The 131,256-nt window shown below is 60.6% G+C and overlaps 13 protein-coding genes across 17 annotated transcripts in view; 8 read left to right on the top strand and 5 right to left on the bottom strand.

Annotated features, from left to right (window-relative positions):
- Positions 1-485, top strand: part of CPNE5 (copine 5) — a 14,788-nt gene extending 14,303 nt beyond the window's left edge. Inside the window, exon 21 of the mRNA XM_064472183.1 lies at positions 1-485. This exon is cut by the window's left edge and continues 1,706 nt beyond it. The gene's annotated coding sequence lies outside the window, so the exon portion shown is untranslated.
- SORT1 (sortilin 1) overlaps positions 1-8,591 on the bottom strand; it is a 9,280-nt gene extending 689 nt beyond the window's left edge. The window contains exons 1-20 of one of the 2 annotated variants that reach the window (XM_064472182.1): positions 8,378-8,591; positions 6,371-6,430; positions 6,178-6,251; positions 5,958-6,060; positions 5,648-5,812; positions 5,349-5,422; positions 5,118-5,167; positions 4,756-4,883; positions 4,478-4,622; positions 3,946-4,101; positions 3,670-3,776; positions 3,253-3,355; positions 2,992-3,160; positions 2,661-2,851; positions 2,083-2,272; positions 1,841-1,957; positions 1,540-1,652; positions 1,186-1,288; positions 816-939; positions 1-687 (exon numbers count right to left, since the gene is read on the bottom strand). The exon at positions 1-687 is cut by the window's left edge and continues 689 nt beyond it. In XM_064472182.1, the coding sequence (XP_064328252.1) occupies positions 673-687; positions 816-939; positions 1,186-1,288; positions 1,540-1,652; positions 1,841-1,957; positions 2,083-2,272; positions 2,661-2,851; positions 2,992-3,160; positions 3,253-3,355; positions 3,670-3,776; positions 3,946-4,101; positions 4,478-4,622; positions 4,756-4,883; positions 5,118-5,167; positions 5,349-5,422; positions 5,648-5,812; positions 5,958-6,060; positions 6,178-6,251; positions 6,371-6,430; positions 8,378-8,563 (2,373 nt within the window). In that variant the 5' untranslated portion in view covers positions 8,564-8,591 and the 3' untranslated portion in view covers positions 1-672. Of the gene's footprint in view, positions 688-815; positions 940-1,185; positions 1,289-1,539; positions 1,653-1,840; positions 1,958-2,082; positions 2,273-2,660; positions 2,852-2,991; positions 3,161-3,252; positions 3,356-3,669; positions 3,777-3,945; positions 4,102-4,477; positions 4,623-4,755; positions 4,887-5,117; positions 5,168-5,348; positions 5,423-5,647; positions 5,813-5,957; positions 6,061-6,177; positions 6,252-6,370; positions 6,431-8,377 lie in introns of both variants that reach the window. The other variant, XM_064472181.1, reaches the window with a different exon arrangement.
- A 3,740-nt stretch (positions 8,592-12,331) lies between these two features.
- PSMA5 (proteasome 20S subunit alpha 5) lies at positions 12,332-23,558 on the bottom strand. The gene is made up of 9 exons (XM_064472185.1): positions 23,406-23,558; positions 22,328-22,394; positions 19,991-20,117; positions 18,923-18,990; positions 18,070-18,177; positions 17,928-17,986; positions 16,889-16,991; positions 15,606-15,692; positions 12,332-12,622 (listed from the first exon to the last, which is right to left on the bottom strand). The coding sequence occupies exons 1-9, from the start codon at positions 23,432-23,434 to the stop codon at positions 12,545-12,547; spliced, it is 726 nt and encodes a 241-aa protein (XP_064328255.1). The 5' UTR covers positions 23,435-23,558; the 3' UTR covers positions 12,332-12,544.
- Positions 23,559-23,739: 181 nt separating this feature from the next.
- On the top strand, positions 23,740-28,933 carry SYPL2 (synaptophysin like 2). Of its 2 annotated transcripts, XM_064472186.1 has the most exons (7): positions 23,740-24,191; positions 24,845-24,916; positions 26,372-26,496; positions 26,939-27,140; positions 27,235-27,426; positions 27,821-27,976; positions 28,519-28,933. In XM_064472186.1, exons 1-7 carry the CDS (start codon positions 24,141-24,143, stop codon positions 28,645-28,647), a joined length of 927 nt encoding a protein of 308 aa, XP_064328256.1. In that variant the 5' UTR covers positions 23,740-24,140; the 3' UTR covers positions 28,648-28,933. The 2 variants fall into 2 exon arrangements, with proteins under 2 accessions (XP_064328256.1, XP_064328257.1); XM_064472187.1 differs by lacking the exon at positions 27,821-27,976 and having other exon boundaries at positions 28,519-28,929.
- Positions 28,934-29,819: 886 nt separating this feature from the next.
- Positions 29,820-36,886, top strand: ATXN7L2 (ataxin 7 like 2). Of its 2 annotated transcripts, none has more exons than XM_064472041.1 (11): positions 29,820-29,987; positions 31,367-31,441; positions 31,587-31,691; positions 31,883-32,072; positions 32,149-32,435; positions 33,261-33,343; positions 33,470-33,711; positions 33,802-33,982; positions 34,128-34,249; positions 34,886-35,732; positions 36,526-36,886. In XM_064472041.1, exons 1-11 carry the CDS (start codon positions 29,852-29,854, stop codon positions 36,538-36,540), a joined length of 2,283 nt encoding a protein of 760 aa, XP_064328111.1. In that variant the 5' UTR covers positions 29,820-29,851; the 3' UTR covers positions 36,541-36,886. The 2 variants fall into 2 exon arrangements, with proteins under 2 accessions (XP_064328111.1, XP_064328112.1); XM_064472042.1 differs by having other exon boundaries at positions 33,823-33,982.
- Positions 36,887-37,541: 655 nt separating this feature from the next.
- On the bottom strand, positions 37,542-40,689 carry AMIGO1 (adhesion molecule with Ig like domain 1). The gene has a single exon (XM_064471960.1). It carries the CDS (start codon positions 39,810-39,812, stop codon positions 38,277-38,279), a length of 1,536 nt encoding a protein of 511 aa, XP_064328030.1. The 5' UTR covers positions 39,813-40,689; the 3' UTR covers positions 37,542-38,276.
- Positions 40,690-46,567: 5,878 nt separating this feature from the next.
- On the top strand, positions 46,568-48,130 carry GPR61 (G protein-coupled receptor 61). The gene has a single exon (XM_064472454.1). It carries the CDS (start codon positions 46,793-46,795, stop codon positions 48,128-48,130), a length of 1,338 nt encoding a protein of 445 aa, XP_064328524.1. The 5' UTR covers positions 46,568-46,792.
- Positions 48,131-48,658: 528 nt separating this feature from the next.
- GNAI3 (G protein subunit alpha i3) lies at positions 48,659-80,597 on the top strand. Its single transcript, XM_064471863.1, has 9 exons — positions 48,659-48,939; positions 65,877-65,919; positions 66,023-66,164; positions 68,284-68,441; positions 75,051-75,179; positions 77,632-77,761; positions 78,209-78,362; positions 79,137-79,350; positions 79,445-80,597. Exons 1-8 carry the CDS (start codon positions 48,822-48,824, stop codon positions 79,325-79,327), a joined length of 1,065 nt encoding a protein of 354 aa, XP_064327933.1. The 5' UTR covers positions 48,659-48,821; the 3' UTR covers positions 79,328-79,350; positions 79,445-80,597.
- A 922-nt stretch (positions 80,598-81,519) lies between these two features.
- On the bottom strand, positions 81,520-89,600 carry GNAT2 (G protein subunit alpha transducin 2). The gene is made up of 9 exons (XM_064472067.1): positions 88,746-89,600; positions 87,734-87,776; positions 87,360-87,501; positions 87,022-87,179; positions 86,534-86,662; positions 86,196-86,325; positions 84,237-84,390; positions 83,647-83,852; positions 81,520-82,387 (listed from the first exon to the last, which is right to left on the bottom strand). The coding sequence occupies exons 1-8, from the start codon at positions 88,861-88,863 to the stop codon at positions 83,662-83,664; spliced, it is 1,065 nt and encodes a 354-aa protein (XP_064328137.1). The 5' UTR covers positions 88,864-89,600; the 3' UTR covers positions 81,520-82,387; positions 83,647-83,661.
- A 2,033-nt stretch (positions 89,601-91,633) lies between these two features.
- On the top strand, positions 91,634-99,135 carry AMPD2 (adenosine monophosphate deaminase 2). Its single transcript, XM_064471777.1, is given in 19 exon segments — positions 91,634-91,773; positions 93,600-93,730; positions 93,952-94,082; positions 94,389-94,457; positions 95,069-95,180; positions 95,279-95,465; positions 95,558-95,699; positions 95,842-95,931; positions 96,200-96,329; positions 96,418-96,612; positions 96,799-96,930; positions 97,048-97,211; positions 97,321-97,447; positions 97,580-97,743; positions 97,835-97,955; positions 98,034-98,207; positions 98,436-98,546; positions 98,659-98,854; positions 98,857-99,135. Coding segments are annotated over 19 exon segments (2,628 nt in total). The 5' UTR covers positions 91,634-91,703; the 3' UTR covers positions 99,039-99,135.
- Positions 99,136-100,112: 977 nt separating this feature from the next.
- LOC135316854 (glutathione S-transferase 2) lies at positions 100,113-103,405 on the top strand. 2 transcript variants are annotated; one of them, XM_064471778.1, is made up of 8 exons: positions 100,113-100,222; positions 100,358-100,433; positions 100,841-100,905; positions 100,995-101,076; positions 101,160-101,260; positions 101,499-101,594; positions 101,667-101,777; positions 103,228-103,405. In XM_064471778.1, the coding sequence occupies exons 1-8, from the start codon at positions 100,187-100,189 to the stop codon at positions 103,321-103,323; spliced, it is 663 nt and encodes a 220-aa protein (XP_064327848.1). In that variant the 5' UTR covers positions 100,113-100,186; the 3' UTR covers positions 103,324-103,405. The 2 variants fall into 2 exon arrangements, with proteins under 2 accessions (XP_064327848.1, XP_064327849.1); XM_064471779.1 differs by lacking the exon at positions 101,499-101,594.
- A 1,089-nt stretch (positions 103,406-104,494) lies between these two features.
- LOC135316855 (glutathione S-transferase Mu 1-like) lies at positions 104,495-106,979 on the top strand. The gene is made up of 8 exons (XM_064471781.1): positions 104,495-104,575; positions 104,944-105,019; positions 105,127-105,191; positions 105,281-105,362; positions 106,062-106,162; positions 106,332-106,427; positions 106,518-106,628; positions 106,752-106,979. The coding sequence occupies exons 1-8, from the start codon at positions 104,543-104,545 to the stop codon at positions 106,845-106,847; spliced, it is 660 nt and encodes a 219-aa protein (XP_064327851.1). The 5' UTR covers positions 104,495-104,542; the 3' UTR covers positions 106,848-106,979.
- A 764-nt stretch (positions 106,980-107,743) lies between these two features.
- On the bottom strand, positions 107,744-112,739 carry EPS8L3 (EPS8 signaling adaptor L3). Its single transcript, XM_064472455.1, has 17 exons — positions 112,699-112,739; positions 112,516-112,586; positions 112,369-112,433; positions 112,098-112,253; positions 111,198-111,347; positions 111,039-111,115; positions 110,345-110,502; positions 110,169-110,242; positions 109,957-110,077; positions 109,813-109,877; positions 109,275-109,349; positions 108,995-109,182; positions 108,687-108,899; positions 108,498-108,594; positions 108,247-108,369; positions 108,068-108,147; positions 107,744-107,969 (listed from the first exon to the last, which is right to left on the bottom strand). The coding sequence occupies exons 1-17, from the start codon at positions 112,737-112,739 to the stop codon at positions 107,744-107,746; spliced, it is 1,980 nt and encodes a 659-aa protein (XP_064328525.1).
- Positions 112,740-131,256: the final 18,517 nt, after the last annotated feature.

A 131,256-nucleotide genomic window follows, 5' to 3' on the forward strand; every position in this document is an offset into this window, starting at 1 on the left:
GCTGCTCTCAGCCCCCCGCCCTCCTGCCTGCGCCCTGCCTGCACCGCTGCCGGCTTGGGGGGGCCGGGGGCTGAGCCCCCACCAGCCGCTCGGTGAAGAGCTTCAAGCTTTAGTACATTATTGCTGCGTTTCCCTCGGCCAAGGCCAGCCCGGGGGGGGGGGCCAGAGCCGGGTCGTCACCCCATGGCCATGGGGAGCCCCCCCAAAGCTGGGGGGGCGTGGGGGAGGGGCTGGCAGGAGCACAGGCAGCCCGGCTCGTATTGCTTTGGAGAAGGCAGCCAGGAGCTGCAGGCCAGCCTGGCTGCTGCCCCCACCTCGCCCCCCGGCCGCCGTCACACCTTGGGGCTCATCCCCAGCACCCTGGGGATGACACGGCTGTTAGAGGGGGGGTCGGGGGGCTGCTCACCCCTGGGGGACGGCGGTTCCTACTCTGTCATCCTTAAAATAAAACAGCCCAGAAAAGGGAAAAATAAAAAACCATAAAAGCCGTCCCCCCCCCGTCCGCGCTGGAAGGAAATATTAAAGTGGAGTTAAGTTAAACCCCTGCGTGTGTCCCCCCCCCAGCCCCAGCAGCAAAGCAGGGGGTCCCTGCCTGTACGGGGGGTCCCTGCCTGTGCGGCGGGGGGGTGCGGGCAGTGTGGCGGCATCCCCGGCGTCGGCCCCGCTCTGCTGCTACTCCAGGAGGTCCTGGGGAGAGACGGGACCGTCACCCACCCGTCCCCGGCGCGGGGTCCCCATCCTGCCACCCCGTGGACCCGCTGGACGGGGTGGGGGGTGGGGTCCCCGTGGGGGGATGCCGTGATCCCCGCACTCACCTCATCGGAGTCATCGTGGTACCCGCCCTTGCCGGCCGGGGTGCCGGGGTCCAGCGCATCCATCCCCTCCACGCCGTTGGCCTCGGCGTGCTGCCGGAGGACGGAGTAGCGATGGACCAGGAACCTGGCAGGAGCAGAGATCAGGGTCGGGGGGAGCTCACAGCTCCAGCAAGCCCCCCGCCGCCTCCGCCTTGCACAGAGCGGGGCCAGGGGCGCGTGGGCGCTCCGCGGCCCCTCCCGCGGGGCTCATGGGCACCCTGCAGCCTCCCCGGCCCAAAGTCAGCCCGGGGAGGGCGGTTTGCCGAGAGGTGTGGGGATGGGCAGTGTCGGTGCTGGGGGGGGAGCATCCAGCCACCGCTCAGCTCCTCACCTGCCCCCGCAGACGTATTTCTTGATGAGGAGGACTCCGGCCACGGCGGTGACGAGCAGCACGGCCACCACGGCCAGGATGATGGGGGTGGAGCTGGTGGACGCTACCTGCAGGGAGAGGACGAACAGTCCAGACCTAGGGGGGTACCAGCGTCCCCCCAAAACACAACCAGCACCCTCATTTATCCCGGGGGATAAAAGCCCCGACACCCCCGCAGCACCCAGCCAGGATTCAGGCAGGCAAGAGGCCCCGGGCCGGTTTAGGCAGGACAGACCGGCACTGGCTGCACGGCTCCGGGCAGGAGCTGGCCCGATGCCCAGAGCCGTCACCGTGCCAGGCCGGTGTCACCGTCACCTACCAGCTGGCTGGGGTTGAGGAAGTTGCTGGTGCATTTCTTCTTCATGTCCGTCTCCTTCCGGCTCGGGCTCTCCCCTCCCGAACACTTGTCCCCGGGGATTTTCCGATACCTGGAGATGGGGAGGTGACGCCCGGTGACCCCCACGGCTCCCGCAGCCGCTTCCCCGGCACCGTCAGCCCTGACCCGAGGCGTTGGGGCAGGATCCGTCCCTGCTGGGTGCAGGTTCCCCGGGACTTGGGGTTTCTACCCTGTTCCTCCCCACTCCTGGCTCCAGCATCGATGCCAGCCAAGCTTTACCCGCTGGTCTTGAGCAGCTCCTGCCTGCCGTAGAGGCAGAACTCCAGGTCGTGTCCCTTCAGCTCCGGCTGCTCCACGCAGACGGACTGGTTCTCCGGGCGGTAGTAGCCAAAATCGCTGTGGGAAGAAGGGGGAAGGCAGGTGAGACCCTGCTCGGGGTCCCGGCGGGAGCCAGGCTAGAGGAGGGTGACATCTGGCCCGAAATGGGGACAGAAGGTGGGAGACGTGAAGATGGATGCTACCAGAGGAAATCCTCCAGCGTGCAGGGACAGACGGACGGCTGCTTGGTCACCATGTAGTCCCGGCCGTTCTGGCACACAGAGGACTTGCGGAGACGTCGGTATTGCTCCTTGTAGCCCAGTATGCAGCCGTCACTGGGGTCACTGGGATCGCTGGAGTGCGCCAGCCAGATGGTGTAGTCCTTGTCCTCGCCTGCAAGGGAGAGGGCTCAGCGGCCCAGCCAAGGAGGGGTCCCCGCAGCCCGGCACGAGCCACCGGTAAGGCGTGGAAACCCCGACCGCTCACCCCATCACACTGTCCCCAGGGCAGGGACCGAGGGCCACGCTCCCCTGGGAGAGACTCCGTTAGTGTCACCCACACCGAGGCCTGGGGGAAAGAGCGTCCCCCAGCCCGGCCCTGGCTGTCCCCATCCTGGTTGTCCCTGGTCCCGGACGTCCCTGACCCTGGTTGTCCCCAGCCCCAGTTGTCCCCAGGCCCCGGTTGTCCCCGGCCCAGGTCCCCCCCCTGCCCTGGCTGTCCCCATCCTGGTTGTCCCTGGTCCCAGCTGTCCCCAGCCCCGGCTGTCCCCAGCAGCTCTCACAGGTCCTGCTGAGCAGCTCGCTGAAGTCGATGGTGTAGGAGACCCACTTGCGGGAGAGGAAGTTCCCCCGGAAGCCCCAGATGCTGACGTTCATGGAGCGAGCCCCCGGCTCGGACGCCAGGCCGGTGAAGAAGATGGGGTCCTTGGAGAAAGCGTACTTGTACCAGCACTGCCCTTCATCTGTCGAGAACCTGGCATGCGAGGGGTCAATCAGCAGCCGGGCGGTCCGGGAGGCACCTCCCGCAGCACGCCCCCCCCAACCCCCCTTTCCTTGGGGACCCCCCCCAAACCAGCGAGCCCCACTTCCGTGGCAAGGGGAGCCTGCACGTACTCGATGACGTTGACGGGCTGGCTGGTGTGCTCGATGGCGACGATGAGACCGCCCGAGTCCAGGATGGCATAATGGTGCGGCCCCTCCAGCATCCGCGCCCAGGTGTAGCCCCCGTCGTCCGAGATGTAGACGTCGGGGCTCATCACCGAGATGGCTCCCCCCACGCTCCCTGGGAGGGGGGACAGGGTGAGTGGAGGGGGGGGGACACACACAAACACAGGCTCTCCCTCCCCACCGCCCGCCCCCGGTGAGGCTCGGTACCGTGGGCGATGACGATGCCGACAGCATTGGGTTCGGAGAGGGGAGCCATGGGGACGTTCAGCTTCTGGGAGATGCTGTAGGAGGCGTGGATGTGGAGGCTGCACTGCAAGAGGAAGAGGAGAGCCTGTCCAGGAGCCCACGGGACCGGGCACAGGGGACCGCGGATTTGCCTGTTAACCACCGGTGGGTGCTGGGGAGCACCCCCAGGACCCCCCCAGCCTGCTCAGGGCTTGCCACGATGCGACCCACAGCCTCGCGGTGCGACCCACAGCCCGCGCGCAGCATGCCCCACGCCGTTGGCATCTATGGTGGGGGCTGCAGGATGGATTTGCTCACCCCCGAGCATCCCCCTGGCAGAGCCAAGCCAGAGGATACGCAGGGGAAGGACAGCGGGAACCCCCGGGCAGACAGACCCACCTCTTCCTTGCTCCTGGCCGTGGAGTCACAGGTGGTGTTTTTGGGCTTCCGCAGCGGCACCCACTCCCCACCGCGGTCAAAAGTGATCACAGACTGGATGGAGTTGTCTGGTGGGAGGAGGAGGAAGAGCTGACGGGGTTGGGAAGATGTCCAGCACAGCCTCACCCACCCTGCACGGGGTCACGCTCCCCTCCAGCCTCTTCCCGGGACCCAGACCCCATCCCTGGGGAGGCACGAGCCTGGTTTCAGCAGGGGGCCAGAGCCACGGCCGCCCACCTTCGGAGAGGACGCTGGTGATGTAGATGCCCCGCAGCGAGGTGACGTTGGTGAAGTCGGTCTCCCCGCCGGTGGTGGTGTAGAGGTGCCGCTCCAAGGACTTGGAGTAGACGATGCCGCGGTCGTCAGAGGTGTAGATGGTGCCAAAACCCGTGTCTGCAGGAGGGACACGGGGACAGCAGTGAGGGGGGGCCGGGGGGCTGCTCCCACGGGGCCACCACAGACCGGTGCCGGCACCAGCAAACCCTGCCAGGGGTGGCTTGGGAGGAGGAGAAACCCCCAAGTGCCACAAAACGGACCCAGCGTGGTGAGAGTCCCTGCGCGCTGCGCACTGGAGCCAGCAGCCTGCTAATTAGCGACACCTTAACGAGAAAGTCCTTCCTTCGTGGCACAGCAGAGCTACCGCTGCGTGGAGAGCCCCGTGCTCGCGTGAGGAGCCGGCTCGCTTGCTGCAGAGGGGATCCCAGTTGTCCCCAGCGCCAGGATGTGTCCCTGTCCCTGTCCCCATCGCGCGCAGCCCGGTCCCACTCACCACCCGGCTCATCCACGTGCATGAACACCAGGTCGTCGTTAGCGGCCAGGATGGAGTAAAACTGCTCGTGCCCGACGGAGGGGAGCTGGGCCATGTTCCACGTCTCGCCTTGGTCGAGGGAGACGTGAATGCGCCTCGTGGTACCCTGGAGAACCAAAGCATCATCATCTTTCATCCCCCTCGCAGGGAGAGGGAGGAAGGGGCCGCCGGGGAGGGCTGCAGGCAGGGATGAGCCACCGCTGCCCGCTCTCTGGCAGCCCGGGAGGGGGGACAAGGACCTTCTCTGTCATGACGGAGGCAAAAAGAAAGCGTCCTCCCAGCCCGAAGGAATAAATCTTGGTGCCGATGACCTTGAAGGTTTTGCCGAAGTCGGAGGTTTTCTTTAGCTCCAGTAACCCCAGATCAGCTTCTTAAGAAGAAGGGACAGTGGATTAACGAGCCCGGAGCTGCCTCCAGCTTCGTCAGCCATCGCTGGAGCTGTGTGTCCCCGCAATGTCCCCCTCCAGTGTCCCAGCTCCGGGCATTCCCAGCTGATCCCAGCTTTTCCGCTGGGCCCACCACCACCTGCCGGCAGAGCCCCCGCATACCCCCCCAAAAGCGATGGAGACCCCAGAGACATGACTCGAGATCAAGGACTTACTGCAGGAGTTGTTCAGGTAGGTGGTGAAGAAGATGGTGTCGTTCGCGCCCCTGGGGAAGAGAAGAGGGGGGAACCCCCAAAAACGGGTGGGACACGGTGGGCCAGGATGTCACTGCCCACAGATCGATCCCTTGCCGTGGGGTTTGGGTGGGCGTCCCCCTGCCTGCTCAAGCTGTGATCGGATCCCCCCAAAATCATTTCCCTCACCCCACAAAGTGAGCGGCCACTCACCACTTGGCCAGGCAGACGGCTTTGTGGATCTCCTCCCACTTCTCTCCGAAATCCTTGGAGACCCAGAGGCCGTTCTGCAAGAGCCGAGAGGTTGGTTATGGTCAACAGGCCCCCAAACGCCTCCCCCCAACTCAGGGGCTGCAAACCCCCATCCCCAACCATGTCCTCCCACTCCATCCTGGAGCCACGCGCGTCTTCCAGGCGCGGGGACGGAGCCCAGGACACGCAGCCACGATCCGGCTCGTCCCTGAGGATGCACCAGCCCCAGCAGGGTCCCATCCCGGCCCCCCCGCCCGCACCTCGGTGCTGAGGGCCAGCAGGCAGTCCGAGTTTTGGGGGTGGTAGGTGATCTGCACCAGGGGATGGAAGGGCAGATCCGTCTGGACGAAGTTCTTGGCAAAATCGGATGAGCGGAAGATCCTGCCGCCGCGGCTGCTGCCGGAGATGTCGCCTGTCAGGATGACCTGGGTGTGGGGAAGGAGGAGGCTCAGCTGTGCCGGGAGCTCCGGAAGGAAAACCACCGTGACCCGTCGAGCACGGGGCAGGGGGCTGCTGGGCGCAGAGGGGGGGTCCTGCCTTGCCGGCGTCCTGACACGCCCCGCCCCCTACCTTCCCCGAGTTCTCCGGGCCGATGGCCATGCCAAACTCAGTCCGGATGAAGGTGTTGTTGATGAGGCTGGTGATATCCTTGAAGGTTTTCCCATAGTCCTCGCTGGAAGGGAGGAATCGGCACGGCCGTGAGCCGGCGCCGGGAGGCGGGGGCTGCTCCCAGCCCACCCCCAGCCCACCGTGCGTGCCGGTCCCCGGTGTGCCACCCACGGGGTCCCACCTGCGGTAGAGCTTGGACTGCCCGAAGCTCATGATGACCAGCGGCACCTGGAACGTCGTCAGGACAAGGATGACCTGGGCAGGGAGAGGCGACAGGCAGGGTCACACCAGGGCCCCCCCAGCCGTGGGGGTCCCCCCCCCAGTCCCCCTGGGGAGAAAGGCGGCCCCCTCCCCAGACACCCCCCGGTGCTTACCCCCGTGCTGTCGCCCACCCAGGAGAGTGACACGGAGCCGCTGAGGTCGTCGAAGACGCACTGCAAGGGAAGAGATGGCAAAAGCACTCCTACAGCGGGTGGGGGGGTTACATGAGCACCGGACCCCCCCCACGCCCCCCGGCAGAGCAGGGCTGCGGCTCGCCCCACGGCCGCCCCCTCCCAGGGGACACGGGAGTGCCGGCGCCTTCCCCTGACACCCACCCAGGAAGGTGACACCGTCCCCACGGCACACAGGTGCGGGGGGGGGGTCCCCTCTGCACCACTCAGCCCCCACCACCGCGCTGGGACCCCCCGTCCGCCCCACTCAGCCACTGGAAAAGGCTCCCAGAGCCTGCGTCCCCCCGTGCCGGGCCATCCCTCCTGGAGCAGGGTGGCACTGGGGGACACTGGTTTGGACTGGAGGTGCCACGGGGTGCCAGGGCAGGGTGCCAGGGCGGGGTGCCAGGGCGGGGTGCCAGGGCGGGGCCCCATCCCCACATCCCACTCTGCGGGTGGCACCGCGTTACGTGAGGAAAAAGGGGGAAAAAGGGGAAAGAAACCTCAACTGGCGAGGGACGAGTCAAAGGACTGGTCAAACTGGGCTGGCAAACCCACCACCGCCGAGCGGCAACCAGCACCGGGCCGGGCCGGCAGAGCCCAGAGCCAGCGGATCCCAGCATGGATCCCAGCAGATCCCAGCATGGATCCCGGCACAGATCCCAGCGGATCCCAGCATGGATCCTGGCACGGATCCCAGTGGATCCCAGCAGATCCCAGCATGGATCCCGGCACAGATCCCAGCATGGATCCCAGCATGGATCCCAGCAGATCCCAGCATGGATCCCGGCACAGATCCCAGCGGATCCCAGCATGGATCCCAGCAGCTCCCAGCATGGATCCCGGCACAGATCCCAGCGGATCCCAGCATGGATTCTGGCACAGATCCCAGCAGCTCCCAGCATGGATCCCGGCACAGATCCCAGCAGCTCCCAGCACGGATCCCAGCAGCTCCCAGCATGGATCCCGGCACAGATCCCAGCAGCTCCCAGCACGGATCCCGGCACGGATCCCAGCGGATCCCAGCATGGATCCCGGCACAGATCCCAGCATGGATCCTGCCCCCCCCAGCCCCAGGGTTAACGTCCGACCCGCAGCTGCCCTCTGCCGGGGACAAGGTCAGGATCCCCCCACCCCCCCCCGCCGTGTCTGTCTGTCCTTCCGCCCTGTCCGTCCAGCCCACAAGGCACCGGCGGGGGGTGGGGGGGTGGGGGGTGGCGCTCAGGGGGTGCTCTGCCACCCACCCACTGTCAGGCCCGTGTCTGTCTGTCCGTCCGTCCGTCATTGCTTGTGGAGCCCATCCCACTGCAGCAGGTGCCTCTGTCTGTCTGTCTGTCTCTTAGGGGAATGTCTGTCAGTCCTGCCCCAGCAGGAACAGGGGCAGTAGGGTCTCTCTGTCCATCCTAGGGAATGTGGGGGGGGGCAATGTCTGTCTGTCTGCCCGTCTGTCCCAGGGGACATGGGGAGGGGAATGTCTGTCCCCCATCCCAGGGGATGCAGGAAAGGGGATGTCTGTCTGTCTGTCCATCCCAAGGGATGTAGGAAGAAATGTCTATCTATCTGCCCATCCCAGGGGACATAGAGGAAAATGCCTGTCTGTCTGTCTGTCCCAGGAGATGCATGGAAGAGATATCTATGTCTGTCCATCCCAGAGGATATAGGGGGGATGTCTGTCTGTCTGTCTGTCCGTCCGTCGCGGGGGATGTAGGGGGGGATGTAGGGGGGATGTCTGGCTGTCTGCCTGTCCGTCCGTCCCAGGGGATGTAGGGGAGGTGTCCGTCTGTCCGATCGTCCGTCCGTCCAGCCCACAAGGCACCGGCCGGGGCGGGGCGGGTGTGCCTGTCTGCCCGTCCCGGCTGCGGGGCGGAGGGTCCCCGGCCCCTCTGCCCCTGGGGCTCTCGGGGGTGCCCGTCCGTCCGTCGGTCCCCGCAGCCCCACCCACCGGCTCACCTGGTGCGTGTTGTTACCGAGGGCGGCCGGGACGCCGCGCAGGCTCCCGCAGGCCTCGCCGCCCGCCGCCGCCGCCAGCCCCCCGCCGCGGGGTACCCGGTCCCGCGGCCCCAGTGCCGCCACCGCCGCCGCCACCGCCGCCACCGCCGCCGCCAGCGCCAGCCGCGCCGCCCCGCGCGGCCCCATGGCGACTCCGGCCGCCGCCGCCGCCCCGCGCCCGGACCCGCCGCCGCCCGCCCCCCGCCGCCCATTGGTGCTCGCCGACCCTCGCCTCGCCCTCGCGCCGCGCCCCCCCGCCGTGGTTGGCTGCGGGGGATGTCGCTCTGATCCGCGGCACGCCTTCCCGGCGGCGCGCCCCGCCCCGCGCCTGCCGGTTAGCCCCTTCCTTTGTCAATCAACCCCCTCCTCCTCCAGCGATTGGCCAGCGGCACTTGCACGATGGGTGCGTGCCCGCCCCCTCTCTAGTTTGACCCCGGGCTCTAATCTACCTAGCGACATCCCTCTGATTGGCGACGCCGCGGCGGAACGATTATCTGATTGGCCGAAGCGACAGGTAGCCGGGTGGGGGCGCCAGGCCCGCCCCCGGCCCGTTCAGGGGGTGCCGCCGCCCACGTGTGCGGGGACCCCCGAAGCCCCGGGAGGAGGATCCTGGGGCGGGGGGGGAGCGCAGGGCCTGGGGAGGCCGAGGCCGGTCGTGGGGCTCAGCAGCCGGTTTTCGGGGTGCAGAGCTGGCAGGGGAGAGGGGGGCACGGGACGGCAGCGCGTCCCCCCCCGCCCCGGCTCCCCCGGTTCGCCCCGGGCTCGTACAGGCAGAGCCGAGTGTTTTCCTGCCCGGTGACGGTTACACCCTTGCAGAGCGGTTGCGTTGCACAAGCGGGCTGGAGCCCTGCCCTCCCCGGGGAGCCCTGGTGCAATACGTGAAGCAACAACAGCCCGGCCCCCCCACACCCGGGGAGGGGAGGCCTCCACGGCCCCTTCGCAGCTCAGGGCAAGGGGAAGGGGACCGGGAGCTCCCTGCCCCGGCACCTGCCCGCCTCACCTTCGCAGAGAGGGGTTAAACCCTTCCCCTGCACCCACGCAAGAGGCCCCAGGCCCTCCTCTCGTCTCTTTTACAAAAAAAAAAGAAAAGGGAATTTTATCTCAGTGCTGCGTCATCCTTCCACCTTTCCCCCCCACCCCCCCGGCTAAAGCCAATCTCCAGGTCTGATGTGTGGAAGGCACACGGAAACCCTTCCGGGCACAACGCTGCGGGCGGCATCGCGCCCCAGCCCAGCAGGGCGGCGAAGGGGCAGGCACCAACCGCCCTGCACCGGGCCTGTTGGCTGCCTGGACACAGCCCAAGCTCCTACTTGCCAAAAGGGATCAGATAAGGAGCACAAAGCCTCGATTTTCACCCACAGAGGAGCCGCACTCATGTGATGCCGCCACCAGCGAACCATGTGATGAGGGCAGGGCATAAAGGACCATTTTCTGCCCAGTGCCACCTTCGGAAGAATTAGCTTTTTGTATTTCCAAGGACACAAACAAACCTAGGAAGAGCACTAGCCCCAGAACAGCAGGGTTTTTTTGTGGGACACCCATCGGCCCCCTTCCCAAGGGAGAAGGGAACACGACCGAGCTTTGCGATGATATAAAGCTTTGAAGCACGTTAAGGATAAAGGGCATTTATATCTTCCACATACCTAAGAGCTGACGGCAGCCCCAGTTTCACTTACGGGGTGGATTTAGGAGGGTGAAGCTTGGGGCGGTGCCCTGGGTATGATCCTGGCCCGCTGGATATTCAGGACAGGTGAGCTCACACACCAGAGCCGCCCTCCTCACCAACTCAAATGCGTTTCAGGGTCGAGGGGTGGCACAGAGACTGGGTACGGTGCTCCGCAGCGGCACAGGCAGAGCCTGCTTCCCCACATTTAGGCTGCAAGGAAGGTCTCCCCAAAGGGTAAAGTCCATTAATGGTTATGTTTGCTCTTCCACCTGCAGGTACAGGGGCTGAATACAACACCTGCCACGACATCAGGCATCGCCTCATAATCCAGTTTGTCTTCCTTTAGACTGTTATCATAGAACCATGGAATCATGAAGGTTGGAAAAGACCTCTGGGATCATCAAGTCCCACCACCAACCCAACACCCCCAGGCCTCCTAAACCATGTCCTCAAGGGCCACGTCTGCACGTTGTTTGAACCCCCCCAGGGACGGTGACTCCCCCACCTCTCTGGGCAGCCTGTGCCAATCCCTGACCACTCTGGCACTAAAGACATTTTCCCTCATCTCCAACCTAAACCTCCCCTGACGCAGCCTGAGGCCGTTCCCTCTCATCCTGTCCCTGGTGACCTGGGAGCAGAGACCAGCCCCCCCCTCACTCCAGCCCCTCTCAGGCAGCTGCAGAGAGCGAGAAGGGCTCCCCTCAGCCCCCTCTTCTCCAGGCTAAACCCCCCCAGCCGCCCCCCAGCACACTTGTGCTCCAGACCCTGCCCCAGCCCCGCTGCCCTTCTCTGGACACGCTCCAGCCCCTCAAGGCCCTTCTTGTCCCGAGGGGCCCAAACCTGAGCCCAGCATTCGAGGTGGGGCCTCCCCAGGGCCGAGCACAGGGGCCCCATCCCTGCCCGGCTCCTGCTGGCCACACCAGTGCTGACACAAGCCCGGGGGCTGGTGGCCTCCTTGGCCACCCGGGCACTGCTGGCTCATGCCCAGCCGGCTGTCAGCCAGCACCCCCAGGGCCTTCTCCGCCGGGCACTTCCCAGCCACATGCAAAGAGGGAAAAACTCACAGCAGAACTGCTGAGGAGAGCTCTTGGCTATTCTGAAAACTGAGGTTATCCAGGGACTGATCTCCCAGCCATGAAGACCTGGGCTTCCCTTCCTGCATCTGTCTGGTAACAGCAAAAGAAAAAATAAAAATTAATAGGATTCTGCAGAGGGTAGAGGCCGGCAGGTGTGAGATCAGCTGCAGTTTTCCACAACTGTTTGGCTTTGCCAAGTGATGAAACACCCAGTGGACACCGGCAGACGATCCCTAGCGCTGAACCAAGAGGAAAGTTACTCACTTCAGTCAAACCTAATGCTGGAAACGTCCCCACTTACCAGGGAATCCCCCTCCTGGCAGCAGCACAGGCCACGGCCGTCTCTTCCACAGCAGACAACATCGTTTTGTTCAGGGTGAAATTGTGACTTCTCAGAACAGGAGGGAGCGGAGCAGCCTCCGCCGCCTGCCAGCATTCGCAGGGCGGCGCAGAGCGAGCTACCAGGCGTCAGGGCAGAGCTGCTTTCCCGGCCCCTGAAGCTGCACTGACCACGCAGGCATGATTTTGTAGGAAAATACTTTGCTAATCTCAGCTTATTCCCCTCTCAGACTGATCTTCAATTCTCAGATGCTCTTTTGAGGACAAGGTCTGCTGGATAACGCGAAACAAAAGCCCTGGGAAGTGGATGGGCAGAAGTCTGCCGGTCACAATGAGGCCAGTCTCAAAATGAAGAGCTACCTGCACAATTTGAGAGGTCACGGACTGTCCCATTAGCCCCAGGCCTACTCCCATGCGGTGGGCTCTGGTCTGTCACTGTTACGGGTATCTCTGGGCTCCCACTAGGAGGGAATGCAAACCCAGGCCTGGTTATGGATTTCTGCCCTGGGAAGGAGTCAGAGCTCCAGATGAGCCGTTACGGACAAAAGCCGCTGGAGGACGGGGGCAATGCACCAAACTGCTACCAGCAGATCTAAAAACCTCATGTTTTTCACGACTCACGTGACATTCTACATAGATCTCCTGATGTGATATCGCCACGCTCTCCACGAGAGGGAGACTTGCCTCTGCCACAGCCAGCGAGGACGGCAGCGCGCGAGCCCGGCACCGCGCCGCCCCACATCGCTTCCGCGGCAGATGTTGCCCTCGTCTGCCCCCGATTTTAGCTCTAAATGCTTCCCCCCACCTCAGACCTCCGCGCTGAGGAAGCCAGGATAGAGTAACAAAATGATTTATTCTCATTTCCTCTTATTGTAGAGATCAGTTATGTACAGAAACTGTAAAAAAAACCTCAGGAGCCTTCTAAGAAGAGCAATTGCAGATGCTGCTTGAAAATAAAATCACAGGTACTGGAAGGAACCGAAAGTCAGTTCGCTTTGATCAGGGCGGGCGGGGGGAAATGAGCCTTTGAGGGAGTCTCTCTCCTTTTCAAATATCCTTGATGACCTCTTCAAGCTCCTCTTTTGTGTACATGTGGAACTTCATCCCGGGCTCCACTGTGGCAAGCTGAAAGAGAAGGAGCAAGGGGTTAAGTGTGCCTGCATATGTGAAGTGACAGCACGGGGCAGGGAACAGAGAGCAGCCGCAGCAGACAGAGCAGCTGTTCCTTCTCGGCTGCCTGATCTGCCAGCCCAGCAAGATCATTCCACCCCGTAACATGCTCTTTGATTCCCTAAAATAGCTGCCTGCCACAGAAATAGCTTTTAATTGACTCAGTCTCCTCATAGTAGCAGCGGCAGGGAACGTCTGTTGGGAACAGGCAGGCTCTGCTTCTGCTTGCTGGGGAAGAAGACCCTGTTAATACGAGTCCTTCATCAAACGCTCCTCGGAGAGGGGCGGTTCTTGCTGCAGTTCAGCGTGGCCCTCAGCAGAAGTGCCTCTTCTCCTCCGGTAACCAACCAAAGGTACAAATCGTGGCCTGTTACATGCCTTGAGAGAACCAAGATAGCAAAGCACTCAAAAGGGGACTGAGGGTTAGCTCTAGGAAACTGAAGCAGAGGCAAACCTGCATTTTGATCCCCAAACACGGACAATAAGCAAGCCAGGGTGCACCCTGCAGCTGCCCAATGCCCGCACAAGCAGGCCAAAGAGATCTTTTCCAAGGTAAAGCCCAAGGGATGAAGCTGGGGGACAAAATATCCCGCCCTGCCCCTTTGCCAGGAGCAGAGGGAGGCAGCGCCCAGGGCAGACAGCTGAGACATTGCACAGCGTGAGCACCAGAACAAGAGCTACTTGAAGAATGACAAGACTGGAAGAGGAATGTAAGCGGGACTTTCGTTCACACCTAGTTCACGGCATGAGAGCCCAAGATAAGGCAGCTGCTGCAGGAGCTAGCTGGGATGCTCCAGACCTCGCTTGCAGGCTCCTCCCGGCACCGGGCATGGACCTTTACTCTTAAGGGATCAAAGTGGTTGCAATAAGCTGAAGGAAAGCTGCAGAGGGTCCTGGCAAATCCCAGAGCTCTTCCTAGGCTTCTCTGCTTGCAAGGTCACCCATAAAACAGCATGGGATGGTAGGACATGCCTTTGGGGTAGAGGGAGGGTAGCCGTAAGCCTTTTTCAAAGAGAAACATCCCAAAGACTCAGCCTGAGAGCCCCTGACAGCCCAGGTTCTATCTGGCGTTCTCAGACAAGTCAGAGTCACTTGCAGATGCCACTTTAGGGCCCTCAAATCACCTGCGTGGCCCGATGCTAGACCCAAATGGACTCAACACCACATACACACCCTGAAACCCAAAACGAGCGTTCAGAGACAGCAGCTCCTTCGCTTTTCCACGGCTGCTCAAACCTGCGCCTCACCTCCTCCCTGCAAACAAAAGCTTTCCTCAACTATTCCCTCACAGGCTTCACAGGGAAGTAATTAATTTAAAAGCATAACATTGTTTAAAGCTCCTGACATTTGCCACCAACAGATTTAACCCTTCCATGACCACACTTCACCCCTTCTCTTTGCTGCTAGATGGAAAATCCCATATAAGAGGGGGAAGCGGCAGGAGTAAACAAACCCCAGCACCACGTACTTCTAAAAGGCTGGAAAGCAAAGCAGCTACTTCAGGTAGAAGATTTTTCAGCCAGAAGGGTGACTTGAGTCAATAGAGACCTTTTAATCCTCAGCACATTCTTCTCATACTTAACCCTGATACCGATTCCTCAACACGTTCAGAGCTTTGCCAAGCACAGTTAAGCCCTGTTAAACGGGGATGTGACATAAGGATACTGTACACGCTCCTCTGCCTCAATTTCTTCGCACTGTACTGCAGATCTTCCAGAAGGGACCTGAAGCTGAGCAAGAGAGAACTGATCGGCATGGGTGAGGAGAGCATCTGGGGAAGCAGACTTCAGCCAGCCAGCATCGTTTCTGGACAGAGCATCTAAGTTTTCAGCATGCTGTTGGCCATTTCCCCCCAAAGGAAGCTGGTTAATCATGTCACGAAGGGTCCCCAGCGGCAGTATTTAATGCAAAAATGGGGCACACATTTTTAGACCGTTTGGGAAATGGGTTCCCTGCATTCAGAGGAAAGGACTGGGAGAACGGCGGGAGGAGAGCCGCTCAGGAGTTGGAGTGACACGATTTGGAAAGGTCTAGTGTCTCATAACCTGCCAGAAATAGAAGCAAACTCTATACGCCAGCCTTGCTCATCATCTATCCATTATCACGAACAAACTGGAAGGGTTTTACCTTTGCTATCTAGAAAGGAGCATTACAAGTCTAAGGAGCAGGGTTTAAGGGGGCAGGTACCACTACGTTTGTGGGGATCTACAAGAGCACTGCATGCTCGGGTCAAGCGGAGCTCGGCGAGCCAGGCCGCTTGCAGGCAAAAGCCGGAGGTTAGAGGAGCACATTCATTCCTGGAAGCTTCACCTCTTGGGTCCTCCTGTCCAACAGATTTTTGGCACCGCCCCACGACCGAATATAGCAAGTCCAGAAGCTGTATAATTTTCATTCCTTCTAATATTACAAGTACCAGGGAAAAAAAGAATAGCTAAACCCAGGGGAAGAAAAAGTGATCCGGCTGGCACGACAGGTTCCTGCCGGCTGGCTCGGCCTGTGTAAGGTCAGCAAGGGCTCCAGCCCACGGCCAGAGAGAATCGCTTCCGCCAGCGCTCGTGGATTGGCCGGGCCAAGGGGCCAGGCTGCACACCTCGAGAAGTCACAAAGAGAGCTCCAACCTTTCCAACGCGCCACGCACGATGTGCTACAACGAGCAGCTTGAAAGCTCAAGAACATCTGCAGCCAGCCAGCCGTTGGCTCGGCACATCCTGAACTGCTCCCCCAGCTCACTCCTTGCTCGAGAAGCAGAGGCAACCCTTCTCTCCAGAGAGCAAGTGGGCAGCTTTCTCACCTGGACATTGAAAATTCAAGACACTACTGAAACACCCGCTGCGCAGCCAGCAGGAGTTGCGCCGAGGAAGCAGAGACTACAGGCGGCGCAGACTTCTGCTCCGTGCCGCGCGCCGCGATCGCACGCTGCTAACGGAGTTGTGGTTACCTCAATGTTGGTTGCATTCAGTTTCTCCTCCATAACTTGTTTCAGGATGACGAGGGATGATTTGATTGCTTCTTTCAGCGTCATTGACTGTAAAACAAACCACTCATTAATTGCATTGTTGATGCTCAAGCAAGTACTTGTACATTACAGCCCTTTGCGAAAGTGTGCTCCTCTCCCTCCCGCTCTTCACAAATCCTTTAAGCTGCCACTGGCAGCAAATTTGAAAGCTTATCAGGTTATCTACAGCATCAACAAGAGATCAGAGCCCGCTGTTCAAGCGGGACGGTGACAATTGCAAGGATGGTGACTTTCTGCTTTCATGTAACTTTTCACAAAGCTTAAGAACTGTTAATCTGGGCACGTAAGCCTTGTTCTCAGGATCGGGACACAAGGTCCATTTCTCTTCACCAGTTACTGCGTACAGGCAGTTCCCCCCAACAAGCCCCACTGGGAGCTCCAAGAAGCCAGACTCGCTCTTGGCAGAAGCCTTCATGTTTTAACCACATACATCCCTGCACGAGGGGGAACTAGAGCCAGGGGGCCATGCGGCATTCAAAGAGTGACGATAGCTGTGCTTGCAGCAACTTTGCACTTGGAAGACAGTTAACAAGCCACAGAGCCTGGAACGTGGACAGTTCCACTAGTGAACAAATTAGGTAATTGAGTCTTAGGCTGGAAGTCCTCGCAGCCATCAACGCCATCAACTGTGCTTTTTGTTACGGTGTTTGGTTTCTTACCACACAAAATGGGCAGTTCCCTCCTCGCAGAGGGAAGAAAGTTTCTATTTAATAACAAATAGGTCCAGTACTTGCAGCGTAAAAGCCATTAATTTCACTGGCTTAACAGATGTGGCAAACCGAAGCCATTTGCTTTAGGTCCTTACGCTTCAGGCTGCATCAATACCGAGCCCTGATGCCGACTGGCAGCGTTCACATAGCAGTTCTTTTATTTATAGAGTACTTCCTGACATGGTCTTAATTATCACCCGCTAGAGGCAGAGACCGGCATCTTAGACGTGGGTCTCGTGTTCCAGCTGCAGCCTAGGGGGAAGCTCCTGGTAGTAGCACTCCTCGTCGCAGAGATCTTCGTCCAGCAGCTCAGCGCTGACATCTAGTCACGGGATCAACGGCCAAGGACCAAGTCCCACCCTGACAAGCTCATGCACCTCCTCTATAGCGCAAGAAGAGTCTTAATCACTCATCGGGAGGGAAACTAGTGGATCCTCGTGGGTCATGAGGTACCTCTGTAACTTGTCAGATGCCAACCCCAATCCAGCCTTTTACCTTATGGTAAACCTCTTGCAGAGAGCTCTGTGCGCCTTCCGAGGCGGAGCCGATCGCTCTGGCATCGCACTGAACGAACGTCCCCGACGGGTCCATGTGAAACCTGCAGGACCACGGGCGAGAGAGTGAACAGCCGCCACAGCACCCCGAGGGCTTCCCCGCCAGTGCCACGGCGCTCCCCCAGAGCTGGGGAAGAACAAGGGCTCCTCGGGAGCGACAACTCGTCTGCTGACACGGGACAGAGCTCGCAGCAGCCCCTCGCCGCGTCCAGCCTCCTCCCTTACGCCCAGCAGCCTCCAGGGACCGCTGCAATTAGCGCAGCAGCAGGTCTCTACTCCTGGCACGCAGAGGAGGCCGCCGAGGTTTGGGGAGTGCCAAAGAGCTGCCTACAGACCCACGCTGGGCTGGTAAGCTAGGAGAGCTCTACGCTCCTGACACTGCCCTCCACACTCAGAGCAGAATCATTTTTGTTTTTATTCCCCCCCCCCCGCCCTTTTTTTAATAGAACCAGCAAGTTTTCACTCCTGCCTCTGGGAGGGAGGTGGTGCGGAGACCTTATTGGGCTGGCTCTGCCAAGCCGTTCCCACCTCCAGCAGAGGCTGAGCGTTTGAAGCGCACGAGTTCAGGTTACAAGCACTCCGCACCACCTCCCCAAGGAATGTCACAGCAGGCTCCACGTATTAAGTTACCGGTGGCTCTGCTAGTCCTTTAGGGAAAGGTAAGAATAAACTCGGGACGAGGAGAGCTTTAATGCCTCCCTCCTGCCCAGGAAACCACATTAAAGAAAAAAAGGATTCAGTGAAGACATGGCACTCTCTTCAACCCTGAACAAGCAGCCACTGCTCAGGCTGCCACAACCCCTGCTTTGAAAGGAAGCATTTAAAAGCATTAACAAACACATCAGGTACATAATGGGATAAACCCCAAGTGTCTGGCTTAGGTAAAATCCCAGAATCAAGTCATTAAAATGCCCTGGGAAGTTTCAGTAGAGGTTTTCTCTCTTCCCAGAGCTGGCCTGGATTAAGAGAGCCAAACTTACAGCTGGGGTCCCTTCTCATCAACTCCTCCAAAAAGCAGCGCAACACCAAACGGACGAGACTGCAATAGAAAGGAGCCAACAGGTTAGGGCCAAGTCAGAGGGGAGCCAAGAGCACCTCCCCAGAGCACCCCCAGCTCCGCACCATCGCCCCAGGGTCTGCGTCCTCCTCCCCGAACTGCAGCGCCAGGTTGGACACAGCCTGTGTCACGCTCTCCACTGTCATGGTTTCGTTGTAGGTGAACCAGTGATTCTGCAGAAAAAAAAAAGATAGAAATTATCACCTTGTTCCCAAAATCTGACAATCCTGGATCATTCATGCCACAGGCTGGAGTGATACCCTGCGTAGCTACAAAGATAACTTCCCTCCAGGTGGGCTGACGGCACCCGGGGCCCTTCACCTGCAAGACGCAAGCACCGGGAAGCGCAGGACAAGCTGGGAAGTTTGCGCAGGGATCCCCCAGAAGCCTTGGGATACCAACAGGGAAAACGCAAGGCTGGAGCGCTTTATTCCAGTATCTGTTTCTGATGCAATAGGGTTATCTGGTTCTCAAGGCAGGAGGAGTGCTGACATGCAGGAAAACTCCACAGAAAAAGTCTTTACTACAGCACAGAGATCTGTATCTGGGACCTCCGAGTACCTGAGGCACCAAGCAAATTGTAAGGGGTCAAAAATATAATCAAAATAACCAGTCTTTTGTCAAAACAAAGACACACGGCCCCACATGTTGACCAGAGCACATCTGCCAGTGCTAAGAGACCGCTGGAGAACCTGCTCTAAGCTTCCCAGCACAAGAGCAACAGCAAAGAAGAAAAAAACTACGGGGAGACTCCACACCTGTTTGTTCTGCAAAGGCCCGGTGAGGGAAGCTACGCTCCCCACAAGCCTCCCACTCCACACCGGCTCCTTTGCTATAACAATCTTCCTGTGCCAGAGGCTTTTGAGATGCCCCCGAGATTAGTGCTGTTGTTTTACAAAGAAAAATGTCAGTTCTTACCTGAGTCTCCACTCTTGCTTTATCAATTAAAGTCTTTGCATCAGCTATTAAGCCACTCATGGCACACCCTGGAACCAGAAAGGGAAAACATGAGTTGTTTCACCGATTATTTGCGATGTGCTCTTCCCCCGGACTTCCCAAAGCCCACAGTGAGATACAAAAGGCTGCAGGGTGGAGCGGGTCCCTGCGTGGCAGCGCACGGCAGCGCCGCAACTTGCTGGAAAGGAGGATGGGGTCGAAGCAGATTTGCTCAAGAGCAAGGATGGACACCCAGCTGGAGGGCAGGTACACAACTGAGTCCTCCCAGTCACAACCCCCACCCACCCCAAATCTGAACTGGTTACAGGAGCCACATCTGAGGCCTTCCAAGAGAAGCTAACGGCAGAAATGCAGCCTGCCTGGGAGGGGAACTCGCTCATCCCTCCACGGGGAGGGCTGGCTGACCCATAGCTGGGGGGGTGCTGCAGGACCCCCCAGCACAGATCCTGCTCCAGGAAGAGAGGGGCTGTATCGCCAGCACACAGGAGGAAGAAATTAGACTCTTCAAGAGCTCCTTCCATGTCATCAGCAACATGGGTATTTTGGAGGTCTCCTGCTTTTCAAGACGACATATTTGGTCATGAGCCCGTCGCGGGCCCCCTCACGGTGCAGGAGGCTGCTGCGAGCAGGGGTACGGGCTAACATTAGTGCTCCAGGAGAAACTGGCCTCAAGTCAAGCCTTTTGCAGTAATTCCCTGCCCTCCCAGATCTAAATTTGGGATGAGCTTTCATGAGGGAGGTCACTGAGGCAGAAGGGGTGCTTCAGCTGCCTCTTCCTGCTCCTGTAACTATGTCCTGCTGGCCTGGAGCCTGGAAAACCAGTGACCAGGACCTGATGTTCACTGGGCAGGATGAGCATTGCTGCTGGGCTCAGCAGAGCTCCCAGCAGGGAAGGCTAGCCCTGAAACGCAGCTTCTGAAATTCCATGGGGACAGAGTCTTATTTTTTACATCTATATATCTCCAAAACTTGAGGGATGCTCCCAGGCCTCTGCCACAGGGGCACCAAACCCCACTTCTTTCTCCTTACCTATGTGGGAATCGATTTCTACAATCTTCTCGATGCTGCTGGGCTCCATGAGCGGGGAGGTGATCCTCTTCTCCACGGCCAGGCAGACGCCCTCCGAGGTCTGGATCCCGATGGCCGTGGAACCAAGCTGAAAACCACCGCACACTTACCACCACCGCACCCGACGCGGGGTCTAGTCATGACAGCTCGCGTGAATTATAAACAGCGCAACGCTAATTTTGACTTGTATTATTTGCGGGCAGTTTGTGTGGGAGGCGATCACATCGCCAAGGCAGAAACCCACCTGCAAGACTATGGCTCTGCACACCGAATTTTATGGACTTAAGCTAGGGAACTGGAAAGGTTAAACCCATGCTACTTCCCAGCTGAGTAGTTCATCAGAAGCCAGCAGGGCTGCTGGGTATCATTAATCTTTTCCCTGAGCAACATCAATTTTTACAGCTTAAAGCCTTACAAATGTAAAAGGCCTTGCGAATATTCATTTGCAAGGCAGAAATGAAATTTTAAAGCCAGAGAGGAGGATTTCACATAATGGCCCTAATTCTGACTGCATCCGTACTTCTGGCCGGGGCATTTTTCTTTCTATTAGCTCTTTTTCTCCCAAGTGTCCTCGGATCCGCAAGGTTTACAATGCAAACAAGGGCATTTCACGCACGTACCCTTTTCCAGGCGGCAGTTAATTGCCTGCAGCAAGTGTTACCCTGGCCTTGCAGGACACCAGAGCGTCACCGCGGCCCTGAGCACAGCCGCCACTGGGGCAGATCTCAAGGGCTCCCACCAGCCCCAGCCTTGCTCCCAGCATTTCCACGCTGGAGAATCTACCAGAATAACCACCCCAGCTGCGGTGTGGAGGTGCTGACTCCAAACACCCAAATCACAGTGTAATTTCAGCAGCAAGATTCCCCAGGTAGCTACACCTATAGGCCTGGCTGAGGGGATCTCCCTGTTGCAAGCACTCATGGTTTTAGACGTTGCCCAACGCTGCCGTCCTTTAAGCACGCACCCTGCCACAGCTGCGCACAAACCCCAAGGGAAGAAGGGAAATCTGATGTCATTCGAGATGCAATTTTGTTAATGAAGCTACAGAGGACGAATAAAAACTCCTTGCATACCACCACACCCGGGCACCAAACATAACGTGTCGCAAGAGCCACCCGAGCGGCACCAATTTCATCATGAGCTTATGGGCTGATCTGGAAAAAAGGGAGAAGCCAGAAGGCTTCCGTACAATTGTTACTCTAGTAGGTGCAGTTGTAGTTATAAAATCAGCACGGTGACTGACACTCTTCTGAGAGTTTTTACTTCCCAATGCCTTAATAAACATCATTACTTTTTGCCTCCTCATTTAGGCAGTGCTTCAAGGAGCTAAAGCAGTACAGGGAAGGTACAGGCAGCACCCCCAGCCTAAACACAGGTCTGCCCAGGGGTTTTTCTCTTCACCACTTGACCGGTTTCCCCCCAAGTTTAAACTTACTCCTAGTCAATGCCCACATTCTCAGAAACAAGAACATTAATCAATTTAGAACAGTTAACCCCCCAGAAAGGCCACTCGGCTCTGCAGAGGGAGCAAACTTTACCTTCAGGTTTTAAAATTCAGCTGAGCAAACAGTGACCCATGCCCAGCTGCAAGAGCAGCCAGCTAAGAAAAGGAAGGCTGACCTAGTGAGAGAAAATTTGCCACTTCGGGAGTCTTTTTTTAAGGGACTCCATCTTTCTAAAGCCCACGGAGCAGAAGGGAACACTGCATCAGCTCAGGGAGGCGAGGAGAAAGCAGAGCACTCCATAAACGAGTGTTTATAGACGTCAAGTGCACGAGGCAGCGTGTGCTTCTGCAGGCAGAGTCACAGTGCACGAGCACCCAGGACCTCTTGCTTCAACATCAGCTTTTAGTGGGTTTGATTTAGGGATTACCATCTTCGGATCGTGTTTGATTTGGGGGTAAATCGCTTGGTAGGAGACAGGGAGGGGAATGTTCCCCTGCATTTGGGGGAAATTGATGGCTTTTGATTTTTTGTGACCCACAGCAGAGCCAAGCTGCAGGAGGTTCGGCTGGCTGGGAGGAATGGATCACTGGAGCACAGCTCTCCTACCAGAGGTTGCTGGTGAAAGGCCGGCAAAGTGCTGCCGGCGCAGTCGCATGCAGGAGCGGCGCGCAGGAGAAAAGGTGGCAGCTCCCACTCAGTGTCGTGTCCTGCCCTGGGCCGGCCAAATCCTGCAGAGCCAGACCAGAGCCCGAACCAACGGAACCTGCCTGGCTTATTTCTGCCCAAAGCCAGGCTTTGGGTTTGTAAGAGCCCTTAGCGTCACAGTTTGACAGCCAGATGGAGCTGACCATACCTTTATGGCCTCGATGGCATACTCCACTTGGAACAGCCTTCCCTCTGGAGAAAAAGTGTTCACACCCCTGCAAGAACAACATCAGAGACAGTGTAAAGGGCAGGAAAATGAAGGCTGATGAGAAATGCAGTTCCTTATTTGAGAGCAATGGCAGGAAGGGTGATGCCAGCTGGGGATGGGTAACATGGGAGGGGTGGCCGGAACACATCACGGCTTTGCTGGAGCCCATCACCCTCACACGGCGTGGGTTCAGGATGCTTACAGAGAAAGAGAACAAAAGGAATGCCAGCAGGTCTAGTTACAGGTCAGGAAGGGGCTTATTTCCATGGCATGCTTCATGCTGTGCATGCTGGAAACATGCTGCCTTCGGACTCCAAACGGTCAGCCCTCCACCAGCACCAGGAGACAGCAGGATTTTGTTTTACCACAAATTCACTAGGATTTTTTTCCTTTCCCCGGATACCCCAGCCCATCCCCAGCCCAGCCTCACTTGTCCCACTCCTCCCGTCCCACTGCACAAAGCCACAGCCCACCCTGCCCTCCCTGCCCGAGCCCCTACGCTGTCAGCCAGAGGAGGGCTGTGCCCGAGGACTCCATCCACAGGCAAAACTCTCCAAGAGATTTCTTAAAAGCCTCCTGGTTTCAGGAAACGTTTAGAGAGATAAACCACAGCCTGATAAGACCCCCCCAGAGACCCCACACGCTGCCTGCCCCCGCACCGAGGCCTTCCAACACTGGAAGCCCCCGGTCCCACGGGACGTGCCCTCCCGTCCCTTGTATTTAACAGAACCAGGGTCTCCAAATTTAAAGAAAATAAAAACCGCGGGGGGGGGGACGGCAGCGAACCGGCGAGGTGGAAACCCCCGCGAGCAGAGACCCTCGGGCAGGGCCCAGCAGGGCTGCGGGCTCCCCGCCAGCTCCTCAGAGCGGCCCCACGGCGGCTGCAGGCGGGAGGCACCAGCCATGGCCTACCGGGACGGGGAGGGAGATGACCGGCCGTAGGCCCGTGACTCAGCCGCAGGCCGCGGGAGGCGTGGAGGGAGCGGGAGAGAGGAGGCGGACGCGGGAGGGAACTCACCGGTCGTACTCGGAGCGTGTGAGGAACATGACGGCAGCGGGAGGGGCACGGGGGGGGAACAGCGGCGGAGGCGGGAGCGCCGCGCTGCCCTCACCGGGTGCTTCTCCGCCGCTTCCGGCCAGCAGATCCGCAGCGCGCAGGCGCCGCCCGGCCTCTTCCCCCCGCGCCGCCTTTCCATTGGTCCGTGCCGCACGCCGTTTAGCCAATGGGAGAAAGGGGAAGGCGGGCTCGGTGAAGAGTTGCTAAGGAGGCGGGGCCAGAGGATGGGGCGGGGTCATTGGGAAGGGGGTGGTGCCAGAGCGCTGGAGGGGCGGGGCGAGCGGGCACCGGGGCACCGGGGATGGGGACGCCGGAGAGGGGGCACCAGGGCGGAGGCATCGGATCCCCCAGGGTCCTCCGGGGCCGTTACGGGTCCCCCGTTACCGGTAACGGGGCTGTCGGCACCGTGCCGGGATCTGGGTGCCGGCACAGCCCCGGTGCTTTCCGTCCCGTTCCAGGGCTGAGGGGCACAGGGAGACTAACTGAGGGTTGGGCGAGCCGCTGGACGGACGGACACACACCCCCCAGGCGGGGGAGGGGGTTGCCCAGCCCGCTGGGGGCCGGGACCGGGGGCGGACCAGGGCGGGGGGGGCGGTGCTGCCCGCCCCGGGGGCGGTGGGGTTCCCGGTGGCGGCTCTGACAGCGGAGCGGTCCCAGTGGGCGGTGGAGGCAGCACCGACCGCCCCCTGCCCGGCCATGTCGGAGCCCGGCGGCCCCGCGGCCGGCGACAAAGCGCCCCGGCTCCAGGTAGGGCTCCGGTGTGACCCCCCCACGCCTCCCCGGTGTCCCGGTGCAACTCCCGGTTCAGTCCCCGGTGTCCCGGTGCAACTCCCGGTGCAGCCCCGCCGTGTCCCGGTGCAACTCTCAGTGCAACCCTGCGGTGTCCCGGTGCAGCCACCCGGTGCGACCCCCGGTGCAGCCCGCCGGTGTCCCGGTGCAGCCCTCCGCTGTTCTGGTGCCGGGGCCGGTGCAGCAACCCGGACCCCCGGTGCAGCCCCTCCACCCGGTGCAGCCCCCCGGCACCCCGGAACAGCCCCCGGTGCAGCCCCTCGGCTCCCGGAGAAGCCCCCTCGGCTCCCCGTTGAAGTCCCCCATGGCTCCCCGTTGAAGCCCCCCCGGCTCCCGGAACAGCCCCCCTTCTCCCCGGTGCAGCCCACCCTCTCCCCGGAGAAGCCCCCCCGCCCCCCGTGCAGCTCCCCCCTCCCCAGACCAGCACCCCCCCTCCCGGTGCAGCCCCCCAGTGCAGCCCCCGCTCTCCCCGAAGCAGACCCCCGGCCCCTGTGCAACCCCCTGCTCCCCCGGTGAAGCTCCCCCTCCTCTCCGGAGCAGCCCCCCTCAACACCGGCAGCCCCCCCCGGTGCCGGCCCGGTGCCCCGGCTCCCACCGCTCTCTCCCCGCAGGACCGCGTCCTGGGCGGGGTGCGCTGGGGCCGCCTCCAGGAACCCCTGGGCTTCGTCAAGGTGCTGGAATGGGTGAGTCCCCCCCGGTGTCCCCCCCATCCCAGGCCGGATCCTGGCACCAACACCAGGACCCCCCCCAGGCACAGCCCCCTCCCCAGCACCCCTGGGTGTTGGTCCCCTGGGACTCCTGTCCAGCACATTCTGCAGATTTGGGGTGCCCCATTGCTTTCCTAAAGCCCCCCCCACAAGGATGAGGGGACCCTGGAGCCCCCCTGCCCCTCCAGAGCCTCCGGCACCCCAGCAGCCCTGGGCGTGGGGACCCCATCCTGGGGGGGGTCCCGGGGAGGTGGGGTGCGGGGCCACCCGGACGCCTGGGTTTGGGCCACGCAATCCCCCCAGTGACCTTGAGCAGGTGGCTTTGCCCCGCCATGCTGGAGGGGACGGTGACATCGGGGTGCCGGGTCCCCGTCACTTGCACAGGGTCTGGGGGGCACCGGGCAGGTGGGTGGGGAGGCAGGCTGAGAGGTCAGTGGGCCCCCGTAGGGGGGACCCCAGGGACGGGGGGAGCCAAGTGCCCATGGCCCCATCCTGTCCCGGCCGTGCTATGAATGGCTCCGGGATTGTATTTCAGGGCGGCATTTCTGTGGCACGGCCTCGCCGTGGCCGGGGGCTCCCAGCCGGCCCCACGCCCAGGTGCCAGCGCTGGGGAAACTGAGGCACGGGGTGGGGGGCTTAGCCCTGGGGTGTGAGGCCAGATCCATTTGGGCATCTCCCACCCGGAGGAGCCAGATCGAGTGGGCTTTTCCCCCAAGCCCATGGCTCTTTGCTTTGGATAATCCCACCCGGGGAGGGGCTGGGCACCCGCTCCAGCGGGGCCGCGGTGCAGGATCAGGCCCTGCATGCACAGGCACCCTGATGCCAAAAGCGGGGGGAAAATCCCTGTGTGGGGGGCGGCTGCCAAAGCTCCTGCTTCGCCTCTCGGTGCTGCACATGGGGCCTGCCCATCCCCACGGCGTCAGGCCTGGCCACTCGGCTTCCCCGCTTCACCCGGCCGGCCCCGGAGAAGCCGTGAGCTCAGCCGGGATGAGTTGCCAGAAAAATATTTGGGAATTACGTTTTCCCGGCACCCTCCGCCGCCAGAGACGAGAGCACCGAGGGACGGGAGATGGCAGCAGCAGCTCCCGAGCCCCACCGGGGTCCCACAGCTGGGATGCTCCTGGCTTGCTGGGAACCCGCTGCAGTGCTCAGCACCATGCCAAAAATTAAAAGAGGGGGTGGCCTTGCTGGACCCCCACCCCATCATCCCTCGCTGCTGGCCCATTTGCCCCCTTGGCCACAAACCCGGTGCCGGCAGCAGCGCCGGTGCCAGTGCACGGCCGGCAGCTGCAGGGGGTGCAACCTACAACCACCCCCCTTTACCCCTAAGTGGGGAGCGGGGCCGGTTGGGTGCATCCCCACCCCGGGGGCAGGGGGTGTCACCCGGGGCTCGAGCCCCCCCCTCCCCGACCTGCTGCTCCTTTCCCACAGCTCTTTGCCATCTTCGCCTTCGGGGCCTGCGGCTCCTTCAGCGGCGAGACCGGGGCGACAGTGAAATGTGACAGTGAAACCAAAGAGATGAGCGTCATTTCCATCCAGTTCGGGTACCCCTTCAGGTGAGGGGGCACCGAGCCCGGACCCCGCCCCCAAAAGGAGCTCACCCCAGCACCCGGCAGGGCTCTGAGGGGAGCACACAGGGTGCTGGGTTGGGGTTAAATCCCCTGTGGGACCGCAGCCCCGTCCCCGTGGGCAGGGAGCCGCCGGCACCACGAGGCATCCCCCGGCTCTGGTTCCCAACACCATCCAGGGGGATCCTTGTTAATCAGGGAAGGCGGGGATGGAGCCAAGCCAGCCGCGAGCCACCATTTTAACCCCTTCCCTCAGCCACTGGCCCCCGTGCCATGTCACCGGAGTGTGGCAAAGGGACCACATTCCAGCTCGGCGTGCCCTCCGGCCCCAGGGGCACCACCTCAGCGCGGTTATTTCGGCCTGGCAGCGCCATCTCCCTCATGCCCCTCCATTCCCGGCCCACCCACCATCCCCCTCCCGCTGTCCCAGGTTATACCAGATCCCCTTCGAGATGCCGGACTGCGAGGGGGAGGCGGAGACCCGCACCCTGCACCTCGTCGGCGATTTCTCCGCTCCTGCCGAATTTTTCGTGACCCTGGGGGTCTTCTCCTTCCTCTACACCATGGCAGCTCTGGTGCTTTACCTGCGCTTTCATTCCCTCTACGGCGAAAATAAGAAGCTCCCCATTGCGGTAAGGTGGCTGCATCCGTAACGGGGGACGGGATGGATCCTGCCCCGCTCCCCCGCCAGCACCGGGGCTGAGCCCGGCATCCCCATCCCCACAGGATTTCTGCATCACCGTCTGCTTCGCCTTCTTCTGGCTGGTGGCGGCGGCGGCGTGGGGCAAGGGGCTCTCCGATGTGAAGGCGGCCACGTGGCCCGCCAGCCTCATCGCCACCATGGCGGTCTGCCAGGGCCAGGAGGTGGTCTGCAACGCCGGCGCCACGCCGGCCATGGGGCTGGCCAACATCTCCGTGGTGAGAGCCGGGCGCCAGCGCCACGCCACGGCTCAGGGGTTCGCGGGGCGTCAGCACACGCGTGTGCATGTATTTGCACGTGGGTGTGTATACAGGTGTGCACGTATGGGCACGTATATTCACTTATTTGCTTGGGGGAGAGATTTATGGTGCTTCAAGCAGATCTCAGCAGCTCTCAGCCCTTGCAGGGGCACACGCATGTGCACACATGCACACACACGCCTGCACTCATGCCTGCACACCCACACCTGTGTGTGGGTGCCTGCACATGCTTGCCATACCCATGCGCACCCACGCACATGCGTGTTCACATGAAAATGCACACGCGAACACCCCATGCACGCGGGTGGCCGTGCACACACACGCTCCCACGCACGAGCCCTTGTGCATGCAGACGTGTGCTGGGTTCCTGAGCTCAGCCGGGAGAGGGCAGTGGAAGCATGCACACATGCGATCCATGGCACCAACTCCCACTGGTCCCACGGGACGTCGGACCATTCCTGCACCCCCACAGGATCCCCCCCAGCCACAGGGGACCCCCACAGCCGGGGTGGGCGGTGGTGATGCAGCCCCTAGCATGGACACATGGGGTGCACGGGACACATGGGTTGCATGGGGTGCACAGGACACGTGGGATATGTGGGACACATTGGGTGCATGAATTTAATGGGGTGCACAGATTGCATGGGTTGCATGGAGTGCATGAGGTGCACGGGGCACATGGGGTGCATGAGGTGCACAGCTGGCATGGGGTGCAGAGATTGCAGGGGTTGCATGGGGTGCATGCGGTGCACTTGGGGCTGTGGGATACAGGGGGTGCACGGTTTGCGTTGGGTGCACAGCTTGCACGGGGTGCATGGGTTGCATAAGGTGCACAGGGTGCACAGATTACATGGGGCGCACAGGGTGCATGGGGTTCACGGGGCACGTGGGGTGCACAGAGTGCGCGAGGTGCACAGGGGATACATGGGACACACAGGGCACGTGGGTGGATGGGACGCACGGGGCGTGTGGGGTGCCCGGGGACCGGTGCTCACCCATGGGTGCCCCCCACCGGGGGTCTCTCCTCTTCCCCCCCCCCACCTCCTTCAGCTCTTCGGCTTCATCAACTTCCTGCTGTGGGCCGGGAACTGCTGGTTCGTGCTGAAGGAGACGCCGTGGCAGGCGCAGGCTGCGCCCCGCGACAGCGCCGCCGAGCAGGGTGCCATCGACAAGCAGTAGCCGCCCCCCGGGGGGTCCCACCTGTCCCCCGGGACCTCGCGCCGGCCGCCAGCCCGGGGACGGGGTGTCGCTGGCCCCGGGGTCGGAGACGCGGGGGGTATGGATGCTATAGGGGAGGGATCAGGGGGCATTAACCGCTGCTGCCTGGCTGTATATAGGGGTCTGCGTAACCCCGGGGGTCCCGTTCTGTATAGGGGGGCTGTATGTGTAACCCCGGGGTGTCCACGTCTGTGCGAGGGGCGTATAAAAGTCCTGGGTACCAGTGCTATATAGGGGTGCCTATAGCCCCTGGTGTCCGGCTCTGTATAGGGGGTACATACAACACCTGGATGCTCTGCCCCGTATCGGGGTGTAGGCAACACCTGGGGGCCCAGCTCTCTATAGGGGTATATATAAGCCCTGGGGGCCCAGCTCTGTACAGGGGTTATATATAACCCTGGGGTGTCCTGCTCGGTGTAGGGGTAACTGCCATGACTGTATAGATAATGCCTGAGGTCCAGAGGGGATGTATAAGCCCTGGGTGCCCAGGGGATGTATATGTAGGGGATATATACACCTGGATGTAACATCCCCCTGTATAGGGGTTATACGTTGTCCCTGGCTGTCTGGCCCCATATAGGCCTGTATAGGGAGTATATAGGACCCCTGGGTCCCCTGCCCCACATGGTGGGTGTGTATCTCTGCTGGCTGCCCAGCCCGGTGTAGGGATAACCCGGACCCCCAGCCCCATACAGGGGTATATGGACCCCTGGCCCCCAGGCCCGTGGAGGGGTATATGGATCTGCAGTCTGCTTAAGGGTATATGGACCCCAAACAGGGGTATACAGACCCCCAGCCTGTATAGGAGCATATGGGCTCCCAGCCCCATGTAGGAGGATATGGACCCCCAGTCCTGTATAGGGGCATATGGACCCTCGGCCCCTGGCCCCTATAGGGGTATATGGCCCCCCAAACAGGGGTATGAACTCCCAGCCCCGTATCGGGGCAAATGGACCTCCGGCCCCATATAGGGGCATATGGCCCCCCGCCCCGTCCATGTGCGGCGTCCCGGGCCGGGGCGGGGCGGGGCGGGGCGGGACTACACCGCCCGTGGTGCCGCGGGGCGGGCGGCGCATGCGCGGGGGCGCGCGGGGCGGGGGCGGCGGCGGCGGCGGCGGCGGCGGCGGCGGCGCGGGGGGGCGCGCGCGCTCCCGCGGCGGCGGCGATGGCGGCGCGTGGGCGCGCGGCGGCGGCGGCGATGGCGGCGGTGGCGGCGGAGCGGCGGCTGCCCAGCCTGGACGAGTTCGCGGGGCAGAGCTGGAGCGCCTGGGTGGAACGGGCCGGGCCGCCGGCCGAGCCGGGTGAGGGGCGGCGGCGGCGGCGGCGGCGGGGGCGGGCGGGGGGGCTGCCGCGAACGGAGCCGCGCCCGCCGCCCCCCCGCCCGGTCCTAGCGCCGCCGAGTGGTAGGCGGGCAGCGGGGCGCCCCGCAGCGGGAAGCGGGTACCGGGAACCGGGCATCCTGCACCGGGAGGCACCGGCGCTGGCACCGGTCACCCCGGTCTGGTCACTGGGAACCGTGCGCCCCTCACCGGGAGCCGGTTACCGGGTGCCCCGGGCCGGGTGTCCCCGGGTGCAGTGGCCAGCCCTGAGCAGGAACTGGGTAGCCCAGACTGGGAACCGGTTGCTACCGTTGCCCTGGACCAGGGAGAGGCCACCGGGTGCCCCCGACCGGGCGGTGGGTACCGGGAGCCCCAGGCCGGGAACCGGGATAGCCAGTGCTGGGAAGTGGGTGCTGCACACTGGGAACCGGGTACACTGTACTGGGTGAACTGGGAACCGGGTACCCTGTACTGGGGAACTGGGTGCTGCCCCGGGGGCTCGGCACAGCAGGCACCCTGCACGGGGACCGGGGACCCTGCAGCACGGCTGGACCGGACCGGGCAGCCGGTGGGCACGGCGCAGGCTCCTGGCACGGCCGGAGGGGACTGGGCGCCCAGTATGGCACAGCTGTATGGGACCGGGCACCCAGTATGGTATGGCTGGTCAGGACTGCTTATCCAGTATGGCACAGCCAGATGGGACTGGGTGCCCAGTACGGCGTGGCTGGATGGGCCTGGGCACCTGGTATAGCATGGCCTGACAGGACTGGGAATGCACTGGGCACCCAGTATGGCATAGGTGGACAGCACTGGGTGTCCAGTACAGCACTGCTGGATGGCACTGGGCACCCAGTGTGGCACAGCTGGCCAGGAGACCGTCACCAGTGGACACCAGTTCCCTCGCAGCAGAGCCCAGTGCAGACGGCTGGGGCCGGGACACCCGCCTGGCACAGCCAGCGAGGACACGGGCTGCGGGGCCACGGCCCGATAGGGACTGGGGCGTCCCTGGGGTGTCCCTGGGGCATCCCCCAGGCAGCAGGGTCTGATCCCAGTGACGTCCCTGCCAGGACGGGGCCCCGCTGGCGGTGGGCAGGGGTGGGCCGGGGCTCTCGGAGGCGACGGCACGCCGCGGGGTGATGGCACGCCGCGGGGCGAGCGCTGATCCCAGGATGGATCTTGTCCCTCTGGTCTAATTTTAGCCCGGTTAATTGCTCCGGGAGTGCCGGCAGTGTTTGACGGCCAGGAGTGGTGGCGCTGCTGGCAGCGAGGACTCGGCGGCCGTACCCGATGCTGGATGCGGCCGGGGGAAGCCAGGACCGTCCCCGTGCCGGCTGCTGCTGACGGGGTTTTTTCTCTGGCAGGGTCAGGGTCGGAGCTGGAGGAGAGCGGGAAGAGCGGCAGCAAGAAACTGGACGCCATGACCCTGATTAAGGAAGGTAAGCTCCCTTCTTTGGGGAGACAACCCAGCATTTCAGGGCCGTGCTTGCCCTCCGGCCCAGACCTTCGGGCTGCGATGCGTCCCTTGGCACCGAGGCCCGGTGGGAGCTCTGCCGTGCCACTCACCGAACTCTCACCCCGCAGACATGAACATCTTCGGCCACTGCCCGGCTCACGACGAGTTTTACCTGGTGGTTTGCAACCACTGCAGCCAGGTGGTGAAGCCACAGGCCTTCCAGAAGCACTGCGGTGAGCTGGGGGGGGGGCTCCGGGCACGGCTATCCCACCACCACCACGGCATCCCCTCCGGCATTGGAAGGGACCCGGGAAGGCAGCCGGGGCTGGCCGTGCTGGCACTGCCCAGGGTTACGAGGCTTCACGGGGGTGGGACCCCCTAACGCCGGGCTTTCCCCCCGCCCCATCCCACCCTGTCCCGGCAGAACGCCGCCACGGCCCGCTCAGCAAGCTGTACGCCCGCGCCGCCGCCGCCAAGTGCCACGTTGCCGTCAACGGGCAGCCAGCGGCCAGCGGGACCCCCAGCGTGGCCAAGGTGCTGCGGGAGAAGCCCCCGGGTGCCCGCGGGCGAGTCCAGCCCCTGCCCGAGCGGCCGGACAAGGACAACAACCTCTGGTGAGTGCCGGGACGGGGGGCTCTGCCCCTTACCTGCGGCAGGGCCGCTCTGAATCCCCCCAAATTCTCTCCCCAGCTTGTTCGTGCCTGTGGTCAACCTGGAGAAGATTCCCAGCATCCCCAAACCGGACGGGCACGGGATCAAGGTGCCCCCCAAAGCCGTACCCACCAACTCCAAGGAACCCCTGGGGAAACCCGCCACCGCCGCGGTGCCGAAAGAGCCCCCGGTGTCGGCCGGGGTCGGGGGGGATTCGGCGATGCCCGCCGACGGTCCCGGGTGCAAACCGGAGAGCACGCCTGCCCCGGGGGAGAAGGACGCGGGTGCCTCCAAGCCGCCCCCCAGGTCCCACAAGAAGCTGGCGCGTGAGTCCCCCTTTCCTTGCCGGCGACGGGGTGGGGGCGGCAGGTTGGTGCCGCGTGGCACCGGATCCCGGCGCGGCGTCCCGGTCCCGTTATTTCGGCAGCTGGGTGTGGCAGCGGGGTAGGTACCGAGGGAGCATCTCCCGCCTCTCCTCCTGCACCCTGCGGAGCCGGGCCCTGACCGCAGCTCCGTTCACCCGGCAGGTTTAGGGTCCCTGCCCGCGGTGCCGGCTGGCCCGGAGGAACGGCGGCGGCGTGCGGCAAGAGCGTGAGCCAGGGTTGAACTGCCCCTCACCAGTCCCCATCCTGTGTCCCCCCGCTCCAGAATTGGGGGTCAGAGGGATGCTGCGCTGCTCACGGGCTCTCTCGGGCGACAGTGAGAGATGCCATTAGCACAACCCAGGCTGGGGATGAAAGGGGGGACTCGCCCCAGGGAGGGGGTGAAGGGGGGGCCAGGAGACGGTGGCCCCCCACCCCACAGAGGATGACTCTTGGGGTGGTTGGGTGTCCCCCCTCCCCGGAGTGGGCATGCTGCGGCCTCTCGCTCTGAGGAGGGGGGCGTCCGTCTCCAGCCATGGCTGGGGTGACCCCTGCAGAGACCCCCCCTGCTCATGGCCAGCCGGCGGGGGTCCCGGTGAGGCTGTGCCCCCCCTTCCCCAGAGCCACCGGAGCCCCCCTGCCGCCGCCACTCTCATCCCACCATCCACACCAGTGGAAACTTCAAACAGGGCCAGCCATGGTGCGGGGGCAAAGCACTCGCCCCCCACCCCAGCACAGCTCTCGGCCCCGGGTCCCCCCCGGCATCCCGCTGCCTTCCTCTGCCCGCAGGCAAGGAGTGCGACCTGAACAGGCAGTGCGGCGTGCTCAACCCCGACACCAAGAAGATCTGCACCCGCTTGCTGACCTGCAAGGTAGCGGGATGCCGGGGCGGAGGGGGGTCGCCACCATCCTGCCAAGGGGTTTTTGGGGCGGGGGGGGGGTGTCCCGGCAGGTGTTTTCTCGCCCCTCAACCCTTTCCCCACTGTCGCCCGGCACAGATCCACTCGGTTCACCAGCGCCGCGAGGTGCAGGGTCGGGCCAAGGACTTCGACGTGCTGGTGGCCGAGCTGAAGGCCAGCTCTCGCAAGGGCGAGTCCCCGAAGGAGAGGAGCCCCCCCGGGAAGGAACCGCTGCCCCTGCCCCAGCAGGACCCCTCCTCGCTGCTGCAGCCCCCCGCCGCCCCACCCAGCACCTCTCCCTGCCGAGCCAAGCTGCCCCACTCCCACTGCCCGCTCCCCAGGTGAGGACCCTGGCGTCTGGGTGGTGGTGGGTGGGGACATCCCCATATGGGGCACCCCAAAAATCTCCCACCGCCCCCCCTCTGGTGCAGGGCCCGTCTTTCCTCCGACAGCGACCCTGAAGATGTGCCAGCTGCCTCTGGGGAGGGGGGCATGGGGGTGTTCACCTTCCCCCTGCCCAAGGTGGGCAGCCGGGTGTCTAGCGAGGAGAGCGAGGAGGAGGGGGGCGAGGAGCCCCCCCGCCCCCCCACACGCCCGCCACGGCCCCAAGCGGTGAGTGGGGTGGAGACCCCCAACCCCGCTGTGAACCCACCCAGCTGCATCCCACTACCGCCCCGTGCCGGGTGGGATGCTCTTGGGTTGGGGGGCGGGGGGGCATGCTGACCGTATGTCCGTCTGTCCGTCCCCGCCCCCGCAGTTCTGCACCTTCGGGAGCCGCCTGGTTAGCCCGGGCTGTTACGTCTTCAACCGGCGGCTCGACCGCTTCTGCTCGGCGCTGGGCTCCATGCTGGAGCGGCACCTCAGCTCCCACATGTGGAGGTGGGGGGGCGGGGGGGCCGGCACAGGGCAGGGGGTGCTGGGGGGTGCCACGGTGCAAAGTCACCCAGCCCTGAGGAGGGGTTTGCCTTCCCCGGGGTGCCAGCGTGGCATGGAGGGGGTGTGCCTGAATTGGGGAGTGGGGATTTGGGGGGGGTCCCGTCTCACCCCTCCGTGCCTGATTTGGCGGGGATGCAGTGGGGATGCAGGGATGGGAATGAAGATTTTTGGGGGGTCCAATCTCACCTCGCCAGAATTGGGGGCGATGTAGTAGGGATGCAGGGATGGGAGTGGGGATTTGGGGGGTTCCCATCTTACCCTTCCTCACCTGAATTGGGGGGGACATGGTGGGGGTCAGGGATGGGAGTGGGGATTTGGGGGGTTCCCATCTCACCCCTCCTCACCTGAACTGGAGGGGATGTGGCAAGGGTCAGGGATGGGAGTTGGGATTTTGCAGGGGGTCCCATCTACCCCCTCCTCACTTGAATTGCAGGGGATATAGAGGGGATGGGAGTGGGGATTTGGGGGGTTCCCATCTCACCCCTCCCCACCTGAATTGGGGGGATATAGTGGGGATGCAGGGATGGAAGTGAAGATTTGGGGGGGGTCCCATCTCACCCGTCCCCTCCCCTCCTGCAGGAAGATCCCTCCAGCTGCCGAGCCCCCTCTCCACACCACCCCAGCCCCCCCCAGCCCCGCCGCTCCCCCCTGCGGCCCCATCGCCCCGACACCTTCACCCCCCACACGGACCTCATCATCCTCGGCGGCCCCCCCTGGCACGCGGGAGGGCCGGGTCCCTGCCAGCCTCAACTACACGGTGGGGTCCCCCCACGCGGCGGCTGCCTGCAGCCAGCTGGAGTGCGGGGGGGGCGGCAGCCAGTCCATCACCTCCCCGCTGCCGGCCAACATCCCCTCGCCCTCCTTCAGCAAGTTGCCTTCCACCAAGGCCAGTAAATCTTCCCGAGCCCGGGAAGCGGCCGGCAGGATGGATCTGGATACCCGCAAACGGAAGCCCCCTCTTGCCGCCGGCGGCCCCCCCTATAAACGGACCTGTTCGGGCGACGGGGTCAAAACCAAAAACTCTGGCTGCCAGATTTCGGCCCCCCCTGGCAAGACGAAACCTACCCCTCTGGGCTGCCCAGCTTCATCCTCCGCTGCCGTCCTCAATGGTACGACGCGGGTGAAACGGCTCACCCCTCCGGACTGCCGTGGCCCCCCTGGCGCCGCCGCCACGGACCCCCGAGGCTCGCCACTGCGTGGACCGGGGCTGCCACCGCCACCCCCCCCACGTTGTATCTCCGAGGATGAGGTCAAGAAACGCAAGAACGCGGCCACGTATTGTCGGCCTGTCAAACCCAAGCCTGCGCCCCCCCTGCCTGGCCCCCCGCCGCCCCCCGGCCCGGCCCCCCCCGACTCGGGCACCTCCATCCGCAGGAAGAAGCCGGGACCCCCCCTGAGCTTCGAGGAGAAGCGGAGTGCCCTGAAGGTAGGGCTGAGATGGTGGGGGGGTGCTTGGGGGGGGTCTCTGCTGAGCTGGGAGGGGTGGGGCCAGGTGTTTGGGGTGTTCCTGGGGGTGCAGAGTGGCATCAGGGTGGGACGCTGGGCAGTGAAATGGGGGGACCCCCCCCCAGGGCCAACAGCACCCACAGGGGAGGGGGTGGGGCCCACGTTCTCCCAGGGCCTGGGGGTGCTTCTGTGCGCCCACGAGCTGAGGGACAGCCTGTGGGTAGGGGCCACCGTGGGGACAACATGGCCCCGGGGAGGGGGGGCACTGTGGGGACATTGTGGTCTCGGCTGGGGGGGCACTGTGGGGACAACATGGCCCTGGGGGGGGAAAGCCATGGGGATCTCTGGGGATGGCCATGGCCCAGGTAAGGGACATGATGGGGACCCTCTGGGTACCCCCTGGCTTGGGTGGGGGACACTGGGGGACACCGTGGTCTTGGGCCACAGGTGACGGAGGCAGTGGGGACCCTCTGGGGACACCACGGCTCTGGGTGGAGGGTGCCACGGGGACCCGCTAGGACACCCATGTCCAGGGTGAGGGACACTGGGGAGCCTCTGGGTACCCCCTGGCCCCAAGTAGGGGACACTGTGGGGGGACACAGTGATCTTGGGCCCTGGGACATCCTGGGTGTGGGTGGTGGATGAGGTGGGGACTTGTTTGTCCATGGTGGGGGGTGCCCCCTCTGGGGACACCCTGACCCTGGGTAGGGGACCCCGGGGTCTCCTCCGCCACCCCGTCCCCGCAGCTGACCCGGCACTCTCCTCTCCCGCAGTCCAAAGCCCATTAACGGAGGGGCCACTGGGGCCAACCCCGCCAGGCACGGGTGTCCCCCCACGTCCCTCCACCACGGGCGTGAGGAAGCCCCCACCGGAAAATGCCGAAAAGCTGATGAAAGGGGGGAGGAAAAAAAAAAAAGCAGCCCTAAGTCCCCCAAGGAAACAAAAAAAGAAGGAAAAAACCCCCCAACCTCCAGAAAAAATACCTCAAGACTCTCAGTTCTGTTCTCTTGCTGCTAAACCAGCCCCCGGGAGAGGAGGTGGCCGTGGCCGGGGCTCTCCCGGCACACGACCGGCCACCACCGGGCACGTCACCGGCCGCCGCTGGCCGCGGATATTTATAAGAATTACTATTGCTGTTTTTTGTTTCTTTTTTAAAAAAAAAAAAAAGAAGAAAAAAAAACCCAACCCACAAAGCCAGGTATTGGGGGGGGGTGTCTCAGTGGTCTTTGGGGTCCCCCTTCCATCCTCTGTGGGTTGCCAAGCCCTGCCCATCACCCCATGGCCCCGCCCCGGCAGGTGAGGCCACGCCCCCTGGGAGACGGAGGAGGGAGGGGTGCTGGAGGCTTGGGGGGTGGGGGGTGCTAGTGGCCATAGTGGGGCTGGAGGGGCCAGGTGGGGGGCTGTGAGGGTCAGTGGGGTACTGGGGGGGGCAGGGGCTCACTGGGCTGCACAGAAGCCCCCTCCCCCCCCAGCACAGCCCAACGGGGGTGGGCTTGGCTGGGCCTTGGGGTGGATGCACCGGGGGGGGGTGACTGGGGTGAGCCCCCCTCCTCCCCCAAGCCCCTTGCACCCCTCCCAGCCCCCCTGTGCACCCCCCGCTACCCCGGGTGGGGGCTGGGTGGCAGCAGGGGCCCCGGCTCAGCCTGACCTCTCATCTGGGGGGGTCTCGCCGGGCTGACATGGTGACGCTGTCCCTGTCCCCCAACCCGCACACCCAGCGAGGAGCCCCCCCATCTTGGGGATGACCCTTTTAGCACCCCCGAAACCAACCGGGCGAGGGCTGCGCAGGCACGAGGGGGAAACACATTTATTTTGGCCAAGCCATCAGTGGGCAGCTGCCAGCGGGGCGGGGAGGGGGGACACACAGCCTGGGGCAGGGGACATGGGGGTCACAGGCTGGGCTGTGGGGGGTACCCCATTTGGGGTGTTAGAGCCCCCGGAGTCCCACTCCCTGCAGGGCGGAGGGGCTCTGGTTGTGGCTGTGGGTTGCATGGGGGGTGTTGGGCGGGGGTTGCACCCTGTGGGTCCCCGGGGGGTGACATGCCCCTCATGTCCCCCCCCCCGCCGAGCGCTGGCTGGGGTGGCACATGCTCCCCCGGCGGGACTCATGCTTCGCGATACACATGCCGGGGAGGGCACAGTGGGGGGGACAGGGTGCTGCAGGGAAGAAGGGGGGGCTGCCCTCTAAAACTGGGACCCCCAGGGCCCAGCTCCCGGTGCCACCATCCCCAGGGGGCACCTGCCGAGCTGGTGCTGGCACTGTCACCCGCAGTCCTGCTGTGCCTGGGGGGCAATGGGGCCGGTGCCCCTCCGGCTCTGTGGCCACATTGTCCCCACGGGAGACCCCTTGTCCCTCACAGTCCCGTGGCACCGGCGTGGTGGTGGTGACCTTGGTGGAGGATGGTGTGGGTGGGCAGCAGCGATGCGGGGGGAGGGCAATGGCATGTGTCCCCCCCACAAACCTGGGGGCGTGGTGGTGAGGGTCCAGGTGTCCCTGGGGACCCCACGAAGTTCCCCCACCACCCTACACCACGATGGGGGTGTCAGAGAAGACAGAGCTGACTGAGTCTGGATCCGACACCTTCCTCTGCGCCTTGGGGCCGTGCCGGGGGGGCGGCTGGGGGGTCCCGCCGACCTTGAACCTGCCGTTCTGCCCTGGGCCGGCAGCGGAGGCCGAGCGGGACTGGCAAGGCTCCCCAGGGACACCGGCGGCGTGGTTGGGGGTGGCGCTGAGGACAGAGGAGTTGATGCTGTCGTCGCGGGGTGCCGGCGGCTTGTCGGCGCCCCGGCAGCAGCAGCAGCGGCAAGGGGTGAGGTACAGGTAGATGAGCACCAGCACCACGCTGAGGATGCAGCCCACCAGCGTGGTGTAGGCAGTGTTGAGGGTGTCATGGGGACCATGCAGGGTGAAGTTGTGCACCAGCAGCTCCACGTAAAGGGTCTCGTTGAGGAGGGGACCTGCCACCCAACAGGCGTAGGTGCCGGCGTCCTCGGGGCGCAGCGCCCGCAGCTGCAGGCTGCCATTCGCCAGGAGAGCGGCGCTGCCGTTACCCCCTTCCTCCAACACCCGTTCACCTCCCGGCGTCACCCAGTGCCGGCTACGTACCCCCCGCAACCGGGTGTCGCAGCTGAGGGTGACGGTGTCACCCAGGTGAGCTTCCAGCACCGCTTCCCGTGCCTCGCTGCAGTTGAGCGGCTGCCGGCCGGCCAGGGCGAGGATACCGACGGGCGCCGGGGCGGTGGGCAGCACGCACCGCAGCTCCTCTTGGAAATCCATCACGGCGCTCAACCGGCGGCGCCGGCCGCGGGCAACCAGCTGGAAGAGCGGGCAGTCGCAGGCCAGCGGGTTGCTGTGCAGGTAGAGGCGGTCGCGCAGCCAGGCGGGCAGCGCCTGCAGCTCGCCCACGGGCAAGCTGCGGAGGCGGTTGGCCGAGAGGTCGAGCAGGGCCAGCTGGGGCAGGCGGCTGCCGTCGCGCAGCAGCTCCAGCGGGAAGCGGGCGATGCGGTTTTGCCCTAGGTAAAGCTTACGGAGACGGCTGAGGTTATCGAAGGCGGTGCGATCCACGGCGGAGATCTCGTTGTTGTAGAGGAGGAGGACCTCCAGCTCGACCAGGTCGCTGAAGAGGTTCTCCTCCAGCGCCCGGAGGCGGTTAGAGGAGAGGTCCAGGTGCCGCAGGTGGGGTACGTGGGCGAAGGCTTCGGTGGAGACAAAGGAGAGCCCGTTGTGGCTGAGCAGCAAGGCGTGGAGGTGGGCCAGCCGCCCCGGCGCCCAGTCGGCGCGCAGCCGGCTCACGTTGTTGTGGCTGAGGTCGAGGACGGCGGTGAAGCGGGGCAGGGGGGATGGCACCGAGCTCAGCACCGCCTGCGAGCAGCTCAGGATGTTGGAGGCGCAGACGCAGCGCGGGGGGCAACTCCCGCCCGCAGACCCCCACGGTGACAGCAGCGCCAGGGTCAGCAGCAGTGGCATTACTGGCAGAGGGGCTCCCAGCCCCCCGGAGCCCCCCATGGCTACGCTCTGCCCTGCAGCGTCACACGGGGGCTGGGGACGGCGCACCGGCATGCCTGCGACCCCCGGCACGGTGGGCTGGGAGCACGGGGTTGGCTCGCACGGGGTGGCTTCGGTCACCCGGTGTCACGGCATGCACCGGGCTCGCTGCTCACCCGGCGTCACAGTGCAGGGTGGCTCGGTCACCCGCTGTCACAGCACGTGCCAGGCTAGCTGCTTGCCTGGTGTCACAGCACAGAGTGGTTTGGTCACCCGGTGTCACGGCGCAGGGTGGCTTTGTCACCCGGTGTCACAGCATGTGCTGCGGGGTGGCTTTGGCCACTCAGTGTCACGGCTAGCTGCTCGCCCGGTGTCACGGCACCGGCTGGCTCGGTCACTCGGTGTTGCAGCACGGGGTGGCTTTGGACACCCGGTGTCACGGCATGCGCTGGGCTCGCTGCTCTCACCTGGTCTCACGGCGCAGGGTGGCTTTGGTTCACCCGGTGTCACGGCACGCGCCAGGCTCGGTCCTCACCCGGTGTCACAGCGTGGGGTGGCTCTGGTCACCCAATGTCACAGCGTGGGGTGGCTCTGGTCACCTCGTGTCACAGCGTGGGGTGGCTCTGGTCACCCAATGTCACAGCGTGGGGTGGCTCTGGTCACCTCGTGTCACAGCGTGGGGTGGCTCTGGTCACCCAATGTCACAGCGTGGGGTGGCTCTGGTCACCTCGTGTCACAGCGTGGGGTGGCTCTGGTCACCCAATGTCACAGCACAAACCACGGGGCGGCTTCGGCCACCCGCTGTCACGACACGCACCAGGCTCGATCCTCACCCGCTGTCACGGCGTGCCTGGGTCGCGGCTTCACCCGGAGCTCCCGCCCGCCGCAGCCCCGCTCCCCCCGCGCTGCGGGGGCGGCCCCGCTGTTCCCCCGGTCCCGTCCCCCCCCCCCGGACCCCTCCCCCGATCCCGGCCCTGCTGCGGACGGACCCGCGGAAAGGCGCCCCCCGTCCCCCACCCCGCCTCCCGGGGCGCTACCGGGGCCTGGTACCGGGGCCGGTGCGGAGGAGGGCGGGCAGGGGAGGCCGAGCGGGGCCGAACCGAACCGGGCGGAGCCGAACCAAGCCGAGCGCGGCCGAACCGAGCCAAGTGGAGACGATTGGGGCCGAACCAAGCCGAGCGGAGCCGAGCGGAACTGAGCCGAACGGAGCCGAACCGACCCGAGTGGGGCCGAACCAAGCCGAGCGGAGCCGAGTGGGGCCGAGCAGGCCGGGCCGAGCCGAACCGATCCGAGGCGAGCGGGCCGAGCCAGGCCGAGGAGAGCCGAGAGCGGCCGGGCCGAGCCGAACCGATCCGAGGCGAGCGGAGCCGAGCGGTGCCGAAGGAAGCCGAACAGAGCCGAGCGGGCCGGGCCGGCCGCAGCGCGCACCCGCGGCCCCGGGACAGGGTCTGGGGGCGGCCCCGGCGCGGCGCACCCCGTGCACGGCCCATCCCCATTGGCTGCCGCCACGTCGCCCGCGACCAATGGCAGCAGCGCCCGCTTAACCCTTGGCAGGCCGCGCATCGACCCCCAGGCTGAGCCCCCCCCCCGAAGCCCCCCCCACGCTCTCGGCATCGGCCCCGAACCACACCCCATCTCCGTCCCCACCACCCTCGTCCCCATCATCATCCTCATCACCGTCCCCATCCCCACCACCCTCGTCCCCGTTTCATCCTCATCCTGAGCCCCATCCCCCCCTCCATCCCCACACCCCATCCCATCTCATCCCCATCATCCTCATCCCCATCATCCTCATCCCCATCATCCTCATCCCCATCATCCTCACCCCCATTCCAGCCTCATCCCCATCATCATCCTCGTCTCCATCCCATCTTATCTCAGCCCCATCCCAAATCCATCCGTGCAGCCCTACAGCCCCATCCCACGCCCCCCTAGTTCCAGCCCGAATCCCCCAGTACCGGCCCCATCCCAGTGTCCCCAACCACGGGGAGGATGGAGGGGACACGTCCTGCCCTGGAGTCCCCGCCGAGGGGCACCCCTGGGTGCTGCCACCCCCCAGGCAGGGGTGCCCCGCGCCCCCCCGGCGCTCGCGGTGTGTCTCTGCTGCCCAGGTGTATTTTTAGATGCAAAACATTTGTGCCTTTTGGTTTTGGTCCATAATTACAGGGAAAGGAGCCGGAACAAACGGTGCTGAGAGGATGCAGCTTTTTACTGGGGGGGGGGACACATGACAGTAATTAACGGGGACCCCCCACAACACAGAGTGGGGTGCGCCCCCAGGGCGCCCCTGTGCTCCCCACCCGTGCCCCCCGGCCGGGTGCCACCCCGTGCCGTCCCCCCCTCGCTGCCATCGCCCCCCCCCGCGGCTGCTGGGCCGGTGACAGGGAATTTTGTCCTTTGATCGTCCTCAATTTCTCTGCTTTAATCCGGGTGCTAATCCCTGCCCAGCACCCGTTGCCCACCCGGCCCCCACCCAGCACCCAGACCCCCCTGCAGGTGGGGGGAGCACCCACACCCCAACCTCCCTGGCCCACTGGTGGGCTCTGGGTGTCCTTGCGGCATCGCGGTGGGGACCCTGGGGGGACCCCGGCATCCTGGGGGAAACTGGCACAGCGCCGTGCCCCCGGCGGCGTGCCGGGCAGGATCGGTGCCGGCTGCCCGGCTGCAGGCCTCTGTGCTACACGGGTGCGCACGCGTGTCAGCCTGCACAGGCAGGCGGGCACGCACATGCCTGGGTGCACACGCGCACGCACGCTGGAGACACGTGCGCACACGCATGCAGCGGGTACATGTGTGTGCACCCCCCCGATCACACGCGCGTGCAAACCCGGCAGGTTCACATGCGTATGGTGCACACGGATGCACCCGCCGTACATGCGTGTGTGTGTGTGTGGCCCCGCCAGCCGCATGCGCGCACACCGGGGGCACACGTGTGCACACACACACATGCAAACATGCCTACCCTGCAAGCCTGGTCAGGGCTCTGGCACAGCTGGAGGAGCCAGGCAGCCACGACGGGGTGCTGGGGTGCCAGGGTACGGGTATCCCAGGGTGCCGGGGTGCTGGGGTGCTGGCGTGCAGGAGTACAGGTATCCCAGGGTGCTGGGGTGCAGGAGTACGGGTATCCCAGGGTGCTGGGGTGCCAGGGTGTTGGGGTGCTGGGGTGCAGGAGTACGGGTATCTCAGGGTGCTGGGGTGCCAGGGTGCTGGGGTGCTGGGGTGCCAGGGTACGGGTATCCCAGGGTGCTGGGGTGCAGGAGTACGGGTATCCCAGGGTGCTGGGGTGCCAGGGTGTTGGGGTGCTGGGGTGCAGGAGTACGGGTATCCCAGGGTGCTGGGGTGCCAGGGTGCTGGGGTACAGGTATGCCAGGGTGCTGGGTTGCTGGGGTGCAGGAGTATGGGTATCCCAGGGTGCTGGGGTACAGTTTCCCAAGGGTGCTGGGGTGCTGGGGTATGGGTATCCCAAGGTGCTGGGGTGCCACAGTGCCATGGTGCCATGATACCGGGCTGCTGGGATGCCAGGGGTGTTGGGTGCTGGTATAACATGGTGCCAGGATGCCTTGGTGCTGGGGTGCCAAGATAATGGGTGTTGGGGTGCCAGGGTGCTGGGGCGCAAGGGTGCTGTGATAGCAGAGTGCTTGGGGACTGGGGTACCAGGATGCCAGGGTTTCAGGATGATGGGGTGCCAGCAGTCTCAGGGTGGGGGGGTGCTGAGGTACTGGGGTGTCAGAGTGCCTTGGTGCTGGGGTGCCAAGATAATGGGTGCTGGGGCGCAAGGGTGCTGGCATAGTGGGGTGCTTGGGAACTGGGATGCTGGGGTGCCAGGATGATGGGGTGCCAGGAGTCTCGGGGTGGTGGGGTGCTGAGATACTGGGGTGCCAGTGTGCCAGGTGCATCAGGGTGTCAGGGTGCCAGTGCACCATAAACCCCCTAATGCCAAGGCAGCCCCCAGCCCCCCAGCACCCACCAGCTGCGTCCCCTGGGGGCCCGGCTGGGCTGTAGGGTGAGGGGCAGCAGCCAGCCTTTTTCTGGGGGGCAGGACCTCCCCGGGGGTAGCTGCGGGGGGGTGTGTGTCCAGGTCTGGGGCAGCACAAGTGGGCCCTGGGCACCTCTTTTTGGGGGCCTGCACGGTGTGATGCCAAGGAAGGTGCCCAGCACAGCTGGGGCAGAGGGGCTGGGCGTGCACGGGGTGCCCCTGGGGCTGGGGGGGGTCTCCCCCCGGCTGCAGGGCAGCACGGGGTGGGGGCGGGAGGAACTTGCAGGCAGCTGCAAGGCTGTGCCGCAGCAGCACAGCCACCCGGGCCCTGAATTATTGATGCTCTGGTGGCAGGAAACAGCAAAGCCATAAATCTGGCTGTGCCGGTGCTGACACCAGCGTGAGGGGGCAGGAGCAGCCCTGGCTCCCTGCCTCAGTTTCCCCAGGGAGGAGAAAAACCCTCAGGGACTCATTGTCAGGATGCACCCCATGTGCCGGGGGGGGAGGAGGTGCAGGGACCCCCTCCCCACTCCCCTTTCTGGACACTCAGCGTTGAGGAGAGATGCTCCTCATAGCTGGGTCCTTCCTGGCTTGTGGGGTGCTGGTGGCTGGCTCTGCACCTCCTCACCATGAGACACCCCTGAAACTTTGGGGTCCTGGTGGCTGAACACCCCCCTACACTGTCACGAGGGAGGGAGGAGGCAGGGGCCAGTGGGGTGTGAGTTTTGGGTGAGAACCCAGGGTGGGGTGGGCACCCAGGGTGGGGAGGGCACCCAGGGTAGGGTGCCTTCCTGGATTTTGGTACACACATGGGTTATTGGGACAAGCTAAGGGGGGGCCCCAGGGCTTTCCCCCACCCTGGGGAGCAGGATCGATCCCGGCACTCAGCTCCCAGCTGCTGCATGGGGCAGGGGATGAACCCTGGGCCGGCGGGGGGGATGGGGGGCAGGATGGGCACCCCCATGGGTCCCTGGCACTCCTGCTCACCAGGAGACGGCGTGCCAGCGCGACTGGTGCCCAGGGAGCCACCGGCGGCCATCTCCGAGCCCCGGTACGATGGGGCCGGTTCATTCGAGGTCCCGCGTTTCTAATCTGGTTTGGATGGATTTATTTTTGGGTCCTCGTAACCTAGCAATGGGCACGTGATGCGCGGGGCCTGCAGCAGGGACACGCGTCGCCCGCCTCACCCGCTGGCCACTCACCACCCTCCCTGCACTGGCCCCGGGGATCGGGCCCGCTAGGCCACGCGTCCCTCCCTGGGCACCCATGGGACGGGGTCCAGAGCTCTGCCAGGAGGACGTTTGCAGCCTGTGCAGGGTTTTGGGGGGTGCTGGTCCTTGGAAGCGTTAGGGATCCCCCTTGTAAGCCAATGGCCATGCCTTGGGGAAACTGAGGCACAGAGTGTGGTGAAGGGGGGCACCGCCCCAATCCCAGTAGCCATGTTGCTGAACTGGGAGCAAGGGAAGGGGTGCTGGGCTGGGGGTGGGCAGAGCTGGAGGTGTCTGTGCCCCACCCCCGCGTGGCCCCCCCCAGCCCTGTGCATCCCCCTGTCCACGTCCCCATCCCCACTCTGTGCCCCCCACTGCAGCCCTGCCCTCTCTCCCACCACTCCCCAACCCCAGGGTGCCTCCCATGCTGCCACCCTCCCATCCCCGATTCCCCCACTTTGCCTCCCCACCCCGTGGCCCCCGAAGGGCTGCCCCCTCCCAGCCCCCCACCAGCTCCCCCCCCAATCCCCTCCCCACCCCATTGGGGGGCAACTGGGGAAACTGAGGCCCGAAGAAACACGCCGGCGGGAACCGGGGGTGACCCACCCTGCACCCCCCATCCCGCGGGGGCTCCAGCCGGCCGCCCTCCCCCCATCCCCGCGGTCCTGCAGCCCCCGCCGGGCCGGGGGGGGCCGTGCCAGGGGTACCGCGGTGCTGGCGGGTGGCGCTTAGGACCCAGCAGCCGCCGGGTGCGGAGCATCCCTCGCCGCAGCGGCTCCGTTGCCGGCCCGGCCCCGAGCATCCCCGCCCGCCCCGGACCCCCCCGCCGCCCCGGGGACCCCCCCCGCCCTCGGCCCATCCCGCGGCCCGATGCAGCCCCCCAGGGTAGGTGCCGGGGCCGAGCCGCCCCACCGGGGCCATGCCCAAGGGCGGGGTGAGGGGGGGGGAAGGATGCGGTCGGGAGGGGACCGGGGGACCCCCTCCGGGGTGGGAGGGGGGACCCCAGCCGGCGGCATCGCCCCGGGGTGCTGGGGATGGGGGAAAGACGGGCAGGGGAGGGGGCACCCTCTCCCTGCACTCCCTTCCATCAGCATCCCACCCACCAGGGCTCCCCGGGGTGCAGGGGCTGGGGATCCCCTCCGCGCCGGGGAAGCACTTATGGATGGGGGGCTCCGAGATGTCCCCCAGCCCTCCATCCACTCCCCAGGCTCCACTTTGCAGTCAGTGGCACCCATTGGGGTGGGTGGGGGTGCAGCACCTATCCCCTGGCCGAGTTTGGGTTGGGGGGGATCACGCACGGCCCTTGAAGCACAAGGGGTGATCCCAGAGGTCTGGGGTGCCGGTGACCCCCCACTTACCCCTGTGGCCGCTTGTGGTCCCCAGGCTTCACCCCAGTGAAGAATCCCACTGGGGTGTTTTGGGTTGAAAAATTGGAGTTTGGGGGCTTTAGCCCCAGAATTGCTCATCTTCTGAGGGAACAAGGCTTTTGGTTCAGAAAGGGGTTTGGGTGTCATGGAGGGGGACTCAGGGGTGATGGGGGCTGTGGCTGGGGGTCACAGCTCAGCTGAGACGCCCCCCGGACTCTCATGGGCCCCCCAGGATCGTGCCCTCCCCACTGATGGCTCTACCTTCCCTGCAGGTGCCCGGCGCTGCCCGGCAGCGAGGAGTGGGGAGATGAGCGGGGCCAGGGGGCACCCTTGGGTGCTCTGAGTGCCACCGCCGCAGCAGCACCCGTCCCCGGACTGCAACCTGGGGCCGGCGGCGGGCGTAGGGCGGGCGAGGATGTGAGCCCCCGGCGATGCCCCGCAGCCCCGTGCTGGCTGCCCCGAGGATGGGCGATGGGCGGGTGAGCGCCGGCGCGGCGGCACAGGATGGAGCCCTCCCTGCCTGCCCCGTGGGCCTGGAACGGCTCTAGGGCGGCGCGGGGGCTCCAGCCCTCCCCAGGCCCCATGCCCCCCAACGGCACTGCCGACGGCAAACCCAAAGACGTGGCCTCCAAATCAGTGGGGCTCTTCTTCATGCTGCTTATCGACCTGACGGCCATCGTGGGCAACGCCGCTGTCATGACCGTCATCGTGAAGACGCCGGCGTTGCGCAAGTTCGTCTTCGTCTTCCACCTCTGCCTGGTGGACTTCTTGGCCGCCCTCACCCTGATGCCGCTGGAGATGCTCTCCGGCTCGGCCGTCTTTGACAGCCCGGTTTTCGGTGAGGCCATGTGCCGTGTTTACCTGTTCCTCAGCGTCTGCTTCATCAGCATGTGCATCCTCTCCATCTCCACCATCAACGTGGAGCGTTACTACTACGTGGTGCACCCCATGCGCTACGAGGTGAGGATGACGGTGGGGCTGGTAGCCTGCGTCCTCGTCGGTGTCTGGCTCAAAGCCGTGGCCACCTCCCTCGTCCCTGTGCTGGGCTGGTTGTCCCCCGACCGCCCGCCGGTGCCCGCCGGCCGCGGCTGCTCCTTGCAATGGAGCCGCGGTCCCTACTGCAAGTTCTTTGTGGTCTTCTTCGCCGCCTTCTACTTCCTCCTGCCCCTCCTCATCATCGTGGTGGTCTACTGCAGCATGTTCAAGGTGGCGCGGGTGGCCGCCATGCACCACGGCCCCCTCCCCACCTGGATGGAGACGCCACGGCGTCGCTCCGAGTCCCTCAGCAGCCGCTCCACCATGGTCACCACCTCGGGAGCCCCTCGTACCACCCCACAGAGGACGTTTGGGGGGGGCAAGGCGGCTGCCATCCTGCTGGCCGTGGGGGGCCAGTTCCTCTTCTGCTGGTTGCCCTACTTCTCCTTCCACCTCTACACCGCCCTGAGCACCCAGCCTTTGGTGGGGCCGGCAGCTGAGACTGTGGTCACTTGGCTCGGTTACTTCTGCTTTACCTCCAACCCTTTCTTCTACGGGTGCCTCAACCGGCAGATCCGGGGCGAGCTGGGACGGCTCCTCACTTGTTTCTTCAAGCAGCCGCCTGAGGAGGACCTGCGGCTGCCCAGCCGGGAGGGTTCCATCGAGGAGAACTTCCTCCAGTTCCTCCAGGGCACCGGTTGTCCCACCGAGCCCCGGCCCCGCACCCCCAGCCCCAAACAGGACCAGCCCCCCATCGATTTTCGCATCCCGGGGCAGATCGATGAGGACACGGTCGAGGGGCCGGAGCGACGGGGTGGGGATGGGGTCTACATGCCAGTGGTCGCCTCTCCCAAACCGGAGCTGTAGCGTTGGCGGGGGTTTGGGGGCAAACACGGCTGCGAGGGGAGAGCTGGTCTGAGTGTCTTGCTGGGGACAGCGGGGGGTCCGCGCTGCTGTCGGGGCTCGGGGGTCCCGCCACGCTCGCCGGGGAGGTTTGGGGACAGCGGGGTGGGATGGGGCGGGTTGGTGGGTGCCAAACTGGGGAAACTGTGTCGGGCTGGGAACAAGCATGGGAGCGGGGTGGGGGTCTTGGGTTGTGTGGACCTGGCATGGAGGGTCCCCCGTCGCCCCAGCCAAGTGATGGGGTGCACGGTGGCCCCGCTCCCCGGGTCCCCTGCACAGGGAATGCCCCGGGTCCCCTCCCTATCCCCGGGGAGCCCGGACCCCCTGGGGTGAACTACATCTCCCATCATGCCCCGCTGCACCGAGGCGGAAGCAGGGCAGTCCCCGCCTCAATCCCGTCACTCCCCGCTCTACCGAGGCGGAAGTTCCGCCTCCAACTCCCAGCATGCCGCTCTAGGACTGCACTTCCCATCGTGCCCCGCGGTGGCGGGGTGTGACCGGATATCCGGTTCCGCCTCAGGGAGCCGCCCGGGCCGAGGGAGGCGAGAGGCGCAGTCCCGCTCCCGTTCCCGCACCGGCCCCGCTCCGGTTCTCCTCCGGCTCTGCTCCAGGTCCCGGCGGCTGGGCCGCCCGCCGGCCTCCCCCCGCCGCCGCCATGGGTTGTACATTGAGCGCCGAGGACAAGGCGGCGGTAGAACGGAGTAAAATGATCGACCGCAACCTGCGGGAGGACGGGGAGAAGGCGGCCAAGGAGGTGAAGCTGCTGCTGCTCGGTGAGGAGGGGCCGGGGCGGTAAAATAGGTCACGGGAGGGTGTTGGGGCGGGGGAGGGTCTGTGTGAGAACGCAGAGGTTGGGGTCTGTGCGCCGAGGGGGGGGTCTTGAGGGGCCACGGGGAGCTTTGGTGAGGGGGGTTCTGGGTCTCCCGGGCTCAGGGAGGGGGTGGGGGAGGGCTGGGGTGTCCCTACAGGAGCTTCGCGGGGGGCGACGGAGCTCTGCGGAGAGGTGGTGGGAGGGCTGGGACATTTGTGGGGTCTCTGGGGCATGGAGGGGGTGAAACAGCCCCTTGGGAAGGGGACTTGGGGCTTTCTGGGGCTCAGAGGGAATTTAGGGGGGAGCGAGGGGGTCTTGGAGGAGAGGAGGGGAATGAGGAGAGGGGTCCATAAGGTTAAAAGATCTTTAGAGGGCGAGCGATGGGGAAGGGAGCTGAAGGATCCCTGAGGGGTGTGAGGAAGATGAAGGGCAGGGACAGGGTCCTGACAGGAGGCCCGGGGGAGCTGTGGGGTGGGCACTGGGGTGTCCAGGGTGGGTCTGGGACAAGGCCACTGAAAGTGGGAGCTCTGCCTTTGCATTGCTGGGGAGGGCTTGGTTCTCCATGTGGTCCCCAGATCTTGTCCCCTCACCCCACCTTGGGTCCCCAATCCCCTCTCCAGGGTGAGGGGGGAGGAGGTGGCCTGTCCTGCCCTCACAGGGGGTGAGGGGAGTGTGCTGCTGTCTTGGGCTGGGCTTTTTCCTCCCCGGCTGCTGCCTGATGAAATAACTCCTGTTTCTAGCCTGGATGTTACCAGTGCTCCCCACTGGCTGCTCCGGGGGGACAGTTCTTCCCCAGTGGCTTTGGGCTGGGGCTTTGGGAGCAGAAGGTGCTCATTGGGCTGGCATAGGCGTCCTTTCATCTTGGGGTTTATGGGACAGGGGAGGAGGGGGGAGCGCTCGTGCTCTTGGTTGGATATGGAGAGTGTATCCTTGAGACTTAGCTGTTAAGCTTTTTGCTTGGGACTGGGTAGTGGGATTAAATCCTTTTATCAGGTAGCCAGGTGAAAAAGGCCCCATGGCACCCCTCTTTCTCAGACTAGAAGTGCCCACGTTGGTGTGTGAGCTCCCTTGGCAGGGGTACAGTAATCCTGCTGGGTTCTCTGTGCCTCACGCTCATAGATCCTCTGATAGGATCTGACTTTGCGCGGAAGATGATTTCAGTTCAGCATACTCTTCTGTAGCTGAGCTGGTTCTGCAGAGCTTGCAGGAGTATGAAACCAGCATCGTTGTCGGTGCTGCCCCGGTGCAGTCTCTGTATGTACAGACAGCCGAGAAAGGAAGTGTCACTTCTCTGTGTTTTTATTTTTTCCAGCTAAAATGCATTCATGGGCTTTGAGAAGAGCTGAATGAAACATTTCTCTTTAGCAGAATGACAGGTTCTCCTCAGCAGAGAACTTTTACTGTAGTTGGTCCACATTTTGGTAGCTGTGTTTAGAAGTTCTTGTGGGTGATAACCAACTTGAGTGCAGAGGAGGCGAAAGCTGCCCCTCTCTAAAGTCTGCCGGAGACAGACTGACTCCATTTCTTTGCAGTGTCGTGCGAGCTCGGGCCAGGCAGTGCGGTGCGGGGCGGTAGGTGGACCATCTGGTCATGTAGGTCTTCCTCCTCTAACGTCTGGGTTGGGTTTTTTTTGTTACACTGACGTTTTCCATCTTGGGGGAGACAGATTGAGCTCGTGAGGACCAGAACAACAGTCTTGAGCGTCTCCTGTTAGAAAGGGATGTGTTAATGAACAGTTCTGCTTTCCAAGTGATCCTTGTCCTAAGAATGCCTTTTTTTTTTGCCCATTTAGCCTGCTTTTACTTGTACCCTTGTGAGAGGTTCTTTGAGGTTTATGATCTTAGGCTTGTGTAGAAAACCTGGCTGTGTGTCAAGATAATCCTTTATTCTCTGGGGGTTTGTTTAGGTGTTAGTAAGCAACACTTGCAAATTCTCTGGGTAGAATAATTCTCCCTTCGTATTTTTGCATGTAGGGTGTTTTTTTTTTGTGGTATCATGTTCTTTGTGGCAATATTGAGAGGCCACCGAGGGCTTCGGGACAAGACTCTGTGACCTCGTCAGCAAGTGACAGAGTCGAGGGAATATCCAGAAGGTTGTACAGTAATCGGTTTCAAAGCACTAGAGACCTGGTGAGGCTTTTAAAAGTACCGGCAGCAGCTGCCTCTTGGACTTCTGTTGACTTTGGATGGCAGCAAAATACCTGATTGCTGTGCTTCTGAGCATGTCTTCAGGTGAGGGCTTGTGCACATTGTTACTCCAGAGGAGCTCTTCTGGAATAATTGGACTTGCACACCGTGTGATGCTGGAGGAGCGATCTGTATCTACCGTCATTTAAAAAAAAAAATCCCTCTCTTGGGTCAGGTTTGCACCTGGCCATAACCAGCAATCTCTCTCAAACGTCAGTTTTCTAAGTTTTAAAAATGAGTGTAACGATTCCTGGGGGTCAAAGGGAACACCGAAATGTGCTCTCTCCACGTGCAGCCCTGTTCACGGGCAGGTAAAGCAGAACAGTTAATTGCCAGGAGAAAAAAATATCTGCAGTGGGAACAAACATCCTTTCGGCACGGCATCAAGAAGCTGATGGAAAAGTTCATGAGGTTTTTTCCATTGTTTGAGCAAGCTTTTTTTTTTAATAGCATAGTATTAAAATGTCTAAGGTATGTAGTGTCTCGTATCATTAACTGGTTGTAAGAGATCATGCGGTGGTTTATGTAACTGGAGCAAGCCTCTTGCAGCACTGCTGATGCAGTGAAGTTTAGAAGAAATGTATTTCTTTATCTGTAAAGTTTGGAATCCGTACGTTCTTCCCCAGCTCTGTTAAAATAACTGCCCTAGTTTGGGCTTTGCAGAATTATGTAGGTTAAGAAAAGGCTCGTGCTTGTACGAAGGGCAGTTGTTCTTTCCCAGCTCTGCTGTTAACCGCGCCTGGGTGTTAGGAGAGCTTGGTGAGTTAGTGACGGGCCCAAAATCAGGAGGTTTTTGGTGCATTTGACTTCTTCCCCTCTTTCACAAGCGTCATCGCTTCTTGGGCAGAGGAGGCAGGTGAGCAGAGTTCAGCTGTGCACTCCCTTCCTCCAGGAGCTTCTCTGGTGCGGTTCGTACAGTGCCGTGCATCCAGGAGGTGGTTCGGATGCTGGCGGAGGTGGTCTCGGTACCTTCGTAACTGTGGGGTTGTTGGGCTAAAGGTAATCCTGGAGCTGTCTGTCTGGCGGCTTCTCTGCAGGGATTTCAGGTCACTTCATAATATTTCCCTTTCACAATTTTGCACGTTGAGCAACTCCTAAGCTTTTGGGTTTGTTTTTTTTTTAATAAAACAAAAGTAAACCTGAGCATTGAATAGTGACTGACCCGAGGTCACGCCAACCCCTGCCCGTATGATGTAATGTTGTTTCGTGCACAAATGCCATCAGCAGCCCCGCTTGAGCCGGCGCTGGGCATGGTTTGAACGACTGCACGCACCAGCAGCAGGTAAATGCTTTCTGCGACAAAAGCCAGCGCTCCTGGGAGGCTGGGAACAGCCCTGGAGCCCTCGCTCAAATCCCCGTGCTAAACACTGCCTCTTTTTTCTTCGTTCGCCTCCAGGAAAACGCCACTCTGCAGGCGCAGACACGCGATTCTGCTGACGTAGAAACCTGTGGGATTTTTCCAGTTGGGATGAGCAGCCAAAATGGAGGAGGGTGCAGGAACCCTTCCTGGTTAGTTCAGGTGCTAGCCTGTGTCCTCGGCTCCGCTCTCCGGCGCCTTTCAGGAGGTCTGGCATGTCGTGTCGGGCTGTGTCTCGGGTTTTGTGTGACACTGAGTGACAAAGCCCGTTGCTGGATGCACAAAGTTGTCCCGTTGCCAAATCCAGCCACTTTCGCTTCTCTGCCCGGACCGGCCTGTGTAAATGGCATTTTTGTGGCTCCGGCTGTGCGAGCGCAACCAGCCTTGAACTCTTTGTGCCTAAAACACACCGTTATTCAGCCTGTTACAATTTTCCTGGGTTTAGATGCTCTGAGTAATTATGTTGAAGTGGTCCTGCTAATTCATGCAAAAATAATTAAAAGCATGGGTTTGTCTGAAATAGCCTCCATCTACATAACTAACTGAGCAAACTGTGAGCTCTGCTGCTCCTGGAGGCCTCGGCTTTCTGCTGAGACTGATTTTTTTTCCAACCTTTTTTCCCCTCAAATTCACCAAAGCTTCCTCAGCACTGGTGGTTAACGAGATTTAGTTATGTTTTGGTAAAACATAGAGAACAACCTTCTAGGGATCAGGGCAAAGCTGTCGCTGCTATTTATTGTATTGTTAACTAGAAATAGCTTTCCTAGTTAACACAGCAGCTTTGTTGTGGGTCCTGATTTCAGAGGGACCATTGGGCTGTCAGACCTGGCTGCTCCTTGGCTCTAGAGCTGCTTAATGGCCTTTGAAGCTCTGAGATTGAGCATAGGTCGCCAGCTCGGGTCTCCTGGCCCTGCAGCGGTGGCTGCTGCTCTCAGCATCCTCCCCAGCTGGGGCTGCAGGAGCAGGCGCAGGGATCCTGTCTGGGGGGCCTGCAGGGAGCTGTCGTCCTCTCTGATCTTTGGGCTACCTGGAGGTTTCCTCCCGCGAGGTTTTTGAGGTACACAGGGTGAATCTTGTGACTTGTGGCCACGAGAAGATTTTTGTCACACATGCAGCAGTTGGGCTTGGCCCTGAGTTGTGTTTTCATATGAAAAAAATTAAATTTCTCAATTCAGTTAGCTTGAAGAGGCAACCGGTGGGAGTTGTGACGAGGTCAGGTCAGAGCCTGACTCCCGGCTCGGGTTCTGAGGGTGCTCTTGATGTCTGAGACGTCCCGATCTTTGCACAGAAGTGCCACAGCCATCTGGTGACCGCTTCCCAGCTGAGAATGCTTGAAGCAGTTTGATAATGGGTCAGATCTTCCCTCCGAAGACACGGCGCTTCTTGGCTGTGCTCTGACACTCTTGGAGGACCCGATGTGCTTGTCATCTCCTGAGATGGAGGTCGTGCCTTGGTGCTGGTATTTCCCTGTCTTCAGATGTTGGAGCTGCAGCTTGCAGCCGGGTTTTCCCCCCTGAGGATCTGATGCAGGATCTCTGCATACCTTCTACTTGGTCTTCAGTTCTGCCCTTCGCCCGCCAAAACCAGATGCAGGGCAGGCAGTTTCTTATCTGCAAAACAATCGTTCTTCAGAGTGACTTAACCTCACTAGTTTTTTTTGAGGAGTCAGCTGCGATTTAATCAGGGCAACTGCAGCTTGGAGAAGAGACGGTCTCGCCACGCTGGATGCTGCTGCGTAGGTGCAAACTTCTGTTTTTTGCATGATGTCACATCCGATGTCATTAGCCAGCTGTGGGGCGGGATGACTTCTGTCTGGCTGACGCCAGGGTTGTGTGTACGTCACATGCTTGTGTGAAGACAGACAGACAAACGTGTTTGGGCCCGGGCTGGGAGCCGAGGACAGACAATTTGTAACACACAGCTCAGCTACAGATGGGGTGACTGGCTGGGGAATGGGGATTTCATCCTATCCTCCAAGAGCCCTCTGGACATAGTTCAACTTTTATTTAATTCTGAGGCAGAGCATTGAAATAACTTTTCTTGGAAGAGGAGGGTGTGCTGTGAAGAGGAATTTTTTAATTAGAGCCCAGCTTTCTTAAGTTCTGAGCAGCTATAGCTGTAAAGGTGCAATGCTCCTCACTTCAGATGTGTAAGACGCTTGCTCCTCGTGCAAGCGGGATCGCACAGCGATCTCTTAATGACTTAAACCTCTGAAATGACCAACGGACGCAGATTATTTTTCTGGTGTGCTCTTCCTAAACCAGGAGGCTCGGCTCGGGTGGGAGCTCGCCTCCGTGCTATCACCTTTTGTTCCCCTGTGGGTACCAGTGACGGTGGCCACCCGATGCCTGTCTCTTATTTCATGTTTTCTCAGTTGGTGTTTGGTAACTTCTCTGCCTCATTTAACCTTCTCTCGTTACCAGGGTGGCACTGGCTGGGGTATCTTTAAAAACAAACAGCAAGCGGGACCTGAATTCTGGGGCGAGCGGAGGCGCTGGCGGAACTCGGCCTCCTGTAGTTTTGTGTTTTAGGGTCTCCGTCCACTGCAAGCTCCCTCGTGTTTGAGGAATGAGCTTTTCCCTCAGTGGGGGAGCTGACAGTCTGTTCCCTGCCCGGCTGCTTATTTTGATAAGTGTTTTTAACAGCTCAAGGCTTTGTCCCTGTGTCAGATTCAGTGGATGTTTGACTTTTTAAAAACAGGCACATCACAAGAATAAACTTGATACTTGGGAGACCAGGGTAATGAAAAATCTCTTCCAAACCCCCCTCTTGCCACCATTCGCCCGCCTTCCAAGTCATCTGTTGCTTTCTGATATAACTCCGATTTTAGGGGCCTTGCTTGGCCGTTTCTCTGTTGTCTTCCACCAATACTGGTATCTGAGCAGACCAGACAGTGTCTTATCCCATATCTCTGAGAGCAGCCACTTGTGTGAATCCTGCCCGAGAAGGTTCGGTGTTACCGCGTCATTCCGGGGCATTTGGAGGATGAAAAAGCCGCCGTGGAATGCAGCTTCAGGATGAGTCTCTCGACAGGTTAGGGAAGGCGTTTGCTGCGTCTGTGACGTGCCGCAGCGCTTCGCTGGAAGCTGCTCCTTGCGCTCAGACTTAGGGCTGAGCATAACGAGCGTCGCAACGTAGGGCTGAACGTCAGGAGCTGTAGGTGAGAAAGGGGTGCCCGGGAGGCTCAGCCAGGAGAGATGTTCGGCTGATCTTCAGCCAAAAGACACATTGCGGCAGCGTGGTGCGTATCAGTGGGTGTCTCGAGTCCACGCTGCTGTACAGCAGGCGCAATTAGTTTAAGACGCTCCCAGGAGAGTTGTTCAAAGAGCTGCAAAAACAACTGCAAACCAGAAGTCCCAGGCTGGCTCTTTGCTGCGTGGCTTGAAATGCAGCAAAGGGGCCTTTTCCCAAAGAGGACAAGGTGTTTGCAGCTGATCTCGGAAAGGATTTGAACCCTCTGGCTGGGGAGGACCTAAATCTGAGCATTCGGGGTACCGGTTGTTGGTGATGGCGCGGGTTGTTACGGCGTCCTCCTGTGAGCGCGGCTGGTGCTGGCTTCACGGAGGAGAAAGGCACAGCTGGTATTTACAATTACTGCCCTTGGGCCAGTTGGCTGCTTCGTGGTGGGAATGAAAGGCATCGTTTCCACCAGGGAAGGCTTTTCTCAGCGTTTGGGTTTGCGGCTCTGAGGAGTCGCGGCTGCGACAGCCCTTCTTCCCCGTGCTGGCGGTGGCTGCGCTGCAGAGCTGGGATTCGGTAACACGGTTGTTAGTGTCCCTCTCCTAAACCGGATTGGAACTTTGATTTGATTCTGGCTGGGGATGAAAATAGCTTTTTGTGCAAGAAGTGATCTCATATCAAAGGTGAAAAGGGACGTTGCCAAAGTTCAGGATGTTCGCGCTGTCACCCAAGCACTCGTACACGTTGGCCTTGCAGTTTTTTGAGTGCAGAAGACCGTTCCCAGTAAGACCAGTGTCCTGTAGTCACCAAAAGACTTGTTTATGGAGTCACCTCTTTGATGTTTATTGTGCTCGAGGGATGACAATGGCGGAACGTCAACAGCTGCAGTCTGTCCACTTCATGGTTACAAGTGGTTGTAAACCCGTTGTCCCCTTACTTGGCTGTGCCCCTGCAAGTTTATGCCATCGTTAAGATCTGGTGCAACAGCCAGGCAAGGAGGGGAAAAACCCAATCTGCTTCCTTCCAAGATGAGCCTTTTTTTCCCCATTTCCCAGTTTCTATTTCTAATTTTATTAGGAAAAACTTTCTTAACTTCTTCAATTTTGTAATTGCATGATTTAGTGCCTCTTTCTGCAACTCCTTAAGCAATTTCTCGGTGACGTCGACGGTCACTCGGGTCTGCGTGTGGGTGACAGCGCGTTAGCCGGCAGCTAGCTCCGCCAGCCCCGTGCTTCCCGGCGGTCGGCAGGGCTGGTGCAGAATTCCCAGGGATATCTTAATCTTCTGAACGGCGACAGGATGATTTTAATCCCACTCCAGTGCAAAGTAGAGCTGACGCTTTGAACCCAGCGGTTCCCGGTCCCTTGCTGCCGTTAGGCTCCCGTGTGGTACGACGTCTGCTTTAAACGCTGCAAATTACATCGGCCGATGGTCTCTCCCCATGCTGGCACCGACTGCCTGGCACGCTCTTTGTTTGATGGACGAGCTTCGGCCTCGGCGCTGCCCTGCGTGGAGGCAGTCGCCGTGCCAAGCGCCCAAAGCTTTCTCTTGTGAGGCACCTGTTAAAAAAAAACACAGAAGCTTTAAGGCAGGCGTTACATGCTCAAAGCCTTTAAGTAAAACAAGGCCAATGCCCTAGGAGTTTCAAGGCAAAAAGAAAAAGGCTTATAAAACATAATGCTGGGTGCTCAGGGGTTAATGTTCATCACTGAGGCATTTACAGTTCCATGGTTTCAAGTCTTAATTTTTCTGGCTTAAACAAACAATGTTTTAAGGCGCATTGAATGGCTGAATAATAGATGTAAGACTTATTCTTTCCCTGATTTTTTTCATATGGGGTCGTTATTAGATTCATAAGGAAAATAAATGCGATCGCATGCAGCATGAAGTGCCTGCGATCCGCTGCGAGCGTGCGGGAGCAAAGTGGAAACGTGCACCTCCTCGCCGTGGTCCACAGGGCGGTTCATGGGCTGGGCTGGCCGGAGCCACCCGGACACAGCTCTTGCATCCCTCGCTGCCGTGTTGGGAAACCCTCCTCCGGGGCTGCTGCTGTTCCCGAGCATCCTCCAGGTGCTTTCTGGGAGGGGAAAACTGTGCCAGCTGCAGCCCAGGTAAGCCAGCAGGCAAGGTAGCACACTGCGTTTCGCTCAAAGGCCGGTTGAAGTGATCCTACGGCTCCTGCTACTTGTGTTCTCAAAATGGCATTCCTTAAACCACCCTCCATTTTTTATTTCATCCAGAGGCAGCGACAACTTCAAGTGGTTTGTCCTGTACCATTGGCCCCTCTCACCTCCAAAGTTAAGCTTCAGTCAGCCCATAGGCCGCCTTTTATTTGTATATATTGGTTTTTCTGATGTGTGGTTAAAGCGAAGTGTCAACCTAAGCTGTCCCGGTTCCTGTTGACTTTTCTAACAATAGCTGTATCTCCGTGGTGGTACGACACCGCTCATTTCTCTAACGTTTTTTCTCCTTTTCCTGATTCCCAGCGCAGCTCTGTTGCTGCCTCTGTTAGTTGAACCCCTCTTGGCCTTGTGATATCCAAGAGCTGTCCAGGGATGTGCTGAAATAAAAAATCTTGACGAGGGGAGAGGGGGCAAGCGTTAGCAGGGCTGGCAGCTCGCTCTTCCTTAGAGATACACGTGCAAGGAGGTGGGGGGGTGGTCAGGATTTGAATGTGCTATGATGAGGTTAGAAACCAGGAGGGTGGACGTGGCAAAGAGGAGCCGGTAGTTCGGCTGTCCAGAAACGCGGCTGCACAGGTAGAGGGGCTGCAGGAGGGTGTGCGGGGTGTCCAGGAGCCTTTCCAGGTGGAATGCAAACCAGGAGGGCAGGGCTGTGGAGAAATATCTTAAGAGCGTGTTTGTGTATAGGGGGAAGTATTTGCGTTCACTTGCTAGGGTGGGATGGTGAATAGATGTTGTCAAAAGGAAACATCTGTTTTATCAGAGAGATATCCATCGGGGTTTATGATGATTTCAATAGCTCCCGCTCCATGCTTGCGATGGATCCCCTGATATTTTAGGGTCTGGACTCCTGACAGCTTCGTCGTGCTGTTGTTTTGGCCCCTTTTTTGTCTGTCAGAGGGAAGATTTTCCATTTTGGGGCTCTGCAGATGGGCTGTAACCTCAGCCAGGCGATTCAGCATTGCTTCCTAGCTGCACCTTAGCACAAAAGGGTCATGTTGTATTCCCAGGTCTGTGACTCGGCCCTGCAGCTTCAAGCTCTTCAAGTGAAATGTCTGGGGTTATTCCTGAGCTGCTTAAGAGGGGATGTTGGAAACCCTAAGAGATTCCCAGGGATTTCAGAGTTCAGCAAGGGCTGCAGCATCATCCTGCCTCAGGAATGGTCTGGCAAAGTTTCTGCCAAACCCCTCCTGAGATTTTTAAAGCCGATATGGGCTGTTGCTGTAGTTACAAGCTGTGCACACTCTCCTCTGGAGGCTAGGAATCAGAAACATGTCAGCCTGATAATTTTTGTCTTCCTTGCTTGTACTTTATTGGATATTCCAGGTGCATCTCTTCTGGGTCTCTGGTAAGAATTGTTTCAGCAGTGACCTGGTTTCTTTTCAGAAACTTGTAGGTGCTGCAGGGCTTTTCCCCTTAATTTCAGGGGGGGGGAAATTTCCTCACCTGAAGTACAGCTTAATGTGGTTTTGATATGGCTTTAGGAGAAAAAACACTTAAGATTGTTTGTACCTTCTGAAGCAGTGAACTGGATGCTCGTGTCTGGAAGATGTAGGTAGGCTTTGACCTACCTTCCTTGTTTCTTGAGTAGGGTGAATAAGTAATGGGTTTAAAACCAAGCATTTTATCTAGAGTATAGTTGTGCAGACCTGTAATTCCCAGTCTAACCTTGCTTGTTGCTCGCTTCCCTGTAATCTCGAGCGTATGGATATGCCGAGTCGCTTGGCTTCCCATCTCCTGCTACAGGAAAGCCTCTGGCGGAAGTGGTTGGATGATAGTTTCCCCCCTTTGTATGCATTGCTCTCCCAGGGCCAGTGCTAATATGGCTTGGAAGCTCCGCAGGTTCCCTCCCCTCTCCCTTCCCCCTCCCGAGGGAAAAGGGATCCAGCCGTAGGATGTCTACAGGGCTTGCCACCCTTTGAACAGAAGGTTGTTCAGCACTGTCTGGTGGTGACAAGCTCTCCCTTAAGCACTTTGGGTGTTATTGGGCTGGTTTGGGGTGAGCCCCAGGGTTTGCGGTGCCTCCTGGCTCGGGCTGGTTTCTGGAGGGAAGGTTGCTAGCTGAAGGATGCTTGAAGACCAAGGATGGCATTGAGCTCTTGCAGAGTGTGCATCGATCGAGTGGGACAAGCGCTGCGACAAAAAGCAGCAAATGCTTTGTAACAGATTAGCTGCTCTTTGTGTCTAGGGTGTGCAGGCGGAGCTGTAGGATAGATAGGTTTCTTGCTCCTAATTTGGGAAAAGAGAAGTTAAGACTTCTGAAACAATTTTTCCATGGGGTTACGACATCCCCACTTAGGTCAGCCTTGGTTTCTTGTGACGAAACGTGATCCCCGTGTAGCCGTGCTAATAGGAGCAAAAAGGAGAGGTTTGCTTTTCCTTTTACAGTGAGAAACATCCCAGTAATGTTCTGACTTTCATATTTCTTGAACCCAGTAAGATACGGTGTCATATTTCACGATTTTCTTGAACTCATTCTAGCTCCCCATCTGGTCCCTGCCTGCGATCCCGGAGCCTGGGTGCTTCGCCTGTGGAGTCCGTAAGGATTTCGATGTAACTCTATCCGCTCTCACCCGTCATCTTAATTTCTAATGCAAAGCATCGGTTTTCTGTAGGTTGGAGCAGCGTTTCAGTAGCATTTAAATTCCTACTCTTTTACCCCACCCCACCCCCCCCAAAGGTACTTGACCGAAGGCTTAAGCCACACTGTAAGTATAAACACCGCGCATCAGGGTAAATGAAGCTGCGTGATAGCAGGGAACAAAGGGTGCAGATGAAAAGCTGTTTACCGAGTAGGTCCAATATGGATCTCTCTATGCAAACCCTTTACAGCCACTCCAGTCAGTTGGAAAAAGGAGAATAGCAGCTTGCACGGCAGGGTGGGTACATCTGTGAATGTTTAGAGAAGTTTCAAGCCTCAGAGAACAGAAGTGAGACCTGGAGATGTCGAAGCTAGGGCTGGAAAGTAAAATGCAAATGATTGTGCACCTTGTTTGGGGGGGTGCGTGTGTGTGTGTCGGATAAAAGCAAAGGCACAAAGTGAGAGAGGCCCCTGAAGACGCTGCGTGGGAGGACGTAGTACGGGTGTCTCGGAATAGACCAGGGCAGCGTTAATGCTTTATTTTTCTTCTGAGCAATTGAGATGAGACTGTGCCTGACGTTGGCCATCTCATGGGCGAGCAGCTGCCACCCCAGCAGGAGCTCCCAGTGAATGACTGCGGAGCTGGAGGGCAGATGTTTTTAAATGACTGTTTAATGAGGTACCTTGCCTGCATGGCTCTTGCAGGAGCAGAGAGCGACTCTGGGAGAGGACCTGGAACATCAGGAAAAACTCCTTTAGGAATAACATCCCAGAGAAGGTGACTTACTGCTTGGCTGTGCCTTTGTAGCCGTGACTGCCATTAGTGTGAGCTGTAGGAGCCAATTCTGGGTCGTCTGTTGGTCAGGAGGGAGGTTTAGATGATGTGGGTCAGTATTTCCTACCTCTGCTAGTCCCTTAGAAGTAACAGGGTCAGTAACCAGCACTCTTTCCTCCGAGAGTGTGGATTGGTGCTCTTTTAAACCCCGCTGAAGCGTGTGGGGGCTGGAAATGTGAAGGGAAGGAGTTAAACGAATATGGTTTGAATTAGTGTTGTATAACCAACGTGGTTATGTTGTCATGGCATAATTGTATCTGATACTGTTTTGTCAGTCAAATGACAGGTAGTACAAGTTCAGCGCTGCCTGCTGCAGCAGCAGATTATTTTAAGATAATCTAAGGAGGAAATGACAGCAAATATGATGATGAGAAACAAGCCAGAGAGGTTAAGTTCAACAGTCTCTTCTAAATTCCCGCGGTTGGGACCCTGGGTTGAACCCCACTGTTTCAGGGCACCGAAGCTTTCAAATCGCAGTGCCTTAATATGGGGGATGTGGAGATGGCTGTGACAATAAACATGAGGTTTTGTGTTCTTTCCGGGCTAGAAGTGCTGAGTCCACAGAGCGTTAACGTCGTCATACCTGACCACAAATGCTGCCATGCTGAGTGCCCGAGAAGCCGTAGCAGGAGCACGCAAATATTCCCAAGCCCTTCTTGATGCCATCTCTGTTAAAATCCGTGCCAGCTGGAGAAGAGGCGCAGACATCTTGGCAGTGGGGAGAAGAGACAATGATAAAAGAAACCCCCCCCCCCGCTGAAGGGAAGGATGTTTCCAGCAAGCTGCTGCCTTCGGACGGAGTCTCGCTGTAGCTGGCTGCGGCGAGGTGCCCCGCTGGCGTAGTGTGCTTCAGGCCCTGGGATTTGCTTGGGTGGAAGGTGTTGACTCCAACATCTGAGCAGATTTTGGGTGATTCTGCTTAAAATGTACTTCGTTTTTCATCCCTGTTAATGCTTCCTGAATGGCTTTGAAGGTGGAATCTAGTTCATATTGGCCGCTCTACTTGAGACTAAACTGGCAATAGCTATTCTTCAAGGCTTGAGGGAAGTAAAACAAAGTATTGAAGTGCCTTATGCTTAGGAATAACTTAAAAGTTTAAGTTCTTTGGTTTGCAGACATTTAACTTGGCAGCCTGCTAGTATTTTATCATGAGAGGCTCTAATCTGGTAACCCTTCAACCTAAACTAAAGGCTAATTGATTTAAATTGCACTACATGCCCTGTCTTGGAAACAGTTTTCCTGCTGTGCGGGGCAGCTGTTGGCGTTACAGTCCCTTGAGGGGGATGTCGAGACAGATAAACTCACGGCGGTATCTGAGCAATTGGCATTTAAAGGCGTCAGCGCTCTTAGATGCATATCCTGGCCGCAGCTCCCCGGGAGCTGTGCAGGAGAGGCACTGGGTACTTGTTTGTTGAACACCAGCACGTTTCTCTTGTTGCCTCTGTATTCTTCTGTGCAAAATGGATCCAAAGAAGCAGAAATCCTTTGTCTTGCCGCCCCACGATGGAGGTACAACCCCACGACACCTGCAAATGGGTGTAACGAGTTAAGGCACCGTTTGACTTGAGTTTGCTCCCATTTGGCAGCCTTAGAACCCGCCATGAAAGTGCTTGTCCTGCTGTGAAAGCTCTGAGCGAAGAGGCTGATTTGCGTCTGCTCTCTTCAGCCACCAAGAGCTGTAAAAATATTTGGTTGCTTGTTTGTTTTGGAGCTGTCTAAGTGCAAATAGGAAGTGCACCTTCAGCTAGAAAATGACCTTGTCTGGTGGTGGGGAAGCTTTCTGTTGTAATTTAATACAGCGATGGATCCTCAGGAATCCTCGTCCACATCTGGGAACTGACCGGGATGAACTTGGGAGTGGAAATACAAGCGTGAGGCTGTAAAGGCCGCGCTGTCGTCGCTCGGTCCCGATTGCCGCCGCCGAGCCTGGGCTCGGGTTGGCGCGGCGCGTTCACCGCTGGTGAGCGAGCTGCTGGTATCTGGCTGCTGCCTAACTTCAGAGAGCAGCGGTTGTGTTTGCTCCCTCCCGGCCACTGCTGGAACCTGCACCTTAACGTTCCTGCCAGTAATTTGATTCCCTTATCAGCCAAAAGGGTTTTACTAGTGATGTTGGAAAGAACCTGAAGGAATGTGAAACAAGCAGGCTAAAAAGGGTACGAAATTTCAGGGAAGGAAGTAGTTTGTACCTATTGCACACACAAACCCAGCAAAGCCGCCTCTTCTCTTCAGGGGTTTGATTTCTGGGTTCCTCTGCCCATATGACATGAAGTCATGAGACTGGGAAGAGAATGCTGCTTTTTTTTAAAAAGCGTTGCTGCTTTCACACCCTGTTTGTGGTGCTGTTCCTAGGAGATGGCCTTCCTCAGGCTTCAAGGATGCGAGAATGAAACTGGAACGCAGCGTTGCCCTCTCTGGATGTTGCGAGAGGCTTGGGAAGCTCTCTCCTGGAAGGCGTGCTTCCCGAAGGTAGCACCAGAAAGCTTTTCTGCCCTTTTTCTGGAGAAGTGTGCCGCAGCCCAATTTCCACAGCCTGCCACTCCTGAAAGCTGGTCTTTTTTTTTTTTTCCTTTCCATATTGGTCTGATAACTCAACAATGATTTCCCTCCTCCAACAAAGCTCGCCTTGCTTGTAACAATGCCCTCCTGGGTTGGCGGGCTGCTGCGTTGCCTCGACTCTATGGGCTGGGGCATCTGGTGCTTTGATGCTAGAAGTGAAGGGGAGCCCGTGTCTCTCAGTCCACCCAGGATCTCTCGAGTCATATACCCAAATCCAGGCAGGCTCAGCTTCATTCCTTTGCCTTCAGCAAACCCAGTTCTGCAGCTCAGAGTGAGCCTTTTAGGCTGAGGAGCCCCGAAGCCAGCGGCTGGTCTGGCTCGTCTGCAGCGAGCTGCTGGTGTTGCGGTGGCCGGAGGCAGAGTGATGCGGGGCCCGCGCTTCTGCTGACGCGCGGTAACGCCATGCATGCCTTTCACATGCTTCACGGCTGGGACAGGCGAGCGTGTGGGCAGCGCAGCTCGGCTGCTGCAGCCTGCAGGGCTCGGTAAACTCTGCAACGCGATGGCTCTGAGTGCCGGAGCAGGCATCTGCTGCACCGAGCTGTGCAAGCGTGTCAGCTGCTGCACGGGTGTGCAGAGGTGGTTTCTGCCTCCTGCCCATGGGAGGGGGACGCGATTTGTGGGTGCTTTGTGGTTCACGAGCAAAAGCTGTGAAAAACAGGATAACTAGCTGTTATTTTGCAGACAGAGAGGGGCTAACTTGCCCCTCCCTGGGGCTGCAGAGGCTTGGCAAGCCAGGTTTCTCTGCCGTTCTTGGAAGGAAGGCTGTTTGCAATGCAGGCATGTCCCAGTGCCACAGCCTGCAGCTTTGATATTTCAACTAGAAATCATCCTGTGGCAAAGGCTCATTTCTGAGCTAAACCTGCATGTCTCTTTATCCTCAGTTTCCCAGAATAATAATCTTTGTATTGTGGGAAATGATAGAGAATAGAGCTTGTTAATCAATGACTGTTTGCCCTGCATGTCCTGTGGGTGGATGCGTATGGGTGTGCCACAGCGAAGATCCCCGAGTGGCTCTGGGAACCTGTGCTGGCAGCTGAAGGGTTGGAGCGGGAGCCCAGGGCCCTCATCTTCCTGCTGGTGATTCACAGGCGCCTTAGTTGCCACTTCAAGTCTAGACAGGTACCTTGTTTGAATTTGCTGGAGCTGTTTAAGAGGTATCTAGCTCAGGAGTGATACCGGTGTGCTTACCACTATGTTCTGGTAAGGGATCGTGGGAACACGCCTCGTCTTTCCACTGTAGAAACAGCACATTAGTTTGGACGATTACGGGCAACGTTTGGCTGGCTCTGTGCTAATGGAGAAGGGAGCTTAGAAGGTCCATTATGGTGTTCCTGCTGTGACACAGTAACATGTTTCTGGTCTTTAATGTCTTAAGCTGCTTCACCTGGATCTGCAAAGAGCAATTTGCGCAAGCTTTTGAGCTCTGTTCTGGGTCCCTTCCCTTCCACTGCGTATCATGCAAGATTGCTTCTGAATTAGATGTTCCTTGTAAAAATGCTCCAGGATCTGGGATTGCGTCCACCTGGTTACTCAAGGCTAATGCTTTTATCCTGTGCAGCTCAGTAACAGTGGGTAGCAGCTGATGACGTTGGTGCCCTTAGCTGTAGGGCTACCTTGGACTGTAGCTACTGAGCTGGAAAGAGGGATGGTAGATAAATCCTCGTCCCGGTTTTGGAGACCTGCCTCCCAGGTGGCTAGCCTCGGTGACTGAGGAGCACACTCTAGAAATTCAGAAATTCTAGGGTTGGGTTTTTAATTTTTTTTAGCAGATGAATGCCTAATGAGCGCCAGCATCTGTAAATAAAACCCCGGAGGGACGTACCTGTGGATGCGCTCTTCAGCGATCCCTCCCAAGGGGCCCGGGACAGCTGCTCTGGACGTCTGTTACCAGCAGCAATGCACAAGAAGTATCTTACTCCGGACCCCATCGACTTCTGTGTGGGAACTAGGAAGAGTACAGTCCGCTTTTCCTTTTCATTTCATCTGGTTGCTGACCGTAATTCTTTTGTGCTTTTCAGGTGCTGGAGAGTCTGGGAAAAGCACCATTGTGAAGCAGATGAAGTAAGTGAGAGTGCAGGCATGTGAACGGCATTTTTGTGTGAAAAGAAATAAGAAATCTGTGGTGCCCTTCTGCTTTGGGAATGACAGCTTGGTTTTCTTCCAGGATTATTCATGAGGATGGCTACTCGGAGGAAGAATGCAAACAATATAAAGTGGTTGTCTACAGCAATACTATCCAGTCCATCATTGCAATCATAAGAGCCATGGGAAGGCTAAAGATAGACTTCGGGGAAGTTGCCAGAGCAGTAAGTATTTAACTTGTTTCACTTAGTCTGAGTCTGTTCTGTGAATTGTGTTAATGAATCCTGGAAATTCATTCCACGACACTCACAGTGGAAATATATTTGTTACAAGATACAATAATGAAAGACCTTTCAGAAACTGTAATGTGTTACCAGTACAAAGCGTCAAGTGTTTTACTGAGGTTATGGGTAAGAACCTTTACTAGTTTGAATTCTCAGGAAAAAAAAAAAATCCCCAAACCTTTGTCTAAGCTATTTAAATTTTTAACAAAATTATGAATTTTTTGTTTAAATTGCTTGACGTCACTCCCCAGTAGCATTTCACAGCATTGGGGCAGTTAATTTTTAAGCTGAGCCAAATAAATTTTAACAATTTTCACTACTTGTATTTATCCTCTTCATTTTTGGGGGGTTCGAGGCCCTGCTTCTCCCAACTCACCCAGTTCTGCCGATTGCTTGGGCTGTTACTGGCGTTCACCTTCAGCACTAGATGGTAGAAAGCGAAGTTGGGAAGTCTCGACCCCCGAGGCGGTGGGGAGAGCGCGAGTAGGATGGGGAGTCAGGGGCTTCTGAAAATGCGTAGGAGAACAGTTGTGTGTATCGGCACAGGGCAGTGGCTGCACAGCCTGTCACTCTTGCTATCTGGCACTAATTCCTCGTGCTTATGGTTAATATGCAGTAAGTGAAGTAACCCACTCTGCTTCTTTGTGATGCAACCACAGATATTTTCGAACTTACGCCCTTCGGCCAGGACGCTTGACATCGTATCTCCCCTTGCATGCTAACCTCGGCTGCTGCCCCAAATCCTCCCTGGCGTTCCCTTCCACCTTTCCTCTGTGCTTGTCGAAGCCGAGCGGTGATGTCAGCCTAGCTAAGGTCACTGGAAGGGGGAAGATGCTAAAAATCCAAGTTTCTCTCTCGGTTGACTTCCCCAAGCGTAGCAGGACGAGAGCCAAGTGCCAAGAATTTTCTCGTGTCCCAGTCTACCCTGAAGAGCAAACAACTTGCCACACTTTCTTAGGAAAAGACCCGGGGTAACGAAATCAGCTGTCTTGCAGGAAACCACAGTGGTGTCCTGTCAGCAGAGCACCACACCCATCAGTGCTGCACCTGCGAAGGCTCAGAACCGAGGCCCACCTCTGTGCTGTGGCAGTTCAGGCCTTGATTAAGTTAATTTAGGTGCCTGTTGCTTGTGCTGGGGAGGCACCCTTTGGACTAGCACGTGGACTTGACTCTTGCCTGAGCTTAGGTGTGCATTGGGCAGTACGGGCTGGGGCTCAAGTGACAGGAGCCAGCATTAGGAAGAGACAGGCTGAAGCTGAGAGCCTGCCGGGATTGTGAAAGGTCTCCTACACCTCCCGAAAGGGAGCTGGCAGGTCTGATTGCTGTAGAAATAAACATCAGTGTGGGATGTATGGGATGCATGTCAGCCTGGTTTTCACTTTCAAAATCTGCTTGTTAATGTGTAGAAGAATGAGGTCCTGCTCTAAGACTTCTGAGGACTTCTCATGCTCTAGGGCAAATGCTCAATCCCGATCAGTCCATCCCACCTCCTGATGAAATGCTTTATTAAGAAATCGGTCTCCCGTATTTCTGACAGCTATTGCAGCAAACGGCAAGTCCTCAAAGCTTTAAACCTATAATCATCCAAGAACCTGCTTTTGATACTGAATTTTTCCTTGTTGCCATACTGTGTGACACTGTAATAAAGGTTTTCCAGTTTAAAAACTATTATTTATCGTTCATTAGTCTAGTAGCTTGTTGATGTTCTTGCCTTTCCTTCGAAATGCTGCGCCAGCTGACTGAAGTTTGGTGTGTCCGACGTGAAGGCTGCCTGTCGCTTCGGAGCGGCGATCCCCGCGCGATGGTGCCACCCGTGATCAGTGCGTCTCGCCCATGGGCTGGGGCTTCTTGTCCAGAATTTCCTTCTGACTGCAGGAGAAAAATAACTTGATGGTTTGGGGGAGAAGCCTGGACAGAGAGCGGGAGAGAGGGGACCATGATTCCTTAGAGCAGTTGCTGCAGCCCCTAGGATCGTTACTGATGTTAAGCCTCGATGTAATTTGTGAAGGTATAAATGGGTGCAGATCCTAACTTGTTTTCGTTTCCCCTCTTCCCGCAGGACGATGCCCGCCAGTTGTTTGTTTTAGCTGGAAGCGCAGAGGAAGGCGTGATGACTGCCGAGCTTGCTGGTGTGATTAAGCGGTTATGGAAAGATGCTGGGGTCCAGGCCTGCTTCAGCAGATCAAGAGAATATCAGCTTAACGACTCTGCATCCTAGTAAGAAACCATTACCAGCTTCTGGGCTCTTCACAGCAAACCAAACGCTGTTCAAAAGGGCTGGGGGACTGAAAGTGGGGTGGTACCTGGGTCCCCTTCCGAGGGGGTGGACAGGATCCCTGGTCTAACTGGTTTGCAGGGTTTGGGCTCACAAGGCAATCTGGTGCTTTAGCTCATCAAAGTCTCAGTTTTACTGTTTGTCTTCCCTGTATGCAGTATTGGACAACCCCTCTCCATATTCCTTGTTTTGTGCCTAGCTGAATTTGCCAGTCAGGTTTTTAGTGGAAGAATAGCTTAGTGTGTCTTGTATTAAGATGGCTCGTTACAGCAGGTGATCAGCTACGTCACCTGCAGAAAGGAGTAAAGCTCCTGAAACCGAGCTCCGGATTAAACTACCACATCTGTGACAAGAAACGGCTTCCAATAGCGGGATCTCCTGATATCAGCAGATCAATATTTACATAGCTGTGCTCCTTAACAGCTCTCGCTACGCTTGTGTGCCGGACGCCGCGCGGGCAGCGCTGCGGGCCCGCTGTAAACCTGCTTATTGTTCTGTTTCTGAAACGCACACGGTTGCTTAACAATTGGGAAGTTACGACTGGCTGAGTGGCGTGGGCTGCTGCTGGCTGGTTAATGAGAATTTTGACTGAATGCCTCTTCCATTTCCAAGAGGCAGCTTAGTGCAGGGAGGGGAAATGATTTCTTTTAATGAGCAAAACAGTTGTTGCTCTTGTCTTTTTTTTTATTTTATTTTTGTTTTTAAAAAGTTGTGTGCTTGGTCTCTAGAATAAATATTTGAAACTCTGAAAGGATGATTTTGGGGTTAAACGTGCCTCCTGACGTCCAGCTGAAAACTTGTCTCAATTTAGCCAAGTTTTAAGCCTTTGAAAAATTTAGTTTGGAAGTGCTTTATAAAGATACTTCAGATGTGTCACAGCTCAGCTGCCTGCAGGCTCTGTCTGCGCAGAGCATATTTTAGCTTGAAAATAAGGAAGAATTCTTCTAAACCTGTAACACCTTGGCAGGCTGCCGTGGGTTTAGATCAAGGTAAGTGAGTTGATGAGAGGAGGCTGTCTCAGATTCGTCTGTGCCTTTGCAGCGTGCAAGGAGGAAACTTCAGATTCAAAGGGAGAAGAAAGGATGGATGGGGAGGGGGGTGAATGAGGGAATAATTTAATGAGCAGGTATGGAGGAGAGAAAGAGAGTTTGAGGACTTCTCGAGCAGAAGATCTAGGGCAGAAAGCATAGGGGGTTGAGTGGAGCATAAGGAAGAAGGATGGGGAACCTTGGCTCTGTGGTCTTGATGGTCGGCTTTGAAAGAGAAGGAGAACAAAGGCAGGAAGGAGAAAACAGGGTAGAAATGGCTCGGAGCAGACTGGGGAGGGAGGGTGCGAGCCTGCTCGGAGGTGCCCGCTTGACCCGACTGCCTTCCAGAGACGGGATTTGGGAGGGTTATTCCTGTTCCTGAATAGCTGCAACCCACTCGTGTCCAGTTCCTGGTGCCGGCACGGCTACTGTGACAAACCGCTGTCATGGCCCGGTGTCAAATCTGTGTGGCAGAGAGATTTCAGCCTGATGATGACCCACGTGGCATTTTACTGATAAGTGCATCAGAGAACTTTTGCTTCCCGTCCTAAGACCGCAGGAAGTTGCACTAGAGCAGCATTATTTTGACTCGGTAGCCAGGCAACTCAGCCGTTGGGAAACGCTGCGAGTGGGTTCCTATTGCGCAGTTAAAAACCTGTTTTCTCCTGCAGGACCCCCGTCTCGCCAGCAGACGCAATGAGCTGCCCAGATGAGTGTTCAGTCGGTATTTGTTCTTCTCCGCGCAGTGCGTGGCTCCTGTCTTGCCGTATTTTCTGGGGTTACCCAGTCAGTTCCCTTATCCAAGCTTAAAAGATGGCTTTTTTGCAGTCCCTTCTTGTGGCGGTGGGCACGTAGGTACCAGCTTCGGTGCACAATTCTCTTAAGGGAATTTCACTTCTTTAAATATCTCCTACAAAAGGGACAGAAACGCAAGGGTTGGCAGCCTTTAAATACATGCCCTATTTGAGGTGACTGGTTTTCCAGCTGGAATTCAGTATTGTGCAGTGTTTCAAGCCCGGTTCTGGCTGACTGGGAGCTTCACATCAGACCTCGGTGCCTCTGCTGAGATACCCAGAGAGGGGGTGGGGAGGGGAAAAAAGAGGAACACATGCGCGAGCGCTCGTGAAGATTGGGTGGCATCAAGAGCGAGAGGGCTGTGGCAGAGAGCCAAGGCTTTCAGGGAATTTCAGATTGTTCCGAAAACTTCTCTTCCTGCTGTTTCCTGCCTCGCTGAGGGCTTCCCCTTGTGCGGGCAGGGATCCTGCCCGTCGGAGAGCTGCCCTGGCAGGCAGGAGAGGAGGCAACCGTGATCATGGTGTGTCGTAATCCGTATGCAGCAGGTGGGGGTGAGCTCCCAGAGATAACCACTTGTGACACAAACCCAAATGGTCTGTCCTGGAATCAGTGTTTTGCCTGTTTTCTTTTTTTAAGAACAGTTGAGTAACTCTTGGTCTAAACTGTGGATTTTCAAGTTCAGTGTCTTCTCTGGGCTCCACTTGATAATGTCCCTCTAGTCACCACCCTGGGTTTTTGGTGTGCTATTTCAAACATCTGTATTTTCACTTTCCTTATCGTGACTTCCCGTTTTTCTGTACCTATGATGTGAGCAAACAGCTGCGTAGCTCACCGTGCCCGCCTTGAGCCGGAGCTGCGGGCAGGCGTTTGAGGCCTGCGCGCGCGATTCGCGGTGCAACAGCTACAACGGACACGACCCCGTCCGCTGGTGCAGCGGTGTGGATGCTAAGGCGTGTTGCCATCTTGCACATCTCTCTGATACTGGGAAATCTCGGCACGCAGATAATGCTTTAAAATATTTTAGTTGCTGGTTTTGCCACTTTTTTCCGGAGTTCATGCAGACACCAGCCTGCAGATCCTGTAGGTAATTATCTGCAGTCTCACAGGCAATCAGCATAGCTCTGATCAACCGTTCTCTGTTCTGGCTTATCTTGTCTTGTTCCCGAGTGGCAGTTTTGGCCTGAATTCCCCGACACGATGCTGGATAAAACCTAGATTATTTCTATGTGTTTTTTTTTCTCCTCTGCTTTCAAGCACTAGCTTGCAGGGCATTGTCCTCCCATTTGTATCCTGATGCTTCCTTCTGATCCCCCTCGAGTAGCGCCACCCTGGGATCACAGCTCAAGCTTTTGAAGGGAGCTTTTCCACCTGTAGGTCTGTGCTGCAGACTGGGGGTCTGTCTTAGCTGGCCCAGATAAGCGCGCAAATGATAAAGGTAACGCACAACGTTCCCTTTTCCTGGCGATCCTGCTCCGTTGCCTTGTTTTCTGCTTTGCTTCGTCTGCCAAAATCCAGCTAAGCATGAGGGGAGGGACGAGGCAGACTCTGTGAAAGAAAAGCATTTCTTAAATATAGGTTTCACCAGGTCTTCGCCTGCTTTTCTTGCTGCAGGAAGAGTTGGCTGGAGATGATTAATTCTGCATGAGCTGCCAACCTATGGAGGAAGGATGCTGTTTGCATTTTCAGACTGGCACAGGTGCTTGGGATGTTTCCACAAAGCTTGGTGTTTGGTGGCTGTAAATACTGACCCACCTGGGTACAAACCTGCATCTTTCTGCCCTCTTGTCTCCTCTCCCTGGTGAAGGCTGGTTTTATTTGCTGCTCTGCCTTCAGGCGCGACGGTGACAGCCCCCCCTTCCTTCCCTCCCATAGCTCAGCCTGCAGATAGCCGTTCATAATAAATGCTTTGTATGAATTTCAGAGCCATTTTTGGCCTTGAAAGCATTCTTTCCAGTGTTAAAGGGAAACATGACTGAATTGTTAGGAAAATACCATTCCAGGGTTCATGTGAGCGTGTGGAGGAGGGGAACTCAGTTCTCCTCACCAACTGAAAGCTGCCGGCTTCGGAACATCCCACTGCTGCGGTCAGTGCTTCTTGGGGCAGTGTGAGACGGGACGGTGCTGAAGCTGGCAGGCTTTCTGATCGGACTGGAGCCGCAGAGCCTTGCGAAGGCAGGTATTGAGCCAGTGCCAGCCTGGCACGGTGTGCTGGGAAGGCTCGGAGGGTCGCGAAGACAAAGACGAGTTACGCCGTGGGCTTTTGGTCAGCCTTTTATTTTGTCCTCGAGCCCTTGTTTTAAGGGTGGAAAAAGGAGGGGAACAAAACCGTCGTCTTCGCAAGCTTGTATTTGCAAGCTAGTGTTGAAGCATGAGAAATAGTTGGCTCTGTAAACACAGGGATCCAAGGTGGGGAGCAAGGATTGCAACCTCAGCGTTTGAAGGAAGCCTTGTGGTGAAGGAGACTGTGAAAAGGGATTCAAACTGCGTGGGATGGAGAAGGATTCAGTAAGGTGTATGTTTTCAGTTCCCAAAACAATATTTGCGAGGAACGTCTTTAAACTTTCAGACAGACTGTGGCAAGCTGTGGGTTATGAGTCGCTCAAAACCATGAGTCTCGGACCGTGCTTTTCCTTTTTTTTTTTTTCAAGTTCCACTACATCTGTGTGTGGCAGAGGGAAACAAGCGGCCGGCTGGGCTCGGCAGCGGGTTCTGTTGGGTGGGCAGGCTGCTTCAGCTGCCTCCGGCAAGGCGAGGACGGCTGGAGGAGGCTGCGCACACACGCGCTCGGGCGGCTCTGCTGCGACCGAGAAATCCCCCGTGCCGGATCTGCCAACTGCTTAGGCATTTCCATGGGATCTGGTTTTATTCACCCTTTGAGTCTCCCTGGAATGAATCTGCTTATTTTTTTTAAGGCAGGTCACAGATAGAGCAGCCGCTTAGTCTGATGCACCTTGTTCTCCTGACTGATGTGCAAGCGGTACTTTGCAATTCATTTGGTGGGAGTTGCCTGACTCCATTCACTCCTCGCTGGCTGCCTGAAAAGCCTTAAGTAGGAATTATACCGGTTTCACTGCTGAGAGTTCTGATGCTGAAAGCTGGCAATTAGGAGCAGATGCTTTGCAGCTCCAGCTTGCACATTTATCACTTCAGCGATTCAGGGCAGCTGTGTGACCTGTATCAAAGCCAGGCTGTTAGAAGCTGCTGGGTCAGTTCTTAGGTAGCACTTCCATCAGCTTTTGAACCATCGTATCCCAGCTAAACTCAAACTGGTAGGAAAGGAGGCAGCGGGGGGAAAATCTGGGCGTGTTATTTCCTCAGTAGAAATATTTAACAGAAGCCTAATGGAGGTGCCTTCTTCCAAAATCTGTTTTGCTAAGCTGAAACTAAAGCCAATCCCAAGTGTGAGTTTTGGGTGCTGCGTTTCTGGTCAAAGAGCGGTTCACAAACCTGTCATCCCACCAAACATGAGAGGGGAATGAGAGGAGTCGGCCCTTTCTGGGCTAAAACTGCTTGCAGATACCAGCTCTTTGAGGAAAGCCCCGCGGTGCCAGGGCGAGCACAGGCAGGAGGCTGGCAGGTAGGCTTTGTCCTTCTGGGTTAGGGTTCTGCAAATATGCTGGCAGTCCTGGCCAGAGGAGGCGCTGAAGCTGTCGGAGGAGGGAGATGTTGCTCGGTGATGAAGGTCCGTGGGAAGCTGAAGCTCCTGGCACAGGTTTCAGGTGCATGGGAAGCAGCAGTCCCCGGCTGACAGCGGATCTGTGGTAATGCTGGGCTGGGAGGGCAGGGTTTATGACACCAGCCCAGAGCCGTTGTGCCGCTAAAATCTCACGGTTGCACGGTACTGTATTGGTTAAAACTGCTCCTGATAAAGGCCTGGCTGTAGCTGTTAGGGGTAACGCTGCTGGCAGCTGTGCACGAAGGCAGCTGAATGCTTGCCTCCGGTCCCGTCCCAGTGGAGCCGGAGCAATATTCGTCTCCTTTGCGGAAGCAGGAGGCCGTTGCCTTCCCCTTAACAGGAAAAATGAGCTCAGAGGTGTCGCTGGCTGGAGCGGGATTTCTGACACTGCTGGAAATGATGTATACCTCTTAATTATGTGCCCGAGAGCTGAGCTTCAAAGGGATTCTGCTGTAGTTGGAATTAGTTGGGGTCTTGATGGGCGCGTTGCCTTGATGCCGCGGAGGAGCGGCTTCCTCCGGCAGCCGTGCCGTTGGGGAGCTGGATGTGCTGTGTGTTGGTTCGCTCTTGCTACAGGAGGGGAATGAATCCACCTGGTCTGGGGGTAGTTCTTGGTGCTTAATTCTTTCCTCCTGGTTCATCTGACGTATCCTTGCCCTTTAAAAGCGAGCCACTGGATTGATTGCCTTGCGCTTTGATGCGACAGACCTTGACTACTTTGAATTGCCCCAAGAGATACCAGCCTTGGCATGGCTTCTGCATCAGCAGTACTTGTCGTGCTAGCTTCTTATCAGGCTTCGCTCCCCAGCTAGCTGAACTCTACCCAGCACACGCTGCAAGGTCATATGGGGGGGGGGTTAGAGAAACCCAACCCCAACAAAAATCAGCCCTGGGGTAGACCCAAGGGGGTTTGTTGGCTGCATGTTCGAGGTCTGTACTGTGTGAAGATGATGAATAAATTCCATGATGACTCTCTTCTGCAGTTTATAAAAGATTCATGGCGAGCAAGCAGACTAAAAAAAGCACATCTTGTGTTGTCTCTTCTGGTTTAGTTACCTGAATGACTTGGATAGAATATCCCAGCCGACCTATATTCCGACTCAGCAGGATGTTCTGCGGACCAGAGTTAAAACTACCGGCATTGTGGAAACTCACTTCACCTTCAAGGACCTGTACTTCAAGTAAGTGAAGGGCAGCGCTCGTCCCTGTGGACTGCGGCGATTTCTTCAGTGCGTGGTGGTGGGTCCCACACCTGCACTGCAAAACGTCTCGCCCTGTTTTAACTGTCCTCCCTGCCTCCGTTACACTCCCTCTCTACTGGCATTGCTCACTGGAGATACCGGTTTGACTTTTATTTGCCTTCTTCTGTTCTTTTCAGCTGCTTTTATGTTGGAATCGCAGACACAGGTACTGACTGCTTGCTTACAGGATCCAAAAAAACCCCCCAAAATACTAAAAGGACACTGACTCCTGGATTTTGAGTTTGAATTTAACCCCTTCCTTTGAAGTGGGAGACGAGCTCTCCCCGCAGTCACAGTCTTGGCTCTGGGCTGCACGGTGCTCTCCACGAAGCTGTAGGTGACTGTGCTGACTGACGCTTGCTGCGGAGCAGGAATGGGGCATGCCGAAAGCGTGCTGGGGACCAGCTGCCTTTGCGTGACACCGCAGAGGACGGGGCTTCCCTGTCCTCGCTGCCTTCCAAACTCAGTCCCTGCAGGGCTCGGGTATCGAGCCTGGTCCTGGCAGTGTCCCTTTACGTATCACTAATCGAGCTCCCTCTAACCCCCATAGCGGCTGCTAGCCCGCAGTTTAGCTCTCCTCCCCGCCCTTGATCTGCTTGTTAGAAAATCCTCGCTTTGGATCCCAACAAACAGCCTGGAGCCCCGTGCGGCGGGCGTTCGCGTCCGTAACCTGGATGTAGGAAACGCAGCGCCTGTATCCCGGGCGAGTTCCCATCGCCTGTGGCACTGTTTTCAAGTCTCTGTTGCTCAGAGCCTTTAAATAAGCATCTGTTTGCTTATTTTTCGCTTGTGTTTGAAAACGGTTTGTGAGAGCTATAGCAAAAATCCAAGCGTCGCTTATAAAATCTGTTTTGTTTGCACGCTTCTTTGGGGAGAACAGTAGCATTTTGGCTTCTGAACTGTCTTAACTTATGAATTGTTTTAACAAGAATGCTTGAACACTTTGCATCGCCGAGCTATTTACACGGCTTCTGGTTCGTCCAGGGGAAAAACTTGTCTTCTGTCGTGATGGATTAGGATTAGCATTTCCAGCTGCAGTGTGTGGTGGTGCTTTTTAAAAATCATCACGTCTGACTAATGGCAGAGCGAGCTGGAGGTAGCGGGCATATTCCGTTCAATCATTATAACCCTTCTTTTCAAGCGAAATGGCTGAGCGCTCGGAGGCGTGCCTCCCTGATGCAAAGAGGGGAATTGCTCTTTCCCGAGCCTGCCTGGAGTCATTGATCATGTGCAGAGCCCGAGGCACGAGGTGTCTCATCTCGGAGGGATTTGTTCCACAAAGGAAAGCATTAATACATCTTAAACCCCGAAGCTGCCATCTTTCCCGCGACGGAAGCCTTGATGTTAAGTCTCAGGCATTAATAACGGGCTGAGGTAGCCTTAGTATAACTGTGACTCGAATTTGGATTACCTCGGCGAAGCTGAGCTGTCAGGGATGCTATTCCTTTCCAGATGTCTCCACGCTAACAGCCGAGAGTAATGGCAAATGATCCAAGCTAAGTAAATAGCCTGTATCCTCACAGGGATTTCCGTCTCTCCTCCTGTGGTCCGCAGGGATGGTTTACCTTAAATAGAAGGTTGGAGTCAGCTCAGCGGCACTTCGGGCTGCCTTCGTGGGCATCGCGAAATTGCGTTGCTTTTGGCCCACCCTGGGCAGTTTCTCTCTTGCCTGCTTGTTTGCTCTGATAACAAATCAATGTTTATGATTTTCATAGCTCTCGGATATCGACCGGTATCTGCCTTGATTTAATTAAGTCACGGTCCATCAGAACATCCTGGCAATCCTGCTTATCATCAAAATATTTTCGTGTCCAAGACACATCTTTTTGTTTTTTTTAATTGGAAATTCTGTAAGCAGCTCTGCAGCCTTTAAACTTCCAGAGCTCACAGATTGTTTTTTTATTTTTTAATTACATGAAACTGTTTCTTAGCCCCATTAATTCCTCTCTGGGTCCCAGCAGTAGCACGCAGGTAGCATGTTCCAGATAATCCTTTGTCAGATGCAGTATAAATTAGCTGGAAGAGCTGACTATGAGTAGGTGTTTGGAGTCCAGTCAAGCAAATGGATTGTTGCTAAGGAAATAGGAGACAGAGAACAAAATAAGTGTGCCCTGGTGAATCAGCAGACTTCTGGATAGCGATGTAGGTAACGTCTAGTTCTTCCTGCTGAAATTGCTCTAAGGAAAAGAATTCTGGTTTTAAACTCCACTCTCCTGAGGAAGGGAGGGCTCAGGGTTGTCGCCCTTGCTGATGGAAGGCTGCGGACCTGTGTTCCCCTACGTCCTGCTTGTTTGAGAGCCCTTGGCAAGGCGGCCTCCACCCGCTGCGAACGCGGCGGTGGCCACGGAGGGAGGTCTCCGTAGCTCTGAGACCGTTCTTCTGCCTCTCCCAGGATGTTTGATGTTGGTGGCCAACGGTCGGAGCGGAAGAAGTGGATCCACTGCTTTGAAGGCGTGACAGCAATTATTTTCTGCGTGGCCCTCAGCGATTACGACCTTGTCTTGGCCGAGGACGAGGAGATGGTATGTTCCGGAGGAGTTACCTGCCTGCATGGCTCTGTAGGAAAGGGAGGTGGAATCATGGGGCGGGCACGCCTCTGGCTTGCTCCTCTTGTCACGGTGGTTTGAGGGCTGTGAAGAGGAGCACTTCCTTGCAGCAACCTGCAGTATCTTGCCCCAGAAACTGATAAAAATGTGTAAATGAGCTTTTTCTCCAGGCCCTGGTTACAGGGGGGTGGCCTGAGTCGTCCCTGCAGCCGGTTCCCCGAGGTGTGAGTACCTCCGTGGGGAAGCAGACAGGCCCTGGGGGAGTTACAGGATGAGGAGGTGGCCTGGCCCCTGCTCAGGAGGATGTGTCAGTGACACTTACTCTTTAGTCTGGCCTTTGTCGTAAAGCCCATCTGTCCCCCCGCCCCGTCCTCCCCTGAGAACTCCGGAATGATGCATCACCCTTCTCACTTTATTTTCCAGAACCGGATGCACGAGAGTATGAAACTGTTTGACAGCATTTGTAACAACAAATGGTTTACAGACACATCGATCATTCTCTTCTTGAACAAGAAAGACCTGTTTGAGGAAAAGATTAAGAAAAGCCCGCTAACGATCTGCTATCCGGAGTACACGGGTAAGGCTGGGCTCGTGAAGCTGCGTTTTCCTCGTTGCCAGGGCCAGGGATGAGTCAGTCAAAGCCTACACGGCCCGAGATAACTTAAAAGCTTATCTTTCTCCCTATTCCTTCAACTCTGTCTCTTGGGCAGCATCTTCAGGCCATCAAGTTGGCTGATAGCTCGTTTTCTCAGAAGAGCTGTGGGCACACACGTCTCTGGCTCGGAACCGCCTTTGTCCGTGTGATTTACGGCCTGGAGTACGAATAGCAAAGTACTGCGCTCCAGCAAATCGAGCTCGCTCCGTATTTTCCATGTGTTATTAGGACAATACTTTCATTTAACCTCAATTTTAGAGGCTACAAAACTTCCCCGCGCCCCAGGGGCGGCACTAGCTCGCCCTGGTGCGTCTGCGGTGCTGCACCTAGTCACTGCGCGAGGCGTCCAGGTGTTCTTTTTCAAACGGTCCTTCGAACCTGCTTGTCCCTGTCGCTTGTCACTCTTCTGCTGTAACTCCCTGTATCTGGCGCGAAGCACTCCTGGACGGGAGCGTCGTACGCAGCGCTCTCTGGGCGGGGAGGCCGCAGCGGGGAGCGGTGGGTGAGTCGCGGGAGGGACTCGTCCAAGGTCACTGACCAGAAGCTGGGAATAGACTCCAGATTTACAAGAAGGGGTTAATGGCGGATTTGGATTTGTAGCTGGATAAGGCAGATGGCTGCAAGCAGCTTAATATGTACTTAAAAGATCTCTCTGCTGTGAACTGCTGGCCAAAGTAAGGGATCTTACCTTTTCAGGCTCCAACACGTACGAGGAAGCCGCCGCGTACATCCAGTGTCAGTTCGAAGACCTGAACCGGAGAAAAGACACCAAGGAGATCTACACACACTTCACCTGTGCCACCGACACCAAGAACGTGCAGTTTGTGTTCGACGCCGTTACAGATGTTATCATTAAAAACAACCTGAAGGAATGTGGACTCTATTGAGGAGGAAGGGGCGTGGGGAGAAGGTAAAGGTGGGCCGCTGGCGGCGTGCAGGCGCTGCGCACCAGCTCGCGCTGGCTTTGCCTTGCAGCCCGCTAACGCTCCCTGTTCTCTTTGCAGTTTTGACGATGTGGCGTTTCGAGAACCAGCCTCTTCGCTGCCTCGCGGGGACAGCTGCGAACGGGACGAGGGACGTGAAAACAGCATGCAGAATCGTCGCGTTCTTTAGCACAATCTTCTGTATTAGGGACCTTTTTATTGATATGGGGTGTTGAAGTTAGGTCAAGCTGGAACAACTGTTAGTGTGACTAGATCATCCTGGCATCGTTTGGATGGTGTAATCCCAAATGTGTACAGCTGTTGTGAAGTTGAGGTGCTGGATTCCAGACCTTCGATATGTAGCTTTCTCTCTTTCTTTGGTTAACAAGCCACCACTAGTCTGTTTTTAAGGTTTTTTTCCATCAAGAAAACTATAACTTTACTAAATTTTATTTCTTTATTTGCAAACGAATCTTCTTTTAAAAATAAAAAAACAACAACAACAACAAAAAAAATCACTTAACTATGCACATGTGACCAGATCATGCAGAAAGTATTCCTCTTAGCAGGAACTCTTTGTTTTTAACACTTGGTATGGTCAGGATTTAATATTTCTGCAACTACTTAAAGGATCCTTAGAGCTCTTACGGCGATAGCTTTGGCTTTTTTGATGTGTAATTTGTTCCCATCCTGCTACCCTAATGCTTTGAAAGAAGCTACTGCAGCGGGATAAGCGAGTCTTTCTAGCTTACGGTTAGGGGGTGAGCCTGGTTTATGCCGACACCCAAATGGAGATCCATTCTGCGTGGTGAGCGTAAAGCCGGCTTCGCGGCGAGCGGGTACCCGGGCCGCCTCCCTCGGAGGGGTGAAACGCTGAGCTCCAAAGGCGCTGGGAAACGCACGCGCGCTGCTACGGAGCTGCTCAACCAACCACTTAGATTCTTGTGCATTTTTTGGTCTAAACCGGTGGGTGATTTTGTAAAGGGTGCACCTCGTTCTGCATTTACCATGGCCTTTCTGTACGGAGACTCCTAAACTGTATTGACAAGCATGCCTTTACTTTGTATATGTGGTGCCAAATCCCTGTTTGCCATCGTTTTTACTGTAGTAATGTTCATAACCAGTCAGTACATTCCTTCGCTGAACATTGCATTGAGACTCTCTTTCCCAGTTTGTCACGTGTACAGTTTCAATCTGTTATAGTTGTTGCCAGTATTAAAATGGTGAGTAAACAGTTTTGCCTTTTCCCTAGTTTATTCTTCATTTTTCCAGGAGCTTTCCCCGACTTTTGTGCTTTGGAGAAGGCAGGTAAGCGCTTCGATGGGAAACGGGTGTGATTTAACGGGGTGGGAAGGTTCCTCGTGCTTTATCGTGCCCGAGCCTCGCTGCTCGCTGTGCAGCCGCTTCCGCGGCTCCCGAGGACTCGGGCTGCGCTGGCGCAGATGGGGAGCGGCCGGCGTCCCGCCGCTCATCAGGATTACTGGCAGATGGTTCGTTTACTGCTTATTTATAGCACAAGTCTCGCTGCCTCTTTTGAACCTGGTGGGAAAACGACTGCCCTGGACTGCTGTTAGGTGACGTAGGCCGGTTCGAAGACACGCGCCTAGAAATACAGAGTGAAGTACTGCGGGGATGCTCGTGGGCGGGGGAAGCGGCCACCCCAGGGCATCGCCGGGTGTCTGACGCGCAGCACTGCCCGGCGGCCCCAAAGAGCGTGTTTATGGTCTGGAAGCTCTCTCCCAGGCTGCCCTGAGCTCAGACTGCCTGACGATTCCCTTCGAGCCAGCCTTGAGCTTTACTACAGCCTCACGCCAAGCTGTGGGTTAGCTCCCCTTGCCTCTTAAATTCATGCAGACCCTCCCCGGTAACGCTTGCAAGGTTAGAGGCCAGCCCTGCAAGGGCCTGAGCACGGGCTTTACCTCGCCCGGGTGGGAGGAGGGTGATTTGGGAAGGGTTTTCGGCTGCCCTGGTGCCACCTGGGCCTCATCCCAGCGGGAGGATGGCGGTGGCCCCGCCCTGCTGCGCGTGGGTCCCTGCTTGGGCTTGGGGGGGGGTCCCCGTCCGCGCCGAGGATGTGAACGCAAGGAATGTAAAATACTCCTTGATCCAAGCTGTCAGACGCAGGAACGGGGCCGGGGAGCAGCCGTCACAGAGAAGCCGGAGAAATGATAGGCATCGGTGTCATGCATGTTTCTTTATTTTCTTTTTCCTACAGTGAAATGAAGCTGTATAGGTGATCTCTGCAGTAAATGGTGAGAGGATGCAGGACCTGGCTACAGTACCAGCGTAGATTTATTTACAAACAAGAGCAAATACAGCTCTAAATAGCAGAATGAAAAGAACCGTTTCAAGTAACCATTTCCTCTTTATCCTGCCCGTTCCCCTCCTGTAGCCGTGATTACCTCTAATGCACATGCCCCTGCCCGCCATCAGCTTCAGCCCGAGCACTGCTCTGGGGAGAAGCTAAAGCCTTAGGGCACAAAACCCCCCCCGAATTTCTCCTGCCGAAGGACTGAGGTTGGTTCCCAGGGGTGACTCGCGGGTCACCCAGCCTCCACCTTCCCCAGAAACTCCTGCGTGGATTAATTCAGCTTTGGTCAAAGGGAAGAAACCAGCCGCAGAGGGGCGGAGGGTTTGTCCCTGCCTCCCGCGGGAGCGGTGCTGCTGGCTCTCCCCGAGAGAGGAGGGTGGAAGGACGGTGGCTTAATGTTAATTTTTCTGGCTGGCGTAGCGGGGAGCGCGTGCTCTTTGCTGTCAGACCCCTCCAGATCTCATTTATAAAGGCTGCCTTTCACGCGCTGCAGGGAGCAGGGGTTTCTTTCTTTTGGAAAATAAAAAAAGAGGAAATGGCCACGAAAGGGAAGAGGAAGTTCGGCTTCAGCCCCTTCCTATTCTGGGCTTGAACGAAGGTGGTTTGGTTGGGCAGGTCATAGAAAAAGTGGGGTCTGGGTAACTTGTATGTTTTGGTCAATCCTTTTGGCTCTGCTCAGCAGAACGGCGATGAGATTGAAGTCCTTTCTTCTTCTAGCAGGAAGGAAGAAAGAAGAGGGGGTTAAACGCTTTCACACAACAACATGATGGTTGCAATGGTGCAACGCGCAGGAAGGGCGGGTTGGGTGAAGCAACTTCTCCTTGCACCGCGCCGGGCGACGGAAAGAAATTCATCGGCTTAAATGCTCCGACCCAGGCGGCAGCAAAAAGCCTGCAGCGCTGCGCCTGGTGTTCCCTCGCCGCTCACCCCCTGCAGCTCTCGCTGCTGCCTGCAACCTTAGGAGCAGGCAGGGCCTCCCTGCCTGCCGCCTGGCTCCGTATTTGTATTTTCCTTGATGCTAGGAGCGGGTTCGCGGTCAAAGGCGGCCGAGGGCTCTGCTTAGAGAGCAGCTTTGTTGGCAGCACAACGCAGGGCTGGCAGCCGCGGGCTGCACCCCCGTCCTGCCGCAGCCTGCCTCTGCCTGCGGGGAAGCTGCCTGCCCGCTTTATTTCGTTCTTGTTTCTCTATTAATGTTCAGGGACAAGGGAAGCAACGGGGGTTCCCTGGAAAACAAAGCGCTGAAGCCGCCGGCGGTTGGGAGCTGCTCGGAAAGCGGGGAGGACGTTCCCGCTGCTGCTCAGGCTAGTGAGCGAAGGCAGGCGTAAGAATTAGGGTTGTAAAATCTCATTAAACCTTTATGGTGACGAGCTAAAAGGCCAGGTGAGGCCGAGAGGAGCATGGGCTTCCCGTGCCTTCTCCCCGCTGCGCTTGGGTGTTGCTCGGGTTATTGCCCCGGCCGAGGCTGGGTATCGGCCTCCCCACCAGGTCGCAAACCGGCGCGGCACCCGCAACAGAGAGCCCTGAGATAAAACGGTTTGATCTTGCTCAGGTGCACACTTTGGGCTATAATCTGCTGTTTTCATCTCTCGCCGCATGCAAGGGTGTGAAGCAGCCTGACAAAACAAGTTCCAAGTAATAACTGGGCTGAGCCCACCCCGCCCTGGGAGGCTGCCGGGGAAGGGAACCGATCCCCACCAGGGCCCTGCGTGGGGACGCTGACCTTCCCCTGGGGCTGGTGGGACCCCAGACCCCCCGGTCCTCGCTAGTCCCAGCTCATCCTCCCCTCCCCGGCTCTGCGGGGGCAGATTTCCAGACCGTGTTCGATGGCGAGGGCTGGGGTGACCCACGCCCCGTCGCCCTGCAGAGCAGGACGGAGCGGGCTCCGCTGCGTCCTCATCGCCCTCCCCTTCCCCGGCCCTTTTTTTTGTGGTTAAATAACCGTTTCTCGTCACCAAAGCCCGCCGAGACGTACCTGCCACACAGATGCTCAGAAGAGGCCACAGTCCTTGAGGTTCTCTTTGATGATGACATCTGTGACGGCGTCAAAGACAAATTTGACATTCTGCGTGTCTGTGGCACAGGTCATGTGGCTGTAGATCTCCTTCACGTCCTTTCGCATGTTGAGATCAAGGAACTGGGTCTTGATGTAATTTCCTGCATCTTCAAATGTGTTGGGACCTGCGGAGGGAGGAAACGCTGCTGAGCTGTCCCCTGGGAGACGCCCGTCAGGGCTGGGTGAGGACCAGGGGATGCTTAAGGCTCGTTTTTAAGAGCTAGATCTGAAATCTCCCTCTGGAGGGGGAAGAGGAGGAGGAGGAGGAGAAGGGCTGGGTGGCAACTGCACCTAGCAAAGCAATTTTTAAAAAAGCCTTTTTATCTCATTTCAATCCTTCCAAACACCTTCCCGAGGCCACATCTGTCCTCTCCTCTGCTCCTTCCTCCGGGGACTTGACTTGGTCCCAGCACAACCCAAAGGCTGCGTCTGCGCTGGGACCAGGCGACTCCTCACCCGTGACCGCGGTTTGGGGGGGGTCTCAAGGAGGGGGAAACGAAGCAACTCACCGTCGTAATCTGGGAAGCAAATGCTGAGATGGACTTTCTTGATCTTTTCCTCGAAAAGGTCCTTCTTGTTGAGGAAGAGGATGATGGACGTGGCGGCAAAGAACTTGTGGTTGCATATACTGTTGAATAGGTGCAGGGATTCGTGCATGCGGTTCTGCAAGCAAACAGGCTCGTTGGCACGAAGCGCCGGCACTTATTTACACCCCACTTTTGGCCATTGCAGCCCCCCAAAGCCCCCTATTCCCGAGACGAGAGCTTTTCCCCGTCCTGCTGGGATGCTCCTGCTTGCTGCAGCAGCACGTGGCTCTGCTGCCTGTCCCCTGCCTGCACCGAGAGTCCCTCTTGCCCATCCAAAAAGCCCCTATGCCGCGGTGCGAGCAACCGGATAAATCCAGGGGGTGCTCGGGATGTGGGGCGGTGTTACGCAGCTCCTGGCAGTGGGATGCTCCAGTCCCTCCTGGCAGCTTCTGGGATGTTCAGAAATGAAGGCTTATGGTGGGAAAACTATCCAGGGAAACGTCGCAGCCCTGTGGCACGGCTGCTGGAAGGTGCTCGGTGAGGGCGTCGAGCTGCCGCCCCTGTCGCCCAGGCCATGCTGCGGGATGCTCTCGCTGGACCGCAGCCCCCCGCTGTTACCCGCAGCTTCCCAAAGGAGCAGGGAAAAGGAAAAGCTCTGGTTTCAAAGCAGATGTGCCATTTCTAGTTTGCTGCAGGGGCATCCTCGGGAGGACAAGGCTCCGTCCAGCTGGAGCCAAGTCTGACGAGGGCTTTTGGTGCCCTGCTGATGAAGGTGGGTCTCCTTCACCTTCCTGTGGCAGCGGGCAGGTTCTTCAGGGGTGACGAAGGTGTCCTGTCCAGATTCCTGCTGCAGCAGCTGGTCTGTATGGCTTCAGCAAGCAGGGCACCTGCAGGGTGCCAAATCCTGCCCCTCCTGCGTAGGGGAAGCGTCGCAGCCTCTCCGGAGGCCTTCGATGGGCAAGATGCTCTCTCCTTCCCCGCGTGCCTCACGCACGCTGCTGCTCCGTGGCTGAGGAAGGGCTCCATGCTCCTGCTCAGCCTCAGCAAGCCCCGCGGGTGGCAGAACCCAGCCCTGGCCCTGCGCCTGGCGAAGGTGTTTGGACCCCAGAGCACCAGGGAGCATCCGTGGGACCGGCCGCTGCAGGAGACGCCAGCAACGACGCTTCGCCCCAATCCCCTGGGCCGGGGAGAAGGCAGCCTGCTTCTCCTGCTCTGCTTGCCTTCACCCCTTATTTCTTTCAAGAAACGACCCATTTTGGAGCTGTCGTGTTCTTCCCCTCCAGATCTCCACCCTTGTAGCTGCTCTTCTCCAGTGCTGGGGCAGCAGCTGTGCCGGAGCATCCCTCGCCGGGCAGCTGGAGGGCTTTGCTTAATGACACTGTGCTGTCTTTCCCCCCGCTGCCGCTTGCCGGGAGGGTGAAATCTGCCCCTTATTGCTGCTTTTCTGCCCACCTTGGAGGGCACGGTGAGGCAAGAGGGCGGGATTTTCCTTCATCGAGACCTGTTGGTGTCTCTTCCTCCTCCTGTGCCTGGGCCAGCTCCTTTGGGTTCACTCTGGTGGTTTTCCAGCATCTGGGAGCGTTCCCCGCTGGGACGGTGGCTCTCGGGAGGAGGGCGGCACCGGGAACTGCTTTGCCCATGGCTGCTCGGAAGGACCGGGGGTTTCCTTGTGGGCAGCGGGGAGGGCAGATCCATGGCCCCACGACCAGTGTTTTGGCTTTGCTGGGCTGCTTGTGCCCCAGAGTAAGTGCTGACGTTTACTGGGTGCAACTGGGTGGGAGCCAGCTCCGTCTCGCATCTCCCACCCCTTCCCTGCATCACCCAGACCATCAACTGGCATGGGGTGTTGACACCCCTCCCTCCATAAGCCCCCAGAGCACCCAGGTCTTCTCCCCCGAGGCTGCTGAGCTATTCCCAGGCACCTCCTGGACCCCAACCCACCACTTCGTCGTCCTCCACCAGCACCATGTCGTAGGCGCTCAGCGCCCCACAGAAGATGATGCAGGTCACCCCCTCGAAGCAGTGGATCCACTTCTTGCGCTCCGACCTCTGCCCTCCCACGTCGAACATCCTGGGGAGGGGACAAGGACAGGCCAGGGGTGACACATCTGGTCCTGTCACCCCCCGTGTGATGGTCCCGGAACCCTGTCCTCGGCGGCGTCAGGGATGCGGTGACCGACCAGCCCTGGTCCAGGCGGGGTTGGTGGTCCCTGGAGCATCAGGTTCACCCCAGAACCCCTCTCCATGTTGGGGGGGGCATGGAGTGGCCACCCACCCACCTGAAATTCAGGTCTTTGACAGAGAACTTGGTCTCGATGATGCCCGTGGTCTTCACTCGGGATCGCAGCACGTCCTGCTCGTTGGGGAGGTAGCCGGGGGCCGTGATCCTGTCCAGCTGGTTCAGGTAACTGGGGGGGGCAGAGGAGGGGATGTGACCTGCTGCCGAGGGGCTGCCCACGTCCTGGCCTCCCCCCCCGATGGCTTTTTGGAGATAGTTGGAGGGGTGAAGCTCTGCCAAATGCTGGGACTCCGAGGCAGCGCCGTCCCTGGGGGAACAGGGGGGGCTGCAGGGATGTTGTGGGGGTACGATGAGGGTTGCAGCCCACTGGCACCGGTGGGATGGAGGATGGTGGCCTCAGGGTATTCCCAGGATCAGGGAGGGGATTGTTTTTGCCAGGCTGGGTAGAAAATGGCAATGAGCAGCCGGGGGGGTCCCCAGGCACATCCCCGTGTCCCCCACCCACCCCGACTTGGTGACCCCACTCACTATGAGGCCGAGTCGTTGAGCTGGTACTCGGCGGCTCGTTCGAAGCAAGCCTGGACTCCCCCATCCTTCCACAGCTTCTTGATGCAGTCGACCAGCTCGGGGGGCATGGTGCCCTCCTCGATGGAGTCGGCCAGGTTGAAGAGCTGCCGGCCATCATCCTGCAAGAGGGACCCTTTGCCACCGTCCCACCCGTGGGCCCCCAAAAGGCCCCTGGGCCTGGGCTAGGGGGGAACAGCCTGGGGACGCTAGGGACCCCGGCTCCGGGTGCTCCCCGGCCCCACGTCCCCTTGGCCGGTGTGGCGGGTTTGGGGGGGACGGGGTCGACCACCCCGACTGACCGCATGGGACGACTCGGCGTAGTCGATGCCCAGCGTGGACATGGCGCGGATGATGGCCAGGATGGACTGCAGGATGTTGCCGTAGATGATGGCCTTGAACTCCATGCACTCCTCGGGTGTGTAGCCATCCTGGTGGATGATCCTGGGGGTGGGGGGCACAGCGGCCTCAGCCCCAAGACGTGGCACCCTGGGGTGCCCCCCGCTCCCCTCCCACCATCACCCCACCCTGGGAATCAGCAGGGTGCCACCACCAGCACAACACGGGGGGCAACCGGGGTCCTGCCACCCCCATGCCCTGACTGGGGTTGTCCAACCCTTGGGCTCATCCTGGTGGTCCCCCCAATATGGGTGTCTCGTTCTTGGGCCGTACTCACTTCATCTGCTTCACGATGGTGCTCTTGCCTGACTCTCCAGCCCCTGGAAAAGGGTGGGAGGACACCTTAGTGCTGGCCAGGGCAGGACATACCGCAGGCCTGACGCCACGGCGATGGGCACCTCGCGGGGACCGCAGCAGCTTTCCCTCCTGCTCCGCTCTCCCCTGGCCGGACACCCAGCCTGGCCTCCTCCCGCCGGCGCCATCGTCCCCATGCCACCTCCTGTCACCCCTCACTCCCGGAGCCGGACCACACCTCGGGGACCCCCAGGGGTGGTGGGGACCCACCGGGCTGCTGGTGCCCGGGGTCCCACGCCTCCCACCCGCCGCGGGCACTGCCGGCGATGGCTTCGGTGCCGTAAGCAGCTTAGGGCAGCACAGGAAGCTGCTTAGAATTAGGGTGTTAATCGCCTTGATCCCCAGCCCTCCCACCTGGATAAGTCCCCGCCACCGGACCCTGCCCTGCGGGGCCCCGATTCCTCCCTGTGGGGTCACCCCACTGCCCGAGCGGGGTGCGGGGCGTCCCCCAAGGACTGTCCCTTCCCGCCCTGCACCCAGCAGCAGGGTTTGGGGTTGCTGGTGGCAGGAGATCCCCAGGCTCTCGCTGACCCCCCTGGGAGGTGCTGCAGCCTGGCCCAGGTGGGACCCGGTGTCCTGGTCCCTTCCCTGTCCCCTTCGTCCCTGCCGCCCGTCTGTTTGCCACCAAGAGCCGAAGCCACCTCTGGCTCTTCCCAGGTGCAACCCTGAGGGATAACCAGCTGGTGGGACAACCTCAACTCGCTCGTGGCACCTCATCAGGCTAACGAGGGCTAATGAGCTGCAGGGAAGGGGCTCTGCTTGGGCAAAGAAAGGCAGAGATGGGGTTGGGAGCTGCCTGTCCCCAACCCCTCTCCCTGGTTACTTTTGCCCCCTGCCCATCCCCAGCAGCCACAGCCCTCCACGGGGTCCCTTGTGTCAGGTGGGGACAGGGGGGCATCTCTGCATCCCCCTGGGGACATCCCCTCCACCCTTACCAAGCAAGAGCAACTTGACCGTCTTGGCCTCCTTATCTGCGTCCTCCTGGAGCTTCTTCTCCAGCTCCTTGGACCTCTTGGCCATCTCCTTGTCCTCCGCGCTGGCCCCGCTCCCCATGGCCTCGTCTTCCTCCTCGAACTCCTTGAGCTCCTCTAGGTCCCCGGGCTCTTCCAGCTCTCCGTGGGGAATGGCGCACGCACCCCGGGGGCGGGCGGTGGACGATGGGGGGAAAAAGAGGAGCCCCTAAAGGCTGAGCTGGCTACCCGCCGCCCTGATGTCGGGGAGCCCTGCAGCAGGCAGAGCTCGGTGGGTCCTCGCGGGCTGGCTGGCCCCCGCTCTCTCCCTTAATTCCCCATGGATAACCTGATTTTTTTGGACCGTGGGATTTGGGGACTTTTTATCTCACCATGTGACCCAGGAAATCCAATTAGCCCAAGATGGCAAAGATTAGGGCTCAGGAAAAAAAAGAAAAAGATGGAGCATCTTGGGGAGGTGGGCACAAGGCTTTATGTAAGGGGGCAGGCAGCATGCCACCCCCTGCCCGCAGGGGCCGGGGACACCCTGTGTCCCCCTGGGATGGCGTGGGGATGGGGCATGGGTTTGGGCCTCCCCCTGTGTCTGTGGGCTGTGTTCCCCGTGTGCTGGCTTGGCACTGGGGATGGGGTCCCCCCCACCAGGAGCCATGGGGTCCCCCTGCCACTGCCCCCGCAGCACCTGGGGACCCCATGGCGCGGGGACCTTCCTCCTGCAGGGGAAAGGGAGCTAATTACCCCAGGTGGGTAACAAGACCCCTAATCCTGCCCTGATGGGTGCTGCCCCTCACCCTCCTGCCACCTAAGCTCTTTAATGGGATCGTGTGCTCAGCCTTCCTCCTCCTCCTCCTCCTCCTCCCCCTGGGCTCAGCAACCCCTTCCCCAGCCCAGCACCCATCCCCCAGGCCAGCAGGACCACAGGGTGGCCCCACACCCGGGGCAGGGGCAGGGGCAGGTAGGTGCCCCCACACTGTCCTGCCAGGGCTGATTTTGGGTGCAGGGGTGCCACTGGGTGAGGGGGGTCCACAGGCAGCCCTAGGCTGGGGCATTGGGTCCCCCCAAAGGTGCCGCAGGTCCCCAGTATTTGGGTTTAAATATCTGCACCCCACAGGGTCACTGGGGTCTTTATGTCCCCTTACTGGTGTCCCCCAAAGCTCCCCCCCCCCCGGCCAGCCTTGGTGGCATGGGGACAGCCTGTCCCTGCTGTCCTCAGGGACACAAAGACCCTTCTGAGCCTCTAATGAACTTGGCACTAATGAGGGGGGTCCAATTAAAATACCAACAACCCCCCCCCCCGTCCCGGTGTCACAGGGTGGGGATGGACGGTGCCAGGGAAGGGATCCTCCCTGTACCCCCCTCCCCGATGGCTGTTGTGCCCCCCCAGCCTGGCACAGAGGTGGCCCTGATGGGTGGTGTCACCTCGCTGTCCCCTTTCCCCCTCCACGGGACAGCGGGATGGGGTGGGGGTCACAGTGGGGGACGGGCCCTGGTGGGTGGCATTCCCTCCGCTCCGGCAGCAGCTAAAAATACCCCCCTGCTCCGGTGCCGGATTAGGGGACTTGGCAGGGACACAGCCCGGCACCCACCCAAACGCCTTCCCAGCACCCACCCAAACGCCGCCGCGCCACCAGGAGCCACTGGCACAGGTAGGGACGTGCGGGGATCGGGGTGGGGGGTGTCGCAAAGATGTGGCACCCCCTGGCCCCGAGCAGCGGGGACCCAGCTGGGTCCTGCTTCAGAGGCGGGGGCTGTGCCTGTATGTTGGTGCCCCAGCTTGGCGGGGGCAAAGAGGAGGTTTGGGGGGGGTCAGGCCCTGTGCTGTTACCCCACGGGGACATCGCTTGTGGGTGCTGAAAGCACCCGGCCCCCCCCTTGCAGGGTCCGGGGAGGGGGGGCCTGGAGGGGCGGCTGAGTCCCCTCTTCTGGGGTGCAGTACCCAATCTAAGGGAGGGTGTGCTCGCCTTGGAGGAGGTGATGCCCCATTTCGGGGGTGCTCAGTCTTTTGGGGGGGATACGATATCTAAGCATAGGGGGGCGATGGCCCATGCTGAGGGGTGCAGCACCCACCCTGGGGAGGGGGATGCCTGTGTTGGGGGTGAGGAAGCCCCTTGGGGAGGTTCAGTGCCCGGCTGGGGGGTACAGAGCTGCTGCTGGGGGGGTGTGGGACCCCAACCCTGATGGGGATGACGCCCTTCTTGGGAGGGGTGTGTGGGCGGCACCCTGTCTTGGAGGGGCAATGCTGTCTTGGAGGGGGGCACCCGGCTGTCGGTGGTGCTGCTGCCATTTTGGGGGGATCCAACACCATCTCTCGCGGGGGTGATACCCCCTCTTGGGGGGGGGGGGGTACGATGTCTGCCGGGGCTCAGCACCCGGGGAGGGGGGGCCAGCATCCATCTCGGGGCGACCCCCCCGCCCGCTCAGCGCCGCAGCAGGGCTGGTTGCTCCGACAGCCTTCCTCCTCCTCCTCCTCCTCCTCCTCCTCGCCCACATCCTCCTCCCGCCCCATCCTCTTCCTCGGCCCGGCTTCCGGCCGGGCTCCGTCGCCGGGGACTTTGGTCCAGCCCCGGGTTTCCTGCATCAATCATCAACCAGGGGAGGGAGCGGCAGCCATCGCTCGGCCCTGCCGCCCTGCTGCCGTAAGAGTCCCCGCCGGGGCCCCCGGGGGCCGCCGCCACCCCCGGCCCCGCCACCGCCACCAACCCCGCCACCGCCACCGCCACCAACCCCGCCACCGCCGCCAGCCCCGCCACCGCCACCCCCGACCCCGCCAGCCCCGCCACCGCCACCCCCGACCCCGCCACCGCCACCAACCCCGCCACCGCCACCCCCGGCCCCGCCAGCCCCGCCACCGCCACCCCCGGCCCCGCCACCGCCACCCCCGCCACCAGCATCGCCAGCCCCGCCGCCGCCGCCCCAGGAGACGCCATGTCCTCGGCCGCCCCGGCCAACTACCCCTTCAAGAAGCGGGGCAGCCTGCAGGCCCCCAGCCCCGCAGGTGAGCCCCCCCCCAAACGCCGCTGCCACATCTGGGGCTGACACCCCCCGCCACATCCCCACACCACCACCCCCCCCACCCCCCGGCAGGGTCCCGGCAGCCCACGGGGTGGTCCGGGCCACTGGTCACGCCAAGCCCGGGGGGGGGGTGATGCTGCGGTGGGGGGTGGGGGGGGCTGTCCGTGTTTGGGGGTGGGAAGGTGCTTGAGGGTGCTTTGGGGGCGGCGTGCCCATCACCGTGGCGGCTGGGCTGCTCAGCAGCCCCTCCAGCCGCTGGAGGCTGAGGGGTGCGGGCGGTGTTGGGGTGTCCTGTGCGCGCCCCCCCACCTCCGGCAGCGCGGGGCGGGGGGGCCTCTGCGGCGGAGCGGTGACGCAGCGGGTGGTGTGTGCCGGCGAGGAGGAGGAGGAGGAGGGGAGAGGAAGCACTGGGGGTGTGGGACGCGGGGTGGTGGGACCCCGCGGGTGGATCGGGGTGCTGGTGTTCGGGGGGGGGGGGTGGGGGTGGCTTCACGTGTCATCCCGTGGGTGGTCTCGGCTGGGGGTCGCGTGGCGCTGGGTGCTCGCGGGGCTCCGGTGGCACGGGGTGATGGTGGCACTGGGTGGGCGATGTGGCACCTTGGGGTTGGCACCCGGCTGGTGCCGCTCGTGGGGGAGGGGCTCGGGGTGCTGTCACCCACGCGTGGCACAGGGTGACAGGTGTGTCACGGGGCACCCTGGTTGTCACCGTGCATCAGCCATGCCCTGGGTGACGCACTGCTGACATCCCAGGTGACACCGGTGCCACCCCCTGCCCTGGGTGACACGGGCACCGCTGCCGGCGAGGGTGGGCACCCACGGCGGGTGGGCACCCACAGGTACCTCCGTGGTGGGGAAACTGAGGCAGGGGAGGCGGTGGCTCTGGCTCAAACGCTCTCGCACGCGCGTGTGCACGGGTCGTGCCTCAGTTTCCCCACCCCGATTTCAGCGATGAGCGGGAGGGGTGGGGGGTGGGGGCTGGTCCCCAGCCACCCTCATTCCAGTTTGGATGATGTGCACTTTGGGGGCAAATGCGGTGGGGTGCCCGTTGGAGGCGGGGGGGGCAGGATGCCTGGGTTTGCCCCCCAAGCTCTGCTGGGGCAGGGGGCGGCTCTTAACTGGTGGCCCCAGTTTAACCAGTGGGGCCTGATTTCCAGTGCCTCTCCCCTGATCTATGACAGACACGGGTCCTGGGGGTGCAGAGGAGGGTGCTGGCACCCAAGGGGGTCCCCTGCCGTTGGGTGTGTGGTGGTGGGGTGTCTGGGCAGCCCCCCCCAGCCTGGCAGCCTCAGCACAGGCTGGAGCTGGGAATGCTCTGGGGCAGGGGGTGTCAGGGCAGTGGGGCTTTTTTGCTGGGGGCAGGGGGGGTGGGGGGTGTTGCCTCCCCTTCCTCCCAGTTTTGGGGTGCCCCTGCTGTGGTGGTGCCTTTTGCGCTGGATTGGGAGGGGACAGAGGGGCGGGGAAGGGGGGGCAGATGGAGCAGCCCTGCTGAGAAAAGGGGAGGGAGGGGGGGTGTGATGGGGGGACCCCAGTCTCCTGCCCCCCAGAGCCCCGTGTTCACTAACGCTGCTGGCTCATTACACGCCCCTGGTGAAGCCAGCAGCCCCCTCAGGGCACCGAGGGGGGGCAGGGAGGGGGGGTCCCTCCTGCACTTGAGCTGCCTTAGTTTCCCCATTACTACTTCAGGGACCAGGATCCCAGTTCATCCCAGTTTGAGAGGGGAGGTGGGGCTGTGGGGGGACTGATTAACCCCTCCCTGCCGGGGTGGGTGTCCGGGACCCCCCCCAGCTCACGCTGTACCTGTGTCTGCAGAGCTGCGGGGTGGGCCGGGCTCCCGGCCCCTGCAGTCGGCACGTTCCCTGCCCGGGACCCCCCATTGCCTGAAGCATTTCCCCGTCGACCTGCGCACCTCCATGGACGGTAAATACAAGGAGATCGCGGAGGTGGGTCCCGTGCACTGAGTTTGCCAGGTCTCAGCGGGGTATGGGGGGGGATCTCACCTCCATCCTTCCCCCTCCCATCCTCTCCCACCCACCACCCCAACCCCTGCTCCCCCGCCCCCAGCCTTTCCAGCTCAGCCAGGGAGGGAACCCCCGCGGCTGTTCCCCTCCCAGCCCTGCGGGCTGAGACCGCGCACAGCTCATGACAGGGACGATCCGGGCAGGAGCTGTTCTGCCGCTCGCTGGCCGAGAGCGAAATGCGGACGGCGCCCTACGAGTTCCCGGAGGAGAGCCCCATCGAGCAGCTGGAGGAGCGACGGCAGCGCCTTGAACGCCAGATCAGCCAGGACGTCAAGTAAGCGGGAAGGGGGGGGGTCGTGTCCCCCACTATGGGACGGGGTCTCCGCGTGGGGACGGGCCACCACCACCCACCCTGGGTGCCCCGGGGGGGCTGTCGGTCCTCTGTGCCAGCTCTGTGTCCTCTCTCCCGTGGGTGTTGCACTTGGTGTCCCAGTTTTAATTTATTTTTTTCTGGTTTCTGTGTGTTTTTTGTTGTTTTTGGCATTAACGGGGTGTTTTCTCTCCCCGGCCCCTCTCTCCCCACCCCCCCTTGTCCTGGCTGTCCCCCACCCCCACCCCGCCGCCGCCTGCTTGTCCCCAGACTTGAGCCCGACATTTTGCTCAGAGCCAAACAGGACTTCTTGAAAATTGACAGTGCCGCGGACTTACAGTGAGTGTCCGGCTCGGTGCCACCGGCCAGGGACACGGGGCGGGGTATTGGGACACCCCCCACCCCGGACCCGCTCTGACCTGGCCTCCCCCCACTGCTCCCCCAAACACAGAGCCGAAAGGTCCCAACCTGGCCACTCTCGCTGGCACTGAAGGGGTTAATGCACCCGGTGTGGGGGGGGGGTGTTTAGGGGTGGGGGGGTTTGGGGTGAGCTGAGGGGGGTCCCATCCTGGCCCTGTCACCCCCGGCACGGGGGTCCGGCGCTGCCTTTCCTCCTCCCTCCTGTCTCCGCTTGGGAGTTGTCTCTGTCACGAGTTATTTCGTTCTCTGTCCTCTCCCCCCCCCCCCCCCCCAACTTTTCGTTGTGCTCGTGTGGGCCTGGGGGATGTGTCTGGGGTGGGGGGGTGATGCCACCACCCACGGGGACATGGGGGGGGCACCCAAACCTGGTGGTGGCATCCCTGGGGACAACGTCGCCTTCCTGCCACCCTGGGGGCTCGAGGCAGTCCCCGGGGCGGGCACTGGTGCTGCCCCCGGGGGGGGACGACATGGGGACGGGGGCTGGGGGTAAGCCGTGTCCTCGTCTCACCAGCCGCCGTCTGCACCCACAGGCTCTTCAAGGAGCAGAGCGAGGACCTGGTGGACCATGTCCCCAAGGAGCGGGAGGCGCTGCTGGAGCGGGAGTTCCAGCGGGTCACCATCTCCGGGGAGGAGAAGTGTGGGGTGAGCCTCCCCCCCGCCACCCACCGGGGCCGGGTTGGGGTCTTCAGGGTGTCAACCCCCACCTTGGGGTTGGTCTGTTTTGGTGTCCCCTCGCCCAGGTGCCCTTCACGGACCTTCTGGATGCGGCCAAGAGCGTGGTGAAGGCGTTGTTCTTACGGGAGAAGTACATGGGGTTGTCGCTGCAGAGCTTCTGCAAAACCACCGCGCGGTACCTGCAGGAGCTCTCCGAGAAACCCCTGGAGACTCGCGGCTACGAGGAGGTGCCCGAGACCCCCGTGGCCGCTGGTGAGCGCGGGGTGGTGGGCTTCTTGCGCTGGGAGGGGCTTTGAGAGAGCCACGCGATGATGCATGTCTCGTTGGGTGTCTCCTGGCCACAGATGCCCCCGTGCACCCCCCATTTGCGGAGCAGCACCCCTACGAGACGTGGGACCCCCAGACCATGCCGGCTGATCTGGGCTTTGGGCTGAAGATGGTGGACGGCGTGGTGCACGTCTACACCAAGCAGGACCTCACCGACAAGTGAGTTGTGGGGCCAGGGTCGGGGGGCAGTCGCTCACTGGTGTGTTGAGTTTGCTGGGGGGCTGCGGTGGGTGGTGTGGGGGACAAGGGGAGTCTGCAGGACCCTGTCACCACATGTGACCCCCCCTCTGTCCCCCGCCAGGAGCACAGAGCTGGACCTGCCGTACCCCGACCTGCAGGAGTTCATTGCCGACATGAATTTCCTCATGGCCTTGATCATCAACGGGCCCATGTAAGGACAAGGGTCCCACCATGGGGGTGTCTTGGGGGGTTCTCACCATGGGAGCATCTTGGGGGTAGGGCAGAACCCTGGGGACAGCACCGGAGGACGTGGTGGTGGCTGTGACGCATGGTACTGGTGCAGCTCCCACGTCCTTGCGTCCGTCCTTGGTCCAAGAGTCCAGAGCCACATCCCCTCATCCTGGTGGGCACCAGCCTCTCGGGGCTGGATGTTCTCCCTGCTCTCCCCCAAACTGATGCCCCCTCCCCGCCTCGGGCAGCAAATCCTTCTGCTACCGCCGGCTGCAGTACCTGAGCTCCAAGTTCCAGATGCACGTGCTGCTCAACGAGATGAAGGAGCTGGCGGCCCAGAAGAAGGTGCCCCACCGCGACTTCTACAACATCCGCAAGGTACCCGCCGGCTCATGGTGGGGGGTCCTGGCTTGTCGGGGGAGCGCTTGGAGGCTCTCAGGGCTGAGCATCACCTCCGGCCGTGCAGGTGGACACCCACATCCACGCCTCGTCCTGCATGAACCAGAAGCATCTCCTGCGCTTCATCAAGAGGGCCATGAAGAAGCACCTGGATGAAATCGTCCATGTGGAGAAGGGCAAGGAGCAGACGCTCAAAGAGGTCTTCGAGACGATGAACCTCACCGCCTACGACCTGAGCGTGGACACGCTGGATGTCCACGCGGTACGGGAGACGCCCCCAGATCCTGGAGATGAACGGGGCTCCCAGCCCACCGCTGGCTGGGGTGGGGGATCTTCTACAGGGGTTGTCCCGGGGTAGCGTGAGGGGTGCCAGGGGCTCTGGATAGGGATGTTGTGGTGGCTCTGGGGTGACAAGGGGTCTCAGCTCACGTCTGCGTCCGCCTGCCAGGACCGCAACACCTTCCACCGCTTCGACAAGTTCAACGCCAAGTACAACCCCATCGGCGAGTCCATCCTGCGGGAGATCTTCATTAAGACGGACAACCGCGTCTCGGGGAAGTACTTTGCCCACATCATCAAGGTGAGCGGCCCTGACGGGTGACCCTCCGCATCTCCCTCCCTCTGATGCCTGTGGTGGCAATGCCACCCACGTCCTCCTTCCTGGTGGCCAGGGGTGACGCTTGCCCCTCCCCGGCAGGAGGTGATGTCTGACCTGGAGGAGAGCAAGTACCAAAACGCCGAGCTGCGGCTCTCCATCTACGGCCGCTCCCGGGACGAGTGGGACAAGCTGGCCCGCTGGGCCGTCAACCACCGCGTCCACTCCAACAACGTCCGCTGGCTCGTGCAGGTGCCCCGGCTCTTGTGAGTAACGGGGGGGCAGAAACCCTCAACGGGGTTGACCAAAGACACCCCACTGATGGCTGGGGTGGGGTGGGACACCCGTCTCTGAGCGGGGTCTGTCCCTCTGCAGTGATGTCTACCGGACGAAGAAGCAGTTGGCCAACTTCCAGGAGATGCTGGAGAACATCTTCCTGCCCCTCTACGAGGCCACCATCCACCCTGCCCAACACCCGGAGCTGCACCTCTTCCTGGAGCACGTGAGCACCGCGTCCTGCTCCTGGGAGGGGGGATGGGGACACCAGTGACCGCCGCACCGCCCAGCTTGAGGGCTGGGGCAGATCTCCTGGTGGAGGGGTGACCATCCCCGCCCGGGGCTGTCTCTCCTGCAGGTGGATGGCTTTGACAGTGTGGATGATGAATCCAAACCAGAGCATCACATCTTCAACCTGGACAGCCCCTTGCCGGGCAACTGGGTGGAGGAGGACAACCCACCCTACTCCTACTACCTGTACTACATGTATGCCAACATGACGGTACTCAACCACCTCCGACGGTAAGGACATCCCAGGGCCCCCGGCACCTCCACCTGTACTGGGGGAGGTCTCAGGGGGGGTCAGATGATGATGGTCGCCCCCATGTCGCAGGAAGCGAGGCTTCCACACCTTCGTCCTGCGCCCGCACTGTGGCGAGGCCGGCCCCATCCATCACCTCGTCTCGGGCTTCATGGTCTCGGAAAACATCTCCCATGGCTTGCTGCTCCGCAAGGTGAGCGGGGGTGGGGGTGCCCATGGGGGCTGGGCGCGCGGCTGGGACCCCCCTTCACCCCGCTGTCCCCCCGCCCAGGCCCCCGTCCTGCAGTACCTCTACTACCTGGCGCAGATCGGCATCGCCATGTCCCCGCTGAGCAACAACAGCCTCTTCCTCAGCTACCACCGCAACCCCCTGCCCGAGTACCTCTCGCGGGGGCTCATGGTCTCCCTCTCCACCGACGACCCCCTCCAGTTCCACTTCACCAAGGTGAGCAGTTTGGGATGACGGGGGTCACGGGCCACTGACCCCCCAAAAATGACTACGCGCCAGCCAAGCCACAGCGATGGGACAGGGTTGGTGGTGGCCAGGAGCAAGGCAAAGCCACTGGGCTCCAGAGGATGACGATGGTCCAGGGAGGGTGGGAGAAGCTGGGGGCCCCTGTCCCCTCTGGGGGGTGACCCACAGGTGGGTGCTGAGGCTGTCCCCCCTCCCCAGGAGCCATTGATGGAGGAGTACAGCATTGCCACCCAGGTCTGGAAGCTCAGCTCCTGTGACATGTGCGAGCTGGCCCGCAACAGCGTCCTGATGAGCGGCTTCTCCCACAAGGTAACGTGTCCCCGATCCCACCGGGACCCCCGAGCACCTGGCAGCAGGTCCCGCCGGCAGCACCCAAAGGTGGAAGGCAGCTCTGGGAGCGTCTCCTTGCTCTTCTCCCCAGGTGAAGAGCTACTGGCTGGGTCCCCACTACCTGAAGGAGGGTCCGGAGGGCAACGACATCCGTCGCACCAACGTCCCCGACATCCGCGTGAGCTACCGCTTCGAGACGCTGTGCCAGGAGCTGACCCTCATCACGCAGGCGGTGCAGACTGAGGAGCTGGAGACCATCCAGGAGGAGGACGCTCTCACCATCACCTCCACCCTGGGCACCCACTGACTCCCCCCCCAGGCTCTTGTCCCCGGCTCCCACTGGGACCCCTCTGTCACCCTGCATCCCGCCAGGGCTTCGCTGCCGTCCCCCTCCTGCTACCTCCCGCCCTCGGAAGAGGATGCTCCCCACTGTGGTCCCAGCGCCCCGCCGGTGCCACGGCAGGGGGTTAGGGTTTGCTGGGTTCTCTCCGTTTCTTTTTTTTTTTTTCTTTTGTCTTTTTGTTGTTGTTGTTGTTGTTTTTTTTAAAACTGGTCTCTCCTAGCTGGGTTGGGACGTGCCGGGCTCGGTGGCATGGGGACGAGGCTACAGGAGGTGACAACGGGTGCAGGCACTGCCAGGGGCGTCCTGGCTTCGCCTCCTGGGCTCGGGGCACAGCGACAGGTTGGGGAACATCAGTGCTGGGTGTGGGGACGTTGTGGGGGGTCCCAGCCCAGCAGCAGGGTCCGGGTCCTGGTGCTTTTTAATTGCCTGCCCTTCTCTCCGTCCGCGTTCTTGCCCTGCTGCGGGGATGTGGGACAAGCCAAGCAGCCCCCCACGGACACACACCGGGGCTCTCTGCACCCCGCAGGCTCCTCTTACACCCTCCCGCAGGGGTGCCGCATCGGTGGGGACAGGGGGTGCTGGCTAAAAGGGGATGGGGCCGGGTGGAGAGTGCTCCATCCTCCTCGTCACTGCAGGGAGGAAGGCAAAGGGACTGGGGTGATGTGTGTCCCTGTCCCCCACGCTCCCAGGAGCTGTCTGTGGCCCGGATCGGGCCAGGTGGGGCTTCTCCCTTCCCGGTGGGCCATTACACCATCCCTGTGTCCCCCCCACCCCGGTCCTGCCTCCCCCGTGGTCTGGAGCTGGTGGCTGACGCTCCCAGGAAAATGTGATGGCGACTACAGGAAAAAAAAAGAAGAAAAAGTTAAAAAAAACCCCACAAAAACAAAAAAAAAAAAAAGCAAACAACCCAGCATGAAAAATAAAGTATTTAAGTAAAATACTTCAATTGAAGTGTGGTGGGGGGGTAGGAATTGTGGCCCCAGGGGGAAACTGAGGCAGCAGGAGTGCCCACAGACCCCCGCCGTAGCTGGTGTTCCCCCCCTCCCCCCCCCATGGCTTGGCTTTGGGGATGGGGGGGGTCCCCAGCATGGCGGGGGTGCCGGGGGCCGGATCGTGAGCGGTGGGTGGCAGCCACAGCGCTGGCCTTGGGCCGGCGGGCCACCCTGGCACCCTGCCTGGGTCCGGTCACGCGAGCGGGGAGGGGAAGGGGGAGGGTGCTGGGGGGGGCTCAGCCCCTCCGTCCCCGTCTGCGCTCCCGCAGAAGCTGGGTGCCACCATGGTGGTCACGCTGGGGTACTGGGACATCCGTGGGGTGAGTGGGGGGGTGGCAATGCCTCGCTGGGGGGGATGGTGGGTGGGTCCTGCAGTGTGTGGGGGGGTTCTGGCTGGGTGGGGAGCACGGGGGCATGTTGGTGGGTGCCTAAAGGTGGGTGCTGTATCCCCCCAGCTGGCCCACGCCATCCGGCTGCTCCTGGAGTACACGGAGACCCCCTATGAGGAGAGGCAGTACCGCCCCGGCCCAGGTGAGGGGGGCAAGAGGGGTGCTTCCTTCCCCCCCATGTGTGTCACCCCCCCCCCCCCAGATCCTTGTCACCCCAGTTCGTGCCGCATCCGAAACCAGCCGAAGGGGGAGAAACTCCCCGTTTTGCAGGGCGAAAGCGCAGCCTGTCCTCTTGCCCCCCCCCCCCCCTCCTGCCAGGTCTGGAGGGGGGAACCTCTGCTCCCCCCTCCCCCCCCGCCCTGGACCTTGGCCTCCGCTCAATGTCCTTCATCTGCCCAGGGAGGGTGCGGGGGGGGGGGCACAGGTGGCTGCTCCTTGGCCAGAGTGGGGATCCCACCCACCCCCTGTGAATTTGCCGTGGGTGCCATGAGCAGGGTCGGGGGCTCCAGGGGAGCCCCCTCCCCATCTCTCTGCCCCCCTGCCCCCCAGCCCCTGACTTCGACCCAAGCGACTGGACCAACGAGAAGGAGAAACTGGGCCTTGACTTCCCCAATGTAGGTGATGGATGGGGAATGGAGAGGGGGCGTGGGGAGTGGGTTGGGGGCGTCCCGGGGCTGACCCCCCCACTGGAATCCCCCCCCAGCTCCCCTACCTCATCGACGGCCCCACCAAGCTGACGCAGAGCAACGCCATCCTGCGCTACATCGCCCGCAAGCACAACATGGGTGAGCGATGGGAGCGGGGGTCACAGCACCAAGGGGGGGGGGGGTCCCCGGGGCGGGGGGGCTGACGTCTCCCCATCGCGCAGGCGGTGAAACGGAGGAGGAGATGCTCCGCGTGGACATGCTGGAGAACCAGATCATGGATTTGCGTATGAGCTTTGTCCGGCTGTGCTACAACCCTGACTTCGTGAGTAACCCCATGGGGGGGGACACAGGGGGACAGACCCCCCCACACACACCGGGGGTCTTGTCCCCAACCCTGCTGGGGCCACGGGGACAAGGAGAGTCCAGGCACCAACAGCATGGAGTGTGCCTTGGGGTGCACCCCTTGCCTAGCTGCAGTCAGGGGGTGATGCCCCTGGGTGCTCAGGAGGTTTCGGGGGGGGAAGACCCCACCCCAGCTCTGCCCCCCTCCCTTGGTGTAGGAGAAGCTGAAGCCAGCCTACCTGGAGCAGCTGCCGGGGAAGCTGCGGGAGCTGTCGCGGTTCCTGGGCTCCCGGCCGTGGTTTGCAGGGGATAAGGTAGGTTGGGGGTGCTGGGGGTTTTGGGGGGCGTCCCGGTGAGGGCTGACCCCCCTGTCACACCCCCCACAGCTCACCTTTGTGGACTTTGTGGCGTACGATGTGCTGGACCAGCACCGCATGTTCGTCCCCACGTGCCCGGAGCTGCAGGGCAACCTGGGCCGGTTCCTGCAGCGCTTTGAGGTGAGCGGGCCCGCGTGGGGACACCCTGGCGTCACCAGCCCTGTCCCCAGCACCCTGGTGTCCCTGTTCCCCTCCCTGACACCCCAGTGTTGCCATCCCCATCCTCATCCTCTAATGCCCAGTGTCCCCGTCCCCAACACCCCGGTGCCCCCATCCCTATCACCCTGGTGTCCCCATCTCCGTCGCCATTCCCGACACCCCAGCGTCCCCCATTGCTGTCCCCAGCACCCCAGTGTCCCTGCTCCATCCTGGATGCCCCGGTGACCTCATCCCTGTCCCCAATATCCTGGTGCCCCCATCCCAACACCCTGGTGTTTCTACCTCCATCCCCAACATCCCTATGACCCTGTCCCCATCCCTGACACCCTGGCACCTCCGTCCCCATCCCTGACACTCTGGTCCCCCCATTCCCATCCCCAACACCCCTGTTTTCCCTTCCCCACCCCTGACACGCTGGTGTCCCCATCCCTGACACCCCAATATCCCTGTCCCCGACACCCCAGTGTCCCAATCCCTGTCCCCATCCCTGACACCCCAGTGTCCCTGTCGCCATCCCTGACACCCCGGTGTCCTCATCCCTGTCCCCATCCCTGACACCCCGGTGTCCCTGTCCCCATCCCTGACACCCCAGTGTCCCTGTCCCCATCCCTGACAGCCCAGTGTCCCCGTGCCTGTCCCCATCCCTGACACCCCGGTATCCCTGTCGCCATCCCTGACACCCCAGTGTCCCTATCCCTGTCCCCATCCCTGACACCCCAGTGTCCCCATCCCTGTCACCCCAGTGTCCCCGTCCCTGTCCCCATCCCTGACACCCCAGTGTCCCCGTGCCTGTCCCCATCCCTGACACCCCAGTGTCCCTGTCCCCATCCCTGACACCCAGTGTCCCCATCCCTGTCCCCATCCCTGACAGCCCAGTGTCCCCATCCCTGTCACCCCAGTGTCCCCGTCCCTGTCCCCATCCCTGACACCCCAGTGTCCCCGTGCCTGTCCCCATCCCTGACACCCCGGTGTCCCTGTTGCTGTCCCTGACACCCCAGCGTCCCTGTCCCCATCCCTGACACCCCGGTGTCCCCGTCCCTGTCCCCATCCCTGTCACCCGAGTGTCCCCGTGCCTGTCCCCATCCCTGACACCCCGGTGTCCCCGTCCCTGTCCCCATCCCTGACACCCCAGTGTCCCCGTGCCTGTCCCCATCCCTGACACCCCGGTGTCCCTGTCCCTGTCCCCATCCCTGACACCCCAGTGTCCCCGTGCCTGTCCCCATCCCTGACACCCCAGTGTCCCCGTGCCTGTCCCCATCCCTGACACCCCGGTGTCCCTGTCCCTGTCCCCATCCCTGACACCCCAGTGTCCCCGTGCCTGTCCCCATCCCTGACACCCCGGTGTCCCCGTGCCTGTCCCCATCCCTGACACCCCAGTGTCCCCGTGCCTGTCCCCATCCCCATCCCACAGGCGCTGGAGAAGATCTCTGCCTACATGCGGTCGGGGCGCTTCATGAAGACCCCCATTTTCTGGCGCACAGCAAAGTGGTGCAACACCAAGGAGTGAGGGGGGGTCCCCCATGCCCCCCCCCCCAGCCTCACCCCCCAGCACAATAAATCGGGGGGGTCTTCCCCCTTGTCCGGCTGCAGCGTGGGGTGCATCAAGCTGCTGTGGGCCCATGGGGACCCCCCATTTTGGGGGAGCAACTCCTGCAGGGATAATGGGAGAGGGCTATTGGACCCTCCTGCACCCCTGGATGGGGGGAAGCCATTTCCCCACGCCCCCCTCAGGATAAGGGGGACCCCAGTGGAGATGGTGGGGTCCAAGGGGGACCCCATGCCTCCCCAGGTTAAAGATACCCACATGCAGCTTAGGGGGGTGAAAGGGGAGACCCCCATGCAGCTTGAGGGGGTGTCACCCATGCCCCCAGGACAAGGGGGTCCCTATGCAGAGTGGTGGACCTATGCTCCCCAAAACCAGGGGGACCCCTGTTCAGTCTGGGGGGCTGCAAGGGAGAACTCACACCCCCCCCGTCCCCCCCAAGATAAAGGGAACCACATAAAGCTTGGGGGGGTGCAAAGGAGGCCCCATGACCCCCCACAATAAGGGGAACCCCCACACACACTGGGGGGTCAATTTGGGGCCGATGCCTCTCCCAGGACTAGGGGACCCCAACACAGACTGGGGGAGCTGAAGGGAGAACCTATGCACCCCATCCCCCCCAGGATAAAGGGACCCCCATGCAGCCTGGGTGACGATGGGGGGATAATCATGCACCCCCTGGGTAAGGGGGACCCCCCATGCAGAGCCCCCAGAATAAAGGGAACTCCCACACACACTGTGGGGCCCCAGGGGGGGCCATATGCACCTTGGATGGGGTGCAAGGGGGGGTGTCCCGTCTCCTCCAGAATAAGAGGGCTCCCATACAGACTGGGGGGGGGCATGCGTGCTCCCCAAAGAAGGGGGGGATCCCCGTGGTGGGGAGAATGCAAAGGCGGGGAAACCCCTGAGCCCCCCAGGATAAGGGGGATCCCCATGGAGCTTTGGGGGGTCGCAGAGCCCCCAGGATAAGGAGCACCCCAATGCAAAGAGTGGAGCCCCATAACCCCACCCTGCATGTGGAGGGGTGCTGGTTGCAAAGGGGCTCTCCTCTCCAGCCTCATCCAGGCCCGTATCCCTTTAAATCCCCATTTAAGCCCCGCCCCCGGGGAAGGGGCGGGGCGAGGCCTCCGGGGCGGGGGGGGCGGCCGGGGGGGGAGGGGCACAGCGATCGGCACGCGCGGCCATGGCGGTCTTGGGCTACTGGGACATCCGCGGCGTGAGTGGGCTGGGGGGGGGCCTCGACCCCGCCCGGGGGGGCCCTTCTCCTGGGGGTGCAGCGAGGGACGCCCCTTCCCCCCCCCCCCAGATCTGCATGGGGGTCCCCCTGCAATTGGGGGGTGCTGCGGGGGTCCCCTCAGTCTCGTGGGGGGGGCCGCGGGGGGCTCCCTGCACGTGGGGGTGGGGTGGGGGCGCCCCCATTGCTCTTGGGGGCTCCCGGTGTGTTGGGGGGACCCCTATGACTGCGGGGGGGGGGATGGGTGTACTAGGGGGGTGCGCGGCTCGCCCTCCTCCGTGCCTCAGTTTCCCTATGGCAGGGTTGGGGGGGATTTTGGGGGGGTCTCACTGATCCCTGCCCCCCCCCAGCTCGCCCACGCCATCCGCCTGCTCCTGGAGTACACCGAGACCCCCTACGAGGACAAGCTCTACAGCTGCGGGGAAGGTGAGGGGGGGCCCGGGCGGGGGTCCCACACCACCCTCAAGCTCTGTGGCTATTGGAGGGGGGGACACACACCGCCTCACCCAACACCCCCCCCCCCCTCTTTCCAGCTCCCGACTACGACAAGAGCCAATGGATCAACGAGAAGGAGAAGCTGGGGCTGGATTTCCCCAACGTAGGTGGTCTCGAGCCCGGGCGTGGTTATGGGGGGGGTGCCCTGGTGGCCCCGCCCCCCGGTGACCCCACGCCTTGGTGTCCCCCCAGCTCCCTTACTTCATTGACGGCAGCACCAAGCTGACGCAGAGCAACGCCATCATGCGCTACATCGCCCGCAAGCACAAGATGTGTGAGCGCTGGCTGGGGCTCGGGGGTGGGCTGGGGCTGGGGTTATCTGGGGTTGGGGCTATTTGGAGTTGGGGTTGGTTGGGGTTGAAGTTGGGTTGGGCTTGGAGTTATTTAAGCTTAGTCTTGGAGTTAGGTTGGGTTTGGGCTTGGGGCTGGAGTTGGGCTAGGGTTGGGCTTGGAGTTATTTGGGTTTGGGGTTATTTGGGCTTGGAGTTATTTGGGGCAGGAGTTGGGTTGGGGTTGGGGTTGGAGTTGGACTAGAGTTGGGCTTGGAGTTATTTGGGGTGGGAGTTGGGGTTGGGGTTGGAGTTGGACTAGAGTTGGGCTTGGAGTTATTTGGGGTTGGAGTTGGGTTGGGGTTGGGGTTGGAGTTGGACTAGAATTGGGCTTGGAGTTATTTGGGGTGGGAGTTGGGGTTGGGGTTGGAGTTGGACTAGAATTGGGCTTGGAGTTATTTGGGGTGGGAGTTGGGTTGGGGTTGGGGTTGGAGTTGGACTAGAATTGGGCTTGGAGTTATTTGGGGTGGGAGTTGGGGTTGGGGTTGGAGTTGGACTAGAATTGGGCTTGGAGTTATTTGGCATACGAGTTGGGTTGGGGTTGGGGTTGGGCTTGGAGTTATTTGGGGTTGGAGTTGGGTTGGGGTTGGGGTTAGGCTGGGCTGGGGGGCCGCCACGGTCCCTGACGTCTCCCTGTCCCGCAGGTGGTGAGACGGAGGAGGAGATCCTCCGCGTGGACATGCTGGAGAACCAGATCATGGATTTCCGCATGAGCCTGGTGATGGTCTGCTACAACCCCGACTTCGTGAGTGTTGCTGTGCTGTGGGCTTGGGTGACCTTACCCGTGCCGGGGGCCTCCCTGGCCATGCCTTGGGTTGCATCAGCATCGGGGACCCCACGTGGGGAAGGTGGTGTCCCCTGGGGTGGGGGAAGCAGGGTGCCCAGCCTCACCCCTCCACCCCTTCCTCCTGCAGGAGAAGCTCAAGCCGGGCTACCTGGAGCAGCTCCCGGGGAAGCTGAAGCTCTTCTCCAACTTCTTGGGGGACAGAAAATGGTTTGCTGGGGAGAAGGTACAACCGGGACCCTGGAGAGGGGCTGTGGGGACTGGGGAGGGGGTTGTCCCCACGCTGGCCCTCACTGCGTCTCCTCCCTGTCCCCAGCTCACCTTCGTGGACTTCCTGATGTTCGACGTGCTGGAGCAGAACCGCATCTTCGAGCCCAAGTGCCTGGAGCCCTTCAAGAACCTCAAGGACTTCATGGACCGCTTTGGGGTGAGCTGGGTCACCCTGGGCATCGCCCTCCCACCCTGGGGAAGGACCCCAGCCCCCGAGGGTGCCCAGGGGTGCGGGTGGGCCCTGGTGGGACAGGTCCCTGATGCTCCCCTTGCCCTGCAGGCCCTGGAGAAGGTGGCTGCCTACATGAAGTCCAGCCGCTTCCTGAAGATGCCCATCAACAACAAGATGGCCAAGTGGGGAAACAAGAAGGAGTAGGGGCCCAGCATGGGGCGAGGGAAGCTGCGGGGTGGGGTCCTGACCTGACCCCCCCAGCACCCTCCGTTGTGGGGTGGGTGGGTGCCGCTGGCGTGAAGCCCCCCAACACAATAAAGTGCTTTAGATGTGGCACCCTGAGCCCCCCCGAGTGCTGCGGTGGGGCAGGGGGTGGCTGGGGGGGTGCGCTGGGCTTGCACCCCCAAGCAAGGGGGGGGGCATCCCTGCCGCAACAGGCATTGCCGCTGCCCCCAGACCCCCACTCTGTGCTGTCCCCGGGGTCCTCCTCACTCCCCAGGGAAAGGCGTCCTGGGCCCCCTCCCTTCTCATTAGCGCATTCCTGCCCGCTAACGAGGCAGCGCTGACGAAGGGGGGGGGGCTTGATGCCCTACCACCCCCCACCCCCCCCCCGCAGTGCGGAGCTGGGAGGGCTGGGGACAGCCCTGTCCCCTGGGGCCCTCCCTGCCCCACCTGGGGTTACCCACGGGTGACACGGGGACTGGGGTGCCCCTCCCACCCCGGCAGACCCCCGTGCTGTCACTCTTTTTATTTTCCGCAGCAGTCGCTTTACATTTTGTGGGGTACACACACATTTCACGGTGCCCGGACCCTCCGGGGGGGCTACCTGCCCCCCACTTTGCTGCGGGGGGTCCGGCAGCGCATCTGCCCCAGTGGGGTCCCCAAGAGCGCGTCGCTGGTGGCGTTGGGGGGGGCCTGTCCCATAAACCCCAAGCAGTGGCTCTCTGTCTTGGGGGGCCAAGTGGGATGGGGGGTATGGGGTTCCCCTGCGAGCCCCCCCCGGTCCTGCGGTACCCGGGGTGCTCCATCCTGGGAGGTGCATGGTGGGGACAGCGGGGGACGCGGTGCCAGCGTTGCCTTGGTGGCTCAGTCCCTGGGGCCTATCTGCAGAGAAGGGGAAGGGAGAGGGTTAGGGGGGAGCTGGTGGGGGAACCCCAGGGTGGGGAGGGGGCGCGGGGCTGGGGATCCCTCACCCCCAGGGATGTCTTGACGGAGGAGAGCTTGAAGAGGATTCGCCGCCACTCCTCGGGGCAGACGGCCCGCAGCTCCTCCGGGCTCATATGCAGCAGCTGGTGCCCCGTCAGCACCCCCAGGCACCGCACCGTGCTGCGGACAGACAGACGGACAGTAAGGGGTGAGCAGGGCTTGGACTCCCTCCCGAAATGGAGCCACACAGGTTGGGGGGGGCTCAAGGGTGCACCTACATCCGCGAGAAGCCCTTGTCCTTCAGCCAGGCTGTCACCTCCGCCGGTGAGGAGTTGGGGTGCAGTGTGGGGGGGCTGTCCTGGAGCTGGGGAGAAGGGGAGGGGACAGCAGGGTGGCCCCCTGCCACCCCCTCATGGCGGTGGGGGTGCAGGGAGGGGAGAGGAGAGGAGACACCGACCTGGCTGGCCCTGTGCCCCCCCTTGTGCCCCTGCTCCAGGGGCTCCAGGATGTTGCTGGGGATGTAGCCCTTCTGCCCCCAGCTGTCCTGCACCAGCCACCACTTATTCCGCTGGTCCAGCACCTACGGTGGGTGGCGACAAGGGGGCAGCCCTCTGCTGTCACCCCCTTCCAAGGCCCCCAGGAGGCAGGGTGGGGGTCCCTACTCCGTCCTCCCCAGGAGCACCCATGAGAGGGACCCCACATTTGTACCTGCAGCGTGTCCCCCATCATGACGCTCAGCTCCCGTGGGTTCCTTGCGTGAAACTCGTACAGGGCTCGCACCAGCCCCTGGGCAGGGAAGGGGGCCCTGGAGATGGGGTGGGGGGGGTCATGAGCACCCAAGTGGGGGCCGGATTCTGCCCCAGCCCTCAGCACCCATGGGGCAGCGGGAGCACTCACGCTTGGCCGGGGCTGTCCCTCCGGCTGGTGGCCGGCGACTGTGTGGGTAGCAGAGACACGGGCGGGTGTTGAGACCGAGTTGGGGAAACTGAGGCAGGCGGCGGGGCGTCCTGCCCCCAGCCGTGCCGTCCCTGCCCCGCCGGCGGTGGCAGCCACCCGTCCGAGAAGACAGGGACGTAGCTGGGCACCAGCTCGCTGTCAGGGTACTCTGCCCTGCAACAGGCAGGGACAAAGGCAAGGTGGGTGGTGGGACTCCCCCACGCCCCAGGCTGGACCCCTCCGTTCGTTCTGGGGGGGCTGGAGCCCACCTGGACTTGTTCCAGGCGGTGCCGAGGGCCTTCCAGGTGTTGTAGTCGTCCTGGTGCAGGGTCTTCTCCAGCAGCTCCACCGCCTCTGGCACCAGCAGTGGTGCCTCCACCGCCGGGGCCAGGCTGGTGTTGGGGCAGTGGTCCAGGACCTGCTCCAGGCAGGTGGTGATGGAGCAGCACCCCCATACCTGCCCCCCATGTTGGGGGTGTGTGTGAGGGCCGCTCCCTGCCCTGCTCATCCCCGGGTAAGGGGTTGGGACCTGCTTTTGGGGGCACTCACGAAGGAGAGGGCCACGAAGATGAGATGCAGCAGCACGGAGGGGTCTGGTTCCTGCACATGCCGGTGGGTCCTTCCCTGTGTGGAGGGGGGGAAAGGGTGTCCCCACACAGTCGCCCCATCCCCACACAGCCCCCCATGTCTCCACACCCCCCTGTCCCCACACAGTCCTCCCATCCCCACACCCCCATGTCCCCACGCAACTCCCCATCCCCACACAGCCCCCCCATCCCCACACACTCTTCTTCCCCATGCAGCCCCCCATCCCCACGCAGCCCCCCCATCCCCACACACTCTTCTTCCCCATGCAGCCCCCCATCCCCACGCAGCCCCCCCATCCCCACACACTCTTCTTCCCCATGCAGCCCCCCATCCCCACGCAGCTCCCCTGTCCCCACACACCTCCCCTGTCCCCACGCCCCCCTCCCCGACCCCACACCCCCCGTTCCCACGCAGCCCCCCGGCCCAGCAGCGGAGCGGGCAGGGACATGCCAGGGAGGCCCACGAACCACGAGGTCGCATCCAGCCCAGCGGGACCTACCACGAGGTTGAGGGCGTATTTCACCTTCTGGAAAAAGTCCATGTATTCATCCTTGGAAGGCAGATCTGGAGGAGCAGAGAGGGGGGGCTGGCACCGGGATGACCGCCCCCCTGAGACCCCTGGGGCACAGCCCTCCCTCACCACCTTTGTTCTTCATCTTCTTCTTCTTCTTCTTCTTCAGGTTGTTGGTGCTGACCAAACCCAGGGCTGTCTTCAGCCGGGCCACGAAGAGGTCCAAGTCGTTCAGCACATGGTTGAGGATCTCCTGTGGGAGCAGGATGGGACCCGGTGGGTGCTGGTGGGGAGGGCTGGGGTGTCCCCATCTGAGGTGGGGGTGGATGTGGGACGGGACTTACAACATCTCGGTCTGCGTTGGATGTGACCTGGCCCGGGGGGTTGGTCCATGGGGTCTGCTGGGTGTCCGGCAAGCCTGGTGACAGCAGAGGGTCCCAGCTCCGCTCCCCATCACCCCACTCCCACCCCCTGCTCCTGGGGAAACGGAGGCACGCTGCAAACCCCACCCGAGACTCACTGTAGTCCACGGAGGGCAGCTCATGCTGGGGGGGTGCGTGGAAGTCGGGCTCGGGGGCGTCTCCCCACTGCTCCGGGCCCGCGTAGGAACCCAGCAGGTACTGGGGGCGTGGGCGCCGCTGCATGTCCGGGCTGCTTCTGGGTGAGGGGGGTCTGAGCCTGGAGATGGGGTACAGGGTGGTGTGGGGGGCCTGCGTCCATGGGTATGCGGTAGGAGGGGGGTCTGAGCCCAAGGATGGGGTATGGGGGTCTGCGCCCGTGGGTATGGGGTGGGGGGGTAGGAGGGGAGGGTTGAGCCTGCAGATGGGGTATGTGGGGGACAAGACTGTGCCCAAGGGAACGAGGGGAGACTGAGCCCAGGGATGGGGTACAGGGGTGTGTGTGGGGGTCTGTGCCCATGGGGATGGGGTAGGAGGGGGGGATAAGCCAGGAGCTGAGGTACTGGGGCAAAAGGGGGGAGTCCACCCCCCAGGAGGGTGAGGGGAGATCTCCGCCAAGAGGCAGGAGGGGAGCAGGCAGAAGGGGGTCTGTGCCCACAGGGCCCTCCCTCTTTGGGGGACGTGGGGGCAGCGTGGGCTTATCCCCCACCCACAGGGAGACCCCCCACAGACCCACCACAACTTGAGGGGGGCAGACTTGGGGGACCAGGCCTGGCTGTCTCCAGGGAGGGGGCAAAGGACCACGTAGCCCCTTACCTGTGCCCATAGTGGCTCTTCTGCTCCTCCTTCGACCGCTTCACCAGCTTCTCCAGGCTGCTCCTCAGCGTCTCTGCCTGGCACAGACCCACCACCACCATCAACCCCCCTGATCCCGGGGTGCTGCCCCCCTCCCTCTTGCCCACCCTCGGGGCTCACCCCTGGTTGCTCGCACTGGAAGAGCAGGACGCTGGTCCCTGGGGGGCTCCGCTCCTGCACGCTGATGGCCAACACCGAGTTGTAGCTGCAGGTGTCCAGCGCGGCCGAGCACCCCTGCACGCTGCCCAGCGGGTAAGCCTCCAGCTCCTCCTGCCCGGGGGGAAAACGGGGTGCTCAGCCCCCCTCAGAATGGCTACTAGGGGTAAAGGGCTAAGGGGATGTAAGGGTTATAGGGGTGCTAGGGCATGGGGGGCTTGTAGGGTTGTGGGTGTGTAAGGGTTAAAGGGGGGTGGTGGGGTTATGGGGTGACATAGCCAGGGGATGCCAGACTTTTGGGGGTGCTGAGTCTAGGGGGGGTGGCTGGGGGTAAGGTTGTGGGTGCCAGCTTGTCAGGGTGCAAGGGTTGGGGGTGTAGCAGGGTTCATAGGGGCTGCCAGTGTTATAGGGGTGCAAGGGTTGCAGCTGGTGACAGGGCTAAGGTGGTGCCAAGCTTATAGGGGTGCAAAGGTGTGTGTGGGTACCAGGGTTATGGGGGTGCCATACCTGGTGCAATACCAGATCTGTGGGGATTTAGGGTCCAGGGTGGGTGTCGTGGACAAGGTGGGTGCTAGGGCTCGGGGTGCAGGGTGTCTGCCAGGGCTGGGGGTGTTGAAAGGCTGATGTGCATGCTCAAGAGAAGGGGAGTACCAGGATTAATGGGGTGCCATGGCTGGAGCGGGCGTTGGGGCCAAGAGGAGTGTGCAAGGGCCATTGCGGGGGGGATGCCAGGGTTATGGGGGTGCCAGAGCTGCAGGGGGTGCCACAGCTGGGGGAACATCAGATTCATAGGGGTGCTGGGTCTGGAGCAGGTACTGTGGCCGGGGAGTACCAGGCTTTGGGGGCTGCCGTGGTGGGGGGTACCTTGCTCTCCACATCCCTCAGCACCAATTCCTGGTCCTTGACTTGCAGGATGAGATCCTGCCCCCAGACCCGTCCTTGGGCCTCCAGCAACTTGAGGCGCGCCAGGCAGTCGTCGGTGCTGCGGATGTCCTTCTCCAGGCGCACTGTGAGCAGGTGCTGGAGGGGACGCGGCACCGGGGGTCACCGGGTGCCCTGTTGCCACCCCACGCTCTGCAAACTGCGGGCACCGTGGCAAGGTTAGGGTCCTTGGGGCACTTTGGGGGTCTCCTACCTCAACGTGGTGCTGGAAATTGCTCTGGGGCTTGAGGAGGTTCTGGCTGTAGTCCTTGCGCTGGTCTGCAGGGGCACGCGGGGTCAGGGGACAGGGACAGGTTGGGGATGGGAGCAGGGGGTGTTTTGGGGTGCAGCCCTCACTCACTGTAGATGCTTTTCCCGCTGGGGCGGGCGAAGCTGTTGGAACTTCGGAGCGGGGAGCTGTCGTATTCGCTCCTGGATGGACAGACGGGTGGACCTTTGTGCCCTGCAGCATGGTCCCCTCACCCCACCCAGCCCTCCTTGGGGTCCCCAGGGTGGGGACACCCCCACCCTGCTGGGTACTCACTGGTACGGGGGGTTGCTCCAGTGGCCAAAGGGGTCTCCCATCTTGCCAGGGCAGCGAGGGCGGCTCGATCCTGCTATGGGGTGTTGGACTGGGCACGGTCCCTGAGTCACCCCCCCGCGTGTCCCCAACCACCTGGGGGCCCTCCGATGCCACCCACCCCCCCTCGGACAGTGGCATCGCCCTGATCCCCAGCAGGACCCCCCCTGCCCAGCCATCCTGCCCCATCCCAGCCCCGCGGGATTCACCCAGCAGCCACAGCCAACCCCCACCGTGTCAGTAGATGGGGTCCCCGTCCTGGGGGTCACCGGGGGTGCCCCTGCTCACCCCAAGCCTGGTGCCGCTGCCTCGGCCGCCCGGGCTGGAAATGCGCAGCAGATGGTGGCACGGGCGGGGGTAAGGGCTTGACGTCGGCACCGCACCCGCCTGCTCTTTGCCCGATGGCGTCCGCTTCAAGGCGAGGCGGGGTGACAGGGAGGGGGGACAGCCACCCGGCACAGCCGCCGCCACCCTGCTCATCCTGGGCTGCCCACCCCGAGGCAGGGCTTGCTCCCCTCGGGGACACCCAGGTGGGGCTGCAGCCCGCAGCGGGCAGGGTGCCCCCCACCCCGAGGCCTGCCTGGTCCCCCCCCGCCGGGGCTGAGCCTCGGCAGCGTCCCACATGACAGCACCCAGCCCTCTCTCCCACAGACCTCTGCGCCCGTGCCCAGCGGGTAACCCCGGGCTCACCCCGAAACAGTCATCGCTGGGAAAGCCCTTTCAGGGTGGTTTGTGCCAAGGAAGGGCCCGGGTCCGCCATGTGGGTCCATGATTTGGGTTAAGGCTGGTGGCAGCAGAGTCACAGTCCCCCACACCATGGGGTCACCCCTGCCTCCTGCCCCTGGGTGTCCAGCCCTGCTCCATCCCGCAGGGTCCATCCCTTGGCACCCCCAGGAGAATCAGGGAGAGCTCCGGCCCCAGTTTGTCCCCCCACCTGGGGGTCACTGGGTGTCCATGGTGTGGTTGGGAGGAGGGGAGTGTCATGTCCATGGGACCACGATGACCAGCTGTCCCGCCTCCCCCGGCTCAGTGATGTGGGTTTTGGGCTCATTTTGGGCCTTTTGGCTTCTCTGATCCTGGTGCAGCCTGTGGAGGGAGGGGTGATGGGTCAGCTGGGCTGTGGCCACCATGTCTCAGGGGCATTGCTGGCTGTGTGGTGTCCCAGCCATGCCCCCCCAGCCCCGAAGGCTGGCACATCCCAGCTGACCCGCTCTCTCCCCATTTTCATTCCAGGTTTTTGGGCCAAACTGGTCCCACCATGGAGAGACCCCGGCACCCTGCACCCCGGAGTGTCACGCGGAGCAGGCAGTGTCACCCATTTGGGGGTCAAGGGCCGAGGAGTCAAGGCGGGGGGGGGGGGGGAGGGGGGAGGGGGCTGGGAAGCGCCCCAGGGAGCGGGGAGGGGGTGTAGGGCTGTGGGTCGTGCCCCAGTGTCCCCGTGTCAGGGAAGAACATGGCGCAGTGCCCAGCTGCTGCCACCAGGGGGCGGCACGTCCCCACGCCAGCCCTGCCCCCAGATGTGCAGCCCCCGCTTAGATCGGGCCCCAGATGTGCAGGGTCCCAGATGTGCCCGGTGCCACCCCGGGTTCGGATGGCCCCAACGGGGTCCCTGGCGCTGGGGACACTCAGGTGACACTTCTCGGGGTGGGGGACACAAGCAGCTGCCTTCTCTGTGGTATCACAGTCCCTGTGGGAGGTTTGGGGTTACAGCCCCCCAGTAGCTCAGCATCCCCCAGTAGATATACTGCTGTGGAAAGGAATTGGGGGGGTGGGCTCCCTGACATGGTCCCCCTGTACCCGCCTCCCTCCTCCTTAGGGACCGGGGACCCTGCCTGGAGGGGGGCTTGAGGTTTGGGTGTCAAAGGGGGGAGATCTTTTGGGATATGGGCCAAAATGCCCCCCCAAACCCTCCCCCGAGGGCCCTATCCTGCTCCTGGAGGGGATTTAAATGGTGTTTGGGATCTGTTTAGGATCATGGGTGATGGGTGGATGGAAGGTGCTTGTCCCTGTGGTGCTCCCCAGCTCCCCCAGTACCACCCACCAGCCAGTGCTGGGCCACACTGGGCTGCAGTGCCACCACAGTACCCCTCAGGGAGCTAGTCCACCCCTTACTGAGAGCCATGGGGCCAGGGAACTGGGGTACCACAGTATCCCCAGCTCTGCCGGCTCCCCGCACCGCCCAGGGCCGCCGGACGCCTGGGTCCTTCCCAGCACCGGGGCGGCCTCAAAGGCGTAACGAGCTGCGAGGAGGGAGCAAAGTCCCTGCGATGAGGACAACGAACCCCATCGGGCACTTGTTAACGCCAGCAGCACTGGCTCAGCCCCAAATTGTGTACCCTGGGGTGTCCCCAGGCACCCCAAGCTCCCCCTGCGCCTAAGCCATGTCCCAAGGGCTGAACCAAAGCACCCCGATACCCCCCGCCCCAGCCCTGCCACAAGCTTGGCCGTGCCTCAGTTTCCCCAGCCGCATCCCACCGCCTCCCTGGGCTTGGCCGCAGCGCGGGGGCTACGTCAGGCTGGAGGAATCTGGCTCCTTCTCTTTACAGCACCCGTGGGCATGGGGTGGGCTTGATCCCCCCCCAACCCTGGCAGCACCCACAGCACAGGGAGGATCCGCGGCCCATCCATGTCCACCCTGCTGCAGGGCCAGGCTGCTCGCCCCACCCCTTCCCAGCTCCTCCCAGTCACCCCACTGGGTAAGCTGGGAATGGCGCCGGCTGCAGGAATATTATAAATACTATTATAATTTTTTTACCCCTTGATTCCCAGCCAGAAGCAACACCGCCCTGCACAGCCCCAGCCCCACCGTGCCCCCCCTTCGCCCTTCCCCAGGCTCGGGAAGTCCCCAGGAGCCACCAACCCCCTTGGGAAGAGCTGGGAAGGGGCTTCTCCCACCCCTCCAGCCCCGGGTGACACCAAAGCCTTTTGCCATTTCAGGTTTAGAAACCCCCAGTGTCAAAATGTGCTAAATCAGTGAGCTGACCCCAAACCACAGCTGTTCTGGGGAGGAAAATGGCCCCATCCCGCACCCCGCTTTCTGCCCTGCAAAGCTTCAGGGTGGGGGCACCCACCCACCCGCCAAAAGGAGAGCCGTGGGGACGCAGCCTGATGCCCCGCCATCAGCCACCCACCCCATCCCCACTGGGGGCGCAGGATCGGGCCCTACCCCAGGAGCAACATGGGGTTGGCACAGATTTGGGGGTACCCGCGCGGAGGGGGACAGCGGGGGCCACCAATTCCTGGAATTACCGGTGACACATCGCTCCCGGCCAGGTGCCGCCGGGGGGGTTGCGGTGCCCGGAGGCAGCTGTGGCTCCGGCTGCTGGGTGCCGGCCAGCGGCACAAACCACCGGCCAGCCTGGATCCATCCCCACGTCACCGAGGAGAAGCGCGGGGCAGACTGCGGTGTACCCGGACCTGCCGCCTAATTGCTGGGGACCAGCTGCTCCCCGTCATTTTGAGGATGCATGGGGACAGTTTAACCCCTTGAGGGCTGGGAAACTGTGTCAGATTGTTCTCCCTGGGCCGGAGGGATGGCACGGCACGGTACGGCACGGCAGGGCACGGCCCCCGGGGTCAGGATGTCCCTCTCGGCAATGCCCAAATCCACGAGTCCTTCTTTCCTCCATGGGGTCTCTTCGGTGGCAACGGTGACAAGCTGATGTCCCAACCATCACGGCAGCCAGGCTCAGATGCTGTTTTGGGGGGGACAGATGGCGGGATGTACAGCGACGCCCTGCTGTCACCCTGCCTCCCTGCGTCCCGCTGGCTGTGTCCTCATCCACGGTGACCCCCTGCCTTGCCCCTGCCTGTGGCTTTAAACCCATCTCCAAAGAATGAGCAGGGCTGGAGCCAGAGCGGGGGGAGTCCCAGGTGGGTGCTCGGCCCCGGCGGTGCCTGGGGGGTGCTCCTGCACGCGCTGGACTGGGGTCACATCCTGCCATGGGGCTTAGGCACGGGCATGGCCACCGCAGGAGGGCATCACGGGGCTGGTGCAGCGCCGAGAGCCACCGCGGGATCCCTGTCACCCTGCTGGGTCCCTTCGTCGTGGGGGGCTCGCTGGGGGCTGCGCCTCCCCCTCCGCCACCCCTGGAGGTCCTGGCTTGGCACCGCCACCAAACCCCTCGCTTCCCCGGGAATACCCTCAGGGTGACCCAAAGGGAGAGGCCCCTTGGGGTCCCAGCCCAGTGCCCAGTGCCCCAAGCTCTGCGGCTGTGGGGCGTCCTGGCCCTTGTTGCTCTGGGTTATCCCAGTTTTGCCACCGTGCTGCTGAATCCCGTGTCTTCGGCGGAGCCGGAGGAGATCTCTGGAGCTTTTCTAGCCTGCAGCTTTCCAAAATCCCTCCAGCAATGTCCTTGAATGCTTTTCGGAAGCAGCACCATCCTCCTCTGTTCTATAACTTGCTGCTGGCTTCTGTTTTCCCTGATTCCTGGGGGGTGACGGGGAAGATGCTGGCAAGCAGGTGATGTGCTGGGGGTTCCGAGGGCAGCAGGCACCTGTGCCCAGCTCCGCCGGGGATGCCCACGGCCGGCAGCTCCCAGCTGAACCGCAGGGACCCGGCTGGAGACTGGAGACCTTCCGACCGTGAGTATTTTTTGCTTTGAAGAGGCTGAAACGGAAAAGAGCAGTGAGGGAGCTGTGGGAAAGGAAGGCAAGGATTGCTCGGGTCCCCCCGAATCCTGAGCCTTCATGCTGGCCCACGGACAGGGCAGGAGCCCCGTGGAGGTGCATATGGCCACACACAAAGCTTTTTTATATCCAGAGAAGCAGCTGACCCCATGGCTTTGGCCACACATCTCCAAAAAGCACTTTGGTTTTGGGGTGAAGAAGGCAAACGAGCCTTCCCAGGACCACCCCTGTACATGCAGGACCCATCCTGCTTTGCTCCCCGCCGTCTCTCATCCCGGCAGCACAGCCTGCCCACGGCCCGGGGATTTCCAGAGGTGGCAGGGGCCGAAAAGGCACTGGCAACACATGGGTTTAATTAGAGGTGATGAGGGCACACAAATGAGCAGGTTCGGGGGTGGCTGAGCTGCTGCAGATCCCTGGAGGCTTTGGAGGTGCTTCTTGGTGTTTCTCACACTCCGGGTGCTGGGGGAAGGATGGGTTTTGGGGTAAGCACCGGCTGGAGGATGCAGCTGGGGGTGGGAGAGGGCAGGGAGGTGGGTCACGGAGGTCAGACCTCCAAAATCGTCCCAGTCTGTGGATGTGTCTCTCTCCAGGAGAGGGAAGGGCTCCCTGACGTGCAGCGTGCGGGGAAGCCTGAGCAGCCTCGGGACCCCGGAGAGCCCAAGGAGAGCTTGGAAAGGGGTTTTGGCTGTTGGGATGAATTCCCCCATGGGAAGAGCTGGTGTCTCCATTGCCCCAGTGCTGCCCCTCCATTCTGCTTCCCACTCCTTCCCTCCTCATCATCGCTGCCAGGGGTTCACAGGGGTGAACCTAACCCAAAAGCTTCCCATGACAGCACCCTCTCTAGCAGCAGGATCTGGCCCTTGCAACGTTCCTTCACCCCTAAATCCCCACAAATTTTGGGGTGAGCAGAGAGCTACCAAATCCCTCATCCTGGGTGGCTGAGGGACCCAAATGGGTCTTGGCATGGCAGCAAAAGGAGCTCGGCAAAGCCTGGGAGCCCCAACTCTTCCCTCGAAGAAAATAAGATGAGTTTCTCACCTGGAGAGAGCAGCTGGAGCCAGTCAGGGACCCAAACCCGTCACCGGTGACCAATGCAGCCTGCCTGTGAGATTTGCCTTTAGATATCAAACCTGGGGCCACAATGGGGAGGAGGATGGCATCAAGTGGTGCAACCAACGGTGTTTCCAGGGGAAAATCATTTTCACCAGCATCTTTCCAAGGAAAGGCGGTGGATGAGGCAGCACATGGATGATGGCAGCACATGATGCTGAGCTGGTCGGGGTGTGGAGGGCACAGTCAAACAAGGCTGTGAGCGGGCGATGCTGCGGTGGATTGTCATGAGCGGTTCCCTGCCCGAGGTGATGTGCTGCTGAGTCAACGCTCATAGAGACCTCGTGGGTGGTGGGATTGATTTGGAAGCCACCCGTGAGGTTCCTGGCAGGGGGACAGGGGAGGCGCATGCCGCCGAGCACGGGTCTGTGGCGTCTTGCTTGATGGAGAAGCTCCGGAGGAAATTGTGAAAGGGTGGGCAGATGCTGTCTGCGTGGGGTGGTGGGAGACGCGGCGTGAGCCGGGTGGGGAAAGGCCCGTGGCAGGAGGTTCCCAGAGCATTGGATGGGGTGAATTTCTCCTCACACGTCATCAGATGTGTCTTCAACAAAGTGTCTTGGGTCCTTCCTACCCCGGGGTGTGGGAGCTGGGTAAAAAGTGGTTACAAAAGGGCGCAGAAAAGGGGGGAATTGGAGCAGGATTAGGAGCACTATGAGGTGTTTTAAGCAAAATCCCGACTTCCGTTCCTGCCCATCAAGAGGCATCTCCCACACTTGCCCACACTCCCCATTCCCGCGAGAGACACGGGGCTGGGGCCTGCGTGCCCTAAGTCCCCCAGCGCTGTTTCCAGACTGACAGTCAGGGCTTGCTGGGACACAAATGGCTGTTTTTTCTGCCAAAAGGCAACTGTTTCCGGCCAGAAAATGTCATTCCATCGATAAATAATCAGAATGGAAAGTGTTTGACCTCCTCTATTGTTTGGCTCCCCTGGGAAGCTGGCCAGGGAGGAGAAACCCTTGGCTCGCCCATGTATCAGCCCAGCGCAGGTTCTGCTGGATGCTGGAAAGGACGCGTGCCTGGGTGCCGTGACTGTCCAAGACTGTTTGCCAGCTGGCAAGGGGTCGATCAGGTCTTAAAATTGCTCTGCGAAAGCTTGCGGAGAAGAGTATCCAAATCCCTGAAGGCTTGGATGCTCGCTCTTTCTTTTTTTGGCATGTCTCTGGTCTCTTCCTTTCTGCAGGCCCAGGTGGCACCTCCAGCGTGAATTCGGCCAAAAGCCAGTGCCACCTTCTCCTGGTTTGGAAGGTGTTCCGTGGCCGTGCCACCAACGGACGTGGCAAAGGTAAGGGAATAGCAAACCCAGGTGGTTCATCAACAGTTTTAAAAATAACTCATCCCTCAGGTCCCTCATCAGCAAGGGCTGGAGAAAGAAGCCAGCAGGGCTGGAGAGAGGACCTGCGAGGCAAAGGGGCTCTGCATCCCCTGTGGATGATTTTTGCCACCTGAGCATCTCCTAATCCTTAGTTCAGCCTCCGAAGTGGCTTTTAATGGACAGGGAAGAGGAGGTGGCTGAGGTCCCCAAAGCTGGGAGATGGCCGATGCCTCCTGAGGTGCCTCTAGCAGCTTCTGGGGTCACAGAGTGAACCGCGTCATTGCTCATACGGGACGCAGATGGACCTGGAGGGATCTGGTGGGTCTGAGCTGGTGCCTGCAGATTTAGACCTCCCTGGTCTTCTCTGGTCTGGTTGGAGATGCTTTGGCCAAGGCTGGTCTATGGGACATGAGGGAGCTGAGTGTCTCTGAGCCATCTCAGGGTCTGGAAGATGGAGATGTCAGTGGAGGACCTGGGGTTTGGCTCCCTCCAGGTGAGGGCTGGAGCCGTGGTACAGGATGCTCATCGGGTCCTTCGGAGGAGGCCACAGGGAAGGGCTGAACCTGGGGCGGCAGCTGGGATGGTTCAGGCTCATAGACACGCCGGCCCATAAAAAGGGACCTTCTAGAGCTCCAGATGCTGAAATCAGGCAATTGTTTGAAAATGACAGCTTGCGTTTAAATAAAATAAAATAACAAAGCAGCATGCTTCTGGCTTTCAGGGTGGTGCAAACCCAGACATCAAGAGCAGACTGCAAAGACCTGGGGCCATGGGCAGTCTGGGGCAGAGGGGGAGGAAAGCCCTGCTCCACGGTGGCTTGGACCCAGTGAGGGATGCTCCATACGGTACCGTCCTCGCCGTCGCCCCTGCAGCAAGTTTTTTTTGGCTCTTTATTTTGGCTATTTGTAACTTTCCCCCTTTTGTTTTTAATTTTCATCTCGCTGCTCTGGGGAGGACCGAGATACACCCGGCCCTGGCACGCAGGCGGTGGCTGCTTCTCAGAAGAGCAGAAATGGGGATTGCAAGTCCTGGGGGACCTCCTGGGGTGCACAGCACGGGGCTCCACACCCACAGGCACCCAGGGGTGACCCCACGCCAAGAGAAAGGGGCTCGGGAAGATGCATTTGAGATGGAGCCTGGCTTGCCGGAGGGGTTAAAGCTCTGCTCCTGGGGAGAGCCGGCTCCTTTCCAGCCTGAGTAAGCCCATTGCTCCTGCCAAAACCCAGCGCCCGAAGGCCGTTGCGGGTGTTTTTTTTCAGCTGTAAACAGCGTTGTTCGACGGTGCCGCACGATCCATGGGGTCAGCACCGCTCAAACCAGAAGGTGTTTTGATAACGTTCATTAATTAAGAGCTGGCAAGAGGTACTACCCAGGTGCTGGGGTGGGAAGCAGCCCCGGAGGAGGCACTGGGTGGGCTCTGCAGCCGCCCCGGCCCCGCCGTCCCTTTGGGGTCATATTTGGCAAAAGCCCTTGGAGGGACGGCGGGGATTTGCGGCTGCGGCGAGGACGAGGAGCACCGCGGCAGCGCCGGGCAGGGTGTCTGGCCAAACCATGCTGGCTGTTTTCAAATGCCTGCACGGACCACCTGCCCGGCCCCAAATTTTCTGGGCGTGGAAAGCCGCTGGTTGTGTTGCACTGGGAGGGGGGATGCTGGCGTCACCTCCGGTCCCCGGCCAGCGCCGCGGGATAAGCATGGAGAAGTGAGATGGAGGTGGCCGGAGGGGTTAAATCTCCTCCCCTGCTCCCTGGAAAGGCCGGCTCTTTTCCAGCCTGACTAAGCCCGTCAACTTGCCAAAATCCTGCTCGGCGCTGAAGGCCAGCGCAGGGTTTTTCTGCCTGAGGAGTGATGCTGGAGGCTGCATGGGCATGGAGCGGGGAATGCATCCCAGCATAACCTGGCCTTGAGCCGGCGATGCAGCCCACAGGATCTGGCCCTGGGGCACCACTCAGCACTCGGGGTGCCTGTGCTGGCTCCAGCCTCCGCAGCTCCATCCGGCAGCTCCAGCACAGGCTGCACCATTATTATGTGCAAGAGGGGTGGGAGTTTTACTTTGCTTCCCTTTATTTTTAATTTTTTTAATTTTTTTTTTTTTTTTAATTTCTGACTCATCTCAGACTGTTGCCGGGAGGAAACCGGAACAAAAATAATGCCCCAAATATCATTTGTATCAGCTAAATAAAATCCTCCCCCAAATACACAGGGAGGAAAGTCAGGCAGCGGCTCCCTGGGGCTGCCCAGGACCCGGAGCTGCTTCTCCTTCCCCCGGTCTCATTCCTATGGAGGAGGAAAACTCAGATTTTCCTTTTTTTCCAAACCACAGCTGGTTTCCGGCTCTGCAAGCGCAAAGCCAGGCCTGGAGCCACTCACGCTGCGGGGGCAGAGCGGCGATGGATGCTCCCAGCCCCTGCGTGCTCTGGCTGCTTTCGGGGCACCCACAGGGGCACCCAGCCCCGATGCCCATGGGATGCTCTGTGGGGATGCAGCACCCACGGGGCTGCTGAAACAGGGCATGGGAGGGAGTGGGGGGGATGCTCTGGAAGGGGTGGGTGCCCTGGAGGGGAGAGTGTCACATAAAGAGGGTGCCCAGTTAATACTGATGCCCAAGAGATGAGGTTGTCCTATTAATGTGGGTGCCTGATTAATAAGGGTGCTCCAGAAATGCAGTTGCTCCTGAGATGAGGGTCCCAGAGACGATTAATGAGGGTGCCATGGAGGCAACAGTGCCCTGGAGATGAAGGTTCCCCGGGGTCAGGGTGCCCCAGAGGTGAGGGTCCCCCATTAAAGTGGCTGCCCCACTAACAAGGGTGCCCCATTATCGGGGGTGCCCTGGAGACGAGTGTGCCCAATGCTTTTCCTTCCTGGAGTGGTTTTGATGAGCCTCCCCTTGCTGGGGGGGGGGAGGGCAGCGGGGTGGGGGGACAGGCGGTGAGAAGGTCCCTTGTCCCCTGGCAGGTCCCTTGTTCCTCCCCCAGCCAAGTGTGATTCAGCAGCTGAGCCTGGCTGGAATGTGTGAAGATCAAGGGGAAAACAGCCCAAATACAGCATCCTGGGGATGTGTGGGGGTGATTTGTGACTCCAGCCTGGAAAGCATCCTCCCAGACACCCCCAAACCCAACCCCCCCGCCCTAGCTGCTCCAGGGGACGTATCCTGCCCGGTGACAGCCGTAGTCCTGCTGCCTGCACAGCCCCGTCACCCAGCCCACGGGAAGGCGGTGGAAGATGCAGTGCCAGCGGGGAGGCTGAGTTCATCCCCCTGCCCCGCTCCTGTGCTTCGCCCCGGGAAATCCCCCTGCTCGGCCCTGCAGCAAACCTGGATCCGCTTTTCTCTTTCCAAGGGGATAAAAAACTGCTTGGCTGATGCTTGGCCCCATCCTGCACAGCTGCCCCTGGGCCAGGTGAGACCTGGGAGCTGAGAGAAACCAACCGCCAGGTGTTAGCCCTGATATTGCAGAGGATAAATTTGCCTCCCTGGCTCAGGAAAAGTGTTTTGGAGGGAGGTGGTTGGGTTCTTATCCCAGTCCTAATCCATCTTCTCTCTGTTGCAATAGCAGCTTGGGTCCAGCTCGCTCCCCGTGCCAGGCGCTGTACAAAGAGGAGCCGGCAGCTGGTTTGCACTCTTGTAGGTGGGGGTTAAGCTTTATTTATTTTTAAATCCACAGCCTGGAGGTGATCCTGCTGCCGATGCCTCCTGCCCTGAAATGGTGGGGGATCCTCTGGCTTTGGGGGTGGCTGTGGGTACTGCACAGGGCAGAGGTGCTTGGAGCCGCGTTTGCCATCGCAGCACCCGGGCTGGGGTCTGGAAGTGGGTTTGGAGACAGGGACGAGGGCAGTGGGGCGGCACTGGGGGGTGTCAGCATATGGTGTTTTAGGAAGGGTTGATGCTCAGGGTCCATCTGCGCCCAGAGATGCTTAGCCTGGGGGGTTCGGGCGAAGCGAGATCTGGCCTGGACAAGAGCTGGGGGTGCGGGGAAGCACCCAACGTGCTGCTCAGCTCCCCGCACTGTAAATCTTCCCCCCCAAAAAAAGGGATTTCAGCTTGCAAGCAGCTCCAGTTTCATTTTTCCATGCTGGGAGGGGTGCAGGACAGCCATGGCTCCCCCCACGTGCCTGGGATTTGGCTCTTTTTCCTTTCCCCCTGCTTTTAGTGTCAGGTACTTTGTGGTGACATTGAGCCTCATCTGCGAGGGGAAGGGCTGAAATGAAGCCAAGCCACTCCAGGACCTCCCAGCCAAAAGACCCGGTGCTGGGCAGGAGGAATGAGCAGCTCCGAGTGGTTTGGGCTTTTCCCAGGGAGCTGACCCCGGCTCGTGTCCTGCTTTTCTGCTGTTTCCAGCAGCTTGGGGTAACCAAGCGGTCCCAGGTCCCTGCTGCGGCCAGGTGTAATTTTGGCATCCTTGGGGATGGGGGTGGGCTCCATCCCAGTGCTGTGCCACCCTCACCAGGAGAAATTAATATTCGCTGTCTTTTTAATTGGTGTTTCCCTTCCTGCATCTGCCAGCGACCCCAGCATCGGCCCTGGGGTGGGATGGGGATTCAGCCGATGGCTCTGCCCTCCCTGGGCTGAGCCCTGGGGGACGTTACCGCAGGGGTGGGAGAGGGAGGATGCGACCCATGCGGAAACCACAAACGGTTTCGATGTGTTTATTAGCCTGGGCACAACTTCCCCTTGTTTCATTTCCCAATGCTGGCTGGCTGCATTGCGAAGCCGCTCAAGCTCGCCTCTACGTGTGTCAAGGACGTGCAACGGGGGGGGGGACGGACACAGAGCACCTATAGGTGTATGGTGAAAACCCCTCCAGTGCCTAGGGTGTCCCTGAGGGGTGGCTGTCCCTGGGACAAGGCAAGGGTGGTTTGGGGAGGTGGATCACAGCTCCAGCACGGTTGGGAGTGATGTCCCCATGTCTGTCCCCATGGCCTGGGGATGCAGGAGCAGAGCCGGAGCAATGCGTGGGCTGGGAGGGTTTGCCGTCACCCCGGGGTGATGCTCACTGTCGTGGAAAGGGTGAGTGGTGCTTGGCCATGGGTCACACTCTCTCCCCCAGGAAAAGCTCGGGCAAAGGTTATTCTTAAAAAAGAGATGTTTCCTCTTTTCCTTCCTCGTCGGAGGCACGTGGTGGTGAGGTCATGGAGCGCCTGGGCTCGCGGCAGGACATGCTTCCAGCTCGGTGTAATCCCGTCCCCAGGGCCACGGCGAGACTGTTCTTGGCGGGGTCTGGGCGAGCGGCGGGAGGGAGGTTTCTCCTGCCTCTGCCCCCATCCAGCAGCACTCCCCACTGCCCCTCCAGCTCCACTTTCCTCCTGGTCAAGCCACCACATCCTGAGCCAGCCCTCGGGCTGTTTCCTTTGCTCCCGCCGGGTTTCCTGGAGTGGCTTCTGCATCCCAGAGGCGAATGTGGCTTTGCATGGAAAATCAGCCCCAGATGTGGCTGAGCCGCCGCTGCTGCAGTGCCATGAGTGGGGATGGGGCCCGGGGAGGGCTTAGGGGACATGGGGACAGCAGGAGGGACCTGTTGGGTGGCCAGGACCTGAGAGCTAGTAGCTCCTGGAGGGATTTATCCCACCCACCGGGAGGCACGGGCTGTGCACAGTGTCCCCTCTGCAGATGGGTGCTCCCCAGGGAGGGGTGACAGGGGCACCTAGGGGCTCCCCACCCTTGGGGACAGTCACTGGGCTATGGAGTGGTGCCACCAGCACCAGGCTGAGCAAAGCCCTGGAATTTTGGCTGTACATAAGAGCCTGGCACAGCCTCCACCTTGGCCGTGGGAGGACGTGGGGCAACTCCTCTTCGATCAGCTGCTGATTCCCATCCTGGGATTGTTTTCTGGGAAGAGGGATCCCTTGCTGGCGGAAGGCAGGTCCCCATTGTTCTGTCACCACCCTCCCCGGCAGAGCTACCGGGAGCCGGGCTCTGTCCCCAGCCAATGGCACAGCCATACCTGGGGGTCATTGTGAATTTTAACTGATCAGGGATGCTTGGGAACCCCTGGGGACATCATGGCCAAGGTCCCTGGCTGATTGTGGGGCTGCCGGCCCCGCTTGGGGCAAACTGGCGGAGAGCTCTGGCGCAGGAACCGCACTCTAATCAAAAGAGGATGGAAAACTCTTGTGGTTGCTTGGAAATGAAGCACGGCTATGAGCAGACCACACCAGCCTCCAGATGCGACAGCAGTGGCCACGGGATGAAATTCCACTGGATTATACTTGATTATGAGCACGGGGGGGGGGGGGGGGGGGGTTGTGTGTGACAGCAGCAGACTGGCCCTGTGGCATTACCAGACAGGGGGAGCAGCATGGAGCCCCTTCCCCACGGCTGGGAGCAGGTTTGGCGATGGATGAGCCCTGGCTCATGCCTGGCTCTCCTTCTTGAGCTGGGACTTTCCTGGATCGTCTTAGTCCCTAAATTTAAGCCTTTCCAAGATCTTTGGGGATTCTTGGTCTATCCCATTGCTGGAAGTAATCACACTGGGGGCTGCTAACTCTCTCCATGACTTGGAGGCACTCAGCATCCCGGCTTCCATCCTGCATCCTCCCCATGCAAGGACATGGAAGATGAACCAAACTCAGGGTCCAGGCGAGGGGGTCCCTGACCATCACCTGCTCTCTGGGGCCACAAACTCCCTTGCAGGTTCCCTATTGCAGTTTTGTGCTCTTCAGCCTCCCCGGGCATCATTTCCGCCCACCCTGTTGCAACAGTGTGTTGCTCCATGGGGTTTCAAAGGGGCCGTGGGGCCGTTTTTGCGGGCAGTCCCACGGGCCGGAGGGCTGCCGGGTGGGAGGATGGGCGGAGGCGCAGCAGTGCATGCCAAGATGCATCAGCCTGTGTTTTTCTGGTGGTGGCTGAAGGTTGTTTGTGCTGTCCCAGGGATGATACAATGCTCTTGGCATAGGTGCATGACCCAGCAGCCCCCCCAGAAAAACTGCTGTGGGACCCTATTTTTACCAGCTTTGCTGCATGCCTGCATAAGCACCCCAGTTTCCAGCTCTGCTCAAACCCCTTCTTCCATCCAGGGCATGGCTGATGCTTCCTGGAGTTGGATGGGGTGTCTGCACCCTGCCCGAGCAGGGGAACAGTTCACCTGCTGGGGGGACCATTAGTTTTCTTGGAAAAAAGCACCAAATGAATCAAAACTGGAGTCTCCAAGCATGTGCAAACAGCTGGAGCCGGTTTGCCCCATTGCTGGGGGCTGCTCGGCTCTGGTGGGGATGGAGGTTGCGATGGGTGGGAGAAAGAGGATGGGGAAAAGGGTGAAGGTGTCAGGATGGGAAATGGCCCCTGGGAGGGAAGCTGGGGCCGCTGGGATGGAGGCAGGAGCACCTTGTCCAGCTGCGAGGGCGATGGCAAAGACCAGATCTAGCATCAGCCTTGGCCGGGCAGCGTGGGACCGGCCGGCGGCTTTTCACCGAAATGCTGTAGTGATGTTGGTTGCGCTTGGTCCTGCCGAGTCCCCTCTTGTGATGCTGGACCCCCAGGGGGTTGGAGTTGGTGTTTGTAATGCTTTTATCTGATTTCCCAGAACCCAAAAGATGCTTTTAATAAACCTGAGTGGATTCCAGACCCCTCCCAAGCACAGAGTTTGGCTGGAGAAGCATGAGCCTGGAGAGCTTTTTTGCAATACCCCCCCCAAATCCTCTTCACCCCCTTATCACCACCTTCACCTCCCCGGCCCCCCTGCCCCCCCCCCGGCCATTGGAGAGGGTCAAAATCTCCTGTTTCCAACCCAAAATGAACCACTTGGCCCCTGGCCAGGGCACCAGGCTACCAGCGCAGCTGGGCTTGCAGCACGCGTGTGCCGCGGCGTCGGCACAGCCAGCACCGGCAGCTCCCCCAGCACCACGATCCCTCCGAACAGCCACCTGAAATGCATCCCTGCGATGGAAAAGGGCCGGCTCCAGGCGTGGAGCCACGGGAAGCTCTCACAGCCAAGGCTCATTAAGGCTAAACCGCCGCTGGCTTCCCTCGACCTGCTGTTGGCATCCCGTCCCCCCAGGTAGGGCTCTGGCTCTCGGAGCCATCCCAGAGCCGCAGGCAGGAGGGAGGAGGCAGCTTTACGGTGCTTAAACCTCTGTTGCTAATGAAAAACAGGCTCTGAGCAGCCAAAACAGCTGATCCTCGGCCGCTGCGCTGAGTAATGCCTCGAATTCCTGGCAGGAGCGGCCTCCTTTTGGGAGGCGAAGGCTCCTTCCCCCAGCGAACAGGGCCCTTCGTGTCCCCCTCGGCTGCGGGGCTCTCCTGGGGGCTGAGCCCCACTGGGGGACCAGTCAGCCCCCAGCCACCCCGTGGGGATCAGGGCTGACATCAGGACACAAAATTAGGGGGTTTTGCATGCTGCAGGGGGTCTGTCTATCCAGCCCCCTGCCCGTCCATCCATCCATCCCGCGGGCCCCGTTGTCTTGGTCTCCCTCCATCTGCAGCGAGGAAGATGATGGGGGCTGAGCCCCGCTGCTCCCTGCAGTGCCCAGGGACTGGTCCCTGTCCCCCAGGGTGTCACTTTGGCTGGCCTGCATGTGTTCTGGGGCCGGCTGTCCACCCTGATTTAAAGGATGCAAGCAGGGGAAGGGGCTCTGCAGCTCCCGGGATGAATCCTGCGCGGGGGAGAGCTGCCGCCGGCGCCGGGGCAGGACGGCCGCTGGGTGTGGAGCAGGATGAGGCCATGCGTGACTCAGCCCTCGCCAGGGCTCTCGCACACTCCTATCCATCCCCTCTCCCCCTCCTGCCCCAGCAAAGCCCCCACAGCACCTGGGGACCCAGAGGCGCAGCCGGGGACGGGGCCCTGCGTGTGTGTCCCCGTGGTGGAGATCGGGGCCAGCTGCTGATGTAAACAGCTCCGGCTGCAGATAAACAACCAGCTCTGGCGGGGAGGACAAACGGCCTCTCTGTTTGTGGCCCAGGCAGCTCCGGACCCTCCTTGCGACACCCCAGAAGCATCTCCATCGCTCGGGGTCAGTGGCCTGTAACCCCTGCTCCAGCCCCGCATTTGTGGGTGGCACAGGGATGCCGCCCAGCCAAGGGCTGGATCCACGTGGGGTGCAGATGCCCAGTTTAGGGGGGATTTAGCCACATGGACCTGTGCCGAGGTCAGGGATGATGCTGTCTCCATCCATCACAGCAGCCTGAGGGCTGGGGCATCCCGGCAAGAGTTTGGAAGGAGCTCGCGCTTGGCCCCAGCGGCATCCAGGGACCACCCCCCCAGCCCTTCCAAGGTGGGTGCTGCTGGTCCCTCCCCCGACACGGCGCCAAGGCCAGGCTTCCCTGAAGTGCTCCCAAGACCTTTGCCCATCCTGCCCCCGGTCCTGGCACAGAACCGCACTCCGCCTGCTGCCGCTTGGCCGCCTGCCCCCACCTGTGCCCAGCTGCTCCTGGTGCAGCCCCCGGGCCCCCCATGGGTCGGCACCCGCTTGGCTCCAGCTGGGCTGAGCTGGAGGGTGCTGGAGCTGCACCCATGCGGCACTGTGCCACGAGCACCGGGAGATGCCAAGTCGGTGGGTGCTCCCTCTGCGGGGCTGAGCAGGGGATGGGGTACACGGGGGGCTGTGACCTCCCCGCAGCACCCTGGTTCAGGGTATACTGGGGGTGCTGGGGACCCCTGGGCACCCATGGGTGCAGCCCCCTGGAGCGTGGGCACATGGATATGCCACGGAGTGGGCAGCGCCCTGCTGCCACCCCAAAACCGCTGCAGCTGAGGGGCGGCTGGTGGCACCTCCGGTCCCCCTTGTCTCCCCCAGCTCGGTGGGTGCTGGCGGGCAGCTGCCTGGGAAGGCGTTTGGCTCCTGCTGCCGCTGCATTCCTCGGTGGAGGGAGGAGTGGAGCTGCAGCCTGGCGTGACTCAGCACCAGCAGTGAGGGCTGGGGACACGCTGGTGACCCGTGTGGGGCCGTAACCCGTCCTCTGTCCCCCCTCACCACCTGGCACGCACCCCTGGCATGGGTGACCCCTCCCCGAGCTGAGGGGCTGAGCTTTATCCCTACCCAGGGACCCTTCAGCAAGCGCAGAGGGGGTGGCAGGTCCCTCAGGAGCCTCCACGGTCGAGGATGGCAGGAGCCAGGGTTATGATAACTCTAAAAAGGGACTTTCTCCGTGAGTGCTGGACACAGCCTGACCCTGCGGTTCCCTCACTCCCAGCCTGGCGGGCTGACAGCCACCGAGCCCGCTGCGCCTGGATCCAGCCGATGCTCCCCTCCCATGGGTGCACACGCCGTGGGGAGGGGGCTGCTGCTGGGTGACCCCGAGCATGGGGGTGATCAGGGATGGACGGAGGGGTGTCCAGAGCAGGACGGAGGGTCCTGGTCTGGAGCAGGTGGCATGGGAGGGATGGAACGGAGGAAGCGGGGGGGCTCGCTGCGGGATGAAGGCTCCAGCCTCATCCTCCCGCCTGCTCGTGACATCCTGAGTCCCCGCCGCTGGCAGCGGGCCAGGGGGAGCGCCTGCCACCCACATTCCTCCACTCTTCAAGGAACCGGCTCGGGACCTTCCCACGGGGATTTCCAGCCTGGGCACACACCACTCCAGCCCGGATCGTGCCAGAGGCTGGGGGCACAGTCCTGGCTCCGCTGCAGCCCCCAGGAACACTTGTCCACCGCTGCGGGGAGAGTGTCCCGGTCCCGCAGTGAATCACCGGGGAAGGAACTGATTAAGAGCTTGCAGCACTTTCCTGCTGGAAATAACTTTCTCTGCAAAGGCTGTTTCCAGCCCAAGGCTGGTTCCCCGATGCAGCCAGGGGGGCTTTGGATATGCTGCAGATTTTACCCCTGCTTCAGTGCTCACTGGCCTGAAAAAGCCTCCCGAAATGAGGCATTGGGTTCGGATGTGCTCCTGCTCCCATCGGGGATGGGGAGAGGAGAATCGCTGAAGCTGAAGCTGCCCAAGCAGCATTCCTCCAACTGAGCGGGGGGGGCCGAGGGATGCTCCAGCCTCAGACACGGAGATGTGGTTGCAAGTGGGATGATACTGGTGTCTGGTGCAGGCCCTTTGGAGCCAGGAGCACCCTGCATCCCCTCTGCCGGCATCCCCCTGCACTGGGGACCAGCAGACCTGGGGATCCCCCTGGCATGCCCGTGAGCCCCCATGGCCTTATTCTGCCTCCCCCAGCCCTGGGTGACAGCCCCGGGGGTTTGGATATGGCTGCGGGGGAGATGGGGACAGCAGCTCCCAGGCAGTTCCAGGGCGGTGACAGTGCCACTGGTCCCAGTTTGCAACTGGGAGAGGGACAGCCAGGACCACGCCACCCCAAATTTTGCCTCGTTGAGGCTGGTGAAGGTGTGGGTACGGGGGGTCCTGCCACCGCTGTCACCCACCGCCACTTCTAATGTTGTCTCTATTTCTGCCCTGTGACTTGAGGATTTCGGCAGGTTTGGGGGGGGGGGAGGGGCAAAAGCCACTTCCCTGCCAAAAAAAGAAAGAGAAGGCTGCTGCTCTCACCCTCCGTCACACAGAGGGTGGATTATTAACCCGAGCGGGACGCCGTCCCTC

This window comes from Phalacrocorax carbo, chromosome 23 (assembly GCF_963921805.1).
Source record: "Phalacrocorax carbo chromosome 23, bPhaCar2.1, whole genome shotgun sequence".
Taxonomy (NCBI): domain Eukaryota; kingdom Metazoa; phylum Chordata; class Aves; order Suliformes; family Phalacrocoracidae; genus Phalacrocorax; species Phalacrocorax carbo.

Excerpts from the sequence above, each read along its gene's own strand:
- AMIGO1 (XM_064471960.1), bottom strand. The coding sequence starts at position 39,812 with ATGCCGGTGCGCCGTCCCCAGCCCCCGTGTGACGCTGCAGGGCAGAGC.
- PSMA5 (XM_064472185.1), bottom strand. The coding sequence starts at position 23,434 with ATGTTCCTCACACGCTCCGAGTACGACCG. Across the intron at positions 16,992-17,927 it reads GATGAGAAGGGACCCCAGCT|GTTTCACATGGACCCGTCGG; the intron begins GTAAGTTTGGCT and ends GTGGTCCTGCAG. Across the intron at positions 15,693-16,888 it reads TGCAAGAGGTTTACCATAAG|TCAATGACGCTGAAAGAAGC; the intron begins GTAAAAGGCTGG and ends TTTGTTTTACAG.
- GNAI3 (XM_064471863.1), top strand. The coding sequence starts at position 48,822 with ATGGGTTGTACATTGAGCGCCGAGGACAAGGCGGCGGTAGAACGGAGT. Across the intron at positions 68,442-75,050 it reads CTTAACGACTCTGCATCCTA|TTACCTGAATGACTTGGATA; the intron begins GTAAGAAACCAT and ends CTTCTGGTTTAG. Across the intron at positions 78,363-79,136 it reads CTGCTATCCGGAGTACACGG|GCTCCAACACGTACGAGGAA; the intron begins GTAAGGCTGGGC and ends TTACCTTTTCAG.
- ATXN7L2 (XM_064472041.1), top strand. The coding sequence starts at position 29,852 with ATGGCGGCGCGTGGGCGCGCGGCGGCGGCGGCGATGGCGGCGGTGGCG. Across the intron at positions 31,692-31,882 it reads GGCCTTCCAGAAGCACTGCG|AACGCCGCCACGGCCCGCTC; the intron begins GTGAGCTGGGGG and ends CTGTCCCGGCAG. Across the intron at positions 33,712-33,801 it reads TCCCACTGCCCGCTCCCCAG|GGCCCGTCTTTCCTCCGACA; the intron begins GTGAGGACCCTG and ends CCTCTGGTGCAG.
- LOC135316855 (XM_064471781.1), top strand. The coding sequence starts at position 104,543 with ATGGCGGTCTTGGGCTACTGGGACATCCGCGGC. Across the intron at positions 104,576-104,943 it reads GCTACTGGGACATCCGCGGC|CTCGCCCACGCCATCCGCCT; the intron begins GTGAGTGGGCTG and ends GCCCCCCCCCAG. Across the intron at positions 105,192-105,280 it reads TGGGGCTGGATTTCCCCAAC|CTCCCTTACTTCATTGACGG; the intron begins GTAGGTGGTCTC and ends GTGTCCCCCCAG.
- LOC135316854 (XM_064471778.1), top strand. The coding sequence starts at position 100,187 with ATGGTGGTCACGCTGGGGTACTGGGACATCCGTGGG. Across the intron at positions 100,434-100,840 it reads GCAGTACCGCCCCGGCCCAG|CCCCTGACTTCGACCCAAGC; the intron begins GTGAGGGGGGCA and ends CCTGCCCCCCAG. Across the intron at positions 101,778-103,227 it reads GGTTCCTGCAGCGCTTTGAG|GCGCTGGAGAAGATCTCTGC; the intron begins GTGAGCGGGCCC and ends CCCATCCCACAG.
- GPR61 (XM_064472454.1), top strand. The coding sequence starts at position 46,793 with ATGGAGCCCTCCCTGCCTGCCCCGTGGGCCTGGAACGGCTCTAGGGCG.
- GNAT2 (XM_064472067.1), bottom strand. The coding sequence starts at position 88,863 with ATGGGGAGCGGGGCCAGCGCGGAGGACAAGGAGATGGCCAAGAGGTCC. Across the intron at positions 87,502-87,733 it reads ACCATCGTGAAGCAGATGAA|GATCATCCACCAGGATGGCT; the intron begins GTGAGTACGGCC and ends CCCCACCCCCAG. Across the intron at positions 87,180-87,359 it reads ACGCCGAGTCGTCCCATGCG|GATGATGGCCGGCAGCTCTT; the intron begins GTCAGTCGGGGT and ends TCCCTCTTGCAG.
- EPS8L3 (XM_064472455.1), bottom strand. The coding sequence starts at position 112,739 with ATGGGAGACCCCTTTGGCCACTGGAGCAACCCCCCGTACCA. Across the intron at positions 110,503-111,038 it reads AAGAGCCACTATGGGCACAG|GCTCAGACCCCCCTCACCCA; the intron begins GTAAGGGGCTAC and ends CCCCATCTCCAG. Across the intron at positions 109,183-109,274 it reads TCTTCGTGGCCCTCTCCTTC|GTATGGGGGTGCTGCTCCAT; the intron begins GTGAGTGCCCCC and ends CATGGGGGGCAG.
- SYPL2 (XM_064472186.1), top strand. The coding sequence starts at position 24,141 with ATGTCGGAGCCCGGCGGCCCCGCGGCCGGCGACAAAGCGCCCCGGCTC. Across the intron at positions 26,497-26,938 it reads CAGTTCGGGTACCCCTTCAG|GTTATACCAGATCCCCTTCG; the intron begins GTGAGGGGGCAC and ends CCGCTGTCCCAG. Across the intron at positions 27,977-28,518 it reads AGGGGACCCCCACAGCCGGG|CTCTTCGGCTTCATCAACTT; the intron begins GTGGGCGGTGGT and ends CACCTCCTTCAG.